Consider the following 144,179-nt stretch of genomic DNA (forward strand, 5'->3'; position numbering starts at 1 on the left):
AATCGTAATCGAAACGTCGATGAATAAAAGAAAAATTCATTTCTTTTATTAAAAAAAAACATCGATGTTTTTTCATTGGTTTCAATTGTTTTTTTTCTTTTCTTGCATCAAAAAGAATGTCGCGCAAATTCTTTGCTGATAATCACATCAAAATAGCCTGTTTCTCAATTTGGCCCTACTTTGATTGCATCGAAATCAATGCGGCCACCGGGAAATACTTGTTTCGTCAGATACTATTACGTGGACTGAACAATGTTGGGAAAAAAAGAAGCAATTGTCCAATCGATTACGTTACGTTGCGCAGTTCATCATTCAAAAGAGGTCAATTTTTTTACTTTACTTCAAAGCATCAAAGGTTCTGTCTCAATCACAACATTGGAAAATTGTGCGAGACATGATAACACGCTTACTGATCATTTTTATTGTTTACTTGACTTGGCGTACACTTCATCGAATTTACAACTAGTGTGTTTGTGTTATTGAAAAGTTTGATGTGAAACATTAAACGAATCACCAGGTCAGATTGATGAATGTTTATGTTCAAGGCAACCGCAGGTCATAGTCATTGTTGGCACACAACTGATCACGGACGATTGCATTTAAATGGCCCTTACATTCCATTTTGAACACTGTCAAAAACGTACGGCTGTACAAGAATGCATTTCATGGGGATTTATCGCATCTTTTTCTTTCTTTCACTCCCTCTGTCTCTCTCTCTCTCCTTTTTTTTCTCTTTTTCTCTCTCACTCATTTTCAAATTGAATATGAAGCCATTTTTGCCACATTGAATTAACAAAAATTTGAAGGAAGAAAATCAATGGTGGATATTTGCTCGTTGACTTCATTCATATTCACGTTTTATTTATTCAAATTTGCCGTTTTAATCAATATTCAATTAAATTAAGTCATTCGTTGAAATACGATCGTGAGAGAAACTAATCAAGGAATTTAAATGCTTCATCATTGCTAATGAATTATTGTTATGTTGTGCTTAGAATTAAAAAAAAAATACAATGGGACAAATCGATAAGCACTGATCTTGTTTTCAATCTCAATCACATCTGACTGCTCGTAAATAACGGCACATTTGAGAGAATGAGAGAAAAGAAAATGTGAAGGAAGAAAAGCAACGTTGAATGGAGACGGTGGCATTCATTTTAAAAACCGATTAAATGCTCACAACACCCAAACAAAGGCGATAATAACTGATATGATTCATTTCAACGAACGATACTGTACAGTTTTGTATCAAATAGGTTCATCTTTTGAATGAAAATACAATAATTGGTGAGTTCGAATGGAAAGAATATGCGCAAAATAGATAAATAAAATCCTGAGATTGAATGCGTTGGCATTTCCAATGAATTTCTACACTGAACTCTCATAATTGTTGAACATTCTAAATTCCAAAAAGTGTTTTCGTTGAAATGATTCAATTTTTTGGAATTTATTTCAATCAATGAGGGATAGAGAGTGAGACAGAGGGACAGAGAGACGGAGAAAAAGAAGAGATAACCTTTTGAAAAGAAATCGTATTTGTTTACTTTGCTCGTTGTTCTTCCTGCGTGTTCTTCTAATCGAGGTTTCAGAATCAATACAAATCTGACAAAATTTTTGCAGTGTGTGATGGAAAGAGTTAGCGTCAAAGAAAGCAAAATATTGAAGGTTATTGCTTTTTGTGCATTTTGTGCGTGTTGTGATGCTTTAAAAAAAATGAAATATAGAGCATTTTGCATTGATTTCTTTTCATAAAAGTTGAATCGGTTTAAAATTCGACAACAACAAAAGAAACCAATCAATTTAAAATAGAATCGTTGCTCGCCGCGTTGTGTGCAAAGTCATGTATGCGCTATTTTTGAATGTCATCTTGGTGTGAAATATGATGACAATCACTTGTATGAAATTCAAACATTGAATTGCCCATATCGAAGTACACACAACAGGCCATGGGATCCGGCTCCGTCATACCATTCCAAGCCAAATGCACACAGAAGACGAGCCAGTATACCGCGAAAAACAAAATCGATGTGAGTTGGCCACACAGCAAAACGATGACAACCAAAATGCATATACGATACGAAGCATAAAAAGCAAACTGGCTTTAATACTGTCATTGTTATCAAATTTAAGTGAATGATGTGTGGCACGCTACGTTTGATTCAAACACAAAAAAAAAATACACAACGCATAATAGCCGTAAATTGTGTGAATCAAAGTGGTAAATTGATGTGACAAACCACAAGCCCATTAAGACTGAAGTGGTTACTTGAAGGAACTGAAAGAAGCAAAGCGAAGAAGAGAAGAGTGACGACAAAAAAAAGAGTATTCAGGCGAAAAGCGTCCAACTATAAATAAACCAAAGCATGCTTCTATAAACGGCATCACGTCGAATTCAAATTGTAAACAATCGAACAAAGGCAAGAGACCTCTTTAGCCGACCGTCGCCTTCGTCGTCGTCATCATAGTCGTTGTCGTTTTCTTTAGTGATCCATTTCATGCAATCGCCAAAATGTACACACACTCATTCGCTAATTCCACATACCATAAAACTTATTTCGATGGAAAATTTCAGTTGCTCGAGTGGGGAGTCATTCGATGTTATGTTTTTTTTTTCTCTCTTCTTACAGCTTTGCCAAAGATCTACTCCATAGTAATGACTCAACATAGGAGAAAATATTTAAAAAAAAAAAAAGCTCTCATCAAAGGCAGCAGAAAAAACCGCAAAAATTAACATTTATAATCCTATTCCACATGATTGAAATTATTCCGGAATGCCCAGAACATGTTCTCGAAATGCGAAAGAGAATCTAGTGTGACGGACACAGAACATGAAACTGGTGCGGAACAAAGATGAAACAAAAAATATGTAAATTTTCTGTTTCTTTTGGTGTCGTTGTGTAGAATCCATTTGAATGCTATTAAATACGGGCGTTTTTTTTTTCAGGTCGAGTCAAAAAATTTGTTCACCGTAGAATGACTTTGCCAAAAACATACACGCTAAACTCTGTCCAGGTTGACAAACTTTGAATAATAAATAGAAAGATACAAAAATATCCAAGCAGAAGACTAAAAGCTAACCTGCCGTAAGCATTATTTATTGCGTATCACCATTAGAACATTAACGAACACGAAAGATCTCGTGATGAATGGAAGGCATTTGAAAATGATCGCTGTTTCGCTCTTTTTTTGGTCTCTTGTGCTCTCTCTCTCTCTCTCTCTCTCTCTCTCTCTCTTATCTCGATTAGATCTCGTTTTCGGAGCACCGATGCTTACACAGCGCGTCGAATGTGTGTGTATTTTTTGAAGCATTTTTAGGTGTTTATTGGCAGTAAACAATAAAGTCTTCATTAAAAATTTAACTCTTTTCTTTATGAACTGATTGCGTTTCGTCGAAATTCCAGAATAGAAAAAAAATGTACTTTTATGACGTTTTTTATACCAGCTTTATGACGGTTTTCGGCAATTCTTTGACGAAATTGGGATATTTTTATGACAATTTTCGGAAAAATTCCAGTAAAATTGATTAGGTATTTTGATAATGACGATAATTTTTACTTCAATTTTTCGTATATTTTATGATGTTTTTTTTTATTTATCCAGAAAAAACGTCGAAGCAAAAAAATTGGCACGTTTCTGGGGAATCTAAAATAAAACGAGAAATTCATTCTATTGTCGTGTGTATGGTGTTCAGAACAGCAATAGAATTTTCCATGCTTGTTTCAGCATGCCTTCAATCATTATGCAAAAATCAATTAGATGCTATCTATCATTTGCGGGGCTATTTCTCAGTGTGTTTCATTAAAACATCATCACTGCAAATTGAGCGATGGAGTTGAATCGCAATCTATTTTATTTTTTCTCTTCTCTAAATTGAACTTACCGCCTCCGACACCGTCCGTTTGATTTTGTTCATTAGTCGCCCCATGGCGCCAGATGTTACTGGAAACTTGTTCTCTCTTCCGCTCATTTTAAGTTACTATAATAAATATATATCTTAATATCTGTAAATAGAGAGAGAAAAAAAGAAAAGGACAATGAAAATGATATTAAATGTAACAATTGTAAAATGTTCTAAAGCTAATTAATATCTAGTTGTGTTCTCCACATTGGTCAATGTGTCGATAAAACACATAAAAAGAAATAAATGGTTAAATTTTGATTTGTGCGATTGGGCGGCGGGTCGACAATTCAAGACTTGTGTGAGCTTGAGCGAAATGAGTTTTCGATAAGTTATTGATAGGCGCACATCCCGAAGGGGATCCGGAATATTGCTCTTCATACTTGAAATGTTCTAAACTGAATCGTTGTGATTATTGTAATTATTTCAATGAATATTTTATTGAATTTGATTGATTGTTCATTGGACGTTAGTTTGTGTATAAAGCGCTCTGTTCACGGGGCTCGAGCGATTGTGTCAATATCGAGGAGGACAACGTTTCGCGCATTTGAAATCTTGCCTGTCATAAAAGAAAAAAAAAACCTAATGTGACACAGAAGAGAAACGATGAGGAGAAGAGCAACAGGAAAAAAAACAGCATGCAAATTCATATGGGGAACCAGAAATCGGCATACAGAAACATTTACAAAACTGGTTCGTATGTAGCAGAGAACTGACCTAACTCATGCAATCGATTGCTCAGCTTTCGATTTCTCATCTGTTCGGCGCAGCAACACGACGGAATGAGTACAACCTTTGTTCGATTTACTTAGTCTCTTCCAATGTGTGGGCTAGCCGCACAGATTTTGGTGCTAATTTTTTGACCAACTTACACACGCCAAACAAGTCAAACAACAATTTGTCTCTTTCTGTGGTTGGCACAATCATATGTGCGCGAATTTCAAAGTATATTTGCTCGTGAATGCAAAAAGGATATGCCATGTGCGTATTTGCGATAACAAATGTGATACTATGGAATTATTTGGCGTAAGAAGCAGGAGAAAAATGAGCAAATGAATGAATGAAACGGTTGTACGCGAAAAGGAGAGAGAGAGAAAAGGACAGAAAGATTAGATAAATTTTTTTCCGTTCATCGTGGTCTTTATCTTGCTGGCTTTAACCCAAACCCACCTCAATATAAAAATTGTGTTCTCACTCTAGCCGCATGTCTCGTTGAAATGCTCGTTTGCGCATTTTCATGAATCATGGACTCGTTCGGCTCGATTTTTTGTTCGGTTCATGCAAGCAAGTGAGAGAGAGAATGCAATGATTTGGCAACAAAATGGGTCAATTTCACTTTTTTCGCTTCAATTTGTTATTCTTTTTTTCTGTTGGCGTCTATTATAAAGATGAAAAATCACTGCATTGAATCCGAAAAGCGGCCAGAATTTTCGAAATGGTCGATATCGAATGTCACCCATGTTCCGATTCCAAATCGCATTTGAAAAAGAAAAGACTGAATTTTGGCATATTTGCAATTTTGACCCTTTCGTTGCATCGCAGCGCCATTTTACATTTCTTATGGAGATCTAGGTGGCGCTGCAGATAGTTAGGTTGAAAAATTGCAATAAGTCCAATACCACACGATATTACACGACAGTTCATTTTTGTATATCGATATATGATTGCTTGCTATCAGTAACAGTTTGTTTGTCGCGTTTGTTCACGCTCATTTTAGCCAAAATTACACTTTTTTGCCCATTTCACCCACTGCGAAATGATAACGAAACTCATAATATTATTGCAAAATAAATGAATTAACGAATTTGAGCACGACGCCGTTCTCTATCTCACTAATAATCCTCCATGCCATGCGTATCATTCCACTTCAATAAAAGTTCCATTCCAGTGAATTGAATAAAATTGACGCCAAATTGACAGTCGCCGCATTTAAAATGTTTTTAATTTTTGTGCGAGAGAGCATTTGAATCGGAAACGCTTCTCGTGACATTGCCAAATTTGAAAGTGTCAAAGTGAATGAAATCTTCGATGAAATATAAAAAAGTCGTTGGTTCGTGTTTGATCTTTGACGGTTGGCTCAATTAAGGAAAGGTGAAACATGGATAGATGTGAAAACGAACACCGAAAATGTTTCGCATCATCTCACGTGAAGGTTTCTAATTGCTTCCTGCTGTTCATTATTCGAACAGTATTTACTCTTCGTTATTATTTTTTTTTAAATGTCAACAGTTTTGGGTTGGTACATTAACAATAATCTTCTTTCAATGGTTACGGGCCATTCGTGATAATTTACTGAATTTATCGGAACAAAACCAAATGGAACAGAACAATTGAACAATTGTCACATACACACACACACACACAATCACACTAAAAATAAGATCACTTACATAGAAATAAAAATTAAATTATTCGAAATGTGTAAAATGCGAGCGAATCTCGTTCACTTCAATTTCAATGCTATGCACTTTACTTGGGCCGCTGTGAAAGAGAGTGCGCGTTCGTTCGCTGAGACTCTTCATTCAATACTTGGCTATTAAAAATAGGAATTGTGACTTTCGGCATGTTCTAAATATTAGCCATGTTTATTTTTATCTTGATGTGTCTCTTTGTGAGCGCGCGAGACGAGCAAGAGCACATTTTTCATACATATATACATTATTTATTCGTGCACAATCACAAGTATTATTTTGATGAAGATCGCGCGCCAACTCACGATCAACACAGTACGCTCCGTCATCGAGTTCAATCAATTTGTGTGAATTGCGTGCAGTGCTTTAAAGGAATGACAAATGAAAACTATTCCAACTATTTTAACTTTGTGAACGAGATAAAAAAATATCAATTAAGTGCAAACAATTTGTTTCGCAAATGATTTGCGAATCGGATTATTCGCGACGCACACGAACAACATCGCACGATGTCACCAAAGTGTGTGTGCGTGTGTGTGAGACGAGTGACAATGGACACAACAAACCAACCATTTTTGTGGTCACAATATATTATTTATATTTTTTGATTGCATCAATGTTGAGGTTGTTGATTGCTGTTTGTGTGTGTGCAATGTGCACAGCTACGTGTGCGACATGTGCACCGTGTTATACGGTGCCGCATGCTTAAAATGCATTTCATTCAGTTTTTTTTGTTGTTTTATTTTACATTTTATTCTTTCAAGCCTGTGCAGTTTTTCGTGTTCTTTTTGGCTTTGCACAAATATTGTCACGCTTATGTACGAACCAATGTTGGGCGACGCGGGAGATTTTTGTTTATTTTATTCATTTTATTTTTTCGTGCGCCATTTGATTAGGGGCTCGTCTATGGCTATGAAAAACCATGCATCTATATATACACGTTATTATGGAGCAAATACTTAGTCATGTCAGAAACAATGACAAGAAGATTCGTATACTTCGGTGTCTTGTTTCTGTGTGCATTCATTTTTTCGTCTTCATTGTTCGCAAAGTAACTGAAACACGTATTACCGAACGCGCCTCTCAATGCATGCGATTTGTCGTTATTATTTCAAGTACGTGCATATAAACTATATTTCCGCCACGTGCATTATATAATTGAAGAAAGCTTTAATTGTCCAACTCTATGCTCTAGTTTTGGTTTTCGGTTTTTTTTTCCCTTTTATCGTTATTTTATTTTTGCATTTTTTTTTTTGTTTTGTTTCGGTGTGACACTTTTTCTGGAAACGCTTCGACAATAATTAATTGTGACACACGTTTAATGTGTACATTCGAAGAAGAAATCGTTTAATGTCGAGAGCAAGAAAAAAAAAGAGGCGCGAACCTTCAAGTCAATCGACTAAATGAATGGTTTGCATATCGCAACCCTTTTTTGTCATCTATTGAAACGAAATGACACTTTGAGCTGGAATAATACGTATTTCCATATATTGTCGTCGGCCAGTTGACACATCAGCCTACATAGTTAACCTACTCCCCCCGCAACTCAAAGTGACTACGATGACGATACATCACACATTTGAAATAAATTAAATTAAAACAATTCAAACGTATTCAAATTTTTCTCACTTACACAAAACGAATGCTAATCAAATTGAAAAGAAAAATTTTTCGCGCGCCTCTTTGCAACTATGCCACTAATTATTGATAATTTCTATGCATTCAGATCTAAATTAGATGCTAACACATATTCCGGAAAATTAATGCACTGCACATGCATCGATGCTATTTGCAAGAAGAGAGAGAGAGAGAGAAAAAGATGCTCCGACTTACACTTACTTTCTGCTGAGTATCAACCAGTGACCAGAAAGCAAACGAGAGAAGAACAACAAAAATCGATCGTAATCTCAACTCGGAGATAACAATTCAAGCGAGATTCGTAATTGAAATTTCAGTATTTACTCTCTACGATCAAATATTTGCGAACGTGAATCTGAATCAGATGATCAAAATCAGAATTTCACCTAATTTTGTGAATATTGGCTGGAAGAGAGACAGAGAGAAGAAAAGAGCAGAAGAAAAACAAACACAAACAATTGAACGGAGCAACATGGTTTTAAGACGATTTGTAATAAAACAAACTGAATGGTGTAATATTTGAGCTTCATAGCATTTCGCCGCAATATTTTCCAATCAAACGGTAAATTACTGGTTGGAATATTATTGCACATTAAAAAGCGCCATTTGTCACGTGAATTGGTTGGGAAAAATTAGCAATCGACATGGAATTATATTGTGAGTGATTCATTTAAACACCCATTTGTTAATGAGGAAAATGAGATTTAATTTGAAGAAAGAACTATCAGTGTGATAGTCTCAGCATCAAGAGAGTAATGAATACATTGAATGTGAATTGCAACACCATTTCCCTCCCATCGAAATGGAAATCACCTGATCGGCCGATGGCCTGATCGCCTGATCGTCATGCGTATAAATAAAATTTAGTTCAATCACTCGATGTAAGCAGTTTTTTTTTTCCTTGTCATAATAATGCACCAATTTTTCAGTCCATCGTTTTGCAGGTGAATTATTCGTTCGCATTATACCGAAATCAACCGGTATTTCTACAGATATACACACAGGCCGCACCACCGCGCTTGTCATCGACAACGAAACAGAGTGTGAACAAGAAATACACAAAAAAAGCGACGCAAGACCTATATGTTAATAACATTTGTCAGCTGATTTTTTCTGATACGTCGTCATCTTTTTCAATGTCCAACGAACTGCTGTTTCGATTTTAAATAAACGTACATGGGCTTTTTCTTTGCATGTATTATAAAATAAAATTTGTGAGAAGAAGTTAAAAAAAAACGGTAAAAATTCGTGTTGATTTTTCGCACGATAACGTTCATTCACGTAACACACATCGCAAAATGATCAATCAAAATCAATAATAAGTTGATCGAAACGACGATCATACATGCTCATGATACTGCTCATCAAAAAAATTCAATCAATACATTTCATGCGATTCACTTGATTATTGATTCGGTTAGTCAATTTAGGGCGAACAATTTGTAGCGTGTGACTTGAAATGATGACGCCAAAAAAAAATGTTTGGACTAAGTAGTTTTATTATTACCGACACTCACAACTGGTCGCATTGTTTAGCATGTGATACGCTGGTCTGTGTCACACACACAGTCTCTCACTCTATCACTCTGCACATTGATGAGCCTTCAATTTGGCTGTTTTAGTCTAATTTGTTGTAGTTGATTGCTTAAATTGACAAGTTTTGCAAACAAAGAAATCGACTCAATTGAAGGTCTTGCTCTCTCTCTCTCTCTCTCTCTCTCTCTCTCTCTCTCTCTATGCATCTTCCAGAATCTGAAGGAGGTGAAGGCGGAAATTCACACAGTCCTGTGTTCAAATCAAAATATGAATACTCACTATCGACAGCAATTTAATTAGATTTCGAGCCGAAGTTGTCGAACTAAATCTTGAATGAAACGAAATATGAAAGTCTGGATGTGTCACCTCATTTCTTCTTATTTTATTGAATATTTTAAGTTAAAATTCTGTTGAATTAGTACCATTATGTAAGATTATGAATGATACGATTGAAACGAAAGAGGGAGAGAGAGAGAGAGCGAGAGCGTGAGAGACAATCGATTGAATCTTTCCAAGCAACAGTGTAATATCGTTGAACTGCTCATTTCAAATGCGGCGGACATTCAATCGTGACGTTGAATATTTTACGGTCACAGCATCTAGCTGACGAAATACACGCGAATTTGCGGCACGAATCAATCATAAAAAAAATTTGCGAGTGGAAGATTTTTTCTCTGCACCGTTGCTATATTCAATGAAACAGTCTTCTGTGTACTAGTATCTTAAATACACACAGGTGTAAGCGCAAAATGTGAATGTGCTCTAGCCAACGTCACAATGAGTTCATTTTTGTATGTTTTTTTTTCTCTCTATTCGCTCTTCGTTTATAATTGATGGCTTCTGGTTCATGGTTTGTGCAAATTTTTTTTGTGTTCGTTTCTTGCGAATTACCTTCTATTTGCACGCGCGCAATTTTGATGTTTGCGCGCAATTATCATACACATCAACCAGTGTAATCAATGTAGGATTTTTTTTTAAATTCTGGTTACGATTTGATTTGTGCGTTGTCTTTCTCTTCCTCTATCGCGGCGAATATCGATTGCCGTGAGCTAAATACATTACGTTTCTACACATGATAACCGTGACCTTGACATGTAGTATGCATCCCTCTGAACAAAATCGAACAACTGAACGCAAAATGCGGCACCTACCTTTTTAAATTGGTGTGTTCCTGTTTCGGTTTCCTTCGGTTTGTGTTGTATGTGTATTTCAACTTATATATCTCTACACGATATTGTCTGTCTCTCTCCTGTTCAATCCTTTTATTTCTGTTGCTGGTGCTGGTACTGCTGCTGCTACCGCCGCTGCCGTCGTTGTCGTCGTTTATTTTTCTCTCTTACTCAAACAATCTATCACCGTTTTATTTGCTCTTCGTCGCTTCTTTGAAAATTATTTTCGTTCACGAATATCACTATGATTTTTGTGTGGTGGTTTATATGGTTATTTTTAGTCGTTTAAGTGTGTCTCGTTCTTCTTTTTTTCTTGTAGTTGTTGTTATTCATCGTTTGTGTTGCTGGTGCAGCACGCTGAAGCGTTTTTTCCCTTAAAATTGACTTAGGCTTTGGTGTATTACTTTGTTGTTATTCGGTTTCTTCTTTTTTCAATATGCCACGAGAGTATATATATACTAAGTGTCTTTCTCTTTATCTCATCTCTTTTTTTTATTCTCTTGTTTGATTATATGTTTCAGTTCTATTCACACTCGGTATCGGTTCGTTCTATTCGTTCATACGTGAAACCGAATGATGATCATTCAATTTTTATTTTCTCTCTTCGGTTCAACGGTTAGATAATCGATAAAACAAATTGAATGTCAAACTAAGCGGTAATTCAATCGATGCGTATTTAAAAATGAATTTTTTATGGTATTATCCTTATGTTGATTGCTTCGTTGTTGGACCGTCGTCATCGTAATTACTACACTCACTCACTCTCTGGTTTTCTCTCTTCGCTGTGCTACTAGTCGGTCGTCTAGTTTAACGCATTGGTTCAGCCGGATTTTTTTTTTGCGCTGCTACCGCGCTGCTGTTTCGTTCGTTTGTTTCTTGTTGAACCTGATACGATACTTATCTCTCCCGACTCGTTGGCATTTACTTGTTTCGGCTGTTCAATTCGGTTGAATGTATTTGTTTTTTTTTGCATACATTCGTCATCAGTCATCACCGTAATTTTCAGCGTATTTGTGGCAATGCTTCTCAAATCCTTCACTCAACATTGAAATAGGTCCAGGTGCTCACCAGATGATATGAAATCGCTTCCGGTTGACTGGATCACCGATTCATAGCAGAAAGCGCTAAATCGCCCAACACAGTCAGTCAGTCGCATATTCGTAAACAGACCGGCCCAAAAAAAACCGCAACGAACAATCGAGAAAAAAAGAGAGAGAAATGATCGGATTAGCTAATTAAATAGGGAATGGTTCGATGCGCAATCGCACGACACACACACAGAGAGAGAGAGAGAGACACACACACACCAATGTACCATCAAAATTGCCTCACTAATTGCACGTACACAAAACAAACATAAAAGAAAAGCAATGAAAAAAAACGCGTCGCGTCGCGTCGCTCTATACGCGTAAAGTTGGAGATGGTGCGAAAAAGAATTTCGCTTTTTAACTAATCGATTGAGTCATGTTCGCGAAATGTTTAGAAATGTCGAGCCGCTTACCTCTATGGTAAATACTTTCCGAAAAATCCGAAACACATTCAAAACACTGTGTACGATATAGATATAAAAACAAATAACTAACTATTCAAAATAAATCGAACAAACAGAGGAAAAAAAATGACTGTGAAGTGTCTATCTATATTAAGTGTTATGTCTATAGACTATATATATATTGTAGCTATATTATACTGTGTGGTAGCCGCGTTTCTTGCTCATTGTTTCGAATTCGCAATTGAACAGGCACAAAAAACCATGCTAGAAAGCAACGTTCGGGAGAGAGACAGAGAGAGAGAGAAATCGCTACATATCTTTGCCGAACCGTGAGGCCACCTCTCTCATTTGTGAGTCAAGTTGACGCAACTGATCGGAATCGATGCGATCGCTTTTCAACTGAATTGGATTACACTAAACACTCGATGGTGTTTCTTTTTTCGTTACTCGTTGCTTCGAGCTATTTCATAATATTCACTTCTTCTTACTTTCCAAATGACTAATTTACTTGTGGTTTAGTAACAATTCTTAGACATTGATTTGTTTCAATGATGGTAATCGGATTGTTATCGTTTATGGCGTTTACCAATAGTTTGGAATTACCGGGTAATTACGAGACAAAGGTCGGTTATTTTTTGGTTTGTAAGAGTTAGCCTAAGCTTCAAATGTATAAAATCGAATCGAACATGAATATTTAAAACAAAAAACAATCATTCGAACTACTGCGATTATAGCATGCTAAACAAACAACGATAAATGGTATAAACAACAACTAATCCTTGCTACTGCACTTGCGTTAATAACATTTATCGGTTTCTCCGTTTTGTTTGCAGCAAATGTGCGCGTGCGCGCATGTGTGCTTCTTCAAGAATTCTTTGGCACAGAACATTTTCACCGTTTGAATACACAGCAACCGAAACAAAAACAATAACAAACACTTGGTCGCATTATCTAATGATCGTTCGATCCTGCGAAGTTAAAAATGTACGATCTGTTCAATGGCACATACACCAAAAGTGTGTATGCTTATAAAGGAATTCAATGATTCGCGTATTCTCTTCTCTCTCTCTCTCACTCGCTGTCGTCACCGACATGTGCCTTTTTCTCGGCAAATTCTTTTCTTTACTTTCTATGCGTCTCCACTTCAATTTGTTCTTTTTTTTTTATTTTTATCTTTTGTTTGACTCATTCGTGCTGATTTTTTTTTTTTAATTTCTTACTCGGCAGTCATTGTTTTGGTTATTAAAATTATAAATTTGATTTCAGAAGACAACGAAAAAAAAATGCTCAACAATTTTTGTGTTCATTAAAATTCGAATGAGTCTCGCAAGTATTTTACTATTTTTTGTTTCTGTTGGCAATGTGTTCTGCGTGGTGCATTATATTTTTAACGTGTGCTTTTGGCATACAATCAAACGCGATCAATGTGCGTTGCTTACATTTTTTTTTTTGCTTTGATTTGCTTGTGATTTTCTGTATGGCGTAGAAAATCGACCAAACTTCGTTGGGGCAAACAAAAAAACGAGGAAAAACAACGTTCGTTCGTCAAATTGTTTTTCGATACGTTGTTTTACCCTCTGCTCAAACAAAAAAAAATTCGCCAATGATAATTTTTCGGGTGATGTAACGATGTAAACTATGTCACTATTTAGAACTTGATCGAAAGTTAACTGTTGAAATTGATTGATTTTGATATATTTATTTTTGACTTTAAACCAAACGAATTTGATCAACAACAAAAATTTATTGTAATAAAACCGCTTTTATTTTCGTTTTTTTTTGTGTGGAAAAAATACACAAACAGAGAGCGTGCACTGTAAGTTTTTCTCATTTGATATTATCTACAAAACTGAAGTGTACATATCAAATGGTTCTGGTATATATAGGTTGGGGTATCGTCGTGCCGGTTCGGTGTGTACTTCAGCAAGTCGCTGAATTAGGCTGTCCGCACAAACAACATGTCTTTTGCGATCGCATCGACGAATCATTATGGAATCATCAAAGCCATGAATGAACCGAATGTGAATTTAATTAAAAACGCAATAAATCTTGGTTTATGACGACAATGACATTACCAGAAAATATTCAATGTAAAATGAAATGGGCGAATATCGATTAATTTGTTGGAATTTCAACTGAATCTTTTTATCAATGTGACGCATATCCAAACGCACATCCAAGCGCATACCCTACTAACTTTGTATCAAAGTTCGAGTGAATTTTTCTTGCTTCAAAACAAAATCAAAGCTTTTCTATCATGTTTTGTCGAACATCCATGAAGCGAGTAGGTATTGAGGCAATTCATGGCCAGCCTATTTCTCGCGTACACAATGTGTGTATTTAAATCGTAGTATGTTGTGTTTTTTTTCCGTTGCTTGTGTTTAGTTCATTCTCTTCTTTTTCTCCGCTCTTCTTTTCGTTGACGATTATTTTCGGTGGTCGTTTTTTTTCGTCGTTGTATCGTTGCTTATATGTGTTAATGCGTTGTGTTTTTTTCTCTCTCGTTGGGTTATTTTATTTTGCTTTCATTTTATTCCGAAAAACGATGCTCGGATTGGGAGCGTTTGACGTATTTTCTATAGATATTTAAATCTATCCTTGTCTATCAGATCGTATTTTTGTGTATGTGTGTCGTACACGAACGGGGAACGGTTTGCTGTGTGTCAAGTCGATAAATACGAATGTGTATTTATTTTATACATGTGTAGTAAATTTGAAGTTAGTTGGGCAGTCTGAGGAGACAGCTTCATGTGTGTGATACATATGCGGTATTTATATTTTTTGTATTCGTCGAATACACACATTTTGCGATGCGAAATCGCGACTCGCATACACACACAAAACATCATCGTCACTCACAATATATATATCCGAGCACCACAATTACAGCTAAATGCTGTTTTTTTTTCATAGCCCGTTTTCCTTTTCATTCTCACTCCGTGTGTCTCTGACTGATTGATTTGCTCGCGGTGCGCGCGCTTTGTGCGAGTGAAACGAAAAATTTGTGTGTGTGCCCGAAGAACAAGTGTTAAGAATTGTCGTGTTGCATTGCATCTCTCGGAATTGAATGCAATGTGTAATGCAATTGATAGAACATACATCTCAGATGTTGAGGCGATATCATATGTTGCGCCGTTGCCGACATACCATTTTACAATATATTCAATCAATATTGGCACAACGCGCGTTCGCGGCAGCCTGAAGGACATTGGGAGTCAATCAACAGGTAATCAACGGCCCGGCCCAATCGCGCACATGCATTACACAACGGCACATACGGCAAATGGAATGGCGTTAACTGTTGATTCCATGAAATGCATTTGATTTACATTTTAAATGATCGTCGTCGATCAATTTAACACTATGATTGTTCTTGGGGCACCCAGGGCCCCCAGCGAACTTTAAAGTTGAATAAAAGTACTAAACAGTGTATAAACCAACCGGAGTTAAGTCTCATTGTATAGATTGAACATTTCTCTACACGAATGAAAAAAAAAACATATGCATATGTGTGAGTATGTGTAAAATACAGCCTGCCGCAAAACATGTTACGCTGTTGTTCTTGGGGGACCACAGGGCCCCATGGCTATTTTATATTATAGCTGGACTATGATAAGAGATATCGACTTGGTGTCTATGACGAAGTTGTAGTACTCAAGCTGCTCTACAACTTCGCCGTAGACATCAAGTCGTTATCTCTTATCAGTTACGCGAAAAGCCGCGAAAACGTGAAAAACGCGAATTCATAGTTTCTCACTTTTCAAGGAACTGATAAGAGATAACGAGGTGGTGTCTATGGCAAAGTTGTAGCTCTGGTCGAGTACTACAACTTTACTACGACACCAAGTCGTTATCTCTTATCAGTTACGCGAAAAAATGATAAGAAAAAAATCGCGTTTTTCACGGTTTTCTGCGGTTTTTCGCGTATTCCGCAAAACTGATAAGAGATAGCGAAATAGTGTCTATGGCAAAGTTGTAGTTCTGGTCAAGTACTACAACTTTACTACGACACCAAGTTGTTATCTCTTATCAGTTACGCGAAAAAATGATAAGAAAAAATTCGCGTTTTTCACGGTTTTCGCGGCTTTTCGCGTGAATGATAAGAGATAACGACTTGGAGTCTATAGCGAAGTTGTAGCACTTAAGCTGCTTTACAACTTTGGTAAAGACACCATCTCGTTATCTCTTATCGGTTTGGAGGAATACGCGAGAAACCGCAGAACACCGTGAAAAACGCGAATGTTTTCTTATCATTTTTTCGCGTAACTGATACGAGATAACGACTTAAGGTCTGTGGCAAATCATAGTACTCGACCAGAGCTATAACTTTGCCATAGACATCATCTCGTTATCTCTTATCAGTTCCGTGAAAAATGATAAGAAAAAAACGCGTTTTTTCGCGGTTTTCAGCGGTTTCTCGCGTATTCCGCGAAACTGATAAGAGATAACCAGATGGTTTTCGGCAAAGTTGTAGAGCAGCTTGAGTACAACAACTTCGCCATAGACATCAAGTCGTTATCTCTTATCAGTTACGCGGAAACCGCGAAAACCGCGAATTTTTTCTTATCATTTTTTCGCATAACTGATAAGAGATAACGACTTGGTGTCTGTGGCAAAGTTGTAGTATTCGACCTGCTCTACATTTCTGTCGAAGAGGCAAGTCTCTTACTTCTTATCAGCTTCACTAAAACGATGTCGGAAAATTTTGCGATTTTTGCGTTTTTTCGCGTTTTTCGCGGAACTGATAAGAGATAAGCAATATTTGTTGCACCAAAATTATAGCAAACTTTGAGTATTACAACTTTGCTTCAGACACTAATTTGTTATCTCTTATCACAGTCCAGATTTCATATGAAATATCTTGGGGGCCCTGGAGTCCCCCAAGAACAGTAATATGTTGCAAATATGAAGAACAGTCATAGTGTTAAATTAATATCAATCAGGTTGGCTTTTTTTTGCAACGATACACGAGCAAATTGTGTATGGGATGACATTCAAATAGGCATCTAGCACGCACTTGTTTATGTCATATCTTCCAGCCAACAAAAAGAGGTCCAATAAATCAAATTTGCCAATCATCGTGTTTTTTGCAAAAGGTAGACGCTTTGTAACAGTTTGTTTGGGCCAGAGAGAAAGAGAGAGTGAGGGAGGTAGGTAAAGTGTGTAAAAATACGATGAATGAAATGCGAAATCTGTTCCAATGTATGTGTACCGTTTCGAATCCATTAATGTGAAACAAACAAACAAATTCAAAGAAAGAGAAAAAAAGCACGGACACACACACACACACACACAAATGCACGCCAGCAACGGCTCAGTTATTAAAATCATGAGTAGTATAAAAATGTTTATGAAACTGCAATAGCGGACCCAAATATTTTGGGAATTTTCCACTTGCATACGCATCGAGCAGTCACGCGTCGGTGATCTATATGGAATTTTGCACAAAAAATACACAGTCTTAACACACTTGTTGGCGTTTTGTTCTCCTTTGCGGTGCCGTATGGCCTTTTCGTGTTATTTTCGATGTTTATCGATATTGTTGTTGTTGTTTCAGATGGATATGTTTCATGCTGGAAAATTCTTTCATATGACTCATAGTTCACCGGCGGCTAAATTCGACATTGGAGCAAAAGAGATAGACTGCTCTCCAATTTCAAATTACTACGCGAATGTTCTATATTCATACGCAACTGATAATTGTACCGATGATAATATTCTCGTAATCCTTCTCTTTCTTTGTTCAAGCTGAGGAGCGCACAACAACAAAATTGTGTGGGCCAGCGACACATTGTTCCCTTGTGCTTTGTTTTTTTTTCTTCTGTTTTTAGGTTGCCTTTGTCGGCGCTTCACCCATATCAGTTGATCCGATTACTTTCGTTCCGTAATGGAAAAAAGCAAGTGAGAGCGTGAGGTTGACGCGCCTGCCATCGTACGCCACTTAATGACACACTAAATTATAATGGAATCCAGTGCCAATGTTAGCCTAATGACACACCAAAGTACTTGAATGATTATACGCTAAAACAAAAATGACACACTCTATGATTAAACAAGAATTTTTTTATTGCCAACGTCATTCGATGATCGTTGCGTCGCCTCATATACCATGTATATTAAAACCATTTTAATCATACATCGCTCTTTCTTATGGAAAATTTATTGCAATTTTGTTTTCGCTCTTGGGCTTACACTCCACATACATACACACACAGGCACATCGGACATGTGTTTATATCGACTGTGTGTTGCAGTTTTGTTTTCAGTTTGTATGCCATAAACATAGTAAAATGAACGAAATGAAAATCGAGACGCACACATACAACGCACCAATATTTATGCACAGCAGGTATTCATGGGTTGTGATACATGTAACTCTCTCTCTTGGAATGGCACGAAAGTCATATTGTTGGAATGGAGGCAGTGGCCCTTATCAAAAATATATGCAACGACTGGAAATTTATACGTATATTATCGGTCAAGAGCAAGTATGCAATACTAATCGATTGGAGGTATTGCCACATGTATTTGCCAGGGGGATATGCCGAATTTTCCGAAATAAAAACTTCTGATCCGAGATCAGTGATCCCAAAAGTATCAATGCATGAATTTTCAATGGAATAAACCATGTCATTATAACCTTGAAAATGGTTACTCATGAATTAATCACCCAAAATAGTGACAAAAACCATTTTAAACTTTGCCCACGTCTCTGCATCCCAGTGACAAAATTTTTACTCATAGGTTCGTCAATGATTTAGTAGGAAAAACGATAAGTTTTTTTTCTCTTTCTTTTCCTTTAATCAGTTTCAGTTTTTTTCTGATTCATAAATTTTGTTCTGTGACGATAGTGGCCTAGTGAGCATTCAATGACGTTGTTACTGCGTGTTATAAATTGTTGCCCACAACAACAACGACAACGACAACGCCGGCGACAACAATTCCAATATTCTACGAATATGCTAACTCTTTTGCATCGTTTGTGTTTAAATCACGCGCGAATTTATCACACTGTGATCACGCGTTTTCGACGATATTAATAGAATCCCGGTTTATAAAAATAGTAAAATATTTGCTGCTGCGGCTGCTGATATATATTTTTTTCTTCCTTATTTCCAATCAGATTTTTGTTACGGCTGCTGATGCTGGTGGTTTGCGAATGTGCTGCGTTCAGCATGCTACTGCTGTTATACAGCTATATTCTCGTATTGCGTATTTCTGAAGAAAAGAGAGAAAAAAGCACTTTATCGGCGGGCATTCTTCTTGCTTTTTGCGAGTTATTTTCATATTCGTAATGATTTAATACGAGGCCATTGCTGCTTGCTTGCTTGCTTGCTTGTCTCATTATTGTGGAAGCCTGTTTGACACGATGTGTTTCGCTTGTTGTGTTTTCATACGCCTTTCGGAATGTAGAGTGAATGAATCGCAGAAAAAAAAAAATTTACAGAAACGGCCACACAGAGACAAACTGTATCGAATGATGTAATAGACGAGCCCTCTAAATTGATTCGTCGATACATTCATTAGCCGTGCACACAGAATATACAAGCGTGTGCGAGCATGAATTTCGATACGAATTCGCTCACACAATGGTGCTCACATATGGTTCTTGTAAGTACTGATTTTGCTATTGTTGTTTTTCGTTTTTATTTCCATAAATTCAATTAGTTTACTGATATGGAATTTGATTTGGTAATGTGATTTCCAGAGAAATAGGATGTCAAGATAAATATGATGACGAGATACCGTCTGATTAGAGAACTATTTCACAAATATGATGAAATATTCCCGTTTGGACGATAATTGTCGACGGTTATGTGTGTTTTTTCTCAACTTTGATTCGGAGAAAGAAATTCGACATAATGTGGTGTGACTTGGCCAGTTCAAAGGAAATGCTCGTGCATGTGACATAAGCCATACATATATTAGCACGTAAATATATACATTCACTTATACTGCCTGCTCATTCTCGTCACACAGAATGAGAAAACTCGTTCGTTTTGACTTCCCCCACACATACAAATACTTCATAACTGTCGCCTCATGCACACTTGCTCAACGGCACGACGAACACGAAAACAAAAAGAAAAACAACAACAGAAGAACGGTCTATGAAGCATGTGATAGCATAGATATTTATATTAGAAAGGATAAAGAAACATCGAAATGAGCAAGAGAAAAACAACTGTGCGATGACAGCGAAAAATAACCAACGAACGAATGAAGCAGCAATAGCACAAATAGCAAAATACTGGTTTGAATGGTCGATGTGTCGACGTTAACGACAACGACGACGACGACGACGACGACGACGACGACGACGACGTCATGCCAAGCCCTCGCGCGCGTACGCGCACATTCGGCGATGTTCATTAAATAATATTGGTGAGAATTTGCTTTCAATTTAAAATGACTTGAATGATTGACAACTCGAGATGCCCGTTTGTTTTGCCTCTCAACAACAAGCCCCCTTTACTAAATTAGCCTTGCTTCATTTTCTGTATAATATTTGCTGTGTGTGTGTGTGTGTGTGTGTGTGTGTGTGTATGTATTCTTATTATTTTTTTTATCATTTCCATTCAAGAAATTTATTTTGTGAACGGAATGCACTCTGAACGAAGCGAATTTTAATTGAAATGATCGATGGTTTGGTAATCGTATGTCTTAAGCATAGTTGTTATTTTCTCTCTCTCTCTCTCTCGCTCTCCCTCAATTCATCATTATATTCAATTTTATTGGTAATATTAATATTATCTGCAAGTGATACGGTGTGATCGTCACATCGCCCATTCCGTCCAATGTATAATTGAATGGCGACAGTAATATTTGACGTTGTCGACTGGATGTATGTTTGCGTGCTGCTTTCAATGGATGATTATGCGAGCAAGTGTGTGTGTGTGTGTTGTCGACTTGTATGCGCTTCCAATCACGATGATTGAATCGGTGACGGTCAGCGAGTTCATCAAATGATTAGTTCGACATTCAAATTCAAATTTAGTACAAACATATCAATTGAAAATTAAAAAAAAAAAGAATTTATACAGAGAAGAAAAAAACCACGACGGTTTTTCACTTTGTTCCTCTTGCAAACGTGCCACTACCAATGTATTTTGATGCATGATTGCATGGAAATCGTTTTCATTGATCGATTTGCGTATGAAACATTCGATAACAACAAGAAAAAAATCGTTTGTGGGGTGTGTAAATGAATGACGTAGGTGGGTTGATTGCTGTTGATTATTTGACGACAAATTAATGAACAGCAAAACAATCAGTGAAAATGTAAGCAAATCAAATTTGTACACTAGCGCCGTCGAGAGAAGATCTCTTTGCCTCCCAAATAAAATGAATGAATAAATAAAACAACACCACCGAAAACACACAAAGCACCAGGCGAAACAAAACGACGCGCACACACACACACACACATACACAAAATGAACGGAAACACATTTTATTGACTTAATGAAATGAGTGAAAGCAATTTAATTCTATGCCATTTGGCTTATAATTGTAAATTATGGCCTTTTTTCCTCTTTCTTATTCTCACTTCTAATTTTATACTGTAGTAGCACTTATTCGGAGGCACACTCATCAAATTCCACTTTTCATCTTGTTTCGTTTCTTTTATTGTTTTGCCGCGACTCATTTGATTTAACCACAATTTGTGTTCTTCTCATGTACATATATATCGGATTGGATACAACAGTGAATTTTCCGAATTACTTTTTTTTTCTACGTTTAACGCACCATTAGATAGACAAACTAGATGTGAACTGATGTGCATACACAACGAATACTCATGCGAACAACCAATTTTTCATTTACCAGTGCTGTGCTATGTCGTTGGGAAATCAGGTGAAATTTGAATCGCAATTTGTTTGTTATTGTTTTGATGTCTGGTATATTTTTGTTGTTGTTGTTGTTGTTGTCTTGTTTCATTCGGCTATGACTACATACATAGGTTGCATTTGCCTTATGCCTATTTTTAGATCACACTTTTTGTTTTTATGTTATAATTAACACACACACTCACACATAACAAAATTAACAAAATTGAAAACAATTCCGATATTTATTTTGAACTGCGAAGCGCGTTTAACGAGGGAATCAAAAGGTGTTTGACGTCTTTTGGAAGCAATACATGATGCTATACAGAGCGCACCGAAAAATGCACGTTATATTTATCCGTTGTTAAGATTTCATCTGACATACGGCCACGCAAACCGCACAGATTTTCACCAAAGCGTCTTTGTGTCATATATTATGTCTTGGTTCCTCTGTCGTTGAGCTTTTCTTTCCAGTGTGTGTTGACTGTGTTTCATCGAAAGTCAAGCGGTTTCGGTTCAGAATTTAGCTTTCATTTTCTCTAGTTTTCTACGCAATACACATCGCAATGCACACACATATTTATCCTTGATGGATTCTCGCATCGGGTGGTTTGTTGTGGATGTTTTTTTTCATGATGTCTATATGTCCATATAAAATATAGATGCGGTTGCTGTTTATATACTTATATGTATGTACATTGTCGCACGCAACGCTAATACGCGCCAAAAAAATAGTTTCAAACATTTGCACGAAACAAGCAACGCACACAGTGAGTCTCTCTCTCTCTGTGTGTGTGTGTGTCTACGTGTTTGTGTGTATCGCAAACAAACAACCGAAACGAAAGGAAAAACCGAAAAATGGAAAAATAACATTTCGATGTATATGCTGTTGGCGACTAGAAAATCAACGAAATCTCATTTAAAGTCGAGAAAAATCTGTCTCTATCTATCATAAACGACCTCCAGGATATTGCTCCGGCTAATGAACACAGTTAGCCAACAAAAGCGAAAAGCTTTCTATCAGCTGAATTGTATTTGGAGCAATCGATAAATTCAGTCGTTCGGTATTCTTTCTTCTGTGCTTTTTTTTTATTGTTTCGGTTCATAATTTGATGTGTGTTTGCAGTTGTAGATGATGCGGATGACACGCTTTTCCATGTGCATGTGCGGGTGTGGGCGTGTATGTGTGTGAGAGATGCCGGTTCCACAATGTCTGAGTCCCATTTGACTGAACACCATCTCTCCATCCGCGTTTTTCCCTCTACCACAGCTATTAGAACGGGCCTGTCGTCGATAAACATATCTTGTTTTTTCCATTATCATCCACCATTGTTCGTTGCACGAGACGCGCATCCGCTCATGTCTTCGAATCGGCACGAGCAAAAGAGAATACCATAACTTAAATCCATGTCATGGCTAAACAATTATTTCTGGCGATTTTTCCATGTCTTAACAAATGAACCGCAAAATATGACACTAAGCGTAACAGTGCATAATCGAATAAGTGAAATTGAAACTGAAAACGGCGAATTTTTACACAAACAATTGTTGTTGCTGCCATTTCCTCTTCACGCGCTACCAACATTCTTGTGACATCCGCTAGAAGTAGAAAACGGGTTCTCCGGCAAATATAAAAAACATCTTTGAGCTTTAATGACAAAACCAATTGAGGCTACGTTTCTTACGATAGACTTTTCATATATTGCATCATTTTTACGTGACACAATTCTTCCATTTATTGTAAGATAAACAAAAACCCGCTAAGAATCTGTTTTTTTTTGTGTTAGAAAATATTTTGATAATAACCTTTGCTACGGTTGAATGATCTTATTCCAATATTTTTTTCAACGATCAAGAATCTTGTTACTTTCAACAGAAATTATATTGACAGACACGAGTAAAAAAGAATGATTTCTTTTTTTTTTGTCATTTCCGCAATGCATTCATTTGTGAATTTAAAACATTTTCTACGGCTTATGACTGTATATATAGAGATTATAATCTCTACTAATTAGTAACCGGAGTTGTATTTTTTTGGAACAAGTGTATAATAAATAACACGATATTAGAAGATTTATTTTTTTCTTTCAACTTTTTCCTCTCTTCATTAATTTCTCTTTTTTTTTCTTCCCTTTCTCATTGATTTCCATATAAATTTCAATAAAAAAAAAATAATCGATTTGTTTCTGTGAAATGAAATCATAGGAAGTGACCCGCAGAATACGATACAATTCGGAAGATATACATTTTGTCGAATTTAATCGAATCTGGAATAAAAATGGTGTGAAAAATCCACGTCGCTGCAAATAGTTGCGTTGATATGATCAACTTCTTCCGTGATTTCGTTTTTCTTTCCACTTCGAATTGTGTCTTGTTGCATATTCAAATCGATCATTCAAGCTCGAAACAATAGCATACAATAAATATTTTACGATGTTATTTTGAAATGAAATTTATAGAATATCATAGACGGAAATCGCTGTAATTCTTTATGTGTGTGTGTTAAATTATTTCCTGAGATTGAACAAGAATTGATGACAATTGGTTGCAGCCTTGTCACAGGTATTTGAAAGCAGATAGGATTCTAACTAACTGGTGGCACAAAAATGATTCGACACATGTGGCATTGCACTTCAATCAAATTACATCGATCGAAGAAAGGCTTTGTACTCAAACAGCTATAGGAAAACAAATTGTTTTTATTTTTTCGCTCACAATTAGGCAATTTATCATATATGCATGTTTGATATGGTTATAAAAGCATAATCATTAAACACAAATCAATCATGCAGCGATTTGAGGCATTGTGTTCGATTGATTATTTTGTCTGGTGTTTAATCTTGATTATTGATTTGAATAAATACGGTTCAATATTCAACGATATGGATGATATACACGATGTATGTTAAACACATACCCATTGATAGTAGTTAATTTTCCACATTTAATTCGGTAAATTAGGCAAATGAACATAAATTAAATGGTAATTGCCGGTGGCAGACGTACCCGTATAGTTGACGCGCTGCTGGAATGCTCTCCGAATGCGAAAGAAAGAGAAAAAATAAAACTATGGGACATTGTGCAATGAGCCACATATAAAAGAGTGTGAGTGTGTGCCGTTCTGAAGTTCACGTTCAATACCAATATGATGACGGTTTTATTTCGTCGTTTTTTTCCCTGTTTTATCGATAACGTTGATTACATGGAAAGCCATCAAGATTATATCATGTGAGACGGTGTCGTGAGATTACAGTAGGCAATAAAAGTATAAACGGCTCGTTTTGCACGTGACATTTGTACGATGACACAGAAAGCAAGTAGCAACTTCATATTTGCGATAAGATGAAAAAGCTTTTAACATAGACACACTTTGATGTTTACAACAATTAAATACATACATTCACGAAATGGTGCAGTCACATTTGTTGTTGCTTGTGTTTCATGTCTTCCGTTGTTGATAAAGCTTCTCGTATTTGAAGACAAAGTGCGCAATTGTTTGGCATCGCAAACTTTCTCAAAGAATTTCGACACGATTAACTGCGGGCTGTCGACAACGGCAACGACGACAACGACGACCGATCAATCAATTGCCAATAGCTAATTGGGCACATCACCAAAGCGATCGATTGAAACAAATCGTTATTTGATTTGAACTTGATAACTCGTGACTTTAGCTTGTTTGCAACATTTGCTTATTCGATTCCGAATAAAAATATATTGAAACTAATGCCGAGTCGAGCAAAATAATGTGAACGTTGCTCCCTGAATTGGTACAGGGTATAGACACAGTCATAACCACAACCAATAATCACAAACGCTGAACGATTTATCTATTGCTAATAATAGAAACTGCCGCAAAACAGATGATATACATATTGTCGGTGTGCACGTAAGCGTTCATCTTGTATGGCAAAAGCTCGAAAGTGAATCGATTTAGATGATGATGAACCCACATTTACCGAAATGTGAACCGAAATGTGAACCGAAATGCGAATGGAATTTCGCACAAAAAATCGATCGCAACACCTTGATATTGGAAAGTAATTTATTTTAATTCATTCAAACGATAAAGACAGACAGCATTTCTAAGCTGTCGATTTCCATAAAAGATAGAATGTGGTTTACATTTGCCAACTAACACAAACACACACACACAAAGCAACAAAACGAATGGCCAGCGAGTGAGAGCTGGCAAATTTATGAAATATCGCTTGGTTTGAGCACAGATATATTGCGGTCAATAGTATAATTGAGATCAGAATGGATGGAACAACAAACTGTATATAATATATTCGTTTATCCACATATGAAAGCACTGCAATTCGAATGTGTTTTACTTACCGCTCGAAATTTGTTATTTGTGATTTACGTGTGAAATGGCCAATTTCAATTTGTTATGGACAGTTTTCATTGTTGTTGTGCAATTCATTTCTTTCATATTTTTTCTTCTTCTTCTTCTACTTGTTCATCAGTGATTTTGCTCCGTCTCTCCGTTTGTGCACAGCTCCAAGACGGAGAGAGAGAGAGAAAGAGAGAGAGAGAGAGAGAGAGAGAGAGACAGAAAGAGGTAAGGGAGAAAGAGAAGCGTAAGAGTTTTGTTGATAAAAAAATAATTTATTTCTAAATCAATTTGAACTGAAATATATTTCCTACACATATTATTTATTGTTTAAGTTTTGTTGTTGTTATTGTTGTCATTGTGGTATTGAATGGCTATGCATACACAGTCATACACTAGCGACTTTCGAAACAGTTTGCGGTCGATAAGACGCATCCATTTTGAAACGTATGGTTGAAGTTAGATAATTCGTCAGTCGCATCAGTGTCATTTTCAATCAGCCTTTTTGGGTTTTCGTTCGATCACATTCGATATTTGTTTCGTTCGATGTTGCTGTTGCTGTTGCTGTTGTTGTAGCTGCTGTTAAAGAGTATTGCGCGTTGATGCAACCGTACTTTTACCGCTTGGCAATTTCAATGCACGATATTGCTTGTAGAGACGATCTTTGCAAAATTCATAAAACTCCACTTCACGAGAGAAATTTCGGCGTACAATATCTTTCACATATTCGCTGACCGGCGGCTTAAATGCATTCCGATTGATGCGAACGCTTTCACTGGCTGCATATTGGGAGATTGAATGCACACACACACACACACACACACATTAATAACAATTAATAACAGATGAATAATACTTTTGTGTCTATTTAGATACAAACCGTGATATACTCGATTGACGTCCCTAAAAAATCGTGGTACATAATGCTCCAAGACAGCAAATGTCGTGTTTAAGTCTTCAAGAACACCAACCACCGCATAATTTTCTTCGACAGCTCGTTTTGCTTTGTCCAATGCTTCTTGCGAATTGAACGGCCTGCGTGTGTGTATGTAGGTGGGTCAGTGTGTGCATAATCGAAAGTGAATTGAGAAGAACATGCAAAAATCATAAAATCAGACAATTAAACAAAGAATTAAAGAAAAAAAAATTGAATGAAAGGTCGAAATGATGAAAAAAAAAATGAATTTGCTTACGTGCAGTCGGGCTCATGTCCACAGAAAAAGAGAGTTTGACGTCGATGATCACCGATGCCTTCGCGTCGAACACCTTGATTGTATACGCATTCGGGATCACTGGTCAATACACACGTTTCGAAGTCCTTCTTCAGCCATTCGGGATCGGGTAATGGTAAATCGGGAAAGGCTCTTTTTCGTTCCACAAAATACCACGGTGCTCGCACATAGTAAAACCAACTAATGACACGCTCAACTGGATCTCGAACCAAATTTATGTAGATCGGCATTGGATATCCAAAACTATATTTTTGATCGAAAAAACCCAAAAATAATGGAACAAATATTTAAGTAACAGATAAAAATGGGAAAATTTCCATCGAAAATGTGACAAGATTAGATTCGACATATCCAGACTTAAAAAACCAAAACAATTGTTTTAAAATCCAAAGTATCAAATATATAAATAACTTTTTAAACGAAAAAAAAAACCATGAAAAATACTCAAAGATATAGAATCAGCTTAGTTGATAAGACGAGTAGTGATAAAAATGTCCATTTGCAATGGGTTTTATTTTAACGATGTGTCAATCAATTGGCCAATGCATCCGTGAAACGTCACATCGCACACACGAAAACGAAATTTGCCTAAAAAAACCATTCGAAACACATAAAACGCCATTTGACGGATAATTGACCACTTTTAACGCATTTTACATGCGACAAACGCGACACCTTAAACACAATTGATACGTTGAACAGTGTGCGCCGATGCCGCCATCGCAATTTCAAAGTTACGGTTGCGATGCAGTGTGTGTACGCGCGCAATTTTTACGACTTATTCTTATTCTTTATTATATTTTAAAGTAGTATGTGTTTAGCATTAACCCTTTACAAAATTATTATTATTATTATTAATTTACATTTCACAGCGTACAATTCAAGAAAAACAATTAGATGGAAACGTAAAGAAACATTTTACTTGAGTGTAAATGTTTTTTTTTTAAATAGATTGCATGCTATCAATCTGGAAATTGAGAATTTACCAATATTAGTGTTATATTTTTCGATTTGATAGTCCACAGTATGACGAGTTCCATAACTGTGTCCATCCGATCGCCGGGAGAGGAGCACTTCTGTTTTGATGGATCGACTTTTTATTCTTTCCAGAACTATCAAAATATGAATATTGAAACACCTTTAATTCGTGTTCCGTGTACAATGTGAATACTAATTTATGACACGCGCCCCGTTCTCTCCCTCTCTCTCTCTCTCTATCACATCTCACCGAATGCTATTTATGAAGAGGTGAGCAGAGATTTGGATGATGAAATAATGCTCAAAAAATGGAGATTATTCCAGATCTGAACTGTTGTTTGTAGAGAAAAAAAACACTTTACTTAATTCGCTGCCAATGAACAACCGTTTCCATGGCAAAACTATAATAAATGATGAAGCAGCAATAGCAAATGCAACAATCAGCAGAAAATTCAAAATTAGAATACGGTTTTTATGCGGCAACTTAAATTACATGGAATATGCCACGGTAAATTTGTATGTGTATGCATGTTGGAATCACTGACTGCGTTATTTTTGTTTCTTTACTTTTGCTAAATAAAGGCTCTTTACCGTTTGAAATGAACACCTTGCATTCGTCTGCCAAACTATGTTTAATGAGAGTAAATCGACGCTGTTTAATTTGCATTTTTGATTTGAATTTTGAGAGAGAGAGAGAGAAAAATGAAGATATCGCGAATTGGATTACAAGACCTCGATGGGGCATCGGCAATTTTGCTGTTGCTGTTGTTTTTTTTTTTTGTTTTTTTTTTATTATTTCTTTCTATTCTCTAGTGGTGCTCTTACCTGGTGAAATTCGTGAAGCAAACGTGTTTAACGAACGCCGAAGGTGGCGGCAAACTCGAAATAGCCGTACTCAAATCATACTGTTGCTGCATACTCAAACGAATCATCTCAACACGTTGCACTCCATCGCGATGAAAATGAAAATCATTCATGTACGCCAACTGCTTCATGAGCTCCATAAATGTTTGCGAGCCCACCTTGGGCACACGATTGAAGAATAGGATTTCTTGTAGCGCTTTTCGTGTGTTATTCAATTCATAGGCGCTTGGTATTACCTCCGGAATACGAGTTGATCGCTGCATTTGGAATATAAATTACCAATTTAAATCACATAAATCAGGGGCAGAAAAGAAAAACGCAATTGAAAAGGCGTTTAAAGAGTCAAATGAGATGAAAAATAGTACAAATGAGAAAAATCGTGACGTCATTATCATCGATCCTTTCTTTCGGACAGAGAACTATGGTGTTAGCTTTAATTGTGATTGAATGAATCGAAAATCGTTCTCTCTTTCTTTCTATCTCTCCCAGTGTGTGCGTTATAAATTGGTTTTTATCAAACTGTCAACGTCTCTTTCTAGAAAGTTTTCGTGGGAGAAAATTTCGTCTTGAATTGCTCATACTTCACATAATTTGTCATACGAAAGAAATAAGCAAGAAAAATGTCAAAGAAGAGAAATCAAATCAATTACTACACATCAGTCGGAACGATTCAATTGTGATCTGTGGACGTAAATCATTGCGCATCATTAATTCACAGGAAACGCAGCCCAAGTGTACACATGAACGCACGTGATTCGGTGTTGGATATCAATTTTGCGAATTACAATAGTAATAAATAAATCATGTTTGGAGCAGAAGCAGAAGAAGAAGCAGAAGAAGAAGCAGAAGAACAAGCAGAAGAAGAAGCAGAAGAATCGACTTGGTGTTGATGGTTACATAGAACGGTGTGTGATAGCTGAGAAGGAGGTTTGTATGCCAGCAACAGCAACATCACATTGCCATGAAGTAAAGAGAATGTGAACGCAACAGCTGTACTTCTGCAATTGAGTGACTCTCGTTCTTTTCACATCATCGTTTTGTCAAGCATCATAAAAGGGCGTCCACCAAAATTTGGTGAGTACCAAATGATGGCACAAAAATGACAACGACAAACACACCGTACATGATCGAGATTATGCGCGATTCTTTGCATTTATCCATCACAGTGTGTGTGCGTGCATGTTCATGTGAGCAATAAGTAAGAAAACATTAAAAGCACATTTAAGTGTGAAAAAAAAGAGAATCGTTGAAAATTTCGGATCGGTCCATTGTGCGTCAATCGTTTGAGATCACTGAACACACCGAACAACATGATCACGTCGTGATGTGCATGGCGTGCGCGAATAGGACCGGAAAAGAAAGCATTCATCGCTTTATTTATCTCTTTTTCACGTTGCCGTCGTCGACGCCATCGTCTCATTATCGTTAACTTCGACCCCATTGTAAACAATGACAACCGTTTTGTCATTTATGGTTATTCGGTTAAATAATGATTTTTCTGTTCATTTTCATTACAATTTGGCCACGCATTTTCATTTTGGCCACAAACATCACGATATTCTTCAAATGCACCCATTTCTCTCTCTCTCTCTCTCTCTCTCTCTCTCTCTCTCTCTCTCTCTGTCGGCATAGATTTTATTCTTTTTATATATTGTTTGCTTTGTCGCAATTCCGCTATACATTCTTGAGCGATAAGTAAAAAGATAGATTTATTTCCATTCTTTCTCACATGGAATACTCACCATTTGCGCATAGTACGGCTGATATTCAATGCTGTTATTCTCATCGTCTGAAAGAAGAGATTTGAAGAGAAAAAAAAATAGAACCCATTCAATATACACAATGCGAAATTTTCCATGCATGACATCGGGCCCAATTCATTCTTTACGGGGACCGCAATCAATCAACGAAAACCCGTTCGATCATCAAATATTTGTCTTCTACGCGTGTATTTATCTGTCATTTTTTTGGGTTTTGTTTGTGTGCTTTTTTTCTCGGTCAAACGGATGATAAACGTTAAACAATCAATGCAATCTCTACTTGTTCCCTTACCGATTTCACATTCCATCGATTTTGCCGTGTGTTTCAATTACCTTCGGGCGCGCGATAATATAAAACGGGCTACACACATTTTATTTCTTTATTTCGTGTGGAATTCGGAAAAAAGGCACGTTCAGTTGAAGGAGGAAGCGAAATCGTTCTATACGTGATTTCATGAAAAAAAATTGCCATTCAATCGTTGTTATCGGGAGCTGAGCGCTGTTTTTGCAGTCATTGAAAAATCCATAAAATCAACAATTCATCGATTATGTCATACTGATCTTGTTTTTGTCGCGCTCTCTCCACGTCTTCACTGTCGTGGCCTAATTGCAATTAAAATTTCAATGACGGAACTGCACTGTGCGTTCTTTATATGAGTTTTCATTTCTATTATCATGTAAATGAGCATTTTGTTGTGAGCTAAAACGGAGGTGCATTTCCCATTTTCAGTGTGAACAATATTTCAATGACGTGGATCTTTTCAAACCGAAGGTTCATAACTGTTTCAAGTGAAGAATCAATGAATAAACAACGAAATCATTGATTTTCGCATAAAATTGCAGATTTTACAGAAATACCATCGCGAATTATGTAATATATTCCCACTTGAATTTCTTTTTCTCAACACATTGTGATTAATTGCTAACAATTTCGGTCGATGGCACCAAATTCAAATCCTTGAAAACTAAAACTATTTACTTTGCTCATTGCGAATGGCAGCTTTTAAAAATGGATGAATTGCAAAACGTTGCACTTGTTTTGTCCAAATGGTAGTTGATATTGTTTGAGTTAAGTCATGCCAAAGTATACAATGATACTCATCCATGATGGGAAAATGTTACAACACGCAAATTATTGAACCGCTTTCCGCCCCCACAACTATTCAATCTAGTCTAGACCATTTTCAATGGGAACCGTGCCTGAGGCGCTTCAACAACGACGACGACGAAAAAAACAACAAGAAACGAATCAATAGAATGATTTAATTGAATTATGTCAAGCGCCAACCCAGAAAAATGATCGTTTTGGCTTGTGTAAATATGCATAATTCCTAAAGTATTTTTCTCAAGCGAAAATTAAACCACTTGACACGGGGCAATGGTTTCAATGGCGCGAAAAGAGAGAGAAAAAAAATTAGCAACAAATCCGAACACACTTGAAAGCCATCCGAGAGTGATTATTAAGTGGTTTAGTGATGGCTCAATTACAGCTTAATGGTTTTTCGGCCAGTTCTTGATGTCAATGTTGTGTGTGTGTGTGTGTCTCGGGAGAGTGTTGTGGTAAACTTGTTCGCGCTGTAAGCTCAGGAACATATTTTTTCCCTATTATGAAACTTATTCATAAGACTATTCATGAATAGTCTCACGTAGTTGCAATGAAACGTTTCGAGATGTGTGATCATTGATCTGAACGCTGAATAGGATCTTTTGTCAAAGTGGTTCGCTTATTTCAACGCAAATCAAAGTGGCAGTGCTGCTCTTTTTTCTTCTTCTTCTTCTTCGTGTTTATTTGTATTCAAAAAGCAAATGCTTTGTTTAATTGGAAAAAGAAGCATGCGCGCACAATTAGTTGTTCCCAATTTGGTATAAATGAGAGAAATTGCCCGTAAAAATTACTCCGTAATGAATTTGATGCGCCTAATGAACAGGAATTCGTTTGTCGTTTTTTTTTTGTTAGTTTGTCGGTTGTCTCTTTCACCCGGAAAGACTATGAATTGCCCATTTCTTCAATTTCCCTTTATTTACCTGTGCTTTGGTTGCTATCACCCGCATTCAATGATGTTGAGCCAATATTTTGGTCGGTGGTAGTTTTGGAAATCCTTTCTTCGGCACGATAAAATAAAAGTAAGGTACACACTAATCCTATTAAGATCCATAGCAGCAACGAGGATCTGATTTTTTGTGGTTTCGAATATTTAGAGAAAAAAAAAATATTTGCTACTGATTAGATTTCAAGTGGAAACTTTTTCGTAGGCGAACAACGAAACTGAATATGTGTCGAAATTTCAAGAAGGTATTTTAAACGAATTTTATCGAATGGCAACCGACGGAATATTATCTATTTCCTTTTTCAAAATTTTCGATGTGAATTTGTCGTATGTTTCCGATAATTGCAAGTCATTCGATCGGTCGCCGCCACTGACGTCATCCTCCACACCATCGGCCGATTCCATTCACTTACCTTTTTATCATATACATTCTCCGGTATTTGCTCAGATGATCCATTATTCTTTCGTTTCTATGCTCAATCACTGCTTAATTTTTCGTTTATCACATAAAACACTAAAGCCGATTGTAAGTTGAGTGCATGGCTTTTTCCATATATATATATATATATTTATATGAATCACAGCACACCGTGTCTTTTCTAAACCACTTTTCACTTCTTTATTTGAGATACTGATCGTCTTTTGGATTGTGTGTTTTTATTTTTGGTAAATGTTCGGTTACTTTTTCTCTCTCTCTCTCTCTCTCTCTCGTAAATATTCCAACACGAAACTGTTCAACCAAAACTGTTGCTTCTTCTGCTACTGCTGCTGCTGCTACTAAAATGCCTCGGAGAAATAAAATGAGATGGTTGTGCGCGTGCAGATTTTTGTTGGTGTAACAATCGATTTGATGGTCAAGAAGCGACTGAAATATTTTGGTGTGATTTCTGGTTATAGTTGACCGTTGCTCTTTTTTCGACCGTTGTTGCGTTGTTTTGTCTGGTGCGAATAAACCATTTCGAAAAATTGTATTGTACGTGGTCAGTGGTTGGGATCCGTTAACATACAAACAATTCCGTCAGTTGACGACACCAAAGCACACACATACACACCGTGTGTACGCACACGGAAGAGATACACCGCGTGAGCGCGAGCGCGCGCATTCGAACGATCACCAGGCAGAAAGAGAAAGAGGTGAGAACCACTTCTTAATATTGTTCCGTATTTTTTTTTTTAATGTTTACACACTCACTCTTCGATTGTTTATTTGCATTTCTGCTCTTTCTCTCACTCCAGACTTTTACTCTTCTTCTTCTTCTTCTTCTTCGGTCTCTTTTTTTCTTCGCGTTGCTTCTTCGTCTGCTGTTTTTTTCGGGGCTTCTTCTTTTTATAGAGTGTAGTATTTTATTTCCAGCGTATAGTATCTGTTCGCATTTCGCGTATTGAATTGTAACTGAGACGCGTTAACATATAGCGAACGTCTTCGGATTGTTCACTGTGCCAAATGCTGCGGCTTTGACTGTTATTACTCCTGCTGTTTGATGGCTGGCAAACTCTTTATTCCCTCTTCTTCTTCACACAAACCAAGAAAAAAATGTATAAAAAGAAAAAAAGATAGAGAATTTCGTGTGTGCAAGTTGGCTTTTTGTTTATTTGTTTATAATTTTCTTGGTAGCAAATAACACAAATGCGAACTATATAGATGAACTCTTATGGGCGACGGCCAATGGACTCCGTGACTTAACAATTGTTTTGGCTTGCATATACGACAAATGTATTTCGATTAACGTAGTCGCGCGTACACTTTGAATTCACCTCGTACTCTCAACTTCTCTTGGGGCTCTCTTTTGCGAACACACACACACAAAAAATGGAATAAATAAACTAGCAATGCAAAATAAAGTGAATTTAATGCGATTTCAGCACATAATTCCCTAGTTTTTCGCCTTCTTTTTCTTCTTCATTTTTATCAAACAAACACGATTCGAGGTTGATGTGGTAATCCAAGGCATACATACACCATCGGCATATCATCGAAAACAACTGTTGCATTATGTTTTTTGTTTAATTTAGTTTGTGTGTGAATTTTTTCAGAAACATTTTTTTTTGTATGAAAAATCAGCGAAATTTTCATGCAAACTCATCGAACCAGATACCAAATGTACAAACTATTGACGCATTGGTTTCGTTTTTCTTTTGCTTCAAGTGTGTTATGATTTGATTTTTGTTGACGGCATTTTACACACATGCTCCGTGAAAAATTTACTACAAAAGAAATTGTTTCGGTTTTTCGATATGATTACGTTTCTTTTACGAGGTTCTGTTGTTGTTGTTGTTTTTTTCCTTCTTGGTTCAACTTGGTTGATGTCAGCGGTCATTGGTATATTGATCAGATTTCACGCAGAATCAAAAAAAAGACGAAGAAAAAATATGAAAAATCAGTATGTGTCACCTGAATTGGCCTGAAGCCTTTTGAATTGGAGCGCGATTGAACCGAATGAAGCGCATCTACGCGCGAGAAAAGACAAAATTTCTTTTCCCTTTCGCTTAGCGAATTTCTCGAATTTTTTTTTCTGCTTCATTTTTTGCGCTGTGTGTCTTTTTCTTTCTCGTTCGGCTTTGACGACCAAAAATAGACTAAAATATCGAACATAAAATCCATTTTGGACAGACAATATTAAATGGTTGGTCACAATCACATTCACTCTTCATGTCTTGTTCGCATTTTTTTGCTGCTACTACTTCTGTTGTGCACACGGAGATCACATGTCGGATTTATACATCGTATCCAATCGACACAATTCATTCGATGGATTATTTTATGGTTTAATCCGATAGAGAGTGTTGTGTGTGCATCGTTCACACTGCTCCAAAACTGAAAAAACTGCAATTTTTGGCAATCGCCTGATTCGAAACGTAATGATTCAGGTCAGGTGAAGTGAAAAATGTGAAATGTGCAGTGCACATTGTGCACCGAAGAAATGCGATTTTTTGTAACGATGCGGCGGTATATGCCACCGATTGATTGCGTCGCAGAACCAGATCTTTAATTGACATCACCACCAGCCCAACTGATGAACTGATGCATTCAACTCGTTTGCATGAATTTCCCCATTTTTTTGTGTAAACCGTCATTAACGTATCATTTTTCTTGTATCACCGTTTTTTGGTAGCAATTAACATTAATCTCACGTTCATCGTTCATGTATGACCGCATTGATTCTCTTTCAAATGCTCTTTACAAGTTGGGCCGCGAGCTAATGAAGCTGCTGCATTCGCAATGTCTTAATTTGCCTAACTGAATTGAAAACGATCGATTTTTCGTGTGTACAAATGTCTTCCGGCAAAATGGTTTGTCCGACAATCGACCGTATTCTTTGTTGAAACTAGATATTTCCAATTGAAAAAAGTGATTCGCATGCTTAACGATCGTTGAATGGATGGAGAGAAAGGGAGAATAAAAGGTCTCAGCCTAAAAAGATATCAAGAGTAATACAATGCAAGAGCCACAGAGGCGTAATAGTCCTTTTTTTATATGTATATGTGTGGGAATCAGTGAGATCTGTTCAATTTTTGGCCGGTGAATGTACCGTCCGCTTACGAAATCCATATAAAAAGAAATTTCAGCCAAATTTTCATTACATCCCATTAAAGTTTATCACAATTGTGCGCAGCGTGCGCACATTTATTGGTGTAGGCCAAACATCCAAAATTGCGCTGATGCTAAAAATAAAACATGTTGCTTTGCGCAAATTCGATTTAATTTTGATTTATCACAATTCAAGAATGATACATTCAATATCTCAAACAATGAGACGTTTGTTGTTGCGAATGCTGAGTGATGTTTTATGAACATCAACGGAGAGACAAACGAACAAACTGAAAGAAGAAAAAAAAACTGCGCTTTTTGTTCTGATTAATTATTTAAGATTCTTTATTTCGACTATAGAAAGAGTTAATTGACTGTGGCCGTTATACAAGGAAGTGTTTGCGTCTAATAAACGGAAATAATTGAATCACAACAGCTGTTTATCTAAACGAAAACAAAGTATGAACAAGAAGAATAAGAAGAAGCGGTGGAAAAAAATCGCGCGATATTGGTTTCGTGTGACGTCTTGCTTAAATTAAATTGTGTATATTTTGGGATGTGTTGCGCTTTGAAGTGACGACGAATATTTGGCTCATATTGTGGACCGAATTTAGTATCGTATGCTTGTTTTTTTTTCCCTGATCCCGTTCCATATAGACACACACACACTCCAACGCTTACATTCAGCAGCGACACGGGAAAAACTGGCGTGCGCGCTGACACGCGAAAATGCAGAAAAGAGCAAAACAGAGAGGCGAAAACGAAAGAGTATCATCATTAATTTTAGAACTCGTGACTTGTGTTGTGCGGTGGCGAGACCGCATTTATTATTTCTTATTGCTATATTTTAAGACGCAATTTTCCCCCTCAAAGTTCCAACTCAGGCATGCGCTTGATGCGCGAAATCAGTTTTTCGACACTTCCGAAATTTCATTGATCAATGCCAATGCGATTAGACGACACAGAATATCAAATGTTCGGCCGATGCTTTTTCATCAACTGCCGAATTCTCTCATGTGAAAATGTTATTTATGTGGTGTGCGTTTATTTTTCCTCTCGTTCATTTTACTTTTTGCTCTTCGAATGTATATCCATCTTTTGTTGTGTTTTCTTTTTTGTTTACAAATCTCGTGGCATATCATTGTTGTTTCTTTATATGTTTTTTTTTTCTTTCTTCGCTGTGTGTTCCGTTGCATAATGAAAATGCATAAGCATTTGATTGCGCGTACTTGGCGATCCCTTACAATTGGATGTGCAACGCGCGCTGACGCATATATGCTCGTTTGTTTTGTTCTCAATGCAACCATTTTCATTTGTTTTGCCATGAAAAATCACACATTCGAACCCATTCAACGTTCATTTGGCGTTCGAATGAACGTATTGATGGCAAAGTCAAATGTGACGTAATTTGGGCTCGGTATCGAGCTATGTGATATTCATTTTACTAACTATTTGCTAACTGTTCCAGATGAATTTCATTGATTGTTATCGACATCGTTGTCGTCGTCGTTGTCGTTGCCGTCGTTGTTGTTGTCTCTAATTTTTAACATGCATGCCGCCCCTCATCGTTTACACCTCATTCAACTAGGCTATTATTTGCCATTTGGGTTTGCGCTAGTTGTTGCGCTCTCATTGTCTTTTTGTTTTGATCTAAATTTAGTTGCAACAAAAATTTGCGTATTTTGTTTGTTTGTTAACGCAATCAACATTCTATTAATGAATTTGCGCGCGCGTGTGTCCAGTTCACAAGCGGCAAACAACAAAGATGACAACGACAACATGAGATGAGAGAAAAAGAAAAATTTCGTCATTGACAATCATAAGTTTAGACCCGTCACACACACAAATACACACAATCACACTCTGGAGAAAATTCAATTCACACTGTCGATTCAATTTAATTATTCGAGTCCTTCTCAACCTATTAAATCACGCCCATTAAATCATCAATGCAAAATATATACCCCAATCAATTAGTGATGATATTTTTTTGTTTCGTTTCTAAAATCAATACTTTCGAGGAATTTACTTTCTCGGTGAAAAACAAAACTGAATTTGTGTCAAAAAAAACACTGAAACCTTGAAATGGCACGTGTGATTGCATTACCGTTTCATCTAGTCATTGGGTGTTATTGAATTGAAATGTGAATTTTCCAATTCATAATCAAATTTATCCAATCTGAGATATTGATCCTGGCCATTTTTTCTGTTTTTTGCAGTATATAATATTCCAGAGTATCTAGAGGAAAATCCACACCGTTGCATTGTGTAAGCACTGATGCAAATGAAAAAGAGAATAGAAAAAGAATGGAGGATGACTATGTAACAACCGATGTTTTCTCTTCCGTACTCGTAGCGAGCATTCGACACAAACAAACGTTGTTTGATGGTTGAACCCTCAACTCTCATTTCAATAATATTTGAAGTGATTTGAAGCATGCTGTTGTCAAAAACGGCCTAAATCGATGAATTCGATCAAGATTTTCCAAAAATTCGAGAAAATTGTCAACATTTTCTCATATTAAATTGATGATTTTCTTCGTGTACTACCGAAACAGTATTATTTACCTTGTAAATTCTTCAAAAATGGTCATAACAAAACATAATTAAAGCACGGGATGTTGTGAGATATTTTTTCAGAAATTATTTTTTGAATGTATTGAGAAAAAAAATCTACGCAAAAAGAAATCCCCGTTTTTTTTTTCTTATGAAATAAAAATGTTCGCTCGTTGTACCGTTTATTTTTTTTGGAAATATTCAAACGAACCAATTCAGTTATACATTTGTAATATCAACGGTAAATAAGTGGCACTCAACTCCATCTGGCGTACATGATAGCTTTCTATACTATTAGCCTCAATATCGGCAAAATGAAATTCATTTCAATTTCGCACTGAAACTTGTTTTGCACTTCTTTTCTCTCTGGAATACAAGCATTTGATAACAGGCTCGAAGGTTGAGTCAGCAAGTCTTTTATATCATCTTTAAATTGAAAAGAAATCATGGATGAATCGGCGGGAAAAGTGACGAATAGAAGAACAATTTAAGTTTGGTGTACAATAACATGGTTGAAGTGATTTTAAATGCATTTCATTAAAAAAAATTCGGCTGAGCAATATATTTTGCTGATTTGACCGTATCTAATCTATATGCGGAAAGCATATCGCATCGTCCAATCCACACGTGAAGTGATATTTTCGTATTTAATCATTGATGAATCATGAAATTCTTACGATATATGGTGTCAACTCATCGTAAAGTTGTAATCGTTAAACTCGAAAGAAAAAACGAAAATCGACATGTGCAAAGAGTTGCATTAGTTTGAATGAAGTGATCGACTAAAGGAATCTCTGCGGTTGGTATAGTGAAATTGATAAAATTTACTGTGACAAGTGGGGGCGCGTGAGTGTTCACGAAGTCCACATGCACATCTATACTACCACACGCGCACATACACGCACACAGACAGTCCGCTGTATTGTCGCGCCTTTGCTGCAGTCAAGTGACAGATGTCAAATGGAACGTATTTTTTTGTTGCCTAAAAGAGATTCAATACCAATGTTTCTCGCTTGTATCGCACAGAACAATAAAAAAAAGGATAAAGTGGATTAAAACAGAAAATTCAACGAAGTATCAAATCGAACTGTGTGCTGTGTTTGGACCAAAGAAAATGCATGCAAACGCGCATAAATCGCAAAAATAATGTATAGAAAATTGATAAATCGCATAAAATAGCTTCGATAACCGTTTCTTTTCCTGTTTTATTTTTCTTCGTCTTCATTTCAACTAGATAAACGCAGGTAAAAATTCGATGTCATATATTTTATTGAGTCTATGTCGTCTGCGTTTGAGAGTGTTTGCTTGTTTAACAAATAATTATTGATTATACTTATGCGTGATATTTTACTGGATGGATATTTTTTTTTTTCTCTTCTTGTTGTTTGTTTCATTGACACTAAAAATTGTATTTCGGTGTATGGATATGCGATAAAAATGATAGAATTATTGCGTGCATATTTAATTTGAAAACATGATTCGTATATTTACTAAATCGATAAAAGTGGTTCAAACATTTCAACAGTTCCGATTTTGTTTTTTGTAGCGCCAACAAGGGACAGTGGAAGAGAACTGTTGTACTGTGTAAATTGGGATTTGATTGATAAAATTCTGGGTCAGAATGTATCAAAGTGCTTGTACAGCAGCTGGCTGCACACAGCCCGAACGCGATCGTGAGGGTTTAATTGTAAATGAGCCCGTGGTGCCACCAGTTGATGACTACAGTGGATTCGATATTGTCAAGGCAACGCAATACGGTGCCGTTGCTCGTGTCAAAGAACTGCTCGACGCTGGATGGGATGTCAATCAACCAGATAGTGAAACGGTGAGCCTACTCCATTGGGCGGCCATAAATAATCGCAAAGAAATTATCAAATTGTTTCTGGAACGTGGTGCTAGTGTTGATTCAATCGGTGGTGAATTGCATGCAACACCGTTACACTGGGCCACACGACAAGGCCATTTAAATGCAGTGGTTCTGCTGATGGCAGCCGGTGCTGATCCAAGCCTACGAGATGCTGAAGGATGCTCGTGCATACATTTGGCCGCACAATTCGGACACACAGCGCTTGTGGCATATTTCATTGCACGCGGCGTGAATCCAGATCTACACGATCGCGGCGGAATGACGGCATTGATGTGGGCTTCATGGAAAGTCTGTGCATTGGATCCCGTTCGATTGCTCCTCACGCTCGGCGCAAATCCAAGCCTAGTCGACTCATCACATGGAAATACTGCACTACATTGGGCAATCCTAGCCAGAAATACTACAGCAATAAGCACATTAATATTAAAGGTATGTGAATTGAATGTCATCACTCTCGGGATAGTGTTCGACTTTGGCCTCTGCAAGAATTTTATTACATTTATGTGGATTTTAACCTAAGACTTCCTAATCAAGAGAAACAATCTTTTTTTCTCTATTCACAGGGAAAAGCTAGTTTAGATATTGCAAATTTACGTGGTGACACACCACTGAAGATGCTACAAGTTAATGCTGGATCAATTTGGATCGGTTCAAAGGTGATGGAACGCATTCGCGAGGAGAGTCAGTCAAGTCAACGGCAAAATTTCATTATCAAGTTAACAATAGATAAAGTGAGTGGCAAATCAATGATCGGAAATGATGTAAGAAATTTTCGATTGACCAACGAATGTTCTTCGTTTTTTTTTCTTTCATTTGTCATTTTAGCGGGTCCGATGGTATGCAATGGTTGCAACACCATTTCTAACTTTCTATATAGCTGGTCTAATATTTGGTGCGGACACACTGTATATAATCAAATTTTTCCTGTTGGGCTGTCTGTATGGAGCCGTTCATAGTATAGGCAAAACAATGTTTGATGAACACTTAATGTCACTGTTACCACTTAGTGTTTATATGGCAACAAAGCTTTGGTTTTATGTGACATGGTTTGGATATATTGCACCCACCGTTTCATCGACAACCACCCTTCTATTCCTATTATCTAGTTTCATTCTATGGTATTGCTTTTTGAAAGCATGGCGCGGTGATCCGGGTGTTATAAAACCAACACAAGAGCAGAGATTCCGGGTAAGAACTGAAATGAAGCAATTTTATTTTGAAATTAAAGAACTATCAAATAAATCTTCGTTGGGGATGACGTATAACGTACTCAGTCGCGTCAACACTTGTAATATTTTACTCTTTCCACTTAGACAATAATCGAATTATCGGAACGAGGTGGCAGTGGCTTTGAATCGGCCTTATTCTGTTCGGGATGCTTGGTGAGACGGCCGGTTCGATCTAAGCATTGTTCAGTTTGTGATCGTTGTGTTGCTCGCTTCGACCATCATTGCCCATGGATAGGCAACTGCATTGGTAATCATGCAATTATTTGTTCATTTTTTTTTGCAATTTGACACGTTCTAGCCTGGCTGGAAGTCCTAACCAGAAGCTTCGTCATTTTCAACAGAAGTTAAACACACATGAAAAAAATATTTAATTGAAAATATTCGGTTTCTTCTTCAAAGGTGCAAATAATCACAAATATTTCATGGGATTCCTGTATGCCTTGCTGATGATGTGCAGTTGGATGATTTACGGTGGAGCTAATTTCTATATGAGCGCCTGCAATATTACAATGGAAGAAGGTACGCGACTTTTTCATTGAATTTCGCGGGTGAAAAGTGTATTTCACGAAAAATATTTGCATGGAATTGGTTTTTTTTTCCTCTACAAAAGGTCCCATCAACTCAATAGTTGCGATTGGTCAGTGCAATCCTTGGATCGGTTGGGTTATTGCCAACGCATTGCTTCACATAGGATGGGTAGCATTACTGACAATTTGTCAAACATATCAGATTGTATGGTTGGGCATGACAACAAATGAGCGAATGAATCGTGGTCGCTATCGTCATTTCCAAGCGGCTGGTGGAAAGAGTCCATTCAACCGTGGACCAATCAAAAATCTGGCTGATTTCTTTGAATGTAGCTGCTTTGGCCTGGTACAACCAGTGAAAACTGACTGGATGACATATTTTGAATTAGAAAAGAGCATTGAACACGAACCCTTACTAAGAGCTACCGATAACTACCAGTATGTCTAATAATTTAGGAAAACTCATACATTTCTAATTCTCTGTTCTGTTCCTTCGTGCGTTTTTCTTTTGTTTTGCATTTTGATATTTTGCAAAAGAAAAACCAATTGTATAATTGAAACTTTTTTTCTTGTTTGTTTTTATGTTTTGGTTGTTCGTGAATATTCTCTCTTTGTTTTGGTTAATATTTTCCTATTTTGTTCATTTTCACAAAACAAACCATTAAATCGAAAACCATCTATTCTCAGCGATGAGAGACAGACTATGTGATCAATCACTGACGCTTTGTTCTTCAATAAGTTTAAATTATAACGCGCGCGCGAGCATTTATGAATTCCATTTTTCTAGAAAACAAAATAAAAAAAAACCAACTACAGCAAAACAATAAGATGTTAGTCTTAAATGAAACTACACACAAAATGTACAAAAAAAGGGATTACGTGTCAAGCACATATCCAAACGAAATCACACCGATTGTAATTAAAAATAAAAGAAAAAAAAATGAAACAGAAGAAAAATTAATCAAGAAAAAAAATTATAAACGGAAGAACAACACTTACACACAATCAACATCATCGACAACATGCGACGTGCGATTGCATTCAAACTATTTTCCGATTCATTGCTTTGAATTCTTGATAGATATCTCCGGTTTACCGTGACCAAAAAAATATCGTATTTTTTTTTTCCATTTGAGAAATACACACTGTTCTAAACTTGGAATCAAAATAAGAAAAAAAATTGATTATTTAGTTCGTAGTAGAGTAAAACAGCAACCTGTAGTTGCGTGATAGAAGAATAGTAAAACAATACAACAACATCAAAAACACTACACCAAATACCTAATTCCAAATGGAATCGACGAATTATTGTGACATTTATGATAATCATACGTATCGACAATGTTCACAAATGATACTACACATTTATTTCGTTCAATATCAATAGATCTTCTGACATATTTTCTCTGTCAAAAATTATGAGAAAAAAAATGTTGTTTTTTTTCCTTTCGTCAAAGTAAGAGAAAATGAAACAGAGTTACTCGCACAAAATTCCGTATGGAAAACAAAAGAAAATCGATTTAAATAAATACTATGGCATATCCGGATGCCTTATACTGTCTCGTGTGCTTTATTCGCTGGATTTTTCTTTATTTCTCATTTCTGCTCGACTTAACAGTGGAGACGTGCATTGCATTTCATTTCACTACAACTAGATCTCCCTTCCATATTACATTCAACATGGAGCAAAAGAGAAAAACGAAACCAGACTCTTTTTTTTTTCTTCAGAATTTAAATGTATTATTATAGTTTCGGAAGCCATCGAACAAAAAAAAAAAACAATGAGAGATATGAATACCATGCAATGATCTCGTAACATTCAAATCAATTCAACACATATTCACATTCTTATCTTCAAATGTCTCTATGTGTGTTTTTCAATAAAAAGATTCATTCATCAAAAAAAAAGAAGAAAAAGAGAGAGTGAAAAAAAATCACACAAATAAATGAGGCTGTGAGAATGAAAATGGCAATACAGGAATAAACATTCTGAAGCGCATCAAGAAAAAAAAATTCGCAAAAGTGAATCATGAGTTCTGAATATGCAAAAGTGAACCATGAACCTCCTATGCTGTCCATGTAAATTCATGTTTCACTTTTGCATATTCAGAACTCATGATTCATTTTTGCGATTTTTTTTTTCTTGATGCGTTTCAGAATGTTTATTCTTGTATTGCCATTTTCATTCTCACAGTCTCAAATATTCCAATCAATTTATTTGTCATTTGATTTTAGCAAAACTTTAAAATTTCAGATCTAAAAATCCATAAGCAATGAATTTTACTCGAACCAAAATTTGTTCCATTTAAATAATGGAAATGATATTGAAAGTTTTCAAAATTCCATAAAATTTGCACAATTTTTGTTTCCGTTCGTTGCCGGAAGTCTTTTACTTCTAAATAAAAAAACAAAACAAATCTTAACAATGAAAATAAATTATTTTATCGTGATTATTTCAAATAATCATAGCCAAAGAGTGTTACAATTCTGTGAGTGTTTTTATACTAGTTTTTGTGGGAGCTGCGCTTTTGAAATTAAAAAAAAGGGTAAGTTTTAAGCAAACTACTGGGATAATAACGCCGAAAAATGATTTTTTTTAACAATATTAAAAAGAAGACTGCGACTGAGTAGACTGATGGTTCGATTTTAATACGTAGAGTCTACAGCTTTCAGTGATGAGTCACGTCCTTCTTTCGTTTCAATTTTTTTTTTCATTTAAAAGTTTCGTTTAAAACTTCTTGAAAACTTAATGAAATAAATCAACAGAATGTTTCTGTTTATATAAACAAGACGAATTGTGGCGAATTATTTGTTAAAAAAAAATCCACATTACTATAGATGTTTATCGGTGAAAGTGGAGACGCCTAGGGCGAATAACAGCTTTTAACTGTATTTTCTTATTCGAATTTAAGAATTCTTTCCAAGTAAAATTCGCTCAAATACTTGAAACGGTGGAATTTTCCACTAGATTATATTTAAAAACTGAAAAATTCATCTTTTTTCAATTTAAAAAAGAATTTCTCTTTTTCTAGACAAAAATCTTCTTTTTTTTCTCGAATTGGAATTTAATTTTTGATTTCATTTTTTTCAAGGCACGGTGATGTTAAATTTCTCAAAATATGGAAATGTTCAATATGATCCCACAATAGGTCAACATGAAAAAATTCCTCCAATAAAATGGTGTAGTATAAAAAAATCTGTATCTCGAAATGAAAAAAAATAATTGATTTTTCATAAAAACATTGGTGCCGCAAGTCAATAGCAGGCCATTATATGCCTGGAAAAAAAGAAAATTCTCTGCAAATAATTCCAAGGGAAAATTGCGCTATCCATGATATTTCATGATTCTTTCTGATATGCGAGCATACAAAAACGTTTCATTAATTATGTCTGGCTCGGGAAATGTGTGTGACATTCAAAATTCGCTTAGTAATTTTGAATATCATGAATGGGGCACATGTACTGGCTATGTATATCGTACAGTCAGCACTTTAATATGGGTAATAAATGAAAAGAAAATCGTTACTTTTACGCATGATAGAAACGGCGTGAGATAGTTTGAAAATCTACTACATCACACCATTTGGATTAGCTGTCAATGTGCTCGTATATTCGAAAATGTATCATCATATCGTTTCATTTTTGTTAAAAAAATCAAATTAATTCAATTGATAAAAATTGATCCAATTTTCAAATAAATTTCGTTATTAAATTGAAATCAATCTATTAAACGTGTGAAAAATTATTTATTGAATAAACTTTCTAAGCATTTGAATATCATAAACGGCATCTCTTTTGATCTACTACATTTATTGCACACACTACCACTAGCATGTGCAAGGTAAACCATAACCATCGATTCACTCGTAACCGTGTGTGTATGGTAGACAGTACAGGGTAGAAAATCAGTGCACAATTTATGCACAATTCAACAGCACACCATGCTTTGAACAATGTTCTCGCTTGAAATTCCTATGCCATTTTCGCTGTTCGTTTCACGATTGGGATGGCGGTGCCTGCGTGCACCCTGCACGATTCATATGTACAGATTATAGATTATACATTACACCAGCTGCGCACTACAATACACGGACAATGAAAAAGTATGCGATACACTTGTGTTTGTGGCCCATCGACTGGAGCGTGTACACAAAGACTTCCATTGTGTGTATGTGAATGAAGCGAATCGAGAACACCGTAACGAGTTAGAAAAAAACAATCAAAAATGCCTCAATGCAGACAAGAATGGAGCGAACGAAAGAGAGTGAACAGTGTGACGGCTGCATGCGATGCTCCTACTGTTGCTGTATATGTCAATGTGTCAATGGTGTGAGTGTGTGTATGAAATGTGTTTTTTTTTTACTTCATTTGTGCGTATTTTGAGATGCGATGTAGTAGAATTTTTACACTTTGGTTTTCGTTCATTCGTTCGTACGTTTTCACTTGCGCCTTCATATATCCATTTCGCTCACACTTACAGTTCACCATCCATCTCAGTCGTTGCTCGCACGTAGTACACGATTTCCTCTCTCACATACACAGAGAACGAGAGAGAGAGAGAGTAAAACATTGAATCGAAACGCCTGAACATTGTCATCGTTGACCGAGTGCGAACAGTTTTTTAGATGGCGATCATTGAGTACTGTCAATTCTAGTTTGTCTTCGCTGAGTTTATAACTAAGATAGCTTAACTGCTATTACTTGCTACCGCTGCTGTGCTGTGCTGTGTATATATCTCTAGTTTCTTTATAAATTGGTGTGTGATAGTACGCGCGATTCAAACAGAAAAAGGCAAAAAAGCAAGAAAAAAATTAAAAAAGATAAATCTCAAACAGAAAAAAAAAATTGATCAAAATGTAAGCAAAAAGAAAAATCATTTCAATTTTGTTGAAACACATACGAAAGAAAAAAACAAATGAAAAAATTATGTTTTGTATTTCTGTTTGGTAATATTATTTAGTTGTTGTTTCTGTACTAAGCAAGAGGAAAAGAAAGAGAAAAACAAAACGACGACGTTTGGTTTTTGGTTCCTTCGGATTTCAAACAAATCGAAGTCCCGTGTGTGAGTGTGTCATGAAATTGTGTATATATGCAAGTCGATGCAATCGAATATAATTTCATTTGCTTCGGAATTCACCTGAATCGATTGCGAAAAGGAAAAAAAAAATGGAGAGCGAAGCAATGAGAAAAAAAAGACGTAATCATTTTGTTGTTTATTGAAAATGAAATGAAATGCGTTAACTAAATAAATCGCCAAAATGTCCAGAATTGTCTTGTGGGGTTAAATTCAAGACACAGAAAGAAAAAAATACATGCAAATTCATTTCCTTTATGTTTTTGTTGATGTTGTTGGTGTTAAAAAAAAATTATGTTGAATATTTTGTAGTGTTGTGATTGTGTTGGTGCGCGCGCGAGAGACAATATTCATTAATCGAAACAAGTTGAAAAATGACACACAAAAAAAAATATTAATATATGCAACGAGGGACAGAAAAAATAACAAGAACATTCAGTCGCAGTTATACGAAGTCAATGTTAAACATTATATCGTTGATTCTTTGACGTTATTGATAATGCGAATACTACCGTTTTTTTTTCTTCTTCTATCTGTTTCGTTTCGATGTTTTATTGTTCCGTCTCATTTGGATTGTGTGTGTGAGTCGAAGCGCTGGCAAATCGTCGTCGTGGTCGTCGACGTCACTCTCTTCTCTCGCTGCGAATTGGATTGTATTAGTGGAATATAGCAATTACTTGTGATTGAATAAGTGCTGCTAATCAATGAACTGTATTACAACAAACAACATTTTTCGTCTTGCTCTCTCTCACTCTCAATATTGTCCAAATAGAGCGAGCGACCAACGAGTAAAACGTTATGTCAAGCAGCAGCACGAAAATAAAAGAAAAATACTGTAAAATGAAGAGCATCAATTCGAATGGTGTTTTAATTTCAAAAAGAAAACAACAACAATAATAATGAGAAGAAGTCGAAAAAAACGCCCCGAAAATTCACGAACAAACAAATCGACGAAAACCAAACAAACACAATCGTTGTTTTAATTATTACCATCGTCGGAACGACGGTGGGTGTTAATGTCGTATACAAAGTGTGTACATTAGGTGATATAGCGAGCAATTGCACATCGCTTATCACCGATTCCCGATTGTTTATTCACGCTTTGATGAATTTATTGTTACTTTGTTCGAAAATAAAAGCCACGAACGGTGCTTCAGTATTCATTGATTAAAATAAGCTGAACTATACGTGCGGCGATTGATGGTGCTGGTTCTGCTGCCATTGCTGATGCTAAATGATTATATTGCATCACCACATTTTCCACTTTGTCGGTGTAATCGCGGCACAATGTCAGCTCTTAGTCTCTTTTTTTCTGGTGTTTTTTTTTTTCTGATTCATGCAAATCACAAACACACATCACGCGAATTAATTAAACGAGAATATCGGATATCGTGAAAAGGAATTTTAATCGTGTGTAGCCGCATGACATTATTTTTAAACCGAAAGGGAGATGGAGAGAGAGAGAAATAGAGAAGGCCTGAGCGCCAAATGAAAAAAAAAACAAATACTCCTATAGCCCTGATCATCTTTGCGCGCGCGAGAGAGAGAGAGAGGGAGAGAGAAATGCATGGCCGAGACCATTTGTCAGATTTGATACGCGCGCGTGTCAAATAGGAATTGAAAAGCAGCAGCAACAACAATAACAACGTAGCTACACATCCATTATTGAACTTGAACTATTTTCGCAGGGCAGCATTTGCGCGCGCGAACAAGTAACAAATTTGCGAACGCAAAATAGAGCAAGTTGATATTTTGCTTGGATGCCAGGTTCAGGCACTTAAAATGTCATACCAATTTAAATAGATTCAAATGGCCACGAAGAATGTGTGTAAAAGAGAGCACATTAGTCACCTTACTTGGCGTAGTAAAGAGCCGACTATCGTCATCGTCACCAGCATATATTCATTAAAACGAACCGACTTTGCGTTCCAATCAAAATAGCAAAGAAGAAGAAAAACACGTTATGTGAAATTCAGTTGGCGGTAGTGCGCGCCACTGGACGAATGCAAAGAAAAAGAAGTGTGTGTATTGTCCAAAGTAATTACGGAACAAGGTTCCAAAAATGAGGTTGCCTATGTTTGTCTGTTTTTTTTTTCTTCGTACGTTTCTTTCTTCTCGCCGTTGCGATGACTATCATTTTAATAGAGGTGTTGTATGGTGTTGTGGTGTGCGCGCATTATGTTCTCGCTTCATTTTTGGCCGTCATGGTATGAGGTATTTGTCCTTTTCTGGAAGGGGGGCCACTTTTCTTCGAATACACCGCGAATCCGAACACACCGTGTGTTTTGTTTATTTTCGACAATTCTATAACATTTTTGGGCCGTTTTCTTTTCATTATTCTGCTTCGTTTTCTCTCGTTCTCTTTCTCAATGGTTTTCCTATTTTTCCAATGAAATGTGAATAATATTTTGGAGCAGAAGACGAAAAAGAAGCAACAGCAGAAGCACATTTTTAGAAGAAAAAAAATAGAAGCGAAATGCCGTTGGTCGTGCCACGCACAACACATAAACTATATATACAAGCAGACAATGTTCATGTTCTGTGTCTGGCCTCGTCTTCATATTCTATTTTTTGTGTCTCTTCTAGTCTAATTCAATTTGAATACGTGCCCGCATTTCCAGCTCAAGAAGTTGTCGAGTGTGTATATATATGTGGCGCGTACAATGCAGGAGAGTGATCACATACTGACGATTTTTTTCTCTTCCTCTCTCTTTCTCTCTCTCTCTCTCTCTCTCTCCATCGCGGAAATATAGAATCAACTTAAGCAAATGGCATAAAATAGTAAAGAACTTTGACGCCGGCTAGCATTTGTCTTTTTCTGCTGCTGCTGCTGCTGCTGCCGCTACTGCTGCTACTGTTGTTGCTGCTGTTGCTATAGTGGTTATGTTTCCACATTTTTGCACTTGGACTTTTCTTCATTCGTCATGCTATCCGTTGTATTCGTAATGTTTTTGGCAAAATCATGTTCTGTATTTGTGCTCTAAATTGCTTGGTTTTTGCGACAGAAAAACTGTACAACATAGGTACATCGAGTCAAAATAGCATTTTGCGCGCCTTTACTTCATTGGAGTGTGTACGTGTGTATTGCTGTTGGTGTGTTTGAGCGCCAAAATTCGCATGAGATTTGTGTGTGTGTGTTTTTTTTTCTCGGTTTGGTCGAGGTTTGGTGTGTCTCTTTGTTGCCAAATTAAGCATTTCAGTTGATATAATATATGTTTGACTGTTTTATCTATGGCGATGATATTATATATTTGATTGCGTCGAACATCATGCATATAGAGTTGCGCGGTGCCTCGCGCACCATACCACACATCATATACGGCATACTTTCTATACAACCAAATTGATAGAATTAATACACTGGTTTCTCTTTTTCAATTTTTTTATTCTTTTTTTTCTCTACATCTTCTTTTTCTACGTCATATTTTTTTCTGTTCAATTTGGCTCTGCTCTGTTCGATTCGACTATGCTCTGTTCGGTGAATATTGATGTACACCGATGACTGTGATGATGATGATGATGAAACATACACACAGTGTGTGTGTGTGTGTGTGTGTGTGTGTGTGTGTGTGTCCTGATGATTTGGTGCGTGTGTGGGGATACCGGAGGGAAGACTTGTTGGTCGTTTGTTATTAATTTTGTATCTGGGACAACTATGTAAACGATGCTGGAACGCTTTAAAAACCATATCATTTTAGTGATTGAATACGATGAGGTGGTATTTATACGGTACCAGGCGTGTGTATCAAAATGAATACAACAACAACAACAACAGAAAACCTTCACATGAAAACACATAAAACGGATTAAATGCTGGGAAGAACGCAAAAAAGGGCTTAGTCTCTTTTATTGATGATCGCAATTTCTGCCGCATTTGAATCAGCCCTTTTGGTTCCGGTTCTATTCTAGCCCATTCGGTTTTCATAATTCGAAAATCATTTTTTTTCTATTCTCTCTCTTTTTCTATTCTCTCTCGTTCGTTGTAAAGAAAAACCATTTGCTGGCTCTCGCTTTTATCGAGATGCAATGCGCATTTTATCTACCATTTTTTCCGCACCGATCGGAAATATCCCGCAAACACAGGCGGACATACGACGACCAACACAGCAACATGATATATCAAACAAGTTTTTGATGTAAATTAACTTGGATACTATTATTAGAGGAATTTTACCGCAAATAAATACATTGAATTCAGTTCTCTTTCTCACTCTCTCTCGTCTCATGCCCGTTACACACTTACGTCGAAAAACGTTTCGATGCTCGTTCAAGAAAAGAAAAACCAGCAGCAAAAATGATTGAGATGTCAAAACAAATAAGAGCGAGAGACAGACAGAGAGAGAGAGAGAAGGGAATTTGGAAGAACGAACGAGGTTGAGTGGAAAAGAATGCGTTGAAATCAACCCTAGAGTTGCTAGTTTTTTCAATGGCTTCACCGTTTCTAAGAGTCGTCATCGATTCGAAGAAAAACCAATACTAGAAAACAGCGCATATCAAATACTTTTCTCGATTAATGAGATTTCGATCGATAACAGCAAATCTAAAAGCGAAATTAGCAACCAAACGAGAGAGAGAAAGGCGGAAATAGAAATGGCATTGCGTTGTTCTGGAAAACCGATTGTTGAGTGGGAGTATGTCTCTTGATAAATGTCAAAATTATTTGATGTTAATTCGTTTGGAAATGCGGATTTTCCATCGAAATGTTGCTATGTGTTGCATGTGCCTTGTTATTTCCATTTCATCTCGCACTCTAGCACTCTTCCTTTCATCCTTCATCTCTGCTCTTGGCTCTCCTCGTACTTAATAAACAGTTTGATTCCTTGTGCCGATATTTAATTATACACAATCATGTGGAGTGCAGTTCTTGAAGTGCCACAATGATCCGTTCGGACGTCTGTCAATGGTTAATCTCCTTTGACTTTCATCGAAATTTCATGTGATTTTGGTTTGCATTAAGGTGGTGTACCACATACACGCACACGCACACCCAATTTCATGTGATGACAGACGAGGAATTGCTGCAGCATGAGAATCTCAGCCTGAGATTTGCTTCTCTATCTCTTTAAATGACAGCAAACAAATGAGCTGAGCTATTCGTCCGCCATTGGGATCATCAACAATTTAATCTCTTGTCTGTATATCACTGCCACGCACTCGCTCTAACTGCATCGATAACATTCCACGCGCTTGTTAAATGTTTCAATGATAGAGCAAATTCTCTTTCCGCACTACCATATTTTGTTGTTGCTGCTTTTTTTATCATCATCAGTCTGTGTATCTCGTTCTGTCGTTCGATGTTGCTAAGGCAACTGTATCATTCGATTGGTATGGCATCGTTGTTGTTGTTGTTGTTGTTTTGTTTGCCATTTAATTTTCGTATTTCATGTCCTTCTACACATTTTTTTTTTATGACAAAACATGATACGATACACACAGAGACATGCAGACTAACCGATGATATGAGGCTTCCCGGAAATTCCGATATGTATAGGTAGATGCTGATATTTACGCCAACAGCCATTTCTCTCTCTCTCTCTCTCTCTCTCACTCTTTCCATTCGTAAAATAAAAAATACAAAGTAAACGTACAAGCATATTAATTGAACAAAATAAAACGAATCCATGCCATCCAAGTTGTTATAAAAAGCATAGAACAAAAATAGATGAAGAAGATTTGCGCTCCTCCATGCACAGAAAAAAAAGAAGAAAGAAGTACATCGCACTTACTGAGTCACTGTCGTCAATACGGTCAACATTCAATAGATACACACACACATAAGGCGTATTCCGCTGCAGAGAACGTCCGTAAAAGTTTGTCATAAATATAACATCCTACAGCGAGGAAAAATATGCGCAAAAGCTTTTCTTCAAATATCTAGCTCAAGATTTATATTTTGTTATTTTTTAATTAAAAATTAATATTGGGGCGTATTTTCCAATTTGTTATTTATTTACTTATTTATTTTATTTTTCCTGAAATGATTTATATGTGGGCGGTATTCACCTGCAGTATAAAATGATTTGAAATACAAAAAAAAACGATAACCCAAAACAAACAGAGAGGCGCACAACCAAATGGAATTATTAGTGGAAATCGTATCGTGAGCAAAATCATAAGCAACACACACACAATGATGACCTTGTTCTTTTTTTCATTAGTATTATTTCTAACTTCCATTTTAACTTATTACATAGAATGTTTGGTGTGAGAGCGTTGAGCGCTGCCCACCCGTGTGCCATTTTTGTTTGAAATTCATGTGCGGATGTTAAAAACCGAATCGCCACTACTAAAACATATTGATTCGCATTGTTATGCTAAGTGCGTTTGCCCTGTGTCGCAGAGCAACAGAGACGGAGCGAAAGTGCGAGAGTCCATTTCAATCACACAAAGATGAATCGAACTGTTTGAATTTCGAATTCATTTAATGACAAACTATCGAATTTCTTTATATTTTGAAGCAAATTTTTGCCACTCGTTCGTTCTCGCCCGCTGTGCTATTGATTTGCTCTAATTTTTCTTTCGGACAATGGACAATACGACCATTCCACATGAAATCAGCCAAAATTCACAAAGAGTCTCTCTGATTTCATGTGGAATGATCGAATAGAGAGTGAGAGGCAGAGAAAAAACGAGAAATTGTGTTACAAATACGGTTTGGGATGGAATGAATATTTGTTTGCAATGAGTATTTTATCAATTGTTTTTCCAGTGAAAGAGAAATGGAGATGTTGTCGGGCTAAATTGTCATTCCGAAAAGATGAACAAAAATAGCTGCATTGGATGAGCTCAGTGTGTGTGTGGATATGTGTGCGCGTTGTAGTGTTCTAGTTTCAATTTTTCAATGCCGTCATGGAGTGTAGTGAATCGGTTCAGTCTTTTCTATATCGTCCAACTCAATGTCAAGGATGTGGTGGCGCACAAGAAGCAACAATTCATTTCATAAGGTCTTGCTAATGCTTTTCCTTCTTGCCTCCCAGCGACAACAAAAAATACACTTTCCTTAAGCGCACAAAACAATAAAATCGAGCGAAAGAGAGGGAGAGATGATATTGAAAAAAAGGGTGCTATTTTTATCTTGGCTTAGGAACGAATCAAATATAGTCAAATCAATGTACACTCCACTTTGCGAATTGACCACTTTATCCGTGCATGCGGGGGCGCGTTTGGTTTGTATTTATGATGTTTTTTACCTGTTTGGTCAATAAATTATCGCTGAATTTTCAATAAGCGAGATTTTGTGGTTTCGATTCGATTTGTGTGGCGCAAACATAAATATTTTCACTGATTGGAATCGTTGGCTGAACTGACATGTGGAAAAGGTTAAAAGCAAAAGTGGCATATGCACACGGCTCAGGCGTGTGAGAGGAAAAGAGATGGAACTTTGAAATGAAAGGAGCAAAAAAAGCAACAACAAACACACACACACACAGCGAAATATAGAGATAGTGTTTGGTTGGAAATGACAGAACACCTTCGACGTGACCTTTGCCACCATTTCAATTATTTGCTATTCTAGCTCAGTTTAGTGTCTGTGTGTTGTTGTCATTTGCTTGCATGCTCCTTATGCATTTTCTTCCCAGTTCGTTTCGGCTTGGAATGGTGAGGTTTACGGTTTCCCCATTTGGAAATCATCTTTTTGTTTGAAGGTTGTTGTCGAAGGTTTCAACGGGGCAACAGCAGCAGCAGCAACAGCAACAGCAACAGCATCATTTCACACATTCCAGTTTGCAAACTGGGCTTATTCGTTTACTTCCCTCCCTCTCTCTCTCTCTCTCTCTCTCTCTCTCTCGGTGTGTGTGTGTGTCTCCGTCTCTGTCTCTGACTCACTCACTAAGCGTATTTGCTCTATCCGTTTCGGGGGCGATAAAATGAATTCATATCTCTCATGTACTTCTTTTTTATTCTCACATTCTGTCTGCTCCATTGTTCGTTGTGCTGGAGCGAGCCATAGCAAACAAGCAACGAAAAAAACGAGTAATTCGAAACAAGATTGAAGCTAAACAATTTTAATACCCGTTGTATATTGCATATTTTACAGCAAATCAGAATATCAAGCAGATTTGCATTTAAAAAAAAAATACAAATCTCATACATCGTTTGTATTTTCCTCGCTTCGCTATTTTGCACTCGTGCTTAAATGTAATTGTGTTTCTATAATACATTTAATAAAATTTTATTTTTCGGATGATGCTGTGTTATTGCCAACAACAAAATGCCAGTATGAGTGTGTGTGTATTTTCCATTTTGCATCGGAAAATCGGTGAACGTTGGAATTGCACAGGCAGACATGCAGATAAGATAATTTTGGTATTTGAGATCGAGAGAAACGAGAGGCAAAAATTCAAAACGCAAACTCTAGTGGAACAAAACAAACAAAAATAATAGAAGGCAACAACAACAACAACAACCGCACATCCAACAATTAATTCTGAAGTTTTGCATCACAAAGCCAACGCTCGTCAATTTTAACTTAGTAATGACCTCTTATCGAACTCGTGCATCACTCGGCAGCATTGCATTTGCCTTGTAATTTGGTTAATATAAATAAGTTGGTGCTTTGTGTGTGTGTGTGTGTGTGTGTATGTGTACGCCAACATAGTTCTTACGTTTTCGATGCGATATTAAATCAAACTTGAATAGTAAAAAAAAGTTTCATTTAGAAATGTTTGCACAACATAAATGTTGTGTGTTTGTTTGTGCGACCGATGACTTTAATCATTTGGGCCGTATATTAAAAGCACAATCATTAACAGTGTTCCAAGAACTACTGTGGTGGCAAAAATAAAGACAGCATGACACAACCTTTGACTCGTGTGCGTACGCCAAGTGAATGGTAAAAAGCCATGTTGCACGGCCTTTGATATGATAGTTCTCGTTCTAAGAAGAAAAGGGAAAAAAATTGCATGAATAGCCACAACAACAACGATAGTTTTGCCAACACAATGTCACACACAAACGATAATGTGAGCGTGAGTAGCGTGTTGTGAATGGAGATTTTCCCCTATTTTTATTTCTCGTCTGTTGTTCATCAGTCAATAGCCTTGGACTAAAGCATATGCTTGCTCTGTCGTGTTACGTTGTAGGCCCATAGCTGATTGATGTGTATTACACCAGAAGAATTTGTAAGCTCATTGTGTTGGGGAACAGGGTAGGGAGGACTGCATGACTGCTTTTTTCTTCCTGCTGCACGACTCTTGTGTTAAAGCAGAAAACATGTCTGTTGCTTGGCTTTTGTGCGTTGGGGATTATTTGTCGATTTGGTATTCGATATGAATAATTCCCTTGGTCAGTTTTCAGCTACTTACTCTCGATTCGCTTTCCACGTACCCACTCTCTCACTTCCACTACCTCTCTCCTCCCTCAAAATTGGCAATTGTCTTGCGCTTCATATATGACAAATACACACACCCAACTGTGAAATGCTCGATGACCGATTGAAACTTATTTGTGCATACATACTGCCATAGCTAATGAGTAAAGTAGCTTTGTTACATATATTCCATGGTAAATGAATGACAAATTATAATTAAAATGCGGAGCTAATTTGAAACTAAACAGTAACGCAATGAACTATCGATCGATGAATAAACTATCGATCGTACAGGACATTCTCTGAATATCAAATATTTTGAGAAAAAGAGTATTTTGCTCTCTTTTCTCGATTCATTGAAACTGATACAACCGAGAGGAAGAATTCATTGAAAATGAATAATAATCGACTATGGGCTTTTCTTTGAATTGTTTTTGATGTTTTTTTTTCTTTTCTTGTCCATCATTTCTGATATAATCAATTTGCCACAAGAATTCGAACGTAAAATACACAGTGCCATTAGCTGAACAAAAATGTCACGATGCTAATTAGAATGGTTCAAACGCTGTGTGTCCAATAGGTCAACAGCAGAGAATACAACAAAGGGTGAGTTTTTCACAGATACACGGTATCACTTTTGTGCTACCCACGGTATGCCCCACGGTGGCTATTAACACTGGCTGGAGCTCATTATAATGAACTCTCAAGGTGTGCGTTACCAAGACAGAATTTCCAGCGAAATGGATCAAAGGAGCCATCGTTGAAGTCAAGTATGACTGGCATTTAGCATACACTACGCACCCGCACCCGCACACAGCACACACGCACAATTCTTTCTCTTTAACAACGTTCCTTCAGTATACACAGTCAAGCTTAAAAGGAATTTTGAGATATTAAAATTTACTGCTACTTTAAAATGATATAAATAACTCTTGGGAAATGTCTGAAATTGAACAAAAGCCCATGACTTATTGGCCATATACAAATCTGAATACAATTGAAAAAGCAAGGTATATTATACGCAGGTGTATATATTTGGAATGCACTGAAATTTCATTTTTTTTTTCGTTTGCGATAAAAATGCCGTTTGAATTTAATCAATAAAAGAAAAAGTTCAATTTAAATCAAACCAATTCACATGCCACAAACACGTGCGACGTAGCGATTTATCGATGTATGTGTGACAGTGTTATTTACGAACGATGCTTAACGTCATCATCCACACAAGACGGCAAAAGCTCCGAAGAAAATTCTATTTTTCCACATCTTGTACAATGTTCACAATGTCTCGTGTCGTCGCATCAACGCATTCGCTATTTTTAGTCAACTTTTACTTTGTTGTGATTTTTCTTTTCTATCTTCTTTCTTTCTTAACTCATCGCGAAATATTGTTTTTCATATTTTTTTTTTCTTATCTCGCCCAAAATTGGTTTCGTAACTGAAATCGCGTTGAATACAAAAATCTTTTCTTTTTTTTTTTTGATTTTCTAACTCGAAAAAAGTCTCCGACTTTTTGAAAACTGAATACAAAAATGTATGCAAACAAATTGCATTTTTGAATAAGTACACCGAATTGTCATTTACTTAATCATTCGTTATGAAGGAAACAAGCACAAAAATTAATTATGGAAAGACCCGATAGAAAAATTCCCGGTTTTAATAGGTTTTATCACAGCGAAATTGCTTCTGTAGTGGGTTTGTTAGTGCGATCCGTCTACACTTCTGAACAAAAAGAGATGCACACGAAATGCAATTCGACGTTGAAATTAGCAACTCTTTTAGCAAATCAATGATAACACTTTATTGGCATGGAAAAGGTGTCTATATACAAATGGTATACTATTTATGAACACTTTTTTGTCTGTAGACAAACGCTCAAATAAAATTGATCAACATTACACTAATCTAAAGTTATTCTTATGTGAAAAAGTTTGTATTTTTTCTGTCTATGCTTTTATTTCACATTCGGTAACATGCATCTCTTGCATGACTTCACTTCAAAAAATTATCAATTAAATGTAAAATCAAAAGTAATAATTCATAAAATATCAGTTGCGTACCTTTGATTTGAATGGAGCTCAAATTGATGATTTTCATGGAAAAATGATCCGTTGTTGTGGTTCTCATTCACTGGAATCGTCCATTGCAACTTGCTTGTTGCACATGTGAAAATCTGATTTTTTTTTGCACTTTGAACAACGATCTTCGGGTTCATGGCACAAATTTATAAAAGCACTAATGAGTGTTAATGGCCAAACATGAAAATGCCCAAAATATTATTCAAAATTTGATGCAATCATTTTGATTTTTCAAAAATCACAATTCCACAAAAATACCATCCAATTATTTTTCATTTTCTAATTAATTTTTTTAGCAAAAAAAATCTTGTGAAGCATGAAAATATTACCGAAAACAATATTCTTAGTTGGAAAAAAGCATTTGGATTGCGTAAACACTTCTTTTATTCCTATAAAGTAAACCTATCCAATTGAATAGTCAATTTGTTGAACTTTTGTCTGAAGGATTCATTGAAAATTCACTTACTTACTGCACTCTTTAGTGAAAAATAACGTACTTTTATAACAATTGATTGAATACCGCTTCAAAAGATCCACTAGAGATATTGATGCAACAGAATTGCTTCAATGAAACAAACATGTTGTTATTGTTTCTATTACATTATTGATTTTATTCTTAACTTGAGTGATACTTTTGAGGAATTATATGAAGAAAAAAAAAACGAGTGAAAATCATGATCATAGTATTTCAATTTCCATTCACTGCGCTCATACACGGTTGTCGCAAAATGAACAGTAGTTCCTAGGTTGACGGCAACCCTTCAAATAGTAACAGATCAATGTGATTGGTAGAAAACTAGAAGAAAATCCATAACATTAGTTCACGTTTTTGCAATTGTTCTGATTTAACAGCCCAAAATAAGTTAATAATAAATAATTAACAAAGCATACATACCTCAATAAAATGTATTTCAATGGGAAAATGTCAAAATGAATCAAAATCAATACACCAATCAGAATGGGAATAAATATTGCCAAAAATGTGATATGTGTATCGCAGGTTATATGATATTTTACGGTGATTTCCAATGGACCTGAACAAGTAGCACAACGCATTCCTGACGTTGAGTTCTCCACTGAGTTAGGGTCTGCGATGTAAGGAAAAAGAACCGATCAGCAAAAAAAATGCAGAAAATGGTTTCAAACATTTTTGCTATAAAATCGTTGAATATGAATCTACTTACTCGACATGAATGAACTTGGCACTTCGAGAGAAACGTGTTTTTCTGCACTTGGTGCAGGATCACAATGTCTAATTGCATCCTCGTATGATGGTAACGACATTTTTGCTGGACTCATCGCTATGGTTCTTTATTTGTTTTTTTTTTTTAATGAAACTTAAATGTACGATGCTGCAGAAGCACTGAACGATCTGTTTGTATGAAGTGGCCAAAATGGAATGAAAAAATCTCTAAACTGATTTTGTTCCAGAAAAAAATCTTATATCAAATATACATATACACACACATATACATATCCCAATCTCAGAAGGATAATTCCGAGAAATTACGCACATAGCCATGGTTCCAGATAAAATTTCCACAAACCGAAAATGTTTCTGTGCAATTGATTCGAATAACGAAGATAGAAATCTCGTATGTATTGCGATTGTAATCTCCTGTGTATCGGTATACACATGATGTGTTCGATGTCAACCCTGTGCAATGTATTTTTTAACACATTATCGGCTCCACATGGTTTTGCTTGTGGCAATGTGTCCAAAAAGCATAGATGCAATATCTTTAACTTTATTCCAACATCACGATAACATGCCTGGCATGGTGGAGCATATGCCGATTGCCGACGATCTTTTTAACTTGTATACTTGGTTGCGTTCGTTCGTTCTTTGCAAAATATATTGTGTACACTATGACCGCAAGCAGTCTGCTATGCTGGGCATATTATCGCGATATTGGTGTTATGCGATAGTGCTTCTATGGCTCTTTGTACACATAAGCCTGTGTTGCCCTTGCAGCAACCGTCTGAAAAATTCACAGAATTCCGGCACTGTTCCTAATATTTTTCAATAACACATAATGTTAGAGATTTCAGGAGCTTGATGATCATACCTTATGCCAAAAAAAAACACAAGACAAAGACAAAGACTGATTTTTAACAACAACTTTAAACTTTATTTACGCTTGAGAAGGACATTTCTTATCAAGTATGGACATTTTTTTTGCCATTTTCCAGCTCGCAACTATTAGTGTCATATCCGGTTGTTACAATTTGAGCAATATTTCTTAGGTGCAAGGCACGAAACGAGGCCGTAATAGACGAATGCGAATGTTATAGCGCTGAAATTAATCATAACATAATGAAAGGTTTTTTAGTAAGCATTCCGATTTCCAAAATCATACTCACATAATAAAAATGGATCGCTTTTGGAAATCAGGGTTGATCACCAATAGAAGTACAAAAAATGGAACAAGTGCTATAAGAAACACTACATGTGTTTTGCACGTTATATGATATTTAAGATGAGTTTGCGTTTCACGATTACAATGCATACAACGCAATCCTGAAGTTGAGTTCTCTACTGATGTTGGGGCTACGGACAAAAAAAAAAGATCAAATGGCACATTGGAAAAATGATGATTTAGAACATTTGCTCGTTCGAATTTTTCGAATTTTTTACAATAACTTACTTGGTAGATTTAAATTTGGACGATGCACTTCGATGCGAATGTTTGTCTGTGGATTTGTCGCTGGTTTGCAAATTCTCATTGCCTCCTCGTAGGTTGGTAACGAACTTCGCCGATCCATGTAGACGCTTTTTTTTCGAAACTATCTTGAAAATGATACTTGAACTCACGATTCTGTAAGTACACTGGCCTCTATAAAACGGTCAACACGGAATGAAACCTCAAAATTAATTGTATGCTGTATCAAATGACGAATAATCTCATTTCAACTGAAATATTATTAATCATGTGGTGATATAAACAACTTATACATACACGAACCGAGTCTCATAGGAGAAAAATAAAGAAATTACGCACATATTTTTTATTTTTGATAAAAATAAGTGTTTTTGAAAATGATTCGGTTTTTGATGACTAACACCGAAGAAGGTGTACTGTTTTTTTTTTGTCAAGAGTACTGTTTGGTTTTATCAACATACAGTGTATTGTAATAGTATGGTTAGGCAACGTCGCCTCAAGATCCACTGTAACATGTATATACGCATAGCTTAACCGAAGTCATACGAATTGTTCTTATGTTGAATTACGTCATATCTCAAAAGAGAACAGTGTGTTTCCGTAAATGTATAACTATAACCGGAACAACGCAAGAAAGTGATGAAAATAAATTTAATTTAAAATTTAAAATGACATTTTCTTCAGCAAATATTCACTCACTCGAATATTTTAAATGCAGAAATATCCAAAAGAATGAAGAAAAAAAGCAAAGGATCCAAAGTGTTATGAATATTTCCATCAAAATTTCTTCCAATGCATATCTGCCGTTTGAATGAATTTTAGTTTCCCCATTTTCTATGTCATTATTCTGTCAATGTTAATCACTTCATACTTGTTTACCGGACGATTTTTTTTCAAATGGAAAATGAAATTACAGTCTTAACCCTCAACTGCATAAGCCTGCCTTTTGGCGGGCATCATTTAAACACCTGTATAATGTGAATCGTACGGCGGATGACATTGCTTCAAGGGGAATTTTTATTTGTCAATGTTTTTTCTTTATTTTTGTCTTTGGCGTCATTTGTCTATGTCGTACGATTGGTAACTCACCAATAAACAAAAATGTGCACGAAAACGAATATTTGACAAAATAAATTATTCGGTTTCCAAATTAGACATATTTTTGACACTTTTAAACAATGGATTTCATTGTTCTCTGACTTATTTCTATCGCATTTCCTGACTAAATTATGGGAAATCTAGGATTATGAATATTTTTTTCGTTATATATGGCCAAAAATCAACCAAATACCAGTACTCCCAGTCTTGGGAAAAATTCATGCAGTTGAGGGTTAACATGCAAATTCACCGTTGCATAATAGTTGTTGCAATTTTTCCTCGTACGTCGTAAATCTTTGACCAAACATAAATTGAATAACTTTTCTTTTTGCGTTGCCAAAATGATCCCGGCAAAATGTTTTCGTCCATTAAACCGTTCAAACATATGAGTAGTTTGGAGCGAAAATGCAATACAGAAAAATTGCGCGAAAAAATGTCAAATGAAAAGAGATTACTATATAGTTCACTATAATTTACTACACAGTATACTATATAGCTATCCCTTTTCCGCTCATTCATCATCGAAATTTTTCAGCGTAACTTTTCTGTATTACATTTTCGCTCTAAACCATTCATATACAATGATAACGATTCCAAATGATTTTTGATATATCGTAACATTGCGTTTGAATCAACAAAACATTACTTGAAACTCAGCTTGATTCAAATGCACGCATTTTAGTCACACAATCACTTGTGTGTTTCGGCTGTGAGCTCAAATTCGGTATTCTCAAAAAAAAACTTATTCATCATATTTCGAAACGGTCAACTCAGAACAACTTGTTCTGTCTATGAAGAAAAAAAAAATCACGAGAAATTAAGAGCAAGCAAAGATTCTCAAAAAACAAATTTTTCTTGCAAGTTTATACTTTTGTTGCAAATGTAAAATAAACATTTGGATTCATTGTCTAAACACTTCTTAATTTCATTGTATTGACAACATTTACATAAGCATATTCGATTGAAATCAATTTGTTTATCTCTTCTATCGCTAAATGTTCAAGTGTAGAAAATATTACTTAAAAAAGTATTTAATGCTGCAGGCGATGTCATGAATTCACACAGTACACAAAACGTACAAACGAAATTACTGTAAAAAAAATACCGTTTTATTGGTACTGTGAAACTCATTGCTCTGTGCAGTCAATCAAGTGCATGATTATGATAAATGGTATTTGTGTTTTGCACGTGGTGTGATAGAGCCAAAACATATTATTTATGACGAACGGCAACACATACATACAGTCACCTTCACTAACGCCTACATTTTTCCATGGAAAAATAAACATGACAATGGCAATGAATACCGATGCACATGAATATTGCTGGTCAAAATAAATCATTTCTATTTTAATGGTGTATTTGAACGCTTGACCTACGATTATTTTTGATAATAATGATTGGATTTGAGGGCGGACTCGGAATTTAACTCACATTTTCCATGCTGATTTGGCGCTACGGTTAACATTGAAATTCATTGCTGTGGTTAAATTTCAAATGGCACATGAAATCCTATTTTTTTTCGATAGGTTTACTCTTTTGCCCGATTTGCGCCTCTTCATTCGGGTGGTGAATTCACCCGGAAATTATTTGATAAATTGGATTAGATTATTTCACTTATAATTCTCGCGAGAGTGATGGAGAAAAGGTCTTTTTTCCTCATAAGGAAAGATATCTATCGTTCTACAGAACGAGGAAGTACTTGTTTTATGTACAACAACTGATCGATTTTTTCACTCTCTTCTTTTCATACCGAAATGAATAGAAAAAATAAAACAATTAGATGTAATGTAGACCAGATGTACTTCGTCAAAACAGAATTTCATCATTTTCTTTCATTTTATTCTCGTATCAAGTCGTGAATATTATTTTAAAAAAAGGCTCTTCTTGATAACGCCTGCTTAAAGGTCAGAGCTGTTATAGGCACTGCAAAAGTGCGGGCACTTGAATCGGTGCGGCACCGAGCTCTTTTTGAAAGTATAATTCTTGAGTATTTTTGAAAATTTTCAAATTTGCTAGTTTTTTGAAGAAATAATATGATTTTATATTGCTGAAATAAATATGAAATTATAAATTATCGAAATTTATTTTTTGTGATTGTACTAGGTGCGGCACTCAAAATCTAAGTGCCGGCACCGATTGGGTGCCTATAACAGCTCTGTTAAGGGTAGAATAAGTCCAATAGAACTTCATAGATGAAGGAAAATGCAATAAATCTATACTAGTGTACTTTTACTCTTCAAATTAAACTTTAAACTATCGCATTTGGGTGGGGGAAAACACATAAGCTGTGACATATTTATTGATGTATCCATATTCACAATATGAAAAATAAACGTGGTGAAAAGGTTTTCATCTCCAGTGTTTGTTTAAAACAAAAACCATCACACTAAAATCATTCGACCGCATGCATTACAGTAGACTTGCGGCTCACGACACGAATCCACACAATAAACAAAGGGTGAACAAACGTAGCAACTGAAAATATCACAATTTGCCATTGAATGAAATATTTCCGAGAACCAAGACCATCCATCTCACTCCTCCAATCATAAAAGTTCTTTACCAAAAGATGCAGCACAGTAAAAATGTCAAGTGCGTTTTACAAGTGGTGCGATATCCTACGCGTGTTCATAATGGCAATTGGCAACCTGTACACAGTCCTGAGTAGGCGTCATCTGAAATCGTTATTCACGTTAATTGAAGCCCGCAAATATGATTTCGCTAGGTAACCGTGAATTCTTCGCTGTATGCGTATTATTAGAATGTATAAATCGTCTGAATAATTACGGATAATTGCAATTTGACGTGAAACGCTTGGAATTTCAAATTGATTCAAGTTTGGAGGCTGGATTGATGTTTGGAGTTGTGGTTGAGTTTAAATTGGAACATCAATTGGCTGATTGAACTGTGCATCGTTTGGTATTTCACTCAAGTCTTCATAGCATGGCGGTGCACTCGGTTTATACATCTAAAACGAAACGCAAATTACAAACCATTTTCAAATGGCTAGGTGTTAATGAATTCGATCTAGATATCATCGGCAGTAGAACTTTTAGCAATTCACACGGCTGAAACGTGTGCACAATAGCTAAACAACAATTCCCCCTGAAAAATGACCCGTTCTCTACAAAGCGACCAATTTAATTGCATCTTACCTCGGTAATTTGGTTAATGAAATTTCGCTCTCGTTGATATCAAATTTCGAAGAACGCAATGGAAAACTGCAGCGTCTGCAGTGTCAGACTCTGAAGCAGCGTACTAAAATGCATTATCTTTTGATATCGATATACTTGCACCAGAAAAGAATCCCCGGAAATTTTGGGTGTTCGCCGTAAAATTTGACATTTATACATAAATTTCTATATACATTTTACCGGCAACACTTGAATTTTCCGGGCGATGACATAATTTCAAATATTCCAACAGAAATTAGCGCCATCTGTCATTTCAAGCGATAAAATATATATGGTATTTGATAAAATGTTCGAAAATATGTCATCGCCCGGAAAATTGAAGTGTTGCCGGTAAAATGTATATAGAAATTTATATATAAATGTCAAATTTTACGGCGAACACCCAAAATTTCCGAAGATTTTTTTCTGTGTGTGTTATCTGCGATGATTCCATCATTATCGTGTTATCAATGATGGCGGTTTGTGATACCGTCACAGATGCGTTTGTTTCTTGCTGCGAAAAGTCGTTTCGGTGTTTGCATTCTTGGAGTGGAATTAAGCGAGATGTATTCTCAATGAGAATATCTCGTTGAGTACTGATGGCCTATGGTTCAGGTGGAGAAATAAAATGTATTTTGATTTCATTGTTTGACGTTGAAATAGTGAAATTGATCAATTGATTAAGTCAACTCCTGATAAACACACTTATGAGCTATTGAACAAGTATCTGTTTTTTTTTGTGTACGGAGGCGATAAGTAGCTGCAATATTGAAATGTGAAGTTGAAATTGTTTCAATTTCGACGAGTTTGTTCATCGAACAATTAAATCTGTGTCTTCCAAAAATTGTTCCAGAAAGACTTCGTCACTGGTTATAATCCCCATGGATTTAAGAAGCACAAATCCACACGGAGCTCCGAAAAATTTATGTCATTTTCGTCTAAAAATACTGAAATAAAAGCGTCAACATCATAGCGTTAATATATATGTCAACTTGAAATTGATACCAATATTGAATCGTTATTTTTTGTCTTCAACAAATTTTCCATTTGTTTCATTTTTATTTTCTCAAAAAGACCTTCGGAAGCAAAAAAAGAAGAAACAAAAGTTTGAAAAGTGAGGTGTGAATAAAAATAGATTGACAGCTCACGTGAATATGTTCGCTTTCTCACCGCTATTACACATAATCGCTTGCACGGCACATAAAATTGCGGTTGACAATTGTGCAAATACACAAGCGTACATTGAAATCAAAATGAAACCATTTCAAAGTTATGAATGATGTCGTCGTCGTCGTAGTCGTTGTAAACGTTGTCAATTCATTGGATTGTTTTTTTGTTTTTCGTGCGATGTCGTGTCTATTTGGTGCTAAGTTGAATAGAATGAATGCTGTTTGTTGGATTTGCCGTTGACGCATATTCAAAAGATTTAGTTGGCAATAGACGCACGTTGACCTACACACAGTCTCATACACACACACACAGAGACAAAGGAAGATTGGCAACGTGAGCGCACACAACATCGTACAATTGAACTACTGTGTGAGAACTAAGTTATCGCTTACGTGTTTTGATAAACATGTGGTAATTTTCACAACACACAATTCCAATAACAATGGCAATAAGAATAATGGGTCGCATTCAATTCGAATAGAAGATTGCATCGTCGTTTTCTTTTTCTCGGTGATTTTTGTTTTATTAAAAAAAAAGAACCTCAAGGTCATTCTACAATTGCAATACGTTTAATTTTTTTCAAGTTATTTCAATTCAAAAAGAGCATTTCATCACGTTTCCATATCTAAATTGTTTGATTATTCTTACAGTCGAAGCGCGTCGAATACCACACGGGAATCCAAAAATATTGCGTACATTTTGGAGAATCTATGGAACAAACGAAGAACAACCAACAATTGAGACAATTTTAGCAGAAACAAAGGCGATCGGATCAAAACGAATACACATTTTTGTTTTCTCTTCCACTCTCAAATACACACACATACTCTCTATCTCGAACAAAAATCGAAACAACAACGAAATTTAAACAATTCGAACCAATTTCGAAAACCCTTACACCGGCATTTGTGGAAAATCGAAGACTTGTCTTCTACTCGAAAATACTCAGTGGAGAAAATCTCAGAAGAAACCAGGCGAAGTAAACAAATTGAACACAGCTAACTCATCTATTCAAAATCCCAAAAAAAAAATCGGCTTAATTTTTATTTAAGAGAGCGAGTCAGATAGAAAAAAAATCATACAAAATGGCATTCGCTGGTCTAAAGAAACAAATAAACAAAGCCAATCAGGTAAGCGTATTTTAAAAGTTGAAACTGTTGAAACGAAATTTTTTTTTATTGCGGCTAATCTTCTGATTCAAATGTTTGAGATCGAAATCGAGCAACAAATGAAAGAAAAATGTGTAACAATTTATTTTTTTTTTTCCTCAAATTATATAAGTTGTATCAATTTTTACACTTTCTCTTGTTGTGTGTGTGCTCAAAACGCATGAAATGCTCCGAGAAAAATTCGTAACGAGAAAGAAAAAAAAACGCAGAAAAAAAGAAATAAATGGAATAATTTTCATTTGCGCCACAATTAACCATTTCACTCTCGCATTACGAGTGGTAAATTGCGATTATTGTTTGCAATGGCGAAACGACGACAAAGAAGAAGAAGAAAACAAACTTAACAACACAAAAGAGGCACACGCGCTCATTTCGAAAGCGAAATCGAACGCATATCGAAGATGCACATTTATGGTAGATGTATAGTTAATTGCGTTAATTTACGGCCGCTTAACCGTTTTACTGTAAGTGGTTTAGCACGTGAGCTTCTCGCTACGATTCTTTTTTTCTTCTACTTTTTCATTGTTGCTGTTGTATGTTTGCGCTGAATTTACACTCGAATTATGTTGCAACCGCTGTAATTAGCTGCAGCTGAATTTATGAATCTTTGACGTTTATCGAACATTATGGTGTGTTTTTCGTGTTTTTCGCTCAGCTTGACCGATCAGAAGATAGCATCAACGTTTTTTTTTTCTCTTCATCCAAACGAACGGAATTACAATTTCGTTGGCATTTATCGATGAAACCAAACAAAATTGATGTGATTTCTCATCATTTTCAGTATGTTACCGAAAAAATGGGTGGCGCCGAGGGCACTAAACTAGATTTAGACTTTATGGATATGGAGAGGGTAAGTGGAATTGTCGCATTGTCGTCCGATTGTCAATCAATATTGTAAATTGTTCGATTTAGTTTGAATGAAAATTTCCTCAAATTTGAATTGCATTTGAATTTATGCGTCGATTTGCGTTCGTTTTGCAGAAAACCGATGTAACAAATGAATTGGTTGAGGAGATACAAATTAAAACCAAAGAGTTCCTTCAGCCGAATCCAACCGCACGAGCTAAAATGGCGGCCGTCAAAGGAATATCAAAATTGTCTGGCCAAGCGAAAAGTAATACTTATCCACAACCAGAAGGTTTACTCTCCGATTGCATGCTCATGTATGGCAAAAAGCTGGGCGATAATAGTATTTTTGGTATGTCTGCATTTGGAGCCTTTTTTTGCTCCATTAGAAGAAAAGAACTTTTTTTTTTCAAAAGATTGATTAATAAATCAAAATAAAAGAAAAAATAATTATTGCAATGTGTGTGGTGGATATTCAATTCTTCTAGCGGAAGCTTTAATCGAAATGGGCGAGTCATTGCGACAAATGGCTGATGTAAAATACTCACTTGATGACAATATCAAACAAAATTTCCTCGAGCCATTGCATCATTTACAAACGAAAGATCTGAAGGAAGTTATGGTAAGGCCAATTATATCAAGTCGTGCATAATAATTCAATATTTTAATGTGATTTGTCATTGGAATATACAGCATCACCGTAAAAAATTGCAAGGACGACGTTTGGACTATGATTGCAAACGACGTAGACAGGCAAAAGGTAAGCGGTCGATGGAGATGTTATAAATAAATCGTCTATTAAAATGCATTCGCATTGTACATTAAATCCGTTCAGAGCGAAATTAATTGATTTTTCTTGGACGCAATTCATTTAAATTTTCCTCACACTTGATATGATTATTTTAATTCCCCCCCCCCACATCTCATTGTTTTATGTATTTATAATTTTTTCTATTGTTTTATTTATTTTCTCTTTCGTTTTCGGTTAAAATTGGTTTATGCTCATTGGTTCCAACACAATGGTGCCCGACAACATTATGATTTTATTTACTTTTACAAAAACCCATCATCATCTATTATCCTCTTATCATTTATGGATATTCGATTGGTTATGCATGACCGCAACACACAATTCGCATGATAAAACAAATCGAAAAAAAACCATTTCATAAAATGCGATACATAAACAAAGGATCTCATATTACAGACGATGAAATACGCGGAGCTGAGGATAAATTCGCCGAGTCATTACATTTAGCCCAATTGGGAATGTACAACTTGCTGGAAAATGATGTAAATTCAATCACGTTTTAGTAGAGAACAAAAAAAAAACATGAAAACAGAAACAGGTGTCTAAGTCATTGTACTAAATTATTTGTAGGTCGAACAAGTATCGCAGCTGTACACGTTTTCTGAAGGATTGCTGGACTATCATCAGCAGTGTGCTGATATTTTGAAAGGACTCGTGGAAACACTTTCACAAAAGTAAGCATTTTTTGTGTCGTTGTACGTACTACAGTGAATAACCAAGACCCACACTCGTAGTACCCACGTGTAGTACCGTCGCGTGGTAGACACGCGATTAAACAACAGACATGGGCAGTGGGCATGCCCAAAATATTCAACTTGGGATAAAATTTGAAGATTGTTTTTCTTTGTAGTCTCAGACTACTTGCTGAAAGTGCATTGACCACAAGAAGGTGTTCTTTTCTAAAAATTGCCCGTTGAGCGACAAATTGAAGGGTATCCCGTGCGCATGTCTGACTTTCAAGAAAACTAAAAAGAATTCAAATCGAAAAGAAATGTAAAAATAAGTATTTTTGAAAGAAAAATAGAATAATTTTTTTTTGTTTCGACAGAAACAATAAAAAAAATGAAATAAAAATGTGTTTATCGCAAAAATAAAACTAATATCGAATCGATTAAATTTCTTTTAGGCGTGATGAAGCTGCAAGCCGTCCAAAGGGCGAATTCGTACCAAAAACACTGGCCGAATTGAACATTGAGGGCGTCAGCGTCGGTGGTTCCGATATGCTAGGAAGCGGTGGGCGTTATTTCCAATCCAATTCACACAAATCGAATCATCAAAATAGCAATACCAAATTCAACAACAATCACAAAAATCACGAAAGCAGTAATAAAAACAATCTATTCAATAACAAAACCAATAATAACAACAACAACAACAACAACAATCACAATCACAACAGTCAATACAGTTTGTTCAGCTCACAGCAGAATTTGGCCAAAACAAATATCATTCATAGCAGTAATTTTGCGAGAAGTCGAACGTATGGTTCGCAACAAAGCCTATCGACTGCTTCAAATCATTCATCGTCGTCGTCGTCGCACCATCGCACAAACAATAATAACGATTTATTATTGAATTTTAATAGTACAACAACAACAACCAGTACCGGTGCAATGCAAAATACCACCAACCATACAAATTCAAACAGTAGTAGCAATCATTATCATAATCATGCAAACAATTTGTTATTGAATGATATGAGTGCGATACCAACGGATGTATGGTTAAATGCATGGAATTCACCGCCGCCGGTGACACGAGCACCAAATCCAGTCTTTTCATCGATAAATGTGTCAAATATGGCAGCACCTGTCGCTCGATCAAATCACATCACCACCAATACAAATACATCGAATACAAATCATTTTAGTAATTTTAATAGTCAAAATGGTCTCATCAACGATCCCTGGACAGGTGAATTTTTATTTCCTTTCTCTTTTTTTTTGGTTTTCTTTTTCTTTTTCTACACATCCTCAATTAATTTTTTCCTTTTCTTAGTTGATTTGTCAAAATCCCAATTTAATTTTATTTTTTATTTAGTCCTCATTCATATTCCATTTTAATCCTCATTTTTTGTTTGTTATTTATTTCATTGGTTAAATCTATTATTGTGTCCCCATTTTTATTTGTATCAAAGGGTTTCGGGTTCAAAAATATTTATTTATCATTCACTTTCGGTTGCTCAACATCAGTTTTTTTTTTCGGTCATGAAAGCAAATGTACAAAACATGCACAATTTTTATATTCAAAATCAAATCGAATTCAAACGTCATAAATGCTCAACGATCTCATTTTATGCTCAATAAACAAAGCGAGCAAAAAAAAACTGCATCGTGTTTCACTTTGCAATTACCTCAAGTGAACCAAAATGCTGGTAGCATTTGCGACGTGATTCGAATCGATTGCGTTGCAAATTCCATTCACACACGATTTTCAAACGGATTCTAACGCACTAAAAAAAACCAATTGCGCACATTTGAAATGTCATTTTCGATGCACAACACGTGTTTTAAATCCATATCTAACACTCATTAAATGTCGTGCAATCCATCATTCAGACATACATTGACCTTCAATTGTGCGTTTTAAAACACGGTGACTAAGGAAAAGCGGAAAAAAAAACTTGGTGTCGGGTGACCATTAGTTAAGTTCATTATATTTTTTTTTCATTTTTTTTAACGTAGCGAATATTGGTGAATGGAAAAAATATTGGATTTTCTTTTGAAAAAAAAAAAGAAGTAATGAACACATTTGTTTTTATGTTGATTTGAACTGTTAAGCTTAAGTTATATTTGGTGGTGGTGATGATTGGACAACGAGAGACAATTGTCGCATCGTACTTATCGAAATACACTCATTACTGTCTGTGAATACATACATACTCGGTCGCTACCGTGGAATCCGTATGTGCAAGACTTCGACGCTTTCGTCATGCTTCTAAAATGGAAAAATTACGCTTTATCATTTTTATCACACCTACATACACACACTCTATCCGCTTAAGGGCTTCTTCGTTCTGTTGTGGTCGCGTGAAACAAAAACTGTGAATGTTCTGAATTGAAAATTGTTTGTTGTTATTGTTTTGCCGGATGCATTTATGAATAACCAACATTAACCGTGTATTGTTTTGTTGTATGGATATGATATTGCATTTTGATGTGTACACAACAGTTGTAACATGCCACACACACACACACATTGTTTGAATTGAACGATTTTTGAAGTGTTTTCTTTTTCACTCTTTGGTACTAACGATCCAGCGTATCAGTTGGTCTGTCTAATCTGTTAAATCATTTCAATTGATTCACCATTTACATTCAACAAAATAACTACAAAACATAAATAACACTAACACTTCCACTAACACTAACACATTATTCGAAGCAAATGGGTGAATAGTAGAAAAATATCGCTTGATCAAATGAAATGTTAAGCAAACGGTATCCTTTCTTCAATTTGAAGACTTCAAATGGTTATGTCGACTGTATTTTTGATCGGTTCAAATGTCCCGTTCTTTCATTAGAATCATTGAAGAGGTTTCAGGCGTGTTTTTTCTTTGTTTCAACGAGTAAATTTCTCTGTTCATTTAACCAAATTAGCCGAAAAAATTATGTTGGTTCCTGGAACATGGTGTCATTTGGTGTAGCTATTTATTTGAAAAAATAATATAACGTTCGCCATCCCCGTTATTAATAATCCAGTGTGTAGATTTTTAGTCAATGTTGCAACTGTTTTGTTGTCAAAAACATAAGATCTTTTGAAATCAAAAGCGTCCACGTACCAAAATTTACGTACATAAATGTCAATTTGTTGATGTGTATAACTTGTAAACGTATTTCCCAGTGCGGCGGCTTTTTCACACTGAACCGTTGACATTTTTTGCCATAACGACACTGAAATACGTTCCGAATTGGATTTATTTTTTTTCATTCGGATTTTTGTTTTCGGTTAGGCAAAAACAAATCTTCTGTTTCTATGTTCGAAAAAAAAAAAAAAAGGTGAACGTGGTTTAGGCTGTTTCGAAAATTTCGATTGTTCTAGAATGAAAGTTCATCAGATGAACTGCTATCTGTCCTTTGTAACAATGTTTTTCTCTCTGTCTCTCTCTTTCTCTCTCTCTCTGTCTCTTTCTATTTCCATTTCTCTTTCTCTCTCTTTCTCTCTATATTATTTTTCATGTTTATTCATGTTTAACATACAGTAACCAAACCCACACATCTGGAATTGGACAATGGTCAAGTGCAATCTCACTCGACCAACGGTAAAAATAAAACTCCATCTAGTTTTTATTAGACCGAGTTGTTGTTGTTGGTTTCTTTTTCGTTCTTTTATTTAGCGCATGTTTATCAATGAAATTCGTTTGGAGTTTTTTGCGACGCATTTTCGTTGACAATAATTGCTCAATAATTTTATCGCATGAAATATTTGCTCAATTTTGTTCACACTGTTTATGGGAATTTGGCGGTGGTTTTATTATCATTTTTTTTTTGGCATGAATTGTTAACAACATAAATTTTAGCTTAACAATCTAACAATGAAATGAGGTTTATCTTTTTTTTCTAAATTTGTCTTTGGTTCGAATAAGATGGCATATTCCAATCCTGATACTTCATATTGGAATTGTTGGTTTTTATACCGGTATTTCGTATATATATATAAATATGATTATTCCTTTCCGTTTTGCTGAATTAACTCCGCATGCTCGCCCGAGCTCATTTCAAGAAGAATACTTATAAGTTCATGGTTTTTATTCTTAGCTTTAATTTTATTCGAGTGTAAACAAAAAGGATGTGATTTGTTTTTTTTTGCGTTTTGTTTTGAATTAAAATTAGAACTCTGTTAAGATGCATGAGAGATATTCTTCTTTTTTGTTTTTGTTCGAATATAAAATGCATTTTGTTTCTTGAAAAATTTACGGTTGATTATTTTTAATGTGTGGATATAATTTTGATTTGGTTACAGCATCACCTTTGCCATCACCAATGCGATCACCGGCAAAGAGTCCAATGCCACAACAACGTCCATCTGTACCATGCTGCACTGCACTCTACGATTTCGATCCGCAAAATCCCAATGAATTGGGATTCAAAGTAAGTGTAAAAATCCCAATGTATTGGGATTCAAACACGCAATGTGAAAGACTTTTTTTTATTTTTGTTCATTTCTTTTCTTCTCATTGTTCGAAAAATGATTCAAAATTTCAAATGAAATCATTATTCTACCAGAGCATTTATATTGTTGAAACAATGGCTATTAGTTTTTTATTTTTTAAATTAAACAAATTAAAAGTTCTAAATCAAAAATGTCTCGTTTTTTTTTCTACCTGCAGGAAAATGATACAATCCAGTTGTTGCAGCGCGTCGATGAGAATTGGTATGAAGGAAGCGTAAACGGTCGAACTGGTTACTTCCCTCAAACATATGTTGAAATAGTTACCCCGTTGCCATAAACAGTTTAAACGTCACTATTTGTTTAGAACAGCACTATTTAAACAAACAAACAAAAAATTAAATTTTTTTCTTCGGTTTTGCGCTTCGTTTTATTTAAAAAAGAAAACCAAACAAGGAGATATAAAAAGGAAGAAAAATGAGAGAAGAAAAAAAATGATACATAGCCATGAATGAAATTAAGGTTTTAGCAAAAAAAAAGCACGCAAATGTAGGTGAAAAGAAAACTAAGCATGAAAAGATCAACATAAAATCGAGATGCAAATATATACACATACACACCTTAATCTACCACACTAATACAAATGAGAGTATGTTATAAAGGAAATGAATACCAAAACAAAAACATTAAAAAAAGTCAAAAGAATCATTTTTTTGTGAACATAATTGAATGAATTACGATGTGCATTTCAATAATCCACATAATAGTTCATTGAAAATGTCGAGAAAAAAAATTCTTGAATAAAAAATGAATGCGATTTCACCTCTTCAGTTAAATTGATTTTCATGGCAAAATTGTCGCATATTAATACGACAAACAAAAAATTGAAGAAAAAAATATTAAAGGAAAGGTTGAAGACACGATTGGTTGAAAGAGCAGCAAATGTTTGCATGATGTGCCTATGCACCCTTCACTTCCACATTATTAGCATTCGAAAAAAAAACCAAAACTAAAAACAACAACAATAAAAACCAATAGACACGAGGAGATTTGCTGTTGCTGACAACACACACACACACACACCCCTACGTCAACTGCTTTCGTGCGGCAAAAATGAGAAAATTGTTTGTGTCAAGCATGAGATATGTAAATGGCGATATCGCATATGCTGCAGCTGTACGATTAAATGTATAAAGAGAGAGTAAATTATTTCGGAATAGCACGATCAATTGAATGTACAAGAAGAGCTGGAAAAAAATCTATTTGAACAAATCATCAGAATGAAAAAAGAAAACCCGTGTTGATATTTCATGTGTATTTTTTTTCCCCTGTTTTCTTATCGATTTTAAACTGTACATATTTTTATTACTTTAATTATTTTAGATTATAATCAAAATATACTGATATTTTATACATTTTTTTTTATTTTGACACTTTTTTTATTTACACTTGCCCCCCCTTTACCTGATGGTTGTCTTTTTTGAATTTTTTTTTCTTCGTTTTTTTTTTTGATCTGGTTTTTCCACTTCGTTTGTATTCTTTGACTTGAGTTTTTGCCACATTGTTTTTTTGTTTGTTCGTTTCTGTATGTATCCGTGCTTGTTTTTTGTTTCTCCAAAATTTCCCGTTTTGTTCTTCATTTTCTTCGTTCATCATGTGAATCATTTTCATTTGTACATTGTTCATTATTTATTGAGATTGCCATTGCCAGATAGGAAGCTCCGAATATCCTCCAAATAGGAAGATCCATTTGTCATTCGATTAGCAAATAGATAAGTGATGTGAACCTAAGAAGTAACTGCCACACTTTACAGTGATGTCTTGACTACCAAAAAAGAAGAGAAGAAATGATACAAATCCAGAAACAACAACAAGTAAACTGTAGTGATGATGAAAAACAGCAATGGAAATCCATAGTTCAAAATTGAAGGCATATCAAAATGTACACCGACGCGGCCACTTTGATGGGGTGCTCTTATCTGAAGTATGAACATGGCATAGATAAATGCACAAATGAATCAACAAAGAAAAAAATAATATAGATAAGTAGGTTGATAGAGTGGGCGAGATAGCGTCAAAAGAGAGCACGAAACAAAGTTGGAATGTTCGCATTCGCATAATGTGAATCACATTAAAGACGAAGTAAAGCAAAAAAAAAGACAAACTAGCGAAAAGAGATGAAGAGTTCGACAGAAGCAAAATCAGTAAATCACAATCACCGCAACAACAGCAACATATTAGAGGTATAAGTAAGAATAAAGGAGAGACCGACTTAACAGAGAATCAGTATCAGCACTCACTCATTACATACGGACTTGAACTACAATTAGAAGTAATTTAAATTTTTAGATAGGCTGCACTTATATGAAAAACAAACAAATACACACACACACACACACACACAAAACCCATATGAGATCGAAAATCGAATTACCAATGCCCAGATCAGATAAATTGGTTGAATTGAAGCGACAAACGTGTCACGATTAGCACACACATTAGATTTCACGAGGAACAAACTTGGATTGCAAAGCAACAAATAAAAAAAGGAAAACGGTCATGTTGCCAATAATTCTTCCTTTGTATTTGCTTCAAAAGATAACAGGAGAAGAAAAAAACACAAAGTCTCACACTCTCACTCTCTCGCCTCGTCTCGCCCGGTGATGGACGAGAAAGGTATACAGGTGATTGGAAGATCGAATGATATATAAATCGTCTGTAAACGACACACAATTAATACTAACAAAGATAAAACAAGCAACAACAATACATTAATATATATATTATATATCGTTCATTTCACTCTAACTTTTAATCTGAATAAAAACCTTGCCATTCACTTTGGATTTTTATCGTTTTGTCATACACACAACAACAACAGCTAACAAGACAAAAAAAAACAATAAAAAAAATCAAGATCAAGTTTCCAGCACATAAAATATTTATAATTAAAATACGTTAAAATCGAGAATGACCTGATTTAAAATGATCGGAATATAAATCTATAAATATATTTGAAAAAAAGAGTAAATGATCATGGCACTCACCAAAATGACTCATTAGCACTTAAGAAATGAATAGATGCAGAAAAAACAGCAGCAGCACCAGCAACAACAAAATATCAAGAAGTTAAATGATCTCAAAATTGGAAGAGCATTTTCAAAATTAGATAAGAAGTGTTTATCACAATTTCTATTCTGCGCACCCACCCGAAACACAAAAAGTGGTTTTCGGTCAGTTTAGCGGCAACGCTAAATTTTTCCTTTCTTCTTACTTCATTTCGTTTCTGTCTCGACGGGACAAATCTTCTCTTTGTGTCTTTTTTTTCGGTTTTGCACAAACGTCGAGATATCCATATTTTCAAATTGCGAATGTAGTGTGCGATAAATTAGAAAGCAACCAATTTATCAAAATGAGAAATTAAATGAAAATACTTTAAGAGCGAAAACAATTTAGTTTGGAGTATCAAACAAAGAAAAAATGAGTCTGATGCAAGTATTTTAACGTAATGTTCGGAACGTTAAGTTAAGTTAACAAATCGAAATGCGAAAAAAAAAGAAAAACCAAAGCAAAAATCTTCTTTATTTTACTTTATTGGATGATCTCAATGAAGACGAAGTAGAAGAAGAAATAAAAACAAACACATTTAGTGCAGCAGGTCAAAAGTCCTTGTTGATCAACGAATTCATAAACGGTTTAAATCGAACGATCGTAGAGCGTGTGTGCGTCATAACATGCACACGCACGCATATATATATATTTTATTTTTGATGACAACTTGCTCGTTGGAATAGCTTCCATGGACCATTCCACGGAATGCGGGTGAAAACATTCAGAGTAGAAAAACAAGAGGAAAACTAAAACAACAACAAAAACAAAAATCATATAAATACATAGGATGTTAAGCCAATAAACAATTATTTAAGGTTTCTGGAGTTCGGTCAAAAGTACAGCTTAATCAAGAATAATCGGTCAAACGATGACACAAATCCAAACACATACATTCTGCACCATTCCCATGGATAATAGGTCTCTTCTATTTCTCCGTTAAGCACACACTGAATATGATGTTTACAGGTGATGAGCCTGAATTGAGTTCACACAGAATAATTTGATACATGGCAACTGGATTGAATTATCGCTGTAATGTTTGTTTTGATGGATCATACGTTCATTTTTCGGTTTGTAGAAAATTTCTACTAGAAACATCGATTTCTGCACAAATTCAACCAACTCAAACGTTTCTGTTCGTTTTTTTTTCTTCCTTCAAATTGTTTTTCAAACAAATTTCAATGTTTATTGTTGAATTCATATTCACAGACACATCCACCTACTCACATACCCATACGCAAAGCTTCTGACCGACCGACCGATATATAATATGTAAAGACGACGGAACCTGTAAGGATAAGTTAGCAAACCAAAGAAACGATATAGATAGATCGTGTAGAGAGTAAAAATAGGAGCACACCCAAAACACTGTTGAAATGAATCAGATAGATCGACAGGATTTGAGGCGAAGATGAAACATTTAAACACATAGCAATAAATATAAGGTATGAGTAGAAACAAAACCAAACCAAACCAAACCAAAAAAAAAATGAATGTAATTTCTTCAAAGTTTATTAACGAGAGCAATTCGCATTTTGACAGAAGAACAAAAATAAATATGTGATTTACTGCTTCTGTTTTGCATTTCTGATTGACTATTGACATATAAGCGTTCGTTTCGCATGTTCTATTTGCAAAACTTTATGTTTAAAATGCATATACAAACTTTAAAAAAAAATAACTTGAAAGCAAAAAAAAACCCAAACAAAAAATGGAATCTTTGATTGTTCTAGATGTTTTCATCTCCTTTATTTGACTCTTTCATTTCGACGTATTCACAGGAGTCGGATCAAGTGTCTCTCCAGCTTTTTCTATGAACAAACAAAAAAAAAACTAATCAACCACAAAAATATATTTAAAAAAAAAAAAACTATTCAATTGTTGTTCTATTGATATGTATTAACCATTAAAATGTAAAGAGAAAAAAAACACACGTAAGAAAATTATATAATACGCAGAGGATCAAAGCCAAAACATGCAGTTTCAGAATTGTCTCCTTGTTTACAAAAGAAAACCAAACAAAGTTTTGAACTTATTACGTTTTATTCAATAGAGTATTTAACAATGAAACAGAAACATACCATCTAGTAACTTGCATTTACTAGATATTTAAACATGCAGACATTCAAAAACAAAAAAAAGAAAAGTCGTCACCGTTGCACACAATGGCTGCTTCTTGAGAGGAGAGCGGAAGCTAATGTTTCGAAAACATCAACAACAACATGCTTGCATTCGATTGACGAAAGAGAATTCCGATTTTACAAAAGCCACACAATTAGGCTTTTATCTCTACTCTTTCGATATATCGAATCGACATGTGCCATCCGCAATCCCCCTTTCGGCCAACAGTGTTGTTCAACGACCTATTTGGTGTCGATAAAATGCTTAAAAACGCAGCACAACACCTACCTACGTTCAATGTTTGCAAAAATAAATTTTTTTTCCTGTGTATCTTTTGTTTTAAGAAAGAAAACTAACACAATTTATGAGTCATAATTTTCGATTATTATTTTCGCTTTTTAATGCAACAAATGACCTTCAATTCAGAGATTCAACTAAAACGCTCAAATTGCACAGAAAAGAAACGACAACATTTCTATGTTGTCGCATTTAAATTGCATTTTTTTCCCTCGATTTCATCATCCCCTTTGAGAAACAACACTTATTTATAACCAACATAAAAAAAATTACTATATTAACATATTTGAAAATTTAACATAAAAAAACGTACTTTGAAAATAAACAAAAAAAAAATGAATAAAACAACCAGGACAATACCTAGAATTAACTAAGAAACTATTAAAGTAAAGAATAAACGAGGGCATGTAAAATGAACAATGAGCATTACAAAGGGCGGAGAAATGAAAAAAAAAACAATTTGTTAGTATTTTATTGCATACAAAAAAAAAACAGACAAATACACACACAATTACTAATTTGAAGGAAATCGACGAAATTTTAGCGACCAGATTTGGTGTTTCGGTGATTCGTGTACGGTGATTATACCATCATCACTCATATACAAACACGAAATTCCATGCTCACCGATTCTCCAGTATATACAAGCAACAAACAAAACAAAAAAAATTACCAACATTATTCTATTCTATGTTTGAATGATATTTCTATATAATTATTATTCGTCTCTGCATGATTCGCTGATTTCGACTTTTATTTTTATTGAAAAATTTAAAGATAAATTTGAAAGCGTATTGAATTTAAAATGTTATAACTGTTAAATGAAATAAAGAAGAAAAAAAAAAACCAAACAAACAATCTAACCAAGTAAAGCAAACCAAATAAAACGTGTGTGTGAAGAAGAATTCACACTACAAACTATATTGATATGTTTATTTTCGCGATTTAAGATCGTCAATATGGCGACACATTCCTTTTAATGAGACAAACGGAAAAAAAAACTACAAACTCGATGATTAAAAAAAAAATATTTAACAAAATACGTGTATTATTGTAATTTGCATTGTTGTGAAATTTTCTTCTTTCAAATCAAAAAAAAAAAAAAAAAAAACTAAAATCGATCAAGAAGTGTTTATTCAAAATTATTAATGAACAAAAAAAAACTATCAACGTATTTACCTATTTATGATTAAATAAAATGATTACAAAAATGAGAGAAAAATACAAACCAAATAAATTAAAAAAAACCAACAAACACGTAACCAGGCGCCCAATTGAGTAACAAATTTCGATAATTTTCCCTTCTCTCCTCCATCCGACTGGTCAACCACCCAACCGCCCCATGAATCATGTTGTAGGCAATAGAGTAAGCGAACAGGCATGTCTCCATTCTGGAGATAATCAGGTACACAGCTCAGTTCCAGTTTTTTTTTTTTCAATGATAAAACCAAAAAAATAGAATTGCGTTCGGAATCTTAGTTCTTTTTAGACGTTTACATACGTACACAGACGTTTGGGAAGCCATTTCCCCAGTTTTTAGACAGACATTTAGTACTTTTTCTTTTTAGTTGAGCCACGTACACACACAAAACAAAGATTATTTCATAAATATTAAATTTAGCAGACTTTAAGAACAAAACTAAGAGAGAGGGAGAGGAAATAACAAAGGAAAAAACAAAACAATTACTTCGAATGATTAAAAAAAAACATGCGCTAAAAAGAGGGAACTACATTCCATTGGATGGCTCTGGACGATGTGTGTCATTTAAAAAAAAAGGAACAACTAAGAAAAAAACCAATCAAACCGACAAAACAAATCAGACATGATGATTGAAAACAACAACAACAACCGTAAGAACATTGTGAAAATTTATTGAAAAATGTCAACAATTTGTGTATGCATTTGCAGTTATTATTTACTATGGAATAAAGATAAATCTATAAATTAAAGTTTTGGCCCGGTCGTTGTGTTTTTCTGTACTTTTTTTTTTAAATATCCTAAATGTATGCAATAGCTAGGTACTATGACTTCATTGTGGTTGTTAGTGCATTCAAACACCTGTTTTAATGACGAAATGAATGTATATTCAACATGCGTATCATTTCATACTTAATTTGGATTGATTTTGGTGTTGCAGCGGACAAAGCGGTTTATGGTGTGTTTTATTCACAGGTGCGCTTCGATGGTTCAGCCTTCAGTTCGATTTGGCCTCGAATTTTATTCTTTATGATGCGTTTCAGTTGAATTTCAAATAATATATATTCCGTTTCAGTTGGAGGCAGCACGCAATGAGGAGCAATCGGCTTAGCCTAGTTGACTTTCAACGACCAAAAACACCACAATTCATTTCATTTCATTTTAATCCAGTGGCAGATGTGCACTAACGCGCACATCAAACCATTGCATGCGCCGCGCGCGCGACACATCGATCGATTGTGAGAAAGAAAGCAACAATTGTATTTTTACTCTGCACACGCTCCAGATCACAGATCGCACAGTTTCCCAATACATTTCCCATGAATTTGCCAGTGTCGCCACTCGAAAAATTGATTAGCATTTTGTATTGTTTCATATAACGGCACTCACGACGACGATTGACAAATTTGCGAGAATTCATTCTGTGCCAAATGGTATCGACCGCATAAAAAAATGCATTCACATTTCCAGTATGTTTAACAACGAAAAAGAAAACGAGTCAAACCAGATTTTGTCACCGAAAAATTCGTTTCAACGAGATGAGAACTACGATCGTACACAATGTCACATATAACAGAATTTTCGAGTCATTGCACTTACTCTCCAAATAAACTTTAAGGTGAATGCAATGATTGGGAGCGAATTTGTTGTTCGAATCGATGTTGCTTAAGCACCGACTTGTTATTCGCACAAAAAAGAAAAGATATGCATACAACGACATCGGCGGCGGCGGCGACAACAATAAAATAAAACGGACGATCAATTTGCAACCGAAACGAAAGAAAAAAAACCGCAACAACAACTACGACGACGACGACGACGACAACGATGTATAATGCTATTAACAGTTGGCGTTGTTTACTGTTTGACTCCTGTGTGCATATATCGTAATATGTGTGAGCGTTATTTTGCATAGGTGCTTTTGTTGTGCCCATGGATTTTTCCAATTGATTACGATTGTGATAGATCTCTTGCGCAGTGGTTTCGAGAGCGGATATGCAGCGAAAATTCCGGCCAGTACAAATCATCGTTGCTGCATCGCATTTTCAAACGAATGCATTTTTTCCTCTTGCTGCCGCTGTTGTTATTGAATTGTCAAAATGAAAGATATCATGTCACGTTTGGTGGAGGTCGTATCGATCCAACGTCGGAGCGAATACGCTTCGAGAAATTGAAACGAAGGCAATAAACGAAAAGAGGGCAATAAAATATGAGCAGCAAAAGATAAAAGGAATAAAACACTTGATGAGCAAGTGTTTATTATGGTCGGTGTGTGTATACACGTTGGGTCTCCGGTTTCCAGTACACACTCACACACACACACACACACCGTTCAAATTGGCTGCCTTGAATCAAGTTGTAATTCAAAACGGACAAACCGAATGGAAAGACGAAGAAGACCAACAACAACATGAAAAATTGATGAAGTTGAAGAAAGAAAAGTGAAATATGTGAAACACACAGACACAGCCACACACATGCACATAGCGGCGCACGGGCCCGAAATGAATACCTCGGCATAGAACATGACGCTCGCATCGGCATTTCTTCTTGCCGAATGGGTTTGCAAGAGAAAATGAGCGATTGAACGCGGTTAAACGGCTTCGAGCAAGCATACGTATGATCGTGGTTGATTGCGAAGACAGAGAGAGAGAGAGCGCGCTAAGAAGCTCGATGTTTGCTTGTTTAGATCGCAAGGTGAACGCCAACCAACAGTTCAGTTGTAAAATAGCATTCGATCAAAGTACACGTATATTTCGATCGTGGCCACAAAATTATACACAACAACAGCAGCAACAACAACGACGACGACGAAATAAAAAAGAAAACGAATTCACGTAAATTCTCTTTCTCTTACAAAATATAATGATCTTTAGGCTGTAAGACAACGCGCGTATTCGTGGTGTGTTCTTTTGTGCTCTCGTTCATTCGATCTATGTCTTCTTTTTGTGTGTGCTTTTTTTTTAATTTTCTGTTCACTTTTTTTTTCATTTTTCGTTCGAATATTTCGTTCTTTTGCGGTTTCTCTCTGTGTTATGTGTGAGTGGATCGTTGGTTGTTTTTTTCTTTTGCTTTGTTTTACTGCGTATCGAAACAAAATATAGAATGTTCAGTGCTTTTTGACTTTGTTTCTATAAGCAAACGAGAGACAAACTCACTTGGAATAGATTTAAACGCAAACAAATAAACAAAATAAATCGACTGAAAATTCAACGACCGCTTTGCTCGAAAGTAGCAACATCAGCAATAGCACCAGCAACAACCAAATGAAGAATACAACAAAATACACAACCAAAGCGTTAAGACAAAAATGGAATTTTAATTACATATTATAAAGTGAGTAAGTTGCTGGTTGGTACCATGGAGTCAAACGTTAACACGGTACTACTGTCTCTCTCACTCTCTCTCTCTCTCTCTCTCTCTCTCTCTCTCTCTCTCTCTCTCTCTCTCTCTCACTCTCTCTCTCTCTCTCTCTCTCTCTCTCTCTCTCTCTATCTGAGTATCTGTGTTCGAGTGCGCGCGCGTGTGTGTATGTATGAAAACGCACATCAGAGTTTCGACACTGTGTGGTGTCGATGGATGGACCATTTTGGTTGTAATTTCGGTTATGGATTGGGCTCTACTGTAGCGTAAGAATTCCTCAATTTACATAGATTCGATGTTTAATAGATCAAATTGCACACCATTGAAGTCCATTTTGTGTGCGATCAATTTCACTTGATGCCATTTGAATATGAGAAAAAAGACTGCCCAATGGCTAAAACATGTTGGTTTATTTCGAGGCTACGATTTTTTTTATTGACAAATCCCATAGCCAATTACCTAATGTCGGCATGTCGTTCACTGCAACAAAAATGGTACCATGCTTGGCATTCATTAAGCCACCGATCGACGGAATTTTGTTTACGCGCAAGTTCTGGCTTTTGCAGCCATTGGCTACAAATATTTTCTGTCGACGATTTATCGATATAATGCACAAAAAAAACGACATTGTATATCGACGTTTTGCCGCTTGTTACTCGAGTCCATGCACCGATCTAATTCGGTGTGAGTATGTACGTGTTTTTTTTGCTTGTGAAATCCCGTTTCTCTAACGTTCAACAAAAACAACAACATTACAACTAAAAATTCAACTTGTAATTGTCTCTTGTTGTTGTTTTCGTTTTATTTTTTTTTTTTTGGACCAACCCAAAATCTTGTGAACTTTCAACATGATGATTTGTCAGGTTGCCGTAAGCTCATTCACGATTTTGTGTTTTGTGACCATCACATAAAATTGTGAACTCATTTCCAGCTTCAGAAAAGAAAACACACACATCTCGAATGAATCAAATGCCCAAAACGATTAATTCTCATTTTTGACAATGATTCTACTTTTTCGTTTACACGATTCGGATGTTTCCACAATCACTTACACACACACACACACACCAAAATCCAAGTGCTAGAAATTTATTGAAGAGTGACCGTTCCGCCGCAATTATGAAGAAGAGCTCTCTTAACCATTGAATTTGCACTTTTCTCTTGGATCAAATTGCCGTTTCCCGTGCCTCTTGCTCATTCAAAAATTGGCGCGCACCGCCAAACAAAATGAACTGCGTCAAGCGAAGAATCTACAAGATCATTTTGAGTAGTTGAGCTTCGATGCAAAATGGAATTGTAAAAAAAATGAGCGATTCATTGCGAATTCCCGAAGTTAAGAGCAGAAGAGGGGAAGAAAAATATAGATATCATTGGTAATCATAATCCAAAGCATTTGCATAGCATATTTCCCGTTCGTTAATGAAATGCATAGGAAAAATGGCATGTAATTGGCTTTGAAATGTATTAGATTGAACACAAGGTGTTGTGCAGTGTCAAGAGCAGCACGTACGACTGAGTGATCGTTTTTCATCACAGAAGCAACCAGAACACCTATGACAGAATCTTGATTTGCAAGAGAGTGAAAAAAGCAACTCACCAGCCACATACACATACATATGGAGAGAGGAGAAAAAAAATTGACGTTAGACGAATGGTTCAGGCAAAAGCGAACGAAATGCGAGTGTAAAATACTCATTACTTGTACAGATATAATGTGTATAGCTTCCTACAGTCGGTTTGAACTGCGACGCACACCGATTGACGTGCACACCTCATCATCATCACGTTTTGGCTGAAAGTTTATAATCATCATGCAATCATTATCTATTCATAATATGCAAAAGAAAGAGGATGGAAACGACCGAACAAAAAAAAAATCAACCGAAGTGGGAGAAGCACACAGTGAAAATGTGCAGCGTATACGTATGAATAACATGGAAAAAAAGAGACTTCGTTGGGATACGGGAATGACGAGAATGTGCAATTAACATTTTATTTTCCTTCTACGATACGCGGCGAAATATGGTATGCACACTCTCGTTGCCATTCCAGTATCCGTCATTGTAAAAATCGATCTATCAATAGATCATTCATGTGCAGGGCACAACAGCACACAATCACATTGCCATGTCAATTCGACCATTCCTTCCTCTCTGTGTTTCTTTCTCTCGCGCTATCGATTTTTTTTACCGGTATTCATGAGAATTTACTCTTTTCAATCTTTCGTTGGGAAGCTAAATGTGTCGGATTTCGCTTTTTCTTGTAAATTTCCATACGATCGAAATGCCAAATCGAAAATGGGATTGATGGCTCAAGAAGCTACTTTAAAACAGAATACACACTAAGTGCATCCCATTTTCCGCACATTTGCGCACGTGTGCGCTCCTCGTCGAACCTATTGAAAATAATCGGCAAGCAATAAGCACTTAGCCACAATAAACATGATTGAATGAACGAAAGACACCGAAAAAACCCAATTCTGGATCCCTAGGGGAATATCATGCTTAAATTATTTCAAATATTTCAAAAAAATCCAATTTATCTCTAAGAATCTGTCGTATGAAATATGGTGGATATTTGTGAATACGGCGGAATATTTTGGATTTTTGTGATTATGAATGATATTTAAATGTATTTATTTAGATTTAATGCAAAAAATCTCAAATATCTCCATAATCCACAAAAATCTGATTTATTCATTGGAAATATTCGAAAATATGTCATGCAATTGATGTTTATTTCAAATATCTCAAATATCTCACAAGATTCAGGAGCGTGATATTCCCCTAGCTGGATCCAATGATCAAATTGGACAGAAAAATATGCCTGTTCTTATGTAGTGTGTTCTTTCTGTTTCACAGTCATTTCCGTTTATAGCACAAAAAAGACTTGAAACATGTAATAGCGTCGAACATTCGATAAAGACAAAAAGCATAAGTGTTTTTATTAAGGATCAATAAAAAAAGAGGTGAACGAAACGAAGAAGAAGAAGAAAAAAAATCGACGAAAAAAACGAATTGAAATGAAACCATAAATATAAGTGAATAAAGTACAAACGCACATTACACGAGTTTCAATATCAATCAAAGCGGTTTATACAAATAGATGTTGTAAAGTGTTGAAATTGCTCTCTATCTCGTGTGATCACAGTGGCAAAAAGAAGCAAAATCGAAGAAGAATACAACAATAAGAAATAACATATACAATAAACGGAGCAACGACTTTACTAGCGAATAGCAGCAATATCATCAAAAAAAAAATAGAAACCAACTGCCAATTGTGCCAATTAGAGAAACTACGAAAGAAAAAATACAGACGAGATGTAACAAAATTGTTGGCGAATTAGTTATCATTAAATGTGTATCGCGTTTCAATTTATAAGCTAATAAATTACATCGACGATTAATTGTTCGGAGAAGAGTGCGGCGGCCGAAAAACAAGCCATTTGCTGCGCATGAAAATTCACTTCAAACCAATTTGGAAGAACAACGAACTGTGAACAACACGAGAGAAGAAAAAAAAACAAGAAAGAGAACAGAGAAAAACAAATTCGTGAATGAAATAATAATACGAATAATAACCAAATCCGCTCCAAGTTAAAAGTCGGAACATGAACTGCACAATAAATGGTAAATATTTACATGACAATTTCCTTTTCTATTGTTTGCATTGATTTGATGGATTATCGGCTGTCTGTTTCATCGAATTGCACACGACTGATAAGAATAAAAAGCGAAAGATTTAGCTGCTGGCCAATCGAACCACTTGATTTTGAACCAAATCGAAACCCCCCCAAAAAAATGGGGCTGTCACTTCTTCAAAACGGTTCTTTGACGTAAACGCGCTTCTCACATTCGAATTATGACTGTATGCCGAATACCATGCGTTCGCTGCTATGGAAAGCCAGATACAAACCGAACACAAAGAGAGAAAAAATGCAAATGACAGATTTTTTTCTGGTCTTCAATATCGTTTAGAGGTATTCTTCAGCGTGAATAATTTGACGATTAATCTAAACTGAGTGAAGTTTTTAGTTTAAAGCCCAAATTAATAAATCAATACGGATAAACAATCATATGGAAGAAAAATTGTCGCAAAGCGCACGCTCTCTCTCTCTCTCTCAATCTCTCTCTCTCTTTCACTCACTCTCACGCCGATTAAAGATCGATCAAACGACTCTATATGGACATTTTTATGTATCCTATAAATCAGTGGCCGTACAAATAAACTCACACGGTTCTATGCATTGAAAACAAATAAAGATCATATCGTGATCACGACGGCATCGATGCTCTCTCTCACGTATTCACCGATATTTTAGTTTTTTCATTTTCATAGCTAAACGATTCATAAGATGAATGTGTCGCCGATGCAGAGAAGAGAGAACCGCTCTTTTTTTCTTTGTTTAGTGGATCAAAAGTTATTTTGGGATGGTTTTTTCCCCGCATAAAATAGAAATTGTGAGTGGATCTCTGTCTTTTTCTATCCATTAGTATCATTTTTCATATGGTTCACTATTGGCACGATTAAGAAATTGCCATTTGACTTGCAGCCATATCACCTGCTGTGCAAACGAGCAATAAATAGTTTCATTCTTCCAAATAGCAAATTGAATGAAAAAAGTCGAAGAAAAACAAACCGACAACCCATAACAATGGCTTCCATCGTCTATTGTTGAGCGGTTTAAGCCAGCGAAACGCAGTTTTTTTTTCGGCTGTTTGAACAAAAATCAACCCACTATAATTTTTGCGCTTACATTTCGTGATAGAAGTTCATTTCCAATTTGCTTACAACATAATTTGTTTATGTTTCAACGAGATATTCCCCGAATCAACAGAGAATTAATGAAACAATGGGCCATTTAATCGCGAAAATTATTATGTAAATCAGAGAACAAACGGCATTTTAGCTTTTTTTGAATGGTTGTTCTTGTGATGTGTCTCTTTTGGATCGATGCAAAATTATGGGCTATACATATTGAGTGGGAATGGGAGAGGAAAGGAGAGAGAAAAAACAATTCGGGAAGCACGCTACTGAAACGGCTTGAATAGAAAGTATAAGTCTTTTTTGAAATCGATTGAACAGATTTTTCGATTTGCATTTATGCGCACAGAGTATACTGTTCAGTGCTTCCGAACGCATAATTTCAAGCGAATCGGAGAGCGAGAGAGAGAAAGAGAGAGAATCACGGCACAAAAGCCCGCACAAAAGCACGTACACTATATAGCAATACCATTTTATTTCCCAGTATTTTAGAAAAATGAAATTGTGCATCGAATATGCGTGCGTTTGCCTCTTATTACCATGCACCAAATGCACTCCCATTGGTTTTCTCTCTATCGCTTTTTTGCATCGTTGGTGTTTTTTTTTCTCCATATTTTTTACTTTTCAATTTAAGAAAGAAAGAAAAAAGCGAAAAACTTTGAAAAAGTGCGCGCAACTGTGTGTGTGTGTGTGTGTGTGGCACACATACTGTGAATTCAATTTCGCATTTATAATGAAGAAGATCGGCTGACTGAGCCGATCGAGAAAGAGAAAGAGAGCCGCTTGTGGCTGTTCGATGTTCAATTGTTGCACCATTTGTTGGTATTAAAATGTCATAAATGAAATGAAATGTGCATATAAAGATTTAATAGCGTCTGGTGTGCGAAGGTTGTACTTATTTCATTTGTTTTTCATAATTGTATCAAATTGAATTTTTCTTCTTCGCGAATATACATTGTATGCGCACGAGCGATCGAGCAAAAATCAAAATGCGAAATGTTACTTTCTCGAAGCGATTTTTTTCTATGTGTTTTCGCCAACCTGTATCAATGTCGGTAAAAGCATGTGTCGGTTTTCCTTTCATTTGATGCTTTCGTTGCGGATTTGTCGTTCTTATTTCATCTCTTTGCTGCCTTTTTTTGTGCTTTTTACATTTTTGAACGGTATATCAAACTGATAAGCGATAACGTTCAAATTCCGTGCATCATTTTAAAATTGCGCATTAGTTTTGTTTTTCGCTCTCTCGTCTCTTTTTTTAAGAAGATGTTTTTTCTCGTTCGTTGGATGGTCGATTTATTTTTGGCTTTCTATTTTCAATAGAGTTAAAATCGAAACGATAATTTCGTTTAATTTATCTGATTTTTCGTCAAATGAAGTTGTAAGTTGAAGCGACAAGCTTGAGAGGAGCGGAACAAAGAGACGAAGAAATTCGGTTAATATTTTGGTCTCGTCTTTCACTTCGTATGGATAAAATCTCATTTCGTATGGATCGTAAGAGGAAAGAATGAAAAAAAAAACCGGTTGATCACAATATTTTGATATTTCTGTTATTGGGATCGTTTTTCTTCTCGTTTTTCGGTTGCTAATGTATTCCTTTTTCATTTCGGGTTACATTTATGATGAAATTATAACCATTTGAAATGTTGTTCATATACAGTCATGGACAAAATTGAGCGTACGCCTATAAATTGTGTTTTATTTTTTCCAGTAACTTTTCATCTCAAATGTAATATATCAATGGGAAGTACATGCATAATGAATAACATTGGGAATTTTGAACATCAAAATTGGCCGGCCAATAGGCGGCTTATGGCCCTCGGTAAAAACGGCCAAAAATTCAACTTTTTCCCCAGCCGTTCGATTTAAAAAGTTTAAATGCAGTTTCGAAGGCCTTCAGGAGCAGATGCTTTTAAACGCTGAAAACTTTCTGATTGGTTTCAATTTGGCCAAGTTATGGCCGTTGGAAAAATGGCCGATTTTTTTCGAAAAATTAAACCAAGCGTTTGATTGCGAAATGTCATATGTCGTTGGAAAGCCCATTTAATGAAGATAATTTTAATAGTATAAAACATAGAAATCGGTTACAATTTAACCAAGTTATAGGCGTACGAAAATTTTCGTCAAAAAATTTTTTGGTTTTCCAACGGCCATAACTTGCCCAAATTGAAGGCGATCCGAAAGTTTTCAGCGTTTAAAAGTATCTGCTCCTGAAGGCCTTCAAAACTGCATTTAAACTTTTCAAATCGAACGGCTGACTTCGAACTTTTCAAATTGAATTTTTGGCCATTTTTACCGAGAGCCATAAGCCGCCTATTGGCCGGCCAATTTAGATGTTCAAAATTGCCAATATTATTGATTTTTTATGTACTTCCCATTGATATATTACATTTGAGATGAAAAGTTACTGGAAAAAATAAAACACAAAATTTATAGGCGTACGCTCAATTTTGTCCATGACTGTATGTTCATCAAATTTCATGGTAATTTTTTTCTTCTCTTCTTCACTTCATTTTTTATGATAAATATTAAAATATCATGATGATGTATGTGGTATTTCATCCAACGATTCGATTCCGAGTGATTTCAATTATTGATAAAATTAATTTGGTATGTTTGGCTAACTGTTGTTTTCCTTTGAATGTGGCAAATTGGTGAATTATCGAGAGATGACACGAAAAAGTATAACCATTTTCATAATTTGATGTTGCTGTTGCTTTCTTCGTCGACACAATGTTCGATTTGAATTTGAAATGCGCATCATTCTAAAATTACACCGCCGACATTCCGTTCAATGAAACTGAAGCGATCATTTTCTACAATGAAATTCATTACCATTTTTAGCATTGGAATGAAAGTTCATTAGCTTCAACCGTCTACACCGATAACATTTGAACATTTCGAAACAGCAACAGCAGCAGCAACAACCAAAACATGTATCCACTTAATTTGATTCCTTTGAGCATCAAAACCATCGAAAGAATGCTTCTCTGTGTCTGTATCTCTCTTTCTCTCATTCTCTGTCTCTCTGCGCTTCTCTGCGTCTCCCTCTGTCTCTCTATCTGTCTCAATCTGTCTCCATCTGTTACTGTCGACAAGCCAAACCTATCGTTTAAGGCGATACCAAATTCCAAAATAAAATAATGCCATTTATTTTGAGTACATCCGAAGATCTGCTCAAAGTGTCATAAAAATGAATGGTTCAATCACAATATTGCCTCCTCATATTAATAAAGAAAAGAATATTGGTACTGGCATATGTATAATGATAAGCTCATTCCGTTAATGGAGCTTACAAACAAAGCCAGTCCCAGTTGTGGACAAATGAAAGTCATTTAAATGTACCACATAATCAATGCCTTGAGACCGGCGGAGACTTCTCAGTCATTATTCGAATGCAACAACGTAACAACCTTTACGGCATCTCTGGATTTCTCAAACGAAGTCAAAACGAACGAAGGAACGAAAAAAAAATTGTTTTTTTTTATCGGTGTGCCGCGTATGTCAATACCCAATTAAGATTTGGACGGAAATTGGCTACTAAAAAAAATGTCACGATTAGCACGAAATGGCTTGTACTCTTGATGAAATGAACACGAATGAAAAATCGTAAAAGATGCACGGGAATTGGGTCAAGTTTTATTTTTGGATGAAAAACCCATATGATTTGTTTTAAACCGAAAGAGAAAACATTTAATTTGGATGAAATGCCCATTTAATCAGAATCAGAACAGGAATGTAATAGCCATTAAAAGAAAAATACATATAAATATGCCGCCCAATTTAATATGCAGTTATGTGCTCAAGTTGGCCAATCCACCTGGTCTTCTTCATCTCACATTTACTCAGTGCGACGAAAAGACATACCCACATTCATATATAATTAAATGGATAAACGTCAAGTTTTTTATTTCCTCTGTTGGGATGTAGATCATAGATTAAATCAGTTAACATCTCTTGCGAGCATTTGAAAATTTATGAAAATTCCCCTTTTTTCACAAACATGAGCGAACAAAAAAGTATCAACACTGCTGTGACATGGAAGTGACGATTAGGTATAATAAACGAGATGTGTCAAATGCAAAGCTTTTAAAGTTAATCATTTTGTTTAATTTTTAAGCCGATTTTTTTTCGCTTCGTTTCATTCGCAATTTTATGCTAAACGAATTCCGTTCACGTAGAATCACATTTCTCTCGAATCTCGTACACATAAAAAAAGAGATTATTGATTCGAATATATAAACGACTTTTTTTTCTTTAATAAGCGGTTTCATGCAATTACCCACTTTTCTCTCATTCAGTCATTTACGCCATATTTTCGATGGAATCTATTTTTGTTGTTTTCTTTTGGATTTTCACATAAACAACATGCTAAATGACACGACCCGAACTGATTGAATCAATGGGAAAAAAAAACCTCTTCATTTCGATACAGCATTGGATTCGGGCGTTAATTGTTGCCGTGTTCATTGTTTGTTCACGTTTTATTGTCATTCACATTTTGTTCTTTTCCATTTTTGGTGTTTTTGCTTTGTACCTACGACTTGGTCTTTTCTTCTGCTCTTTTTTGTCTATTTCATTCAATGAGAGCTCAATTTGACTACCACACATTTTCGCACGAGAGACAAACACGTAGCTTGTGCAATCGCTCTTTGTGCAAGTCAACAGGTCAATTCAAGAAGAATGAAAAAAAAATTGCCATTTACTCATGAGCCAATTTCTTTCCAGTTCTCGGTCGAAAAATTCAAAGCTCATTTGTTCCACACGTTGAAGTGAGTCAAGCAAAAGAAGGAATAGCAAATAAAACTATATGTGATTGCCGGCAAACCATGACATGCATTTATTTGTTTCGGTTTACTCCGATTCGCAAACAAGAACCGAAAGAGTGAGAGAGAGAGAGAGAGAGAGAGAGAGAGAAAGACTAATGTTGAATGTTGGCCGTTGCGCACACACAATTTATGAACCTTTCGATGCTCTTATTTCACCTGTGTGAATCGCGATGATCATTTTGGATTTATTTGTTTAACATTTGTCGGTGTCGTCGTCGTCGTCGTCGTCGTCGTCATCATCTTCATCGTTGTTTGTAAGCGCACACACACACTTTTTCACCAGTGTGTGGAATCATTTGTGAGCATGTTTCCATGTATAATCTCAGCTATTCATTCCCTGTGTAGTTTTCAGCAAGAAAAAACGATTTTCTATTCTTTGTGTTACGTGAATTCATTTCAATTGGAGTGAAGTGCAAAGCCAAGAATGAATTCCCTGAGTCGAGTCTGAATCAACTCTCTCATAATGGGAATCGCACACACTCACACACTGAACTAATGAGAAATTGTTTCACTCGGTGTGCTTTCCTCTCTTTTGCTGCGGTCGTTTGATGCGTCTGAAATGTTGCCATTAACATATGAGCCGAACAACAATGTCAACAATAATCACATTTCATTTGTCAAATCGTTGCGTCGATTTGTGTGCGTGTGCGTGTGTGTTTTTGTTGGTTCATTAGGCGATAGAAATGTTTTAATAAAATCCCAATTCATTTGGGACTAAGTTCAGACATTTATTTCATCATTTGTTTGTTTGTTATGTCGACTGAATGAAAAGACGATTTTTTCCCGCTTACACTTTACACCAGCAATGGGGAGACAAATGTTTTAAGTATTAAATATATTTTTTTCCAGAACAAGAGAATCTCCAAATAACGTTTCAACACCTGATCCAAAATCTTGTTCTTTTTTTCTCACTCGACAGCAATCGCTGTTTTCATTCTTTTTTTCTGAATGTGAAACATGAAGATTATAAATGACGATGACGATGAATGTTTAAACCCATACGAGTATCCGAACAACGAAATAAAGAAAAAAGAGCCGAGCGCGTCGAATAACAGTTTTAAATTTTTTTGTTGGGTTGTTTTATAGTCGATAGCTATTCAAACAAATTATTCTGTGAATATTATGCTGGTTACAATGGTCAGTCTTCTGGCACTTTGTTTAATGTCTGGGTTCTTCTTTTATTCCCACCTCTGTTCGCCTCTTCTTCTTCCTGCTATTACTGTCAACGCGAGTGAAAGAGAGAAGGATAGAGAGAGAGAGAGAGAGAAGAAGAAGAGAGACAGAATCATTGCAATGAATTGATACTTGTTTTCAAAGTGTCTCAGCACATAGAATCGGTGTAATTTGCATTTGGCTAATTGATTTATACGTTTTACAATCTAAGTCGAGATGATGACACGATTTTATCGCAGAAAATGTGAAAATGTGTGCATTAAACGTATTTCGAGATTAAGATTGGCATGCGATTGAATGTGACAAATCTCTCTATATGTTCGCAGTAAAAAGTGTTGAAGATAAACAAGAAGAAGAACTCTCCCCCTTGCCAACAGACGTAGAATGTTAATTAATTAAAATAAGAAAGAGATCGCAAACAAGTGATAGGCAGTGTTCACATCACGTCTCGACGCCATCAAAATATTTGGCTTTAATTAAGAATTTGGAGCCGGAGCCACGTGTTGACGCGCATCAGACTTGGGCACACGATCTTTCATGTCAGTGTCTGACAAGAACATTCATCTTGAAATCAAAACGATGGATGCCCAGTTTTTTCGCCTAATTTCTTTTCCAAGATCGAGTAAAATGCTCACGCAGTCGATAAGTTGAGCCATTAAGATAAGCACGAACAACAAGCGGCCATCAAAGATGGTGATCTCTAGGCATGGGTGTTGAATGTCATTCAACACCACTAAGCTGTAGATATCTCTCTCCGGCTATACGGCAAACAACAGAACCAACACTGCACATGAAAATGACATGTTCAATTGTGTTTGTTTCGTTAGTTTCAACTGTGCCGCTACGAGAGGTCACTTTTGTCGTTTCTTGTTGTTTTTTTCATGTAAAATCAATGATATTAGACGAGGATATCTCTAGGCTCATAGAAATTAACTTGCGTTGAGAAGGAGATAGAAAGAGCAAGAGAAAAAAACCGAAAAAAAATGATGAAGCATACCGAGAGTAGCACTCGGTAATTATAGAACAGCTGGCGCGTATGTTGCATGTGCGGTGTGCGCTCACCTATGCCAAGCGTTGGAACTGCCATCCGTACGACATAATGATGTAAAACAATGGAACGTGTACAAGTTTTGGTGCACAAACGAGTTCTGTGCGAATGTGCTTTGTTTATGCCTACGATCGTTGGGTCGTTTTGAATGCGGCAAGTCTCATTGATTGCAACATAAAATGCAGTGAAGAAATAAAAACAACAACGAAATTATTCGATATCTATCTATGATCGTTTACAATGTTTTTAAAAGGCGAATAACTGTCGATATTTTTATTATTCGCATAAAATTGTAACTAAGGCCATTGCCTGTGGTGCCATTCGCCAATTTCCAAAACAATTTCCTAGAAAATGCATACAACGTTTAGACGGTATGGATATGGTGCTTTCTTCCTCTCTGTGTTCTATCTGTGTAGTTGCAGCAAGGAAAATGCAATAGACACAGGCTTTTAATGACCGTACAAAAAAAAGAGAAATTCCAAATGTCATGGCCATAATCACCATAAACTAATCTACAAATAATATTAAAAAGTCAAAAGGTTTGTCGAATTGCAGAAAAATTGCCAGCGCAACCAAAGTGCGCCATCTCAATTTTCATTACACGCGCTCGCACACACACAGCTAACGAGCCACTTGTGGTTTCACACTCTCAACGATCCCATATAATAATTATACCGCAAGCATTCATATGCGATCATTCTATTGGTTTTTCTTTTTAGTCAATAATTCGCGTGTGTTTGCACGCCATCGCCTATGAACCTTTGGTTGGCTGTCAGCACATACACCGCATATCATACATAGCCCGTTTACGATCGCTGACTTGCCAACGATTTAATCGGTAAAAAGTTTATGATCAAAACGGTGATGTTCTTTTCGTTTTTTTTTCACGGTTTCTTATTGATTCTCTCAATATTTCAATTTTTTGACAATAAAAATGCCCCATTAAAGGATCAACGACATTATGTCCATAGAAATTAATTAACGGCATTTCTTTCCAACCACTGAATCGTAGCAGCTAAAAGAAACACGCTTAACAAACAACAAACGAAAGAATAGAATGAAATTAATACCGAAGAAATGCTTCTGATGAAATTGACTCGTTTGATTTGCCCAGCAGTGAAATGAATGCTATGCAGCATTTGGATGCTCACCACAGACATACATATTCAATGGGTTCAATTCGTGCGAATGATAAAGACATTTGACAAATTGTTTTGACTTCGAATGTCAAAACCGCAATGTTCTCACTCATTATAATTGAAAAAAAAAACGGTCTATGAATGGTGGCTTCATATGGAATTTCAAGCGGAATCCCACGCATCAACTACGAGTTAACGCGTGTTGCTAACAAGGCGAACGAAAGAAAACCAACAAATATGTGGAATTCTCTCCTTGTGGCCGTTTTGACAAATTGAATCCACGTCATAGCCAATTTTTACTCTCTTTTTTTCTTTTGTCTCATTTTTTTATGCTTTTTAATGGTTTCAAATTGAAAAAAAAAAACAGAAGAAAAAGAAAGAAGAAGAAGGAAAAAAAAAACATAAAAATGACGATTTAAAATTTCTTTTTTTTTTATTCATTCTTTGGTATTCTTTGTGTAATTTCAGATGCAGTGTGAAAATCATATGTTGGGTGGCGAGACAACAAAAACAAGACGTTTGCATGCAATCACTTAAAATTATACATGCCTAAGCACTAACAACTGAATGAAAGACAGAGTGAATAGATGTGGAGACATCGGTGTACCATAGTGATTTTTGTTCAGTGCTGTTTGGTTTACCATGTAAATGTGAATGTGAATGTGCATGTGCACACACACCGATTCATTTGTTCGACGTCGATGCAAAAACATAGAGAGCAAAGAATGTTTCTATTATCATTTGTGCAATGTGTCTATGTATTTAGGTGCAGAGTTTAAATGTAAAGACGCAGAAACAAAACAGAAGAAACAAAAAAACATACCCTCGAATTACCCTACAAAATAGATTTCGTTGAATGAATGAATTGAATTTGAATGAACGTTTGAAGAAGTGAATCCGTTGCACACACACACACACACACACACTCATACCAAAACGCAACTACAACGCTACTCAGTGCTCACATACATAACTCGCTCTTTCGCGCGCGCGATCATCGTCATCATTGCGATTCCGCACCAGCGTGGATTTTTGTTTGCTCTCTCTACGATATTTTTCCACAGTCAAATTTTTAATTAGACCCCGAAGAAACTTACCAGACGCACGAAGAGCAAAGAATTAGACGACGAAAACGAAAAAACAGCAGCAGCGGCAGCAGCAACGAAATAGATAAAATAATTTAAAAGCAACCGAAGTTCAACAATAACAACAAACAATAACATAATGAGAGAAGAAGAACTAGAGATAGCAATTAAGGTATGGAAAAAGAACATATTTTACAAGTTTTTAACCCGACACATTTCTGGAGCAGATGCAACAGCAGCGGTTCAGAAATCATTTGAAAATTTTCTTGCATTTTAATAAATGACAATGGATTTTGGGAAAAAGAAAATTTTCACCAGAAAACAGAGAAAAAGAAACAAGCTCATTCATTGCATTTGATTATTGAAATGAATGTGAATCGGAGGAGTTAATTGAATTAAACATGCAATAAATTCATGATAAAAAGAACTTTTTCGAATTTTTATTTCGTTTTGGCCAATGGCACTGATCATTTCTGACGATATTGTTCCTAAACAGGTTGTCATTGTGGGCAATGGAGGCGTTGGAAAGAGCTCAATGATCCAACGTTACTGCAAAGGAATTTATACAAAGGACTACAAAAAAACCATAGGCGTTGACTTCTTAGAAAGACAAATAGAGTAAGTGTATTTATGCGTTTTTCGAAAATTGATGTGCAAAAACAGGGAATTAAATTAAATGAGCTGCAATTTGCATATATGTGATTGATATTCGTTAAATTTCGTTGCAGAATTGATGGTGAAGACATTCGTGTTATGTTATGGGATACAGCTGGTATGTGGCAAACATTCACTCTCTCTCTCGCTCGCTTCCTACTGATCGCCTCGAGTCATCGACTAATTTCATATTATTCTCCATTCGCAGGTCAAGAAGAGTTTGATGCAATTACCAAAGCTTATTACCGTGGTGCTCAGGCATGTGTTTTGGCGTTTAGCACAACTGATCGAATGTCATTTGAAGCAGTCAAAGAATGGAAGATGAAGGTAAAAAACGGCAAAAATTAGCATCGATTCAGACGATTCAACTGAAAAGTCCACCACTTATCAATGTTTCTGTTTTTTTGTGCTTGGCTGCACCCAAGTAACGAAAACAAAACAACGCTGATAACACGCACACATTCATTCGCGCGCGCTTCCAATTTATCGCACATTCATTCAAAGTGAAAGGTTCTCGAACTCATTTTTTCGTACTGATTTTGCATTCCTTATCGATGCGCGCTTTACTTCTAAAGCTATGGCACAACATTGGCGATAGCATATATGCGGTAGACTGTTGAATGTGGAAATTGATATCCATCGGTCCTGTGTTCCACAGTTGAGGAGATGATTTGTTCTTGATACGAAATGATACTGTGTTAATTTTATAGATTTTTATTTACTTGCAACGAATTTACATATTTTTAGAATTAACTCGACGATCGATAGTATTGTTTCTAAAATTGCTATTACATATTCTATAACGATTGAACATCGGTCTCATACATTACTCTTTCAATGAAGAATTGCATTTTTGAGGTAATGTCAAAAACGAAGGCCGATCTTCGAATTACTTTTGTCAAAATCTGTGTCAAATTCACAGCGAACAATTCAATATTCGGCACGTATGTGTTTCGGTGAACAAAGAGAAAGGTGTATTGATTTCATCATGGTACCGGTTTTCGGTTCTTATCTCATCTTATCAACGAAATGGTGAACACTTTGCCGATGTAAGCAGTAAGCATCATCTTCGATAGCTCGGTGGTACAGCAGTGGACTGTAGAAATGTACAAGTTCATTTTTATCCGGAATATTCCAATGCTCTTGAAGAATCATAAACTCTTTTCACACACAAAATACAATCAATGATAATACAAAATGTTTTACAATCGTTAACTGCCACTAAAAATGATAGCACACCCATGTCTTTGATAAAATTTATTTTTATTAATTTTTAACTTTCGAAATCAATATTTACGGATGATATCGAATTCGTGTAATTTTCAGGTTGAAAATGAATGCAGTGAAATTCCAACCGTGATTGTTCAGAATAAAATCGATCTAATGGATCAAGCCGTCGTTTCACCGTGAGTATTGCACCGTCCATCCATGGCCATTAGCTAATAAACTTCGACTCTAAACATGTTTGGGTTTCTGATTGTTTTTTTTTCTTTCAGTGAGGAAGTTGATCAATTGGCAAGAAATTTAGGATGCCGCCTCATTCGGACATCGGTGAAAGAGGATGTAAATGTATCGTCTGTTTTTCGCTACTTAGCAACGAAATGTCATCAAATTATGATGCAACAATACAATGTAGTGCCAGTTGGACAACCACAAATTAGTACGTCCAATTCACACATATTGTTTTTTTTTCATAATTTCATCGATTAAGTTATTCATCATTCTCAACATTTCTCTGTTGTATTTTTTCCACACAGGTGCGTTTAGTCCGACATTTACGAAGTCAAAGGGGACAATAATTTTGAGACCGTCGAAGAAAGCATCACGTCGAAAAGCTGTGCTGAAGAAATGTAGAATTTTATAAATGAAATGGAATTGAATGATAAAGTAAAAACAATACTCCTTCAGTCGTGATAATTTGACTTGTCATCTCTCTCTCTCTTCAATCAAAACTGTTACTACCGATAAAAATGAAAGGAAACATGAAAACGAAATTATTGTAAAAAAAAAACAAAAATAATAGAGAAATAATTTGTAGAAAATGCAGGCGTTGTAAACGATGAACATAATAATCGGGTTTTTAAAAGACCTTTGTAGATAAAATACTGTTTGTAATGAATTGTGTTTTTCTTAAGCGAAAGAGAAAAAAAAATAAAAGAAATATTGAGTCGATTTAAGCATTATCAAAACTACCTTATCGGAACTGAGCATCAATTTAAAGTCAAACTTTATTTTAGAAAATAAATACAATTTTTTTTTATTTAATGTGAAAATTGGGAAAATGTGTTTTAATTTAGCCAAAAATCAAACGAATAATATTTTTTTTTGGCCATACGTTCGATCTATTCAAATCAATTATGTCTCATTTCTTTCATTTCTAATTCGATTGATTCAAACTTGAAAAATAAAAATCTGATGAAATGATTGATGAGACGCGTTGGCCCATTTCCATTGTGAAATGGAGACGGTACGTTATCTTTAACATTCATTTATGCTCCATTCAAATGTTTGACACTTGGTCGTTGACAGCAATGATGGCGCTTCTGCCGCACCAACACCATCAAAGAAATGGTTTGTTTGTATTGTGCGCAATCTCATCACATGATTTTCGTATCGTTTTGCTGCTGTCACATGAAATAACATAAGAAGGTTTTTCATTTTCAACTACGGTCGCCACAAAAATCATTACCAGTCCATCAAATATTGATATTTTCGGTAGTAAAATCATCGGAAATTAGGTAAATATTAATGAATTTAATGATTTTAAATTGATTTGCCCAGTGAATTGATGCCAACGCAATTTTTAATCGCATAAAATATATGTTTTTCTCAACAGTTTGACCGTAAAAAAAAAAGAACAAGACATCAAAGCCAGCTTTCGAGTGACTAATATTGATAGGCAGAGAAAAGACCACATAAAAGCCGATCCAAAATGCGTTACATATTAGGATATTCGTTTGGAGCAACGCTGCTCTCAGTGTCAACAATTCTAATATTGTATCATGTGCTGACGGGAAAAGGTGAACGTGTCAGTGTTGCCTGGTTTTTGAGCGAAACATCGCCCTATATGTGGGCCTCAATTGGTATTGCAATGGCTGTTGCATTGTCGGTGGTCGGTGCTGCCATGGGCATTTACACGACTGGCGTTAGCATTATTGGTGGCGGTGTGAAGGCACCCCGTATTAAAACGAAAAATCTCATCTCCGTCATTTTCTGTGAGGCTGTTGCCATTTACGGTTTAATCACGGCCATCGTATTGACGGGCAGCATGGAAGAATTCCATTTGGGCTCCATCAATTCGGATCCCAATTCACAACAGATTTACTATAACAATTGGACCGGTGGTTACTTGATGTTCGGTTCCGGATTGGCTGTTGGTTTGGTGAATTTGTTCTGCGGCTATGCGGTCGGTGTGGTTGGCTCTGGTGCGGCCTTAGCTGATGCAGCCAATCCAAATTTGTTTGTGAAAATTTTGATTGTCGAAATTTTCGGATCAGCCATTGGTTTGTTCGGTTTGATTGTCGGCATTTATATGACATCAAGAATTAAAATGGGCGACAAAATCTAAGCATTTTAATACAACATCAACAACACATAAAAAAATGTCTAGTTTTTATTTGATTTGTTCAGCACAATTCAAAAAACCAGTTCAATCATAATGTTTCTTTTCAACAAATAAAAAACAACAACAACAACAACAAAAATTTAATAATTTACGAGCAGAGCCAAAATGCCTAAGAAAAAAAAATAGCTAGGGCGAATCAATGCCGTGTTTGTACGACCAACAAATCCATCATAAAACCCATCAGTGTTTGGTCACTTTGTTTTTGTGTGTAAAAGGTGTCTCAAGTGATCCACTCGAAATCGATGTAATCGAACAAAAAGTATTTCTAACCAAAATTCTGCGCTTTTTTTCTTCGCTCACATGATCTCACACACAAACATATCACACACGCGACAATGATTTGCATCTTCAAATTCAAATGAAACTGCTCATTCCAAAAGGCGATCGCTGAAAAATCAAATGGTGTATTATCCAGAGAACAATCGTTTGGAGAAAATTTAAAATGAATCAGTGTGAATCAATCCAATATCCGATTCAATCATTAGCTATTTTTTTATATTCGGTTGTTCTCCCGTGGCATTTTGGGGTTGATTGGATTTAATTAGTCGTTTAGTTAAATAATATATAATAATCGTGTAATTATTGAAACATGTTAAACTGTACACATTAAAATATCAAATGAAAGTCAATATATGATGCGAAAAAGAATGAAAAAAAAAATTCAACAACACATACAATTCCTGCAAACATTTAAACTACCAAAATTTATTGGCGTAATGGCTTAAGAGCATGCAAATGTTCACATCAGCATTCATTTCTTTATTGTTCCGATCAAATACCATTTTATTTTGAACATTTTGAACCAACTTATCAGATTGATGTAAATATTTGCAAAGAATGTTCCACATAAATAAAATGAAAAACCACATTAAAAAACATGTACTATATATAAGTAGAAAATTGAACGTCTTTGTTTTGCGAATAATGGGTACAACTGGTTGGTACATTTTATGGTTGATACACTGATTTTACCGGGTAAGTAATTGCATTTATTCAACTGCATCGATTCCATTAAAACATTTTAATCCATTGTGAAATTGAATGATTAAATTACCGGCCATTTCACGAAAATTAACACGGTATTTGAAGTGGCCTCCGCTTAGGTAAAATCAAGGTCGTCATCATTGATTGCGATGACAAAAGATTCAACTTTTTTTATGAAAATTTTACTTTGATTATCATCAAGGAAAATTCGTTTTATTGCCGCATCTTGATCACCGAGAAGATGGAATAACTGACAAACTGAGATAAAGTGAAAAAAACAGACAAACTAACAGTTTCTTCCTTGGAATTTGACATTTTGTCAAATTCAACGATACCAAACGGAAACCCAGAGTTTCGGTATATACTTACAACCATCAAGAATTAAAATCACATCATCACTTCGATCCAAGCAAAGATATTCCGATCGAAGAACAATCACCTATTTTTGCCATCTTTTTCCATTTTTTTCACCTTTATCGTACTTTATTTTATTTACTGAATTAAGAAAATATGCTCTAACTAAAATTATAGTAACAAATTGAATGAAAAAATCTCCAAAATTTGTTTTAAGTACATTTCATCTGAACGTATTTATTTTGATTCGTTTGATATTTGTGTACATTTTGTGTCTTCTGTATTTTCATTTGTTTTTCAAACTTAATTTCTCTCTTTCTCTGTAATAATGAAACATGCGCTTGGCAATAGCAAACAATCGCACTGGAAATGTTTCATTTATGTCAGTTCGTCTAAAATACGTGGTTTTGTCTACATTAATCAATAAATGTCCATAAAATTGCTTAGGAAAAAGAAGACTTTGCAAATGAAATTGGAATTTCTTTCTTTCTTTTTTTCAAACGCAAAAATTCGATCACAATTTCAAAATAAAAACGAAAAAAAAAAAAATTAATAAACTTCATAAAAAATAAAATTATTTGCGTTATTTTTTTTTGGAATGGATTGCGATGAAACAAAAAAATAAATAAATTTTGACATTTAAATGCCGTTCATCGTCTTCTTTGGTCTTGCACCTCTAGCGTTATTCATTCCCACCAAACATCTTCCAATCAGATTCAATAACAATGTAAAATTCTTTGAGCACTATTTTAATCGAATAATTTAGTAAAAAAAACAAAACATTGTTTTCATTTCCAATAGCAAACTTTGCCATTTTCAAAGCACAAATTGATCCGAGGTGGTGGCAAAAGTTTGCCGAATTTCACTTGTTCCATATTCTCATTTTCGAAGTGCTGAAAGTGTACAAAAAAAAGTAAAAAAAAAGAAGCAAATGAATTCGATGCAAAGTGTGTGACCTACCAGACATTGTGACACGAATTTCAAGAATTTTTTGTTCATCACATCATTGATGGCAGGCAATTTCTCCAATCTGACAAAATGAAGGAGAGAAATTCATAATTCATTGAAATATAGGAGGCTTATTTGATTCACTTACATTCGATCATCGCATAAGTTTTTGACTAAATTTTCGCAAATTCTCGTATTGCAATCGATGTCGAACAGAGGAACACCGAAATGAACATCCAAAATTGTCCATTCCTAATAGTGGAAAAAATTAAATTTCATTACTCTTGATTTGTTTTTTTTTTGCCGAAAAATGTACCTCTCCAATGGATTCGGGTTCCTCTTGAATCGAGTTTAAATCATCGTTTTTGTCCGTGTCACAAATCTCAATTTCGATGGACGATTGTGAAACCAAATGGCAACGTTCACTATCGTCCGGTGACCGATCGCCGGTTTTAGGTTCGTTCAGTTGTTCCAACTCTTTGGCAAGTATTTCGTTGCAATCATCGCTTCGATAGACATTGGCCGGCGGCTGATTCTGCGGTGTAATGGCAAAGTGATTCTCGTCCGGCGATTTTAATGATAGATTCGGCAAATTTTTGGCAATATTAAAGCTTGTGATCTCGGAACCATCCATCGGTGATGCTAGCTCAGCTAGATTCTTTGCCGCTGGATTTGGCTACACATTTGATATTCAAAATATTAATTGATTTTTAAATATATAGAGATTTCAGATTTTTAATCGAGAAAAAAAAAGTATAATGAGCTAAAAAAACTTACAATGTAATCGGTATTTGGTAGCTGTACAACGGCTGGTGTTTGTGAAGAGCGTCGAGCCTTTGTGCTCGATCGTTTTGGTTTCACTAAATGTACATTCATATCGTACTGTTCACACCCGATATCGGGCACGCCGGTATTCACAAATGTAATGTAACCACAAGTCTCTTTCAAATTCAACACCTCCTCAAGCTTTTGCACACCCTTGTGATTCATCCACTTTTGTTTGGTCGGATCTAGAAGAGTACAACAATGGTTTTGAAATCATTTTTTTTTTTCTATTTTCATCCGCTTTAAAAAAATTATTTTCAAATTGATTGTTGCAAAGCGAAATCCTATAGAATCTAGCAATTCCATGTGATAAACCAACCTGAATAGCTAAATGGGAACGCCTCATAATGCACGGTAGCTGGATTTCGAATGCCATAACCTTGGACTAAAACGCATCCATTTTTCAGTTGATCGTTTAGATTCTTGAAATTCTCCGAATTTATTACATATGAATCGGTATGAACAATTGTGACTAGTAGCTTTCCATAGCCCAAAAAGAATTTTGGCAACGATTTCAGCACAGTACCTATTGTTGTTCGAAACAAACATTTTTGTTTGACGATCTAATTAAATAGCAGTTTATTTTTGAAGAAAAAAAAAATGTCTTCACCTTTTGTAAGTAGTAGGCTTGGTGGACCATAGCCAGACATGTGATAATAAAATAGTTTCGACCAAATATGCGAATTGTCGGAACTTTTGAAAAATTGTCCAAAAAATGGAATGGCAAATATATTTGTAATCATGCTTGTCAACGGCGCCGCTGATATAATGAATCTATTCATGTTCAGATCGGAATAAAGAAGAACATAATGGGTAAGTAGACAATTACGAAGGTGCTGGTGACAATACTAACTTGTACTTCTTGTCAAGAAGTCGATCACGCGTTTTGTGGTCCAAACTTTCCAAGCACTCGAGTCGCAACAAATCAATTCCAGCCTCAAGAACATTTCGCAAAGCGATAATCGTTGAGCGCAAAATCACCTTGTGATTGTAAGAGAAACAATTCAATTAGCATCATTAAATGATGAACTACATATTCGTTGAACTACATGTGGAACTTACAGCATGTGCAAAATAGCGAGAAACTTCTCCTTCGCCCTCGGCATCGAGAAGTGAAACCTTTTCCAATTCGCCCAGAAATGAATCGAGACTCTCGTCGCACAGTTTACCCACCTCGAACATGGTGACGGCGTGATTTTTTAGGCCCTAAACATGAAGACATAAATTAAAATTTCAAGTTTTCCGTTTGAATGAAGATTGTTAATTTCTCCATGAGTCGAATGAAATTTTGACGTCAAAGCGAATATGAATCGAAATCAAAACTTACCGGCGAAAGGTTTCCCATCATAAGAAAGGCAGTTAACGTGGCATCAAACAAGAATAGAACCCGTTTACCGTTGCCGCCACGTCGAACGACATTTGGTGTTGTTGGTGATGCTAAAATCGATGCTTTTTCCGATTGATTCAAATTGTCATCCAATTCACCGCTATCGTTTGGACTGTCCGATGTCGTCATTTTCTTCGTTGATTTACCATTTGAATCGTGCACTTGACTTATTATTGAAAAATCACTAATATTACCATCCGATTCATTTGAATTGCTAACACCTTCGGATTGTGATGTTTGCTTTGCTGAGGCTGGACTTGATGTTGAATCATTATTGACGATCGATTGAATTTGATTGCTACTGGTTGATTGGCATTTGGGTGATGAGTTCAGTGACGATGTGTTGCCCATCGTTTCACTGCCCGCCACCGCTTCGCCATTGCTATTGACTAGACCGGTATTGGTTTCGTTGACGAGCAACGCATGAAAATTCAACGGTGTCACTTCGACGCGATTATTGTCAATGGTTCGATCATTCCAACTTTGATGCTGATTTAGTATGTCGATGTTAGTTTTTTTGCGCGCAAAACCTAATCGACAAAACAGTGACACCGCCTGCTTTACGGTGTCCAAATTGATTTGTAGCATTTGTGCCAATTCGGCAATGGTTGTGTGCTCGTCAGCTGACACGAAAATTTGGTACAGTAAATTTTCGAAATAATCACCACTCACACGATTCATCACAAAGTTTCGTAACGGTGGAATGCATATTTGATCCGACCCGCTGATCGGTACATCCAAATAGATAAGGCCCTTTCGATAAAGACTTTGCAGTACCTCATGATCCAATTTACCAGCCGTTAACGAACCAAAATCAATTAAATCATCGATAACACTTATTTCGGGCGCATTTATATACTGGAAGAAAAGCGAACAGGAAAATATGTACTTTTTTTTATATGGGATTTAAAGAAAATTGATTAAGAATTGAATATATTTTGATCATACTTTGACATCGCTCTCAAGTACGTATCCAATTTCAACTTTCCACCATGGTTCAATGTTGATGCGGACGGGAAATTTCGGCAAAAAATTCAATGGATTCGGCTTCCGGAATAATTTCGTGGAATTTGTTTTCAATTCACTGATTAGCGCCAAGTATTCATTTCGTCCGATGCCAAGAACTCGAAGGCCTAGAAATTGAATGCGCGAGACACAAACAAAAATTGAAGATGAAAAAAAAGATGTTGTTATGTAAAAGGCGTCATTTGATTTCATTCACACAATATGATTCATATTTCCATTCAGTCGATTAGAATGGAAAATAGGGAGATCAAGAGTGCGTTAAAAATAAATGCAAATAGTAAATATACACACAAAAAAACGATAATACTCTGTGTTTACGTACAATCGGCGGCTGTGAAATTTGGTAGAGTGTCATAGCTTCGGTCATTTTTGAGTAAGTAGCAGAGTACATCAATGTAGTAATTAAATGGTGTAACACGCAATCCCTTTGTTATGATATCGGCTAAATGATATGGAAATAGGCACAAGCACGTAACACTTTTGTCCACCAGCAGTTCATAGTATCGTTGCTCATTACGAAATACTTGTCGCACTGTTTTTGTTTGTATATTCCGTTCCATTTCCATCAATCCGCAAAAGGGTAGGGCATGAGAGATTACGCACATTAAGGAATGCATCAGATTAGCGAATGGGGAAAAAACACAAACAAACGAGAAAAAAAGCGAATTATTATTTGCGTAATGGAAACAAATTGAGATATGGTTGAATGGCAGCAGCAAAAAGTCACATTGGGGAGATGTATGCAGGGGACAGAGATCGAGAAAAAATCATCATTCGTAGGTCATTCGTTTAAATCATTTTTCGTTGTTTTTGTTGTAGCTCTATTTCACATGTAGTCGCTGTTTATAAATATCAAATTGAATTAAATGTCAATTTTGTTACTGTTTTTTAATCGGACATCTCTTTTTCTTGTTGAGTCGCACTTCTAACGCTTTTTACAACAATTTTTTTGTCTGTTTCAATCCCATTCTACATGATGTTTGTGATGGTTTGTGTTTGTTTTTTGTTTTTTACTTTGGTTAGAAATGCGCGAGAGCTATAGTCCGGCTTGTTCAACGTACGAATTTCATGTTTGTTATCTTATCACTCGGCATAGGAGAACATGATAAAAGCTTGACAAACACGAGAACGTGCTGACATTTTACAAAATGGAAGAGCGAGAGAGATCAGCACAGCTTTTGCTATGTGGTGCAACCTTGCTACATGAGACTTGCTCAAGATGTAACTTTTTTGATGCGAACAAGTGCGCGCGCGGCGTGACTTTATTTTTTCTTGTTTCAACACTGGCACAAATTGATATCGCATCAAAATGTAAACGTACCCTTCGAATTTTTTTTAGTATGTATGTTGTCATTTGATTGACAGAGAATCGAATGAAAACAAAAAACGCTGAATAACAACAGCAACAGCAGCAATAACAAATAATTTGCATTAAAATAAGCGGCAACAATAACAAGAAGAACTCATCATTTGCAACATTACGGTGCATGAGATTAATGTAAGACAATTTCTTGTCGAGTAAATAACTTACCTAGATTTCCCTTGAATCGCAGCTGATTTTTCAAACTGTAATTGAACAACAATCGTTCGTAATCTTTCTCTGAACTTTTCAGGACCTAAGTTGAGGATGAGAAGAGCACAGAAGAAAATGTATATCAACCATTTAAGTAGCATATACACAAAAAACACAATTTATTGAAATGGGGCATGAGGAACACGAAAACCAAACAGAAACAAATAAAATTATCATAATTCATGCGGAGGGTTTCGGACGCTGTATATTATGTGCGCCTATAGCACTTTATCGCGCCGTTATAGCATTAATACGGCCATAGTCAAGGATTGAGGCATAAATCCATAATCGATTCCGATTTTGGCAAATAACTAAAAAATCGCTAAACATACACAAATTTAAATTGGATGGCTGTTTGCGGAGCTTATTGGAATTAGTGTTTTTCACGTAGGACAAGTGGCAAAGTTTGCTCTCCGCGCGATTCGGGCGTGGTAATGCAATCAAGCCTAATTAAATACGCCCACAAATCGTGCGTTGGAGTAGTTTTCAATTGCTCTTAAGATGAGAATCACTTAATTTATGACCGGGCCCCCTCTCAAGCATATTCAATTTAACTGTTCATTCTTTGTCTCTCTCTCTCTCTCTTTCTCGCGCCCGCTGTTTTTCCACATATGCCCTGTTCTCATTTAGCATTCTGCAGTGATAGAAAATGGACGTTGGATTTAACAGCATTAAGCTTCGCCATTTCGATGATGCGGGCAGAGCTCAAAAAGGATTTCAAATTCCAAAAGCAATTAATTTTGAATAATCCGATAAAGACTTAATGGCTACTTATTAAACGGAAAAAAACTACTGCAATATTTATTGTTTAACGTAATTATTATTATGATTCGCGTGCGCTTCAAGTCAAGCATCCTTTCATCAAATTTAATAATAAAGGGAGAAAAAAGAACCAACGACAACAACATCACATCCAAATACACACACAAATCAAATCAGCAGTGTTTGCAGTATCACGCGATTTCATGTACGCAGTAAGCAGTAATTTAGCCAGCAAACTTCTCGCTGGTTTGGCATCTCTTCGATATGACATTTTGCTTCATCATCTATCACTGAATGTCATATTTAATAATAAATTACCACAACAAAATTGTCGACACAAGTCTATTTGTATACGATGGCAATCTGATGCACGTTTGTAATGTGCCGTATGGCATTAAGCTTGCATTCGATACCGTACACCGGAATTCAACAATTTCGAGCACACACACACACACACAGAGAGAGAGAGAGAGAGAGAGGGAGAGAGGGAGAGAGGGAAGAACAAAAAACGTTGAAAACTAATTTCAAAGAATGACGAAACAGGAAAACTCAATTTCCAGTAAACAAACATGAACTTTTAGTATTATCGATTGATTTCGAACACTCGATTAATTGGCTGATACGTTCGCTCAATGCCTGCGAATACAATCAGCCACACTGTCACAGTCGTCGTTGTTGTTGTTGTGAAAATGGTGCGATGAAATAACATTGGCTTTGGAAATAAGCTGAACTCAACCAAAAGCCGTGAAAACAACAAAAAGAAAACATCACACACATCCGGATTAAAGAAGAAAATATGTGCTTGGAGAAACGAATGGCGAAATGCGATGTGACGGCATCGCACATTTCTAGCTTTGAACACTTCAACGTAAACATTGATTCATGGTTGCTTTCGTAAATTGCATTGTGCTAACAGCTTTTGATCCTTTGTGTGTTTGTGTCGCTTTTATCTTGGCGCTTGCTTGAATTTTCGTGAATGACGTACGACGAATTTCATTGTGTTTTTCTGTCTTTTGTTCCATTTTATTGACATTTTGAACGCTCGAGCAAATGATGGTCTCGCATTAATCCTTTGTTTTTAAGGCGCCTTATATTTTGTTAGTCAGCAGTGTCTTTGTGATTTGATGGTATCAAAAGACATTTCTTATTTTTCTTCCCCGCCTTCACATTGCGTATGTCATTCGATCAGATGCACAATAGCGAGCACGAGAAAAACAAACACATTGTCTTTAGAACAACGGCATCGTTATTTATGGTAAGAGAGAGAGAGAGAAAAGAGAGAGAGAAAGAAAGGAAACTAGAACAATATTAAATTGCTGCACTTGAGCACACCATATACACACACACACATTAACGCGGCCGATTCAAACGGCGAGTCGACAACGAAATGACAAACACACAAACAAAAAAAAAATCGGACAACACAAAATGTGTGTGTTTGTCGTTTTTCTCTCCTCATTCAACACATTCCATTGAATTATGAATGTGAGAATGATGCGGTGGCCCACTAATTACAGACACAATAAAAAACAAAATACTGAAGACGAAACGAGAGAAAAAGAATTTTCTGAATTTGTTTACCTGCTTCAAGTGTATTGGCAATTTTTGCCACGTTACATTGTTCCGTACACACTCTTCGATTTCAGTTATTATTTTTCCACTCATCGACTTCTGCATCGTGTCGAGCTACGTTTCTACGATTTGCACCAAAATAAAAATGTGGTTGCTGTTCAAATGTTTTGTTTTGGTTGTAATTCCGGTTTTTGATGCCAGCAATTCATATTATCAGCATCCGAAATAACATCAAATGCACTAATTGAAATACAAAATAAATGGTTTCATGACCATGAAAGATAGGCCCAAATGTTTAACTCTCGCGCGCGCCACTCAAATGTGTGGGTTTTTTTTCCTTTTGTTACATTGAAATGTCACACCACAAAAACCGCACTATTGTCTCTAAGCACACACCGAAATAAAGAAGAAAAATTCGATTCACCTTTTTGATATGAAATAAAACTATGATATCGAGTTAAATCGCAATGTTACACGATCCACACACACGATTGCACAACATACAGGGAAAAACACAGAGAGGGAAATTGGTTTTGTTTTTCTCTGCAGCAAATATGCACGAATATGTTTTGGATTGTGTTTGACCAATGGAATTAGTACGCAGTCTTTTTTTTTCTCCAGAAAATTGTCAATAATTCAACGTCAAATCCAGAAACAGCCAACTGAATGCAATGGAATTGGGCAAATAAAACGATGTCTAGTGATGAATTGTTATGTTTTTTTTTCTCTTCTGTAATCAAACCATCGAATCAATCGAAACTCACTGAAATGGGACTGGCTGTGTGTGTGGCGAGAATGCCAATACGAAGAGGCGATTACGATTACATCGGCCACAAAACAAATGAAAACACACCAATCGACGACAGCAGCAGCCACAACAAATACTTTTCTCGTTTTTTGCCTATTTTTTTTTCTTCTTCTGTTTGCTTTTACACCGAACTTATTATAATTCGTTTTTATTTCGATTCTTCTTCTTCTTATTTATTTTTTTTCTTTTTGCTGGTGTCCCGTAATGTGTTTCTCTCACATTTCGTTGTTGTTTTTCTTCACATTTAGCTAGTCCCGCTTGTCAATACAAACAATTTCCCAATGTGTAGTTAATATTTTGATTATCTATTGGTGGATGTATGTGTGCGTGCAGCAAGTGATCTGTCAAAAATTGCGTTCCATAAGCCAAAGAGCGAGCGAGGCACAGAAAGATGGAGAGAGTGTTAGAGAGAGAATGCACATGATGTGGAAGTAAAGTCTTTTTTCATTCGTTCGATTGTTGACTTTTGAAATGTCGTTCTCACTCTCTCACATGACACATATATTTCGAACGCCAACATATGTGCACGAACTTTTTTTTTCGTCATCTATGTGATGAAGTTCTTCTGTATGACACGATTCGTTTGGTTTCATTTGACAACTAGATGTGAATTGAATTTGCCATCACTTTCGGTAGATGGCGTTGCGCATGCCGTAGCGTATTGCCGCCATAAAATTCATACAATCAAATGAATTTCAAACGCAAGTTTCTTTTTAAAATGTTCATTCTGGCTTATATCAAATGTGAATATGGCAAATCGATTTCACCAACGCTCAACGCAACACGGTAAATTTTCCAATTTCAAAAACGTTGATATTTAGATTTCTCTCAATTTTGAACATATACTCGAGCACACCGAGTATCCATACTTACTGTGCGTATGCTACCGAACGCATTTAATATTCAACTCATTTTACGATAACGTTTGGCACTCAATTTCATCGTTGATTCTCATGAGATTACATATTTTCCCGCTGAATCAGCATCAATTTATGGCATGATAACAGTTTTGATATAGAGAAAAAGATTTTCTCTCATTCGATAAGGGAAGCAGCGCAACAACAAAATACTGACTAATTTACGAGAGTTGGAACGGTGCAACGGTATCGAACGTATTTCCGTCACACAGGCCTTCGGACTGTACGATTTCAATTTTCAACAAAATCGCTCTTTATTTCGCCCTCACTCACTCGCCGAGCAAAAACTTTTCAAAAACTAATTTCCGGCCAAACACAGTGTAATTGATTTTTGTATTAATTTTCGGGAGATATGATATCAAAATGGTGTCGGATTCCAATTTTTCGACTTGAATATACACAACTGCGTTTTGCATAATATTTGCGCCTCATTTAATAATGAGGGGAAAAAAAATATAAATGGATAGCACATTTGAAACTTTGAAATTGGCAGCAAAATGGAAATCTCTGTTTTTGATTGGCCAAAATAAGTGGCTAGCAAAGGATTCAAACAAAGTTTTAATTGGGTCTGCAATGAACTACATTTCAAATGAATTTTGAATATGGACAAATCTTCATCTATATTTGACTGTGACTTTTGTGAATAATTATATATTTATTCGTTGGATGTCGAGGTCAATGTGTGTGTTTGTGTATTTATGTGTTTTTGGGTAAAGGTGAATACCACACTAAAACCAAACATTGATTGTGTCACACAGAGTGCGTGCTATGCAATGGTCTTCCGTGCAGGGGGGACACTTTGCATTTCCCAATCTAATTCTCGAAATGAAAAACGAAACAAAACCACTCGCCATGTGTGTATGTCAATTGAACCAGTGCGCACAAAAATGACTTATAAAAACGTCGCCGAACAAAGCGAAACACCTATTTGTTACTCGTTCAATTCGGAACAAATTGTACACTGGTATGTTACGCCGACAAATCTATGTTACGTTTTGATCGATGATTTTTTTTGTAATTCGTTTTTGTTGCTCACGGGTTCAATTAGAAATGTTGACCATTCGAATGCGGGTCATTTCTATCAGCATATCAATCGTGCGAATCAATATGTTATAGACGCGTTACGGTGGATATGCAACTGGTTTCTATCAACGAGTACAACGCAACCAAATCTATTCACATCTGACCTGATCTGTGTTTCAATTTGGCACATGATTATTGGCTATTGTAGCTCACTCATGCAAACATAACGGTCATCTAATCCAAAAATAAAGGCGAAAGAATGGGCGAGTAAGCGAGCGATGGTTTTTCGCAATGGAATATCCATTTATGAGATAAATTTTAATATTACTTCTACTTTTCTTGTTGGTTCTCTTTTTGTTGTTGCTGCAGTGTGTTCTCATTCTCGCGTGTTTCGTTGCTTTTGTTTTTGGATGAATGTGATTCGCAGCGTGGTTGCTGTTTGAGCGCACTGGGCACACACACAATTCTCTCTCTCTCTCTCTCTCTCTCTCTCTCTCTCTCTCTCTCTCTCTCTCTCAGGTGGACAACGATACGATTTACCAGTTTTGCGTCGGCGCCACTCAAAATTTAACGAAACCCATATACGTAATGTATAATAGCAAAATGGTACGTCCAGTGAATTTTGAATGAGGTAGTACGATATAGACATGCGAAGCGAACCGATGCGATGATATGCAATCCGCCAAGGCAAAATGCCACACTCAAAGCACATTGTAATCGAGAACCATGGTTCATTCGTTGAGCATGCTGAAAAGCACCCGAACGCGCATCACGTTGTTGCCGCTGCTGTTGCTACTGCTGCTACTCGGTTTGGCAGTCTCGTCGTGTGCTCGAAGTGTATATTCTTTTCGGTTTCACTTAACCACTTTCACTCGCACTTGTTCCTCCTCCTCGTTCGCTCCAAATCGCCACACTTTCGTTCTCACAGCTTTTGCAATTTTTTTTTTGCTCGCGCCTGCACCCGGCCTGGATGGATAGATGGATAGATAGATGGTGTGTGTTATGGATTCAACGACTCGCTTGTTGCGCATTTTTCACGTGAGTGTAGCACACCGAAGCAACAGAAGAGAGAACAAGAAGGAAAAAAACGGAACTCGAACCCCACTAAAATGCCGTTACGTTTCAGCGCGAATACGGTCTGCAACGATAGCTGGATGATTGTGCTGTGTGTAGTAACGTGTGCCACCGTATCAAATATATAATGAAAAATATACCATCACCAGCATTAAGCATTTTCGTCTTCGATAGGTATTTTCTCCATTTGATGTCATCCGTCTGCTCCACGTCGCTATGTATGAACCACTCTCGGTCGTCCCGCACACGGAAACAAACACACACACAAATATACATACCCGTTCATACACAGATGAGCGCCAGTGAGCGAAAGAGCGAGCGAGCGATACAAAAAACCCTGACTTTCTTAACGACTGTGTGCTGCTTGCACATTTTGCCTCTATTTGCTTAAGTGTTTCAGTACCTTGTGTGTGGATAAAAGCACACGCAACCCCATGTAAAATATTCCCATAGAAATTTTTGCACGCATCTTGTGCCACTGGTTTTTGTTGGGCAATGCCACATGGAGCATTAATGCTGGCCCGCCAACGATTCGATGCTGCACAGTACAGTACCAAATCAAACAGAACACAAACCGACAGCATTGTTGAGCCGAGGCTGCTCGATGTGTACGGGTTTCGGAATTCATGTGTACATTTGGCTTTTGTATATTCGATTACACGCAGACGGTACGAGCGCTTATAGCATTTTGTGTGTACTTGGGCTTTATAAAAACATGGAACACAAGCACAACTGACTATAAGACTCTCTTTCTATTGGCATGTATTACACATAGCACACGTTCATGAGCAAAAACAACAATTTTCGTATCGTATGCAAGCGAAGTCGAAGCCAGAACAAAACTCACAGACTGTGTGTACAGACGGCGTACATGCACGATGACGATGACGACGACGACGACGACGACGACGACGACAACGGCAACCGCGACGATATAGATGAGCCATGCCGTGCACTGCCATGCCACACGTACATCTCCTCATTTTCCTCTGTTGAATGCTGAAATCTTCTAGCCACTAAATACCATATGAAATGTCCATTTGAAATTCAGTCCATTTCGAACATCTGAACTGAGGTGTTCACAATTTCAAACGCTGCTACGATCCGTTCGTTCGTCGCCCGTTCACTCTCTTGTGTTTGTGTTTTCATTGCGTGTTCCCACTAGCTGTGTGAATGGTAAATTTCGTGAAATCCATTGAGAGATAGATATATATTATTTTTATAAGTTGTTTTTTCCTGTGTGTATGTGTGTGTGTGTGTTTGATTCGATTCAATTCGATTTTATTCAATTCGATTTGATTCCGTGTGTCTAACACAGAAAATTTAATCAATTTGTTTGTTGTGTTAAGCATTTAATGATCACATTCGCACTGTTTGTTTTTTTTTGCATTTAATTAATTTGACATCAATTCTCTTGATTGCTGTAAATTTTTCATTTCGAAATTGGTATTTCTCGTTGCTTCTGGCATTCATATATTGTAGAATTTTTTATTTTGCTCATGTCGTTGTTCCTGTAACGTTCATTTGGAGGAGATCTGGGAATATTTGGCATTTGTGTTCTATTCCTATGTATTTTCCAACTTCAAATTCAAATATCGAAATTGTTTATGAACTGACACAATCGCATTTGAGTTTGCCTTGAAAAACACGTTGCACGGACACATAATTCACACACACAAAAATTATTCACCGCGAGTGCTATGCACAAAAATAAAAAAGTTGTATGTAGCAAGATAGAGAGAGAGAGAGAGAGAGAGAGAGAGAAACGGAGGCATTTTATAGCTTTGTTATTTCGTATTGACCACGAAAATACCGAGTCCCGAACGAATAAAAAACACAATCGTTCCATTTTTCCAAAGACGACGAAGAAGCATTTTTGCACAGTGCAAATTAAAAGTGAAAAACTTTGAAATTCAAACTGTCGAAGGTAACAGTCGCGTCATGTTCTCGTGCATTTCAAATGAAAAAAAAAATAAGTTCTTGTGCCTTTCGGTCGTTTGTTTTTCTCTTTCTCCTCATTTCTCTTGCTCGCGCGTTCTGTTCTATATGGGTGTCGGTAGAAATTTGAAATGTGTGAATGCTTAACAAATGTGAGCAAAAAAGCAACAACACACCAAACGAGCAAGTTGATTAAAGCAAGCTTCAACCTGAACCAACACAAAAATTTACAACTTTATCCACATTTCATTTTGGATAATTGGGTGTTTATGTATGTGAGTGTGTGTGTGTGTGTGGTGATAGTATGTTTTGGAAATTTCAGTGGGTTAATTTAATTCGTTTCTTTCGGTTGTTTTGTTTTGTTTTGATTCGTGTCTGTCCTTTGCAGCTCAGCATATATCATAAATATCAAACTATATATACAAAAGCAGCAAAGGCGCGCGCGCGCGTTCACTCGTTCTCTCCAAAAGCAAAACACAAATCAAACAAAAATCAACAAGCTATTTTATTAGTGTGAATATAATCAAAACGCATAAAGACGATATATAAATTAAAATAAGGAGGGGAAGGAAGAGAAAAAAATTTACGTTCGGACGATACATTTTGCCAGAACAGAATCAGGAGTAACAAGTAAAAGACGGAACACAGTAGCAAAGCAACAAGCTGCAGTGGTGTCAGCTTTGCTCATTCATATACACGCAACAAATATTATTGTTTTCGTCAAATAAGGAACACTTAAATTAGGAAAAAAGCACGAACAGCGGATCGAGTGAAGAATAATAGCAGAATTTTAACAATAGCAGCACATATTTACGCGATATACAGAGTGAGAAAGAGAGAGAGAGAGAGAGTGAAAAAACCAACAACAAAATTTAAGTATCGCGAGGAGCTGAATAATCGTAATCCCGTGCACATTAGGTAAATGTTCGTGTATATGTTAACGGTGTTTTAAGCTGAAAAATCAACTGCGAGAATTTGACTTCCAGAGAGAGAGAGAGAGAGAGAGCGAGATCGAGAGCGAGAGAGAGAGAGAGAAAGAAAGATACGAACGAGATGCCGATAATCAAGTGAGTAGGTGAACTTGTTTATATTCATCATTTTGCTCTTGCTTTATAGAGTGCAAGAGTGTGTGAGTTCTCGTATGTGTTTTCATTTTATTTCTTCATCATCTACTTCTACTTCTTCTTCTTCTTCTTCTTATTTTGCTCGGCTCTTCGGTTGAAATGTCTCATTGTTTACCTTGTCACATGTTTGAATTCATTTTATTTGCGATATTATTTATTTACAATATCATTTGGTTATATGCATACTTGATGAAATGCCTTTAATAATCACCCAAATAAAAACAGAACCCGAACCCAACCGAACTGAACCAAACCAAACCAAACCAAAAAGAGACGAAAAAACAAATCATAATAATAATAAGAAGCGATAAAAATAATATGTGTAATGATACATTATTTTTTAGTTCTCTTCTCATTCTACTGCCACTGCTACTGTTCTGTGCTCGTCGTGTGCGTGGCATTTGTTTTCGCTTTGCTAACGTCAACCGAAGTATTTAACAACATCACTGAATAGCGCGCAGTGGGTGAAATTGTTGTGTACACCAACCATCACAGCATTAAGTAGATTGATTAAAACACAGTTGGTTGTTCTCAAATAATAATTAATTATGCGCTTTTTTTCTCTCTTCTCTTCGTCTTCTCTCGTTTCTGCTTGATGTGCGTTATCGTCTTGGTGTTTATTTTTTGGTATTTGACGCGTACACAAGAACGTGCTCTTGTTCGCTCGTACATTTGCTCACTCTCGATCTTTTTGTGGCGTTGATTCCACATATACACACACACACACACACATATTGGCAACACACATATTCGAGAATGAGAATGAGCCGTCGTCTCTGAATAAATGAAATTGCTAACTCAGTTACTTTAATAAAAATTGCAGCAAATTTTACAACTTGTTCGCAGTAAAAGCAACGAAGAAAAAATCCAACAACAACTGAGCGAAACGAGAGAAGAAAAAAAGACACATATACATCGCATACATTTGTTTATATGTGTATACATAAAAAAAACCTCAAGAAGTGAAAAACCCACGACAACAGCACATGAAACAGACAGAATATAGGGAGAGAGAGAGAGAAAAAGGGAAGAAGAAAAATAATCGTCGCCAGCCACTCACTGGAAGTGGATGTATGTGTTGCAACTTTAATTTCATTAATAATAAAACTCTTCAGTCTCTGTGCTTGCATCGAAGATGGGGTTAGAGTGAAGAATTTGTTTCTTTTTTTTTGTAGAAAAATTGACATTCCCTCTCACATCAAGAGAGCAAAAGCTCTCTCAATTTCGTGGTGAGAAGGCCAAGAGAATGCGAGTATGTGTGTGTGTAACAAAAGATACTGCTGCAATTTTAATGAGAATTGAAAAACCCCGAGAGCAATAAATTATCATTTGTTCATTAGCTGAGTTAGTCAAATGAAAATTCAAAACTTTTCAACCGAAGCACATCCGAAGTGGTTCTCGTTCTCTTACGTTTTTTTTTTTTAAATTTCACCACCCGAATATTTGTTGCAAAGAAGAGCAACGTTTCGTTTATTACTTTTGTGACAGAAGGGAAAAAAACGACAGCCAGAACGAATACAAGCGAAACAAATGAATGGGGGATACCACAATTAGAATTAGAATCACAATCAGAAACGTGCATACACAATGTCTCGGTGTTTTAACGACGATGACAGCAGCGAGTTTAGCATTTTCGAGAGTTGACCCAAAATGAAAACGATTTACTTTGTTGTCAGCTAATGATGTTACTGATGATAAAATATGCTCATTTAATTAGTGTCTGCGTTTGTAAATACATAAGCACACAAACGCGCGCGCCACATATATTTGTGAATGCTCTGTTGGCTTTCATCGTCATTTTTTTGTTGTTGTTGTTGTTCGTTTTGTGTTTGGTTCATTTGTTCTTCTTTTTTGTCCACTGCTTGTAATTCGGTTGGTTGTTATGTGACAAATTTTTGTTGCAATTTGTTTACCATTATGATCATTATATCAATTCAAATGAGGAAAATCTGTTGGGCCGTTTCAAGAATTTTCCATTATTATTTATCGATATAAATATACATGTATCTCTTTGTATTCGATCTAAATATAATTCTAGATTGGTATGAACGAAAATAAAAAAAGACGCACTGCATCAAATATCACAACAAATAAACACAACACACATACACACACACAGAGAGAGAGAGAGAGCACAAGCAAAATTACAATAGCGCACCATTTGTTACATGTTGTCATTCATCAAAAATTCCAAGTTCAACCGCACAATAAAGCACATAAATCAAGACTTCATCCCCATAGAATTTGATATAGCCGTCGTTGGTGTTGCTGCTGCTGTTCTCTATCGCAATCAGCATATATGCGCCAGCCCGTGTGTTCATCGATGTGCTGCTACTGCTATCGTCATGTGTGTGTGAAAGAGACAGAGAAACGTACGGAAAAACAATGAAGAATAATCGAATGAAAATTGCGATCAAAACCGCCGTTTGAACAGAGCAACAGTTTTTCAACAGACTCAAAATATAAACGACGACAACAAGATGTACAAAATATAAAAGACGTCAAGAAATTTTTTTTTATACAAGTGGTAACAAATGTGCGTACAAAACTCGGTTGAATTTGCAACAGTTGAGTGGAATTATTCTCGGACTTCACGATAACAATCACCCATAAATTGTTTTCGAAAATTATACAAGAACTAGCAACAATAAAAAAAAACGTATTAAACCACTTGATCACTTTGGTTGATTAAACGGACAACGGCCCGCACACACGACACACACACACACACACACACGCGCGCGAACAAGCACGTTGAGACTCTGCAAAATTGCCTCGAACCATTGAACCAACATCAACGGTCAAAGAAGGAGAAAGAAAAAGAGTAAACAAAAAAAGAGCATAAATAAAGGAAAAATAAACATACATAATAAAACTAGACCAATTTCGCTATTTCGCCAAACTCGACAAATAACTACAAATAAAGCAATAATATTTAATATGATGTGAATTGTTTGCACTTCAACACCTCGGCATCGTATTGCTGCATTGAGATTTATGATTTTATATATACACATACATATATACTGCGTGCGCGACGGAATCGATTTGTGTACAATAAAATTCGTTCGCCGCAAAACCATTTAGATATGGTTAAAGTAAAATAATATTGCCGTTAATTAATATATTGCGTCGCATTTTTGCTGGCAAAACGGGATACAGAACCAAATAATAAAAAAAAGAAGAGTTGGCTATCGAATCCCCCCAAATGGAATGTGTTGCATTCAATTCGCTCGATTTCTCGATTCCTCGATGAATATTAAATACTCTCGATGAGATCGGGGCCTGTATTCAAAGAATTGATATTAATATTTAAAAATCAGCCAAACGACCGACCGGCAAAACAATGATAGTGTATTTGCAAAGCGCACCAACGCGATATTTATAGTGACATAAGAGAATTTGGCCACATTGTGTAAATTATATAGAACGCGGTTCGGGAATATGAGATATTGAATCATTATCATGAAACCGAACTTTTCATCGTAATTTGAGTCAGCACAAATATGTTTTGTATTGTCTAATGGAAATTTTACGGTTTCTTTTTCCATTGTGCTGTTTCGTTCAATATTTAAACAAATGAAAATAAATGATAAATAGTGAGTGTATTTATAAACTGTGAACTGATGTGAGTGTGGTGAGCACAGAAAGCAAACCATTTCGAGATTTCATTTTTTAATTTAAAAAAATAAAGTATAAAGTATATATAGCGAGCGAAAATAAATAAATAAACAAAAGTAAACACTAAATTTAGCAAACACACACAGTTTCTTTTCCACATTTTGCCACAGAGCAAAAGAGCAAAATAAACGACGTTATAAACCGCGCGCGCGGTCACAAAGTCATTGGAAGAGAAGTCAATCAAACGAACGACACACAGGTTTTTGTCGTTCAGAGTGGTTGAATGTGTTAACGTGCATGAAAAACGTTGCTACGCTTGCTTCTACTGTTATTGCTACTGCTGCTACTGCTGCTGTTGCGTTTCCAATTCGAGCCTCAACATTTGAACGAGCACACGAAGGTGACATCACGACAATTTATCATGGCAATGGAATGGATCACGGCTATCGATAAAAGGTTATACCAGCCATATATATTTTATATACACATATACGTACATTTATTTCTATATATATAATCATTACATTAGATAGATATAATGTTGTACCATTAATAATTAGCATTGTGCAAGCATCATCAGCTTCAGGCGACACCGTTCCAAATTCCCAAGCCAAACCGGCAAAAGCACATACACAACGAAAGCGCATCGCTCACCCATTCGCATTCTCGGTTTAGTTTTGTATCAAAATCATCGTTATTTGTGATTCATTTGCGTTCATCGTTGTGGATCGTGTGTACTGGGGTGCTTTGCTCCTTCTTTTTTTTACTGTTGTTATTATTTTTCTCGTTCTCATTTTATTCCACCGTTTATTGTCGGTGTTGAGTGTATGCTTTTTGCGTGTGTGTTTGTTCTGTGGATTCAATTGAAAGTTCAATTGTGTGTCCGCAAGCATAACCAATCTCCGATTATTGTGATTTGACATTAGCACACAAGGCATTTGTCTCTTGCTTTTGAACACAATCGCTGGTTGTTTCGAATAATAAAACTTTTTCAGTTGAATCTCCCCCATCCCATCACACCATTCATTTACATTTTGAGTGGTTGAGTCTGTGTAAAACAATAACACAATTTTTTTTCTCTTATATTCCTTGTCACATTTGATGTCCATCTCTCATTCGTCTCCTTTTCGTCCTTAGCAGGTGAGTGCACATATCAAAGTTCAATCTGTCGCCTTCGCTCTCTCACGCCGCCCGTCACACACACACACCAACGAAACGTGTGCTTTTGTGCTTCTCTTTGTTTTTGCGCGCTCTGCCGAACTTTATCTATTTTTATTTGTACAGAAGGGGAAGATTTAACCTTTTTATTTTCGCCTGTCGTTTCAGCGAAGGGTATTAAAATGAGCTCATCAGTTGTTTGAATCGGTATTCATTTGCCATCGGAGATAAATTTGTGTGTGTATTTGTATGGAAAGACAAAAGATATGCCACGAATAAAAAAAGAGATGTACAACCGAACAATAAATTGAATCATTTCTTCTCTTTTGCGAGAAAATTTTACCTTGCGCCGCTGTCGAATAGAACGAGGATGCGGCAATGGCAGCCATGAGAAAACCGAAAAAAGAACCATCTACATTAACTTGTGATTACGTCAATCGAAAGCACAAGCCTATGATTGTGTGTCTGTGTGTGTGTGTGTGTGAGAGAGAGAGAGAGAGTGTGTGTGTATGTGTTCGGTTTATAAAGTCAATTTTGAAATTCCAAAAATATATTCACATACTTCGAAATGTATTCAGTTTAACATGATAACAGGCAAAATCGGAGCGTGCCACACTCAGAGAGGAAAAATGGCGAGAGCAACAGCGCAAAAATTTGAAAATTTTGTTAAAAATTAATTTTTATCTTCGTTCGCGTCAGCTCATGACTAACAACACGACACCGTTGGTTGTTGTAGCTTTTGCTGCTACTGCTACTGCTGCATAAAGTGAAATACGAATGGTGACAAAAATGCCAGAAGGTTGTGGCTTTGGCACAGCGTACATTTTCATGTGATTCCAAAAAAAAAAAACATCAAGAGATATATGTATATTTCCATCGTGCAAAGTGCACAAATATTTTTTCACCGATAGTATCTCTGAACTGAAGGTATCTATCTTACTTTTGCTCCAGCTTCCCAAACTGGTGCCATTTGTTTTTGTTGTTGTTGTTGCTGGTGGTGGTGGTGCTGTGTCCCGTCTTTTGTCATCATTGAAAAGCTGCTTTATTGAATGCTGCTGCTTCTTCTTCTGTTGCTTCATGTACGCATTCCCCTTTCAACTTAAATAATCGAAAAACTCAATAGCAAGCACCCCCTCGCTTCGATTCTCTCTCTCCCTCGCTCTCTCTCTCTCTCTCACTCACCCACTCTCCCAGGCCGACTCGGCTGACAAAAGCTTCACAATATTCCAAATCATTTATACTCTTTTTAGTGTAATTTACTTTTTCTTCTTTTCCGTTCGTTCGCTGCTCGTCTCTCGTGTTTCCTCTTCACATTCGATATTCATTCATTTCGATATCGGGTTCTCTGTATCGGTCCCTTTCCTTTTTGCCGCTTCTGCTATTTTGTTCCTTTACCTACCACCATTTTTAGTTTGCTTCATTTCTTCCCAACGACATCCATATATCAGAGCCGGGTGTTGAACGCATGCCGTACAGTACACATACACACTCACTTTTTATTGTATATATCTCTTCAGTCGTTTACAAAATTCTTGAATACTTATAATGCCACGAAAATAATCAGATTTTTGGCTCTCTTGTGAAAGTTTTCTCTCTGTGATTCAGACACCATTTAGATGGACCCTTTCGAATGTTGAAGAAGTTTTTCGCATTTTTGGCCCTTCGGTTGCTTTTAAATGAATGACTCAAATTGAATAAAAAAAAAGGAGTCAACAAAGTTTTTCGGTTTGATTACAAAAATGCCACAGCCATGTCTAATGAAGAACATAAAGCGTATAAATCATTGATGTCATTTCTTACTTGCATTCACTCTGTGTCTGTTTTTTAGCACTACATGAAATATAGAGCTACTGATCTTCTCATTTTTTCGTCTTAATACTTTTTGACTACTGAAACAAATTATGGTGAATTTGAATTTTATGCTCATATTTTTTATTTAATTTAAACTAAAGGCATTATATTTCAAAAAAGAAATAAAACCAAGATCTTTTAATTCATTTTTGAAATAACTGAGCATTTTTTTTCTGTACTTTGTTGTAAATAAATATATTACTTGAAAGTTATTTTGATGAAATACATTCCATATAGTGCGCCAAAAAATAGTTTGTTGTGAAACAACAAAATAGATTAAGTAACTAAAAACTCAAGAACGCTTTGCGGTCTTGTTTTTCACTCTCGCTCTCAATAACGGCACTCATAGAGTATGTACGCCATACAGTACTTGAATGGTTGCGAGGAAACCCCATAAAAAATAAACTCATTGATCGAAAATAACAGGGACCATCTATATACATATAAGACAAGACAATTTCGTTTTTCATTCGCTCAAACTTGAGCCCACCGAGTACTCTACGTATGAGAAGAAAAAAAACCTATTGAAATCGATGGCTTTGTGTCGTGATGACGATGACGATGACGACCACGATTTCAATGGTCAATGAAACCGAATCTGTTGTGAATCTTTAGCAAATCTTCGAAGCTAAAAAAAGAAAAATCGGACCGCTCTACATTTAGCCAGCTCTTGAAAAAGCGTTTTAATAGGGCATTGAAATCATTTTGTTTCACTTTGTCGCACACTTCAGCATCAACGCGACCCTGTCGTTGCCTCTCTATCGCTTTTTTCCACCCATTCATCGTGTTCCATTCCCAACCGTGTTATACGGTTTTTCTTCGGCAGTTACAATAAATCTCCCCTTTTTCCCAATGGCTTTATCAATTGATCGAATCGTTTTGTCAAATCATAAACAACAATGGCTGTGCTTTCGTACCACATACACTGTTTGTGTCGACTCCCAGCCCATTTGTGTGTGTGTTATGTGTGTTTTGTATGGACTTTGTTGCACTTAGTTGGCATTTGGATCCATTAGAGCATTAGCGACAAAACACTTGACGAAGTAAGCGTGTCTCTGTTTCGTCCACACAGCTCACTTTATTAAAAATTAATTGCAACCGAATGCTCTTCGGTTGTAAGTAGAGATCAACTCTTGTCTTTTGAATTGCGGATGCGGGCGCGCGCTTGTGTGTGTGTTATTGTGTGAGCGTAGCGAACGAGCGAATTAGAGTGTGTACATTGCGACATTCAATATTTTGGATGACAAAAATTCCAAATGGTGCCAACAACAATGATGACAACAAAATGTCCATTGTATGTGTATGTACTTGCAAGACATCGCTCTCAAACCATCAATCTCTAAATAAATACGGCGCACGCACACACACATCCACATCCACATCCACATCCACATACATTTTGATTGATATGTCTAAATGTCGCTTTGACAATAAATAAAATGAAGACACTGACTGTGCAAATAGATTGTTTGTTGTTGAGTCTATTCTTTCTCGCCATTCTCTTGCGCTCCATATTATATTCCTCGAGTCGGCTTCTTCTTCTACGTTACTTTTTTTTTGTTCTTCTGCTTCGATTCGGTTGGGTTATTTCAACCAGCACAACCGTATAAGGCTTGACGAAAAATGACACAGAAAATGAAGAGACAAAAACCATACCATGAATTGGAGAGAAACAACGGAGTAGAAAAAAAGAAGAAGCAAAAAAAAAACTGGGCGAAGTATGAACTCACATTTCATGTGCTCTCTACCTCACCACCACTTATCAGTTTCGTGTGTCGCGTTCTCGCTCTCTTCGCAAAATATCAATTCCAACGCACTTATTTGTTTGGCTTTGTGTCATTGTTAAACATTTTCCATCTCTTTGTCAGGTGGTTGTTTTCATTACAAATTTGAGTGGTAACACGGTAATGGCATGACGTACACCGTACAGTCATTCATTTGTCAGTTGTTGCGAAAAAAAATAAGCAGCAGCAACACCAGCACCGAAACCAAAATATAATTAATTGACTTAGATACTAAGAGCCGTGCATTGTTCTAAATTTTCTGCATCGTATATGGGGTACAACGCAATGCTATACACACATGTGATTGTGAATGTGCGGAAATTTTATAAACAGACGGTCGAGGAAAATGATGACATCGATTGAATATTATGCGAAAGCGAGTGGAAGAGAGATAGACACATGCACACACCGGAAATTTGGCATTTTGGAAAATGACAACGCACAAATATACACACACACACACACACACACACACACACACACACACACATATCTGCACACGTAGCCAAATTTAATCCCAGATCTAGAAACAAGTGACAAATTTTATCAATTTGCCCATGCGGAGCCCTTAGATTAGCTAGCATCACACACAAACAAACACAAGCACACTGTCTATCATTGTAAGCGCTGTTGTTAGTTGCTAATGATTGTGATGTTGTTGCCACACCACCATCACCGCTACTAGTGTCGCTGCATTTGTAGTTTGATTCGTATGCTTTTTTGCCTCTCAATCTGTCTGTTCGGGGAATTGTGGTTTTTTTCTTCCGCTATTTCCTCTCTTAGCACATTGGATTCGATTCGAATTGAGTTTCCGGTTTTATCCATCAACCCTTTGAAAAAATCTTATTACTCCACGAAACGAAGGTTCGAAAAATGCCACATTCTAATTAAATGTTTTGCAACTTTTCGCGTGCCACATTCGAAATCACAACTTTGAAAACTTATTTAAAGCCATCAAATAAGTGCTTTTCCTTATTCGATCACTTCGTTGCACAGCATCAATACCGACAAATCAGGCCGACACTTCGTGTCGCAAGCACAAGCATCAAATTGCAACTGGCACAAACACTCACTCGCACACACACACACACACACACATATTTTTAGTATCTTATATTCATGTGCAACACACACATTATGCAATGCGCCAAAAACTACCGAGAAACAAAGTAAACGGAGAGCAAAAGTTTTCGGCTCATGTTTAAGCAACTTTGTGAAAACATACATTTCCAGCTTAAGAACGGAAAACCCCGCAGCCGCCACGTTAAAAGCATGCAAAATTGATACCACGTTTTAAACAACTTCAAACTTAATTGATGTGCCAATGGATGAAATGTATGTGTGTGTGTGTATTTGGTTTGTTCGCCAAATATTCGCCTTCGCATACACATTCATTTTAAATTAAGACTCCAAATTTCCATGGTAATTAAATGAGGAAAAACCGAATTTGGCGAAATTATTTTCCATATCGGCTTTCGTATAAATTGACATGTAGAGTATACTTAAGGCAAACTTTAACGTTTTTAGTTTAACACTACACAATTATATTTTTTCATATCAATAAATGTGTAAATACCAGATCTCTTCAACATTTATTCTTTATTTCGTTGCTGTTTTACGTTTTTGGCACACAAAAAAAATAAAATGTGTTGAAGAATTTACTTGATATTTCAAACACAAATATGAACTTCCTACATGGAATAAAAATATTTGGTTTTTGCTCTCACTCCTCCGAACATGTCGATAAGTTATCGGCGATAAGTTCACCGATCAAATATTAAAATATTATTTGCCATGAATATCGTGTATCAGACAATTGACTGAAAAGTGAAATTTATATGGCATTTTTGCTTCTTTTTACGCTTCCTCTGGAAATTTTTATCGATTAAAATGTATTTTTAGACTGCATGCGAACGAGTATACATCGTGGTTGATAGATTTGATATCGTTATTATGAAGAAAAAAATAATCGTTTTTTTTTCATAACCAAACTAAAAACCTTCACATCAAATTCCGTTGGTTATAGCATTCCAGGTATTAAGGCATCACTTTGTATATTTGTTTAAAATGGTTGAGTTGTCACAGGATGTCTTCGTGTAAATTCAACTTGACAAATGTTCTTACGACGACAACGACGACGACGTCAATGCAACAAAATCCAACTTTATAACAACGCGATCTACGCGCTGCATACCAAATTCAATATAACGTATACGAACGAAATAGTTCAGTAGTGAGACGGTGAATGTGGCACATTTTTCGGTACCCAATATTATTTCGTGCAATTTTGTCTGCACTTTTGGGAAATGTGTTGAGAATCTCCCTTGAAATGGAGTTCATCGTAATTCAAGCGACGGATCGTTATGAACTAAAAAGCTTGTCTGTCTCTATATACATGTATCCGTAACGACGTTCCATGTTCTCCGGTATCAACGATATAATTGGCGTATTTTATTTCAAAAGATACACAGCGTGAAATGTCAAGAAGTGGCCCTGAAATTGCTATAATAATTTCGATGACACTCTCTATCTCTCCGTCTATACTTGAGAACTTCATTTAGTCATAGCAGAGCAACAACCGCTTGGCTTTTTGGTGTTACATTTTGATCGAGAGTCAGGCATTTTTTTCATTCTCAGTCAAATCCAATTAAGAGTAACCGGAGTGCCATTGATGCGCTGAGTGATTCAATCAAATGTGTTATAATTTCCGGACTCCGACCAGAAAAGATAATCGTAATTTAATTTTAGAGTATCGAAAACCCCAAAAAAAACCATCCTGTTTCCATTCAGGCAGATTGATGTCTTTTGTTATCCATATTTCCTGCGATTAAAGATGACTTTGATATATCCAAAAATTGTGATGCTATTTTTTAATATTTGGTCAAGGTCGTTTGTTGCGTTGCATAAAAATGCTGTCAGCATATAAAATGCCCTTCTACGGGTTAATTAGTTGCGATGGCGCCAGCCAAAAAAAGAGAATCCTAATAAGTAAAAAAAAAGACAAAAAAAGAAACAACGCCAATGAGGAGACGACAGATTTTGAGAGCAGTGATGTGAATTTCTTGTTCGCTTCGAACGAAGTGTGTGGTAGGCGTTTGAACATCCGTTTTCCATTAGTTTGTTGTTTGAATTAGCGTCACACGCTCTGCATACCTAATCAGTTTCGGTCGATGTTTGTTTCTGTGGAACGGGACTTGGAATTGAATTGGATTGAGTGATTTTCGTGTGTGCGCGCGCGAGCGAGCTCATTCATTCGTTCACGTCACACACATTAAAACAACAAAACTTATGAATCAAATGTGTCTATATATGCATATTTTATATGGTTGTCACAAATCAATTTCGGTTTGATGCTCACCTACGGATGCGTGTAATCATGTTTTCGAAAGGGTATGGGCCGGAGTGGATGAACGATTCGAGTGAGTGAGTGAATGAATGAGAGAGAGAGATAAAGTCTGAAGATGGAAATCAGATGAAATGCAAACATTCTCGGGAGGGGCTTATCTTTTCTGTTATTTCTGTTGTCAATCGGTGTCAAGAGCGAGAGTGTGAGCGTGTTGTGTTGTGCCATGGCACACACAATTTTTCGGGGCGTTTATGCTGACACTGTAAGACTTCAATTAACTTTTCATACACATTGTTAAATATGTAATTCATGGTAGCACGCAACCAACAGTCTTGGCTTAAAGAATCCAATTAGTTGCGAAGCGCACACACTAAATGAACTCATCACATTGTAAATCACCGGATCGCATCGCTCCGGCAAATGGGAATGAGACTGAATAAAAGTCAACTCTCAACACACACACACACACACACACACCAAAAATCTCTGCCACCACTGTCGCCTCTCTCAATTTCGAAATGCATATTGTGCTTTGCTAGCAAAAAATGGATAGAAAGCAACGGAAACGAAACGGAAAAAAGTGTGAGAAAAGTGCAAAACCACAGCACCGTGTGATAAATTTCAGAACTTTTAGTGACAAAAACCATCAAGCAAGGATCAATTCATATTTGAAATTATAATTGAAAATTCTATTGGATTTTTGTGGAAAATTGGATCTTAACACGACTGTATTACACACCGAAAATGCCATTCTACATAAGCTTTGTCAAATGGAAATGACATTTATGTAATCCAAAGCTACAAATAACAATGCGAACGAGATGCCAACAAGAACTGTTCGTTTACACTCTCCAAGCCCACTGACAAAAAGTGCACACCATTTCTAAAATGTACGGTAGAAGGATCAAACAAGCTTCATTCGCTCTCTCAATCTCTTTTTCTCTCTCTCTCTCCGTGTCTTTCATCGCATTTTCGAATTAAAATTAAATGCAAATGGAATTATGCCACGATTTTTGTTTCTCTCTCTCTCTCTCTCTTCCTTTTCTGCTGCTTCTTTTTGATATTTTCCATTCAAGGATTTTCGACGGGAAAAAATTTCATTACGTGTTCCGTTTTTGTGTGTGGCGCGCCACACAAAACGTATGTTGACACCCCAGATGAAGAGTGAGTGATAGAGAAAACAGCATGTTCGACGGAAGTTTCTTTTGTCATTATCAAAATTTACAATTCAAATCATGTTCTTTATTCGTTCGAATGTAAAACAGACGTTTATCAATAATTGCAATGTTATTTCTGGGTGAGCAAGTGCTTTAGCTATAGTTAGAGCTGTACGATAGAACCGGGTGTGCGCTATAATAAATCATTTCGACATGGGCATGACACATTTTACATTGTGTTAGTAAAGAAAAGCGGAGCACAAGGAAAAAGAGATTGAGTGTGTCGCTTGTTCGTTTGCAAGGCATGGCACGTGCAACCACCAGTCGATTTATTCATGGTGCCTAAGCTTTTCAATTTGCTAATTTTTCACTTGAGAATTATATATTTTATATATTTATGCATGTGTATGTTGTTAAGCGACTTGGATTGGCTTCCGCTTCTGGGTGATTGGATCGTTTTTATTTCTAAATCGCGCATCAATTTCACATTTCTACTTTTTTTTTCGTTTTTCGTCGTCATCATCGCCATCATCATTTAACGGATGGATTGGAAACCGCTGTGGGAAAAATGTTGCGCACACCTGTACACACATCACTGTTACTGCCGTCATCGTTGTCACAAACACAGGCCCGAATCGCTGATTGTGTGCATATACGAGCAGCGTTCAGATTTGCTGAGTCGAATGCATTCAATAGTCTTGAAGAGATTCGTTAGCGATATTTAAATCCATTAATTATAATGTTCAAAACCATTCGATAATCCCATCGAAAATTTATGCATGCACCATTAACAGCGCACAATCAAGAGAATAGCAAGCCAGCTCGATATATATTTACGTTGGCATATCGAGTGGAAACAGTTTATAAGTGCGTGTGTGTGTGTGTGTGTGTGTGTGTAAATTGTTGTTGCTAGCGTTGATTTTCATTAGCGTCGTATTTACTTTCATCGTAAAATTGCATTCTCTTTTCACTTTGCGTTGCGCTTGCCACAATTCTTTCCTCGGTCGCCAGCGCTGTTGTTGCTGCTGCTGTTTTTTTTTTTCATTCATGTGTGCTCCCATCCACTTTTGATTGTATTTTATGGTCTTGAACTGAACTATTCAAACATAAAATTGATTATCATTCAGTGAACTGCATGATCTCCAGCAGCTTATCTGCATCCCAGTACAGTGTTTGATTGCAAAGGAATTGCTCTCTCTCTCTCTCTTTCTCTATTTCTCTCTTTCTCTCTGTGTTGATTTGCCCTTTTAATCATTATAATACCCGTCCAAAGGCTGCGAACTAATAAACTAGCTCTTAAAATCGATATATTGGATCGAGATGGCGGCCGTACCAATGAATGTGCAGAAAAAAAAAGGAAAAAATGATAAACAAAATCCTAAATCATTGCAGTTGACAAATGAGAATGAACGAACGAGAGCTAGAGCTGGAGCGAAAGAAACCGGGATACAGAGAAAACTAGAATGATAATGCGAATGACAGAACCAACATCATTGGCAAATGCGAATAAAGAAATGCATTAGCAGTGAGTTCCATGTCGCGTGTACAAGAATAGAAAATCATATCGTTGTATATTTTCTGGTATTCGTTTGCGCTTTATTTCCGTCTTGTTTTTCCCCCGTTGCGTTAGATTTATACATAATAATTTTTTTTTTATCACAGTAACCAAGAAGACGATCTCATTTTCTCGTATATATTTCTCTGTCTCCTGGCGCTCGCTTGCTCGCGCGTGTGTATCTCGATGTGTTTGTGCATAAGTGAATGTGCGCGGTCCCTTCGATATTGCTTTGAGTTTGTGTGCCGTCGAATGCTTTTTTTTGTGCTGTTGCTTCTGCTTCTTCTCTTCTCTTGCATTTTCTATTGACACAATTACGAAATGCTTGAAAATTATGTCGACAATATTCGCGTGGTGGTTTTGTCCTCATCTTGTGTCTGAATGCAAAATGTGTTGTATGTGGCTGCGAGTCAAATGCTGACTATTCGCGAATGATACTCAGCATGTTCTATGAATTTATTGACGTTGTGGATTGCTTCTGTGCAAAAATAAAAATCCACCAACCAGCTAGCTAGCCAGCCAGCCAACATACACTCGCACTCATCCACAGTCCAATTGAACGAAAACGAAAACCAAAAATAGCTCAACGCTGAGGTGCATGTCACACAATTTCTTTTATTACACATTAACAAGGATATCCTCCCACAAGATTATGGATGTATTGTGTACTTACTTAATGTTTTTCTCTCTGTTCCTCATGCGTCGTATTATCTCTATCGCAATCTGCGGCTCTATTGGTTTTTCGGGGCGGACAACAACAAACGACAACCACGACGACGACGACGACGACGATATATTTGCTTCATCTTGACTTGCTGCAGACCGTGTGATCGAAATTTACGTGATGCCGAACTTATATCCTGTCGTTTACGACGTGTTGAACCACTATGCCGTTTGCCCGGCTCAGCGCTGCAGCAACTGGCTATGTGCGGCTTCTACGAGGATTTGGAGAAAGGAATCACCTGTGAGTATTGCCATTTATAGATTATTTTTTCCGGAATTTCGTTTTTTTTCTGTTTCTCTTCTCTCACTTCGTTTCATTTGCGCTTTCGGATTATTCGCATTGAGTCAGTTTCGATTTGTTTGTTTCTTTTTCTCATTCGTTCCGCTCTCTCTCTCTCTCTCTCTCTCTCTCTCTCTCTCTCTCTCTCTCTCTCATTTTCCCTTCATATCATATGATTTATCGTGCTATCAAGCATCACAAGCGTAATAACTATTTCTTTATCGAGCCATTTTGACCATTAATTTGGTGCTTTGCTAAGCCATCATATTGCCATCATTTGGATTAACTTTTATTTCCATTTTCATTTGTATATCTGCGTTTGTGTTCTCCTCTCCACCGCCGTCTCCCTCGTCGCTCCTCTGTATGGTTTTTTTTTCTCTGTGCTTTTCTTTTTGTTAATCGCATGTTAATTACCACCATCATAGATTAACGAGATAAAGAAACAAATGACCGAAATACAACGAGGCGCTAGACTTTGAATTTTGGCTCAGTTCGTCCCGCGTCTCGTCGCTCATTTGCGCATAAATTACATTGATGTAATTACATGATGAACATTTTCACTGAATCCGTTCGTTGGCATTTTTCGTTTGTTTTGTGTGTTTGTCTTTTTTGTTGCAGTATTTCGAGCTGGTGAACAAGGGCGCTTTTGGTATGCTGTTCTTGGTGGATCGTTGGAAGTTCGTTATCATGCACCTGATACAGAAAATAAGGTATGGATGAAAAACATATTTTTCTAGCATTATCGTGTAACACACAGATGCCCTGTGTGTAGCACATCAAATCAGATGGAGCTGGAGATGCGATGGCAATGGGATAGATATAGACAACAGTGTATAAAACGTACTTATATAATGGGGAGGGCAAAAAGAGAATGAATGAGACAATCTTAGCGCTTACATCGTCTTAATCAGCTTACACATAGATCGTTCACATTAACAGCTACTGTTTTCATCGTTTAGCCATCCTCATAATCATTTGCATGCCTTCCGTTGTGTGTGCTTGCTCGTTCGTTCGTTCGCTCGCTCGCCTCGCATACCTCAATCATTTTGTGTGACTTTCTCTGTAAACGGGTCTGTGATAGACTCGTCGTAGACCAAAAAGTCGCTCCAAGTACCTGGTATCTATCTAATAAAAAAAAAATCTTTTCACACACAAATTACGTGATAATTTGTCAAACGGTAAAAATGCACGCATCAACGACGCAACTAAAAGTTACGACACAGACACACACACACACAATCCGCGCAATCACTTGCTTCTCAGTCCAGTCGTCACACTCTTTTTTTCTACCTGAATATTGTGTGAAAGATCTTTATCAGAAAAAGCGCATAAGTGCTGTCATTTTAGTCAGAGGAAATGAAATTGTGTGTACCGGGGCATACGGTGGGTATACTGGTATCGTTTCCGTTGATTGGCTGGTGAGCAAGTTTTAATTGATTTGTTTACATTGATTTGATTAACGTGTTTTTGTGTGTTCCGCTTTTCGCTCCAATTTCGTTTCATTATTCTTCAGCACGTACAATCTTCCGTGTGATATCGAAACCAAAATTCCCGGGCCCGTGTGTATACGAGATCATCCTTTGCTGTTTGTGTATCCTCGAATCGATAAGACAAAGAGCGTCAATTCTGAGAACAAATTCTCTTACTCTCTCTCTCTCTCTCTCTCTCTCTATCTCTGCTTTGCTCACATTATGAATGTGAGCCATTCAGGCTATCGCTCTGAAATTAAGCGTTTTATTGTGCGTGCTAAATCAGATCCAAAGCCAGTGAGCTTCGAAACCCGAGAGTCAAGACATGCATTCGTTGTATGCTCTGTCTCAGTCACACAATAACCTTTAAATGAGCGCTTCTAGTAGTTAACTAATAGCAAACAAGTTTATCTAAACACACATAGCAATGTGCTCTATGCAATGCTTCCGTTTTATTTTTCTTCGTTCGTATCTTTTTCTGTCTCTCATTCATCGCGACCGAGCTAACGTTATGCACATTGAGTGTGTTGTGTGTAGTATGGCAAGCGTTTGCTGTTACGTTGTGTGTAGAGTAAAAAGAGAGTGGGAATGGGGGGAGCCGAATAGAAAGAGAGAGAGAGAGAAAACGACGATGACGACCAAGTGGAGTGAGGTGTGCTGAGATACACACAACACAAAACATTTTGTGTGCTACAACACAAAGGTGGCAAGTAGCAGCAGTTTATCAAAGCCAGTCATATTTCATTAATTAAACGAACCGGCAGTAAAACGCATTAAATGAAAATTGGCCAATCATTTCGCGCGTAAATCTGCTCTATACGCGTACTTTTCACATTTTATTATTGTGCACCGGAAAAAAAAAACGTGAACAACAACAACAAACGGTAGCTGACAGAGGAAAAAAAACGAACCGAGAAAAAAAGGACAAAAAATATAATAATAATAACAATAATAACACGAAGTCAATCCCGGGATCCTGACAAGTGCGTTTTTGGTGTGAATCCACGCGTACGATTAAATATTCTGTCGTGTATGTGCTCTGTCTTTTTCATTCTTTGTCGTTCGCAGAAGTGAAGAGAGAGAGAGCAAAAATCAGATTTACGGTGTAAATATATCGTTTAGTCGTAAAAAAAATTTGTGCTGTGTACTTTATTTTTTGACGTGCTACTGAAAATAACAATATCAGACGACTTTCAGTCGCACCGTGTGTCTCAGGACTCACACAAAACACACACGCACGCACACAAATACACACACACCGAGAGCAACAGATTGAAAAAGCAAAGCAACAAAACATAAAGAATTGAATAGCTAAAAAGAGAGTATTCACGACGACGACAACGACGACGACAATAACGACGAGCTAAACAGAAATAACAAGTGAAATTAGGCTGTTCGAAACAAAAACACAAAAGATTTTCGCGAAAATGTGATGTGCGCGAGTTTTCTTGACACCGATAGCAAAAGAAAAAAAGAAAGAAGAAAAAAAAAACAAAGAAAAACAAACAAACTACGCTCTGAATCAATGTTTCGGGTGAAAAACGGTTAAAGCGCTTCAAAAGGTTTGCGAAAAAGTTTCTCTCGTTGTGCGTGAGCGTTTAGCATGTTTTGTTTTGCACAAATCGAAGAAAAAGAAGAAGAAGAAGCAAAAGTCATCAAGTTTAAATGAATAGGAGAATAAAAGACGTGGTCAGTCTACGGTAAAGAGTTTTCATCTCAACCTCGTAAACCAAACTCGATGCAAATTCAAACGTGCCGCACAACAAATGGAATGGATTATAGGAAGCGAAGAAACATACACACACACACACACACACACACACACAATTCTTCTTTAGATTGGATTTTGTGCTGATTGTAGACTTTTTATTTACTGTTTTATAGTAACACATAGCGGTTGCAAGCATGACTTGTTTGTAGGGTAATGCCAATAAAAATTTGCATTGTGATATATTGAGAATGAGAGAGAGAGAGAGAGAGAGACCAGCGAACGAGGAAAGAGCGAAGAACATAGAAGAAGAAGAAGAAGAAGAAGAAAACAAGCCATTCGTCGAGTAAATGGTCGAATGAAAGTGAAATACAGAGAATGAAATACCCGCACGATCCGCGGTGCACAATTTTTTCGTTAAATAAATGTGTTCGTTGAGCGCGGCGCGTAGCCATTTCAGGCGTTACGTCTGACAAACAAATTTTCATCGGTTTTTAAAAAATAATGAGTTTTCTTCACGCTTAAGCATCCAAACGAAAACAACGCGCTATGGTGAAAAAAAGAGAAAAAACAACAACGTCCATGAAAGAAAATACCTTTGATTGTGTGTCTGTTTGTCTTTTCGTTGTTAAAATGCAAGCGTCTTTCACTTTCGCGCGAACACAATTTTTTTTTCCTTCGATTTTTCTGCTTCTTGGAATCGCATTTTTCCCAATTTGTTGCAACAAACATAAGAAGCACACACACACAACAGTTACAGTTTCCATTTGAGCTAACAAAGAGGAACTGAAAGAAGACAAAGAAGAAGAAGAAGAAAAAAACTGTCTAAATCGGTGGCCGATGCGGTGTGTCGCTTTACGTAAGAGGAAAAAAATATATAAAATCCATTTAAGTGTAACGAAAAAATGAAAAAAAAAAAACACACACACAGGGTGTACAGTTTTTTTTCTTTCTTTTCGCTTACATTTTGGACATTTCCTAAGACGTTTTTGCCACAGAAAAACACTTTCAAGTTTCTTTTTTTTTAATACTTTGTTGCCGAAAGCATCTCACTTACTATAAAGTAATAAAAGTTAGATTATTCAGTGCACGTTTGTTTTTTGCTCCCGAATAAAAAAAATACTGAAATGAAAAGAAAAAAACACGAGCGCGCGCGCGTACACACTCGAAAAAAACAATACATAAAAACGTGAAAAAGCCTTGAAAACAACTTACTAACTACTTTTGCGTTGTTTTTTTTTTCTTGACGCAGACTGAGAACGTGGTACATTAATTAGGAGCAATTATATGTACGAAATGAAGTTAGAGATGGAAGTAAATGATGAAAATTTCGATGGAATTATCGATAATGATAATGGCAACAACAACAACATTGAAAATGCCATTTGTTATCGCTTTTCGTAACATATGGCCGATTGTATGGCAATAAAACCGTAAATATCTCTTATGAATCTTCAAGTCAGGGCTAAACACACAGCCACACACACACACACACACACACACACACACACACACAAGCACATACTCTTTTTTTGTATTATGTTGCAATTCACGTAATGCGGCTTAAATATTTCACGATCGCTCAGAAATTCATTTTCGGTTCGCTGTTGTGTGCTCGTTTGTATGTTACTGGCGCGTTAAAAATTTAATTTTCGACTGAACAATTCGAATCGCACGTTAAATTGCAATCGCAATAACAGCCCAAAAAAAGCTAACCAACACAACGTATAGTACATTGAGTGCACGCATAACACTTTTACAACAACACATCAATTCGATTTCGATTTGAAATTTGCATTTACGAAGGTTTTCCCCGTTCGTTACGTTTTCAATGAACTTCAATTCAAATGCTGCTCCAATGCTGACACCGTGCTTTTTGTCTACTTTTTTTTCGTTCTATTAATCGAATTGCAGATTCCGTCAAACTTTTCAATCAAATTCATTTAAACACACTCAATGCTCTTGCTCTCAAAAATTGCTAATGACTTTGAACACAAAAAGCGGAAAAACAAAGGCAAACAAATGAAAATAAATAATTTATCGAGCAACAACAAAAGTATGGAGAGAGAGAAAGATGAAAAAAAAATCAAATATACGAATTTGCACATGCATACGCCATACACTCACTCGAATTCAGAATTGAAGAAATTAATTCATTGAGCTTCAGCAACAACAGCAACAACAACAACAAAAAAACACACGAGCGAAAAGACAACAGATAAAACAGAGACGATGTGTTTGCAACATGAACACAAACAAACACAAAAAAGAACAACAACAACACACACATACATGGCAACAGAAAAAAAATGATAACAAAACGGCGAAATAAACTCGAATCCCACAAAATGGTAATTCGTTAAAGCAAATTGTGTATCGTCATTTTGTTGCTGCAAAAAAAACTGAATTTTGTCCCTTGTATCGTATGGTGTGTGTGTGTGTGTGTGTGTGTGTGTGTGTGTGTGAGTGCGTATATAGATGTAAGGCATTAACATGGTTTATCAGTTTATAAATGTGTAAAAAGAGTGTGCGACGGCAACGACGACAGCGGTATTTCGCGTTCTTTCGCTTCATTTACATTCATATAATGGATCTTTATCAAAACCTTCGAAATAAGCATTTTTGTTTACAATTCAATATTTCGTTTGCCCTTGCCCCCTGTCGTTCACCGTTACTCATCTCTCTCTCTCCCTCTCTCTCTCTCCCTCTCTCTAGCTCGCTCTTGTTCTCATCCAAACAGTTCATCTCGTGTCATACAAAAACCCAAAAAAACGGTTCTTCGGCGTCAAAAGCATTTTTCTTTCTCTCTCTCTCTCTCTCTCTCTCTCTTTCTCTCTCTCTCTCTCTCTCTCTCGATTCGAATTTCACATTTTTGCCAGTCGGTTGATTCATTTTTCCCGTTGAATATGAATTATGTGGATTCTAGTGTATAGATGTGTGTATGTGTGTTTGGTCTTCTGCGTTACGATTTTTCAGTCAGTTAACGGTGCTGATTGGACCCCGTGTACATATTGCCTCAAAGTTTCATGTATAAACAAATGCTTACGTTTGTACTTCTCATTAAAATTGGTAATCATGATGTTCGGGTAGACAATATTGTGTATGTTTTTTATCGGCCTTTTATCTTTATCTTCATCTTTATCGTCATCGTCGTCGTTGTTGTCGGCTTGTATCAATCTGCGCGCTCTTGCTATCTCTGCCCCTCTGTCTCCCTTTCTCTCTTTCTCCTGGGCGCCTTCGCTTGCTTATCATAATCGCAATGTATGAAATGACAAAAGATATTTGTGTTTTGGATGATCGTCTCTCATTCATTCCAGTTTGCGGTTTAGAGCGTTACACAATCTCTCCTTGTTCATCAGTAGAGCAAAGAAGAAGAAGAAACAGAATGAGCGCACGCGTAAGTGAATCAGTTCCTTTGGGCGCCATCCAGCTCATGGCATACTCTCATATTTAAACGATATTCATGCGGTTAAAAGAAACTTTGCATCCGCAAAATCGACTTTTACCAAAGTCATTTGCTGAGATAAGTGAATTTCAAGTGTTAAATACGGTTTGAATGTAAGAAGCATGCGTGTGTGCGCGATCCACAATTTACATATTCCGACCGATAGAGAGGTAGACCGACAAACGTGCGACGAGGCATTTGTTTTTTTTTGTCTACAGACGGCTAAAATACCAAAAAAAAGGCACTGATTTCTGGCTGGAATCGTATGTCGTCGGCTGATGATGTGACTTTTTCATTAAAAATCCACTGTAGAAAATGAAAACAAGAAACGAACGAACGAACGAACGCGTAAATGTTTATCTTAGTTTCAATGCATGCTGTCGCAATTTCAACAATTTCTTGCAAAAAAACATTGTCGACTTGTTCAAACGGTGTGTGTGTGTGTGTGTGTCTGTCTGACTGTTGAATGGGAAACCCGAGCTTTTTGCTCTATGAGAAATAAGTTATAAAGTGCAATTCGTTCGAGAAAGAGGGCAAAAATGGCTGGGTGGTCGAAATGAATCGTTGTGCGTGCACAAAATAAAGATGTTTCTAAAGAAATGAAATTATTCGTGTTTTGACCTTTATCCACTCGCGCTCGCTATCGGTGCAAAAACGCTCGTTCGCTCCATCTCTTCACCTTGTTCACCAGCAATAAACGACGCATAATCATATCGTTTTCTCTCGTATTCTGCTTAAGCATTTACTTTCGTTCCGTAATGTAAATAGAAAAGGATAAAACGAAATGAACAAGATCCAAAAATGCAATGTTCCTGCTTCTCGTTATTCAACTATTTAAGCCAAAGAACCGAGAAATATTCAAATAAACACCAATCGTTGCGTGCATCGCTTTGACAGAAACCTATATACATATAACAATCGAAAGAGAGTAAAGTGAAGTTCAAACGGAACAAAAAAAAACGACAACGAAAAACATAAACACACTAGTCTTGTTATCGCAAGAGCAAATCGAAAGCAGTGCGACTAAACAAATGAACAAACACGAACAAAAGATAAACGAAAACACAGACACGATATAGATGCATTTATCATTTATTATTGATATGTTCACATCAAAATACCTATCATTTGGCACAATCACACAAAATTCTACGGTGACAGACAGCCAATCACACCCAACTACTATTTGAATATCAGCAAATCTTAATTGTGTGTTTGACACACTGCTATAGCCTTTGCAGCACTCACCTTTTCCGAATCGATTTTCACCAGTTGAAATGTAAACAACAATCGAGCAAAAAACGCGAAACCAGAGAAGTGAAATGTATTCGTATGTGTATATATTATGAAAAAATAAAAAAAAAATTAAACGAAATACAAACCAAAGTGAATCGACGTTAAATAGATGTTTGTGGTGTATCGTCAGCAAGAGAGAGGGAGCAAACAGTGAAATTGAATCAAACACAGACAATTGCCGTGTTCTTGGCAAAACCACTTGAACATCATTATAGGATGTGGTCACAGCGCAAAGTGTACAATATAGAAAAAGTAACTCGACAAAATCAAAAGGTAAAAAACATGGACGTATAGTGTAGTTGCACTAAGAACTAAATATACAGAAGAATATAAACTAGAAGAAAAAATGAGACTCATATACACACACCCAGACTTGGAAATGAAAATCGTTTGCACTATGATATGCACATGTTGGGGACACGGGAATATACGAGCGTTCATTGAGCACAATTCAATTTAGATTATGGAATTCCGTTTCTCTTTCTCTTTTTCACTCTCATGCTCTATCACTCGCACACTTTCGTCGGTATGTTTCACGTTTTATTTATGTTTGGCGTTATTAAATTTTACTGAATTAGTTTTTTTTCCTGCCCCGTAGGTATGAATTATATGCACACATTCAATTCCACAAAGGACTCTCATTCGCTCGTTCACTCACAC

The 144,179-nt window shown here is 36.2% G+C and overlaps 9 protein-coding genes and 2 long non-coding RNA genes across 43 annotated transcripts in view; 6 read left to right on the forward strand and 5 right to left on the reverse strand.

The window, feature by feature from the left end:
• LOC129577143 (facilitated trehalose transporter Tret1-like) overlaps window positions 1–22,542 on the reverse strand; it is a 28,017-nt gene extending 5,475 nt beyond the window's left edge. Inside the window, exons 1-3 of one of the 4 annotated variants that reach the window (XM_055463686.1) lie at window positions 21,973–22,542; window positions 10,635–11,776; window positions 3,881–4,001 (exon numbers count right to left, since the gene is read on the reverse strand). In XM_055463686.1, coding sequence (XP_055319661.1) covers window positions 3,881–3,967 — 87 coding nt within the window. In that variant the 5' untranslated portion in view covers window positions 3,968–4,001; window positions 10,635–11,776; window positions 21,973–22,542. Of the gene's footprint in view, window positions 1–3,880; window positions 4,002–10,634; window positions 11,777–13,583; window positions 13,996–21,694 lie in introns of those variants that run through there. The other 3 variants (XM_055463688.1, XM_055463685.1, XM_055463689.1) reach the window with 3 other exon arrangements.
• LOC129577149 (uncharacterized) lies at window positions 7,197–8,119 on the forward strand. The gene is made up of 2 exons (XR_008688967.1): window positions 7,197–7,424; window positions 8,036–8,119. It is a non-coding gene; the product is annotated as an uncharacterized LOC129577149 (long non-coding RNA).
• Window positions 22,543–26,567: 4,025 nt separating the features above from the next.
• LOC129577136 (heparan sulfate 2-O-sulfotransferase pipe) lies at window positions 26,568–34,918 on the reverse strand. The gene is made up of 8 exons (XM_055463626.1): window positions 34,831–34,918; window positions 33,609–34,704; window positions 33,173–33,318; window positions 31,130–31,176; window positions 29,349–29,644; window positions 27,507–27,788; window positions 27,194–27,348; window positions 26,568–27,092 (listed from the first exon to the last, which is right to left on the reverse strand). The coding sequence occupies exons 2-8, from the start codon at window positions 33,650–33,652 to the stop codon at window positions 26,896–26,898; spliced, it is 1,167 nt and encodes a 388-aa protein (XP_055319601.1). The 5' UTR covers window positions 33,653–34,704; window positions 34,831–34,918; the 3' UTR covers window positions 26,568–26,895.
• A 4,745-nt stretch (window positions 34,919–39,663) lies between these two features.
• On the forward strand, window positions 39,664–43,727 carry LOC129577009 (palmitoyltransferase Hip14). The gene is made up of 7 exons (XM_055463354.1): window positions 39,664–40,524; window positions 40,827–41,576; window positions 41,711–41,878; window positions 41,973–42,335; window positions 42,461–42,623; window positions 42,776–42,895; window positions 42,987–43,727. The coding sequence occupies exons 2-7, from the start codon at window positions 40,902–40,904 to the stop codon at window positions 43,349–43,351; spliced, it is 1,854 nt and encodes a 617-aa protein (XP_055319329.1). The 5' UTR covers window positions 39,664–40,524; window positions 40,827–40,901; the 3' UTR covers window positions 43,352–43,727.
• Window positions 43,728–47,371: 3,644 nt separating this feature from the next.
• On the forward strand, window positions 47,372–76,832 carry LOC129577438 (endophilin-A). Of its 10 annotated transcripts, none has more exons than XM_055464441.1 (12): window positions 47,373–47,759; window positions 68,123–68,602; window positions 69,423–69,491; window positions 69,623–69,839; window positions 69,976–70,109; window positions 70,181–70,247; window positions 70,695–70,780; window positions 70,869–70,972; window positions 71,425–71,531; window positions 74,500–74,559; window positions 75,261–75,388; window positions 75,628–76,832. In XM_055464441.1, the coding sequence occupies exons 2-12, from the start codon at window positions 68,558–68,560 to the stop codon at window positions 75,745–75,747; spliced, it is 1,137 nt and encodes a 378-aa protein (XP_055320416.1). In that variant the 5' UTR covers window positions 47,373–47,759; window positions 68,123–68,557; the 3' UTR covers window positions 75,748–76,832. The 10 variants fall into 10 exon arrangements, with proteins under 10 accessions (XP_055320413.1, XP_055320416.1, XP_055320410.1 ...); XM_055464435.1 differs by lacking the exon at window positions 74,500–74,559 and adding an exon at window positions 47,864–47,965 and having other exon boundaries at window positions 47,375–47,759; window positions 70,680–70,780; window positions 71,425–72,212; XM_055464440.1 differs by having other exon boundaries at window positions 47,379–47,759; window positions 70,680–70,780.
• LOC129577439 (uncharacterized) lies at window positions 60,063–62,131 on the reverse strand. Of its 3 annotated transcripts, none has more exons than XM_055464444.1 (3): window positions 62,014–62,131; window positions 60,261–60,453; window positions 60,063–60,161 (listed from the first exon to the last, which is right to left on the reverse strand). In XM_055464444.1, exons 1-3 carry the CDS (start codon window positions 62,129–62,131, stop codon window positions 60,074–60,076), a joined length of 399 nt encoding a protein of 132 aa, XP_055320419.1. In that variant the 3' UTR covers window positions 60,063–60,073. The 3 variants fall into 3 exon arrangements, with proteins under 3 accessions (XP_055320419.1, XP_055320420.1, XP_055320421.1); XM_055464445.1 differs by lacking the exon at window positions 62,014–62,131 and adding an exon at window positions 60,550–60,708; XM_055464446.1 differs by lacking the exons at window positions 60,063–60,161; window positions 60,261–60,453 and adding exons at window positions 61,520–61,662; window positions 61,730–61,916.
• Window positions 65,391–67,452, reverse strand: LOC129577440 (uncharacterized). The gene is made up of 4 exons (XR_008689000.1): window positions 66,285–67,452; window positions 65,917–66,097; window positions 65,693–65,804; window positions 65,391–65,604 (listed from the first exon to the last, which is right to left on the reverse strand). It is a non-coding gene; the product is annotated as an uncharacterized LOC129577440 (long non-coding RNA).
• An 8,038-nt stretch (window positions 76,833–84,870) lies between the features above and the next one.
• Window positions 84,871–102,157, forward strand: LOC129577121 (ras-related protein Rab-23). The gene is made up of 9 exons (XM_055463585.1): window positions 84,871–85,036; window positions 88,375–89,126; window positions 98,916–99,704; window positions 100,029–100,150; window positions 100,261–100,304; window positions 100,395–100,513; window positions 101,513–101,592; window positions 101,683–101,846; window positions 101,944–102,157. The coding sequence occupies exons 3-9, from the start codon at window positions 99,672–99,674 to the stop codon at window positions 102,048–102,050; spliced, it is 669 nt and encodes a 222-aa protein (XP_055319560.1). The 5' UTR covers window positions 84,871–85,036; window positions 88,375–89,126; window positions 98,916–99,671; the 3' UTR covers window positions 102,051–102,157.
• Window positions 102,158–102,767: 610 nt separating this feature from the next.
• On the forward strand, window positions 102,768–104,711 carry LOC129577157 (V-type proton ATPase 21 kDa proteolipid subunit c''). The gene is made up of 2 exons (XM_055463717.1): window positions 102,768–102,924; window positions 103,023–104,711. The coding sequence occupies exon 2, from the start codon at window positions 103,119–103,121 to the stop codon at window positions 103,752–103,754; it is 636 nt and encodes a 211-aa protein (XP_055319692.1). The 5' UTR covers window positions 102,768–102,924; window positions 103,023–103,118; the 3' UTR covers window positions 103,755–104,711.
• Window positions 104,712–105,355: 644 nt separating this feature from the next.
• Window positions 105,356–114,652, reverse strand: LOC129577156 (protein FAM91A1). Of its 6 annotated transcripts, XM_055463715.1 has the most exons (16): window positions 114,007–114,401; window positions 113,667–113,904; window positions 113,252–113,482; window positions 110,867–110,951; window positions 109,658–109,867; window positions 109,258–109,442; window positions 108,250–109,167; window positions 107,985–108,128; window positions 107,776–107,903; window positions 107,533–107,696; window positions 107,242–107,448; window positions 106,875–107,107; window positions 106,414–106,773; window positions 106,246–106,349; window positions 106,110–106,179; window positions 105,356–106,042 (listed from the first exon to the last, which is right to left on the reverse strand). In XM_055463715.1, exons 3-16 carry the CDS (start codon window positions 113,345–113,347, stop codon window positions 105,938–105,940), a joined length of 3,009 nt encoding a protein of 1,002 aa, XP_055319690.1. In that variant the 5' UTR covers window positions 113,348–113,482; window positions 113,667–113,904; window positions 114,007–114,401; the 3' UTR covers window positions 105,356–105,937. The 6 variants fall into 6 exon arrangements, with proteins under 6 accessions (XP_055319690.1, XP_055319691.1, XP_055319687.1 ...); XM_055463716.1 differs by lacking the exon at window positions 113,667–113,904 and having other exon boundaries at window positions 114,096–114,401; XM_055463712.1 differs by lacking the exon at window positions 113,667–113,904.
• Window positions 114,653–118,113: 3,461 nt separating this feature from the next.
• LOC129577158 (rap guanine nucleotide exchange factor 4) overlaps window positions 118,114–144,179 on the forward strand; it is a 50,483-nt gene continuing 24,417 nt past the window's right edge. For 2 of the 14 annotated variants that reach the window (XM_055463726.1, XM_055463732.1), the window contains exons 1-4: window positions 118,114–118,240; window positions 119,391–120,069; window positions 122,165–124,203; window positions 135,420–135,562. In XM_055463726.1, the coding sequence (XP_055319701.1) occupies window positions 135,443–135,562 (120 nt within the window). In that variant the 5' untranslated portion in view covers window positions 118,114–118,240; window positions 119,391–120,069; window positions 122,165–124,203; window positions 135,420–135,442. Of the gene's footprint in view, window positions 118,241–119,390; window positions 120,074–122,164; window positions 124,204–135,419; window positions 135,563–136,219; window positions 136,312–137,807; window positions 138,101–142,962; window positions 143,793–144,179 lie in introns of those variants that run through there. The other 12 variants (XM_055463719.1, XM_055463718.1, XM_055463722.1 and 9 more) reach the window with 12 other exon arrangements.

The sequence above is a fragment of the Sitodiplosis mosellana genome, unplaced genomic scaffold (assembly GCF_009176505.1).
Source record: "Sitodiplosis mosellana isolate CC-2019 unplaced genomic scaffold, AAFC_SMos_1.0 Smas_scaffold_6197, whole genome shotgun sequence".
NCBI lineage: Eukaryota > Metazoa > Arthropoda > Insecta > Diptera > Cecidomyiidae > Sitodiplosis > Sitodiplosis mosellana.

Coding starts and splice junctions, on each gene's coding strand:
- LOC129577438 (XM_055464435.1), top strand. CDS start 68,558: ATGGCATTCGCTGGTCTAAAGAAACAAATAAACAAAGCCAATCAG. Junction 70,248..70,679: donor ACGACGTAGACAGGCAAAAG/GTAAGCGGTCGA, acceptor ACATAAACAAAG/GATCTCATATTACAGACGAT. Junction 75,389..75,627: donor CCAATGAATTGGGATTCAAA/GTAAGTGTAAAA, acceptor TTCTACCTGCAG/GAAAATGATACAATCCAGTT.
- LOC129577121 (XM_055463585.1), top strand. CDS start 99,672: ATGAGAGAAGAAGAACTAGAGATAGCAATTAAG. Junction 100,305..100,394: donor TATGTTATGGGATACAGCTG/GTATGTGGCAAA, acceptor CTCCATTCGCAG/GTCAAGAAGAGTTTGATGCA. Junction 101,847..101,943: donor AGTTGGACAACCACAAATTA/GTACGTCCAATT, acceptor TTTTCCACACAG/GTGCGTTTAGTCCGACATTT.
- LOC129577156 (XM_055463714.1), bottom strand. CDS start 113,347: ATGCAGAAGTCGATGAGTGGAAAAATAATAACTGAAATCGAAGAGTGT. Junction 109,868..110,866: donor GCGATTCAAGGGAAATCTAG/GTAAGTTATTTA, acceptor AAACAAAAACAG/TGCGACAAGTATTTCGTAAT. Junction 106,043..106,109: donor AATTCGTGTCACAATGTCTG/GTAGGTCACACA, acceptor GTACACTTTCAG/CACTTCGAAAATGAGAATAT.
- LOC129577136 (XM_055463626.1), bottom strand. CDS start 33,652: ATGGATCATCTGAGCAAATACCGGAGAATGTATATGATAAAAAG. Junction 29,645..31,129: donor AGCCGTACTATGCGCAAATG/GTGAGTATTCCA, acceptor TTCCAAATGCAG/CGATCAACTCGTATTCCGGA. Junction 27,349..27,506: donor GGACATGAGCCCGACTGCAC/GTAAGCAAATTC, acceptor ACACACACGCAG/GCCGTTCAATTCGCAAGAAG.
- LOC129577157 (XM_055463717.1), top strand. CDS start 103,119: ATGCGTTACATATTAGGATATTCGTTTGGAGCAACGCTGCTCTCAGTG.
- LOC129577009 (XM_055463354.1), top strand. CDS start 40,902: ATGTATCAAAGTGCTTGTACAGCAGCTGGCTGCACACAGCCCGAACGC. Junction 42,624..42,775: donor ATGGATAGGCAACTGCATTG/GTAATCATGCAA, acceptor TCTTCTTCAAAG/GTGCAAATAATCACAAATAT. Junction 42,896..42,986: donor CAATATTACAATGGAAGAAG/GTACGCGACTTT, acceptor CCTCTACAAAAG/GTCCCATCAACTCAATAGTT.
- LOC129577439 (XM_055464444.1), bottom strand. CDS start 62,131: ATGGATCGGCGAAGTTCGTTACCAACCTACGAGGAGGCAATGAGAATT. Junction 60,454..62,013: donor TCCAAATTTAAATCTACCAA/GTAAGTTATTGT, acceptor CTTACATCGCAG/ACCCTAACTCAGTGGAGAAC. Junction 60,162..60,260: donor TTGAAATACATTTTATTGAG/GTATGTATGCTT, acceptor ATTTTCTTCTAG/TTTTCTACCAATCACATTGA.